Source organism: Xenopus laevis, chromosome 7L (assembly GCF_017654675.1).
Source record: "Xenopus laevis strain J_2021 chromosome 7L, Xenopus_laevis_v10.1, whole genome shotgun sequence".
Classification (NCBI taxonomy): Eukaryota; Metazoa; Chordata; class Amphibia; order Anura; family Pipidae; genus Xenopus; species Xenopus laevis.
The window spans coordinates 24,609,801-24,753,979 of NC_054383.1; the positions used below are offsets into that span (position 1 = coordinate 24,609,801).

The 144,179-nt window shown below is 39.6% G+C and overlaps 3 protein-coding genes, 1 long non-coding RNA gene and 1 pseudogene across 8 annotated transcripts; 2 read left to right on the top strand and 3 right to left on the bottom strand.

Annotated features, from left to right (window-relative positions):
* Positions 1 to 267: 267 nt before the first annotated feature.
* LOC121395347 lies at positions 268 to 22,588 on the bottom strand (annotated as a pseudogene).
* On the top strand, positions 20,760 to 59,961 carry LOC121395350. The gene is made up of 4 exons (XR_005962416.1): positions 20,760 to 21,245; positions 33,760 to 33,812; positions 35,089 to 35,153; positions 59,732 to 59,961. It is a non-coding gene; the product is annotated as an uncharacterized LOC121395350 (long non-coding RNA).
* Positions 27,140 to 35,253, bottom strand: LOC108705622. Its single transcript, XM_041568690.1, has 10 exons — positions 34,828 to 35,253; positions 34,612 to 34,683; positions 34,422 to 34,487; positions 34,209 to 34,280; positions 33,715 to 33,786; positions 33,074 to 33,124; positions 29,701 to 32,372; positions 29,300 to 29,356; positions 28,709 to 28,756; positions 27,140 to 28,427 (listed from the first exon to the last, which is right to left on the bottom strand). The coding sequence occupies exons 1-7, from the start codon at positions 34,892 to 34,894 to the stop codon at positions 32,158 to 32,160; spliced, it is 615 nt and encodes a 204-aa protein (XP_041424624.1). The 5' UTR covers positions 34,895 to 35,253; the 3' UTR covers positions 27,140 to 28,427; positions 28,709 to 28,756; positions 29,300 to 29,356; positions 29,701 to 32,157.
* sfxn2.L (sideroflexin 2 L homeolog) lies at positions 51,878 to 71,017 on the bottom strand. Of its 5 annotated transcripts, XM_041568685.1 has the most exons (14): positions 70,870 to 71,003; positions 66,107 to 66,245; positions 65,803 to 65,956; positions 65,242 to 65,420; positions 63,848 to 64,018; positions 62,144 to 62,242; positions 60,699 to 60,774; positions 59,716 to 59,801; positions 56,946 to 57,006; positions 55,244 to 55,310; positions 54,121 to 54,170; positions 53,798 to 53,847; positions 52,956 to 53,003; positions 52,041 to 52,318 (listed from the first exon to the last, which is right to left on the bottom strand). In XM_041568685.1, exons 4-14 carry the CDS (start codon positions 65,400 to 65,402, stop codon positions 52,219 to 52,221), a joined length of 969 nt encoding a protein of 322 aa, XP_041424619.1. In that variant the 5' UTR covers positions 65,403 to 65,420; positions 65,803 to 65,956; positions 66,107 to 66,245; positions 70,870 to 71,003; the 3' UTR covers positions 52,041 to 52,218. The 5 variants fall into 5 exon arrangements, with proteins under 5 accessions (XP_041424621.1, XP_041424622.1, XP_041424623.1 ...); XM_041568687.1 differs by lacking the exon at positions 65,803 to 65,956 and having other exon boundaries at positions 51,878 to 52,318; XM_041568688.1 differs by lacking the exons at positions 54,121 to 54,170; positions 65,803 to 65,956 and having other exon boundaries at positions 52,039 to 52,318; positions 70,870 to 71,005.
* A 38-nt stretch (positions 71,018 to 71,055) lies between these two features.
* On the top strand, positions 71,056 to 104,092 carry arl3.L (ADP ribosylation factor like GTPase 3 L homeolog). The gene is made up of 7 exons (XM_018241677.2): positions 71,056 to 71,194; positions 76,827 to 76,970; positions 80,799 to 80,915; positions 82,202 to 82,252; positions 82,455 to 82,640; positions 99,491 to 99,582; positions 102,428 to 104,092. The coding sequence occupies exons 1-6, from the start codon at positions 71,192 to 71,194 to the stop codon at positions 99,536 to 99,538; spliced, it is 549 nt and encodes a 182-aa protein (XP_018097166.1). The 5' UTR covers positions 71,056 to 71,191; the 3' UTR covers positions 99,539 to 99,582; positions 102,428 to 104,092.
* Positions 104,093 to 144,179: the final 40,087 nt, after the last annotated feature.

Below are 144,179 nucleotides of genomic sequence, written 5' to 3' on the forward strand. Positions count from 1 at the left end.
ATGGAAAATTGGGCTTACCACTAATTTTTAAACCATTAGATGGGGGTGACCCACACCGAGTGTCCAACTACCTTACCTCTGGTACAGGTCTCTTATCCTAGCCTTTGGTGCTCTATATTAACCACCCTAGGATGAAGGGTACTTCATGTGCATGTACCTGCTAAAGCCTTGGAGGAGGAGGAGGTACTTAAAGGAGAAGTCAACCCCTTCGGCGCTAAAACCCTCCCCCCTTTACAATTCATCCTTGAAAAATCTGAGACACAAGTATATTTTTGAACATTTAATCTTTCAAAAGTTTCCAGGAAGTGATATCCATGGGAGGTACCACTGATATAAAGCTCAAAGCTGGATGGATGGTGTCCCGTAGAGGTATTTTTAAGATTTACTGACACATTACTGCCCCTTTATGCATTAACACATGATGTAAGATATGACATTCAGTAACAATCCCCAGGTCTCCCTCCCCTCATTCTCATGGTCTCAGTTTCTCATACAGCAAGCAGGGCCATTTCTCGACCGTTTGGATCCGTACCATTTCCTATGACTTTTTTGGCCCATTTGTGGAGACGACTATACAATGGGAAGCCCTTGTTCTCCTGATAAAGGTACACTCCAGTGATCTCCTGACACTCAGGGCTTGTCTGGGCCTCGTCCACTGGGTACTGGCTGACTACTTCCTTTTCATCTTTGTCCAAAGCCACAAAACCAAAAAACTGTTTAACATTATTGGCAGCAAGGACTTTCGCATGGACCTCAGCAGTACGATTGAACAGATCTTTTTCAGCATAACGGTAGTGTTTCCAATAAGCCTCTTGATGGTAGCTTAAAGGGGAACAGCAATGATGCAAGCAATTGAGCAGAAAGGCAATTACAGCAATCAGTATCCAACCAAGGAACTAAAATGGAAAGAAAAGAGGTGAAGTTTAAGTTCAAACACAAAAACACGTATCATCACAACGTAGAGTATTGGTGCTCATTTTTGTTACTGCATAAATGTCTGTTCTACATGGAAAAGAGATCCCATACCCGTGTATATTTTAGAAGCATGTTTGCATTGTAAAATTATCATTAATTGCATTATAATTTGTTGGTAAAACCACTTATACATGGATTACTTTTTCATACTTGACAAAGGGGGTTACCCCGAAACGCTGCATTGCACTCCGCTTCAATAAATAATTGAAATTTTCACGCAGACCTGAGTGCCGTGAGGTTTTTCTACACTATTGCATTGGGAGGTTGCCGAGCCTCCACCCACATGCACCAGGCATATCTATATCCATTGGAAAGGAGGGTGTGCGAATCCACACTACACTGTTTGGACTTACTTTTTTATGGGGCCAATTAATTAAGCCACGACTTTTTCAGGTCAGGCTTTTTGAAGCCTGCAGGGAAAAAAAGCTCAAAAAAGCAAGAATTGTGACAATTCTGAATCCAAAAATACTCCAGCTAAAACCTGTCGAAATCATGTAAAAGCCAATGGTAGATGTCTCTTTTACAACTGGAAGATCTTTCTTTGATATGTGGTTTTAAAGCTTTTCGGGTATTTTTGGCACAGGCTTTTCTGCAACAATACGAAAAAGTCAGTTTTTGCGACTTTTCTGCGACTTTTCCTGTTCATGCTTTTTAAGATTGGGTTTTTTAATAAATGTCATGACATTCATGGTTTTAGAGAAAGTGAGTTTAGTCGTGGTTTCAAAAACCTCAAAAACCACTAAAATTCTACCTTTAATAAATAGGCCTCCAAGTATATGGCTGCTGGCCCAACAAGCTGGAAGTCTACTGGCAGGGAGATTTGGCTGTCCCCCTCCTACTCTGCTTCTGGCAGGGACCTTAGGATATTCCCACCCCTCATTTGAAACACAGACAGGGACCAGAGAACATCTATAGGGAGCTCTAATAAAGGGGCTAAGATAATATTAATTTTTAGCACCATGTAAAAGCAACGCCATATAATACTCATAATTGCCTACAAAATTACGTTTTTTTAATTTATCCTAAATGTCTGCTTTAAGTGAGAGAGGATAACCATAAACACAGCAATATTAAAGCTTGTACTGTAATGTTGATTAAATACATTTATTTATAAGTGAGAATAACTTCAGAGTTTGCACCTGGGCACCCTGTTCCAACAGAATTCGATTTATCACCAAATAATGAACATAATTTTGCTTTGTGCAGTGAACACTTTCTCACGCATGAAGAGACTAAAGGATTTAAATATACAGAGTCGCTTGCAGTTTACAATCTGGTGTTAACTACAAAGGGTGTGGGTGTTTTTATATTCAACCCGAGTTTTGGTGCAAAAGACCTTGAAACACAGCGGGGCATATTTAGCAAAGGTGTTACCACAATTTGCCATTAGGGAATACTCAACTCTGACCTCTATCCACTTGTATAGATTTTAGGACCATATTAATACAAAAAAATTTTGCCATATTTTCACCCTTTGATAAATATTCCCCTAAATATCATATATTAGTTTTATGTCAAAGAAGGGAAAATGGGCAACTTTGTTTTGGAATGAGAAGTTACAGGTTTAATGAAGTTGGGAGAAATCAACAAAATGTACAGTTTTACTACAAGTACTAGTAGTTCAAAAAACAAAACCATATACAGGTATGGGATCCGTTATCTGGAAGCCTGTCATCGAGAAAGCTCTGAATTACAGGAAGGTTATCTCCCATAGACTCCATTTTATCCAAATAATTCAAAAATGTTTTTCCTTTTTCTCTGTAATAATAAAACAGTTCCTTATACTTGATCCCAAATGAGATATAAGGAATTCTTATTGTTAGTAAAACCAGCCTATTAGATTTATTTAACACTTAAATGATTTTCTAGTAAACTTAAGGTATGAAGATCCAAATTATGGAAAGATCCAGTATCGGGAAAACCCCAGGTCCCGAGCATTCTGGATAACAGGTAAGGTTGCCACCTTTTTTCCGGGTGGAATCCGGCCCGGATTTCTTAATTTGGAAAACCGGCAGACAGTTTTAACCCGGGCAGCCCTTCAAAAAACCCGGGCTGTCTGAGTCAAAACCGGGCAGGTGGCAACCCAGATTACAGGTCCCATGCCTGTATCCCTACAGTCACTTGACAGGTCTGTATAAATGAAGGAAAGCAAACTGTGTGCTCCTTCTTGGTATCTTACTACCGTAGTCAACAGACACTATTTCAAACTTGCCCCCCAGCGAGCTTACATCTCCAGTGCTTAGAACTGTGTAGGGGCTAGACTGGCTCCTGTAGATTGGGGAGTCGAGATCTGTTACTATAAAAGAGCCACATTTCTGACCCCACTCAGAACTGCCATCAGAAATTGCAGGACCCCATACGACAAAATTTCCTGGGCCCCCTGGGCTGCACCCACCGCAAGCCCCACCTACAGGTCCGCCCCCCCACCACACAGTAAAAAAACAAAAAAAATATTGGTGGCTAGGGTTCCCACATGTTAATAAAAAATAAAAAGATATTGGTGGCTGGGCCCCCCCCAAAAAAAAACATTTGTGGCCAGGGCCCCCCCATTAAAAAATAGTGGTGGCTAGGACCCCACATTAGAAAAAAAAAATGGTGGCCAGCCCCCCCTCCACATTATGAGAAAATTGTTGGCCAGGGCCCCTTAAACGTCCATGCCATTCCAAAGTCAGCAGCTCTTAGAAAGATGGGGGGCCCGGCTAATCAAGTAAGTGGTGTGGCCGGGCCCCCTTACCCTCGGGCCCCCTACAACTCTCCCCCCCTGTCCCCCCCTGATGGCTGCCCTGACCCCACTAGTTCATCATAGGCAAGACCTGGGCCCAAAATAACATTAACTATTAGGGTCAGGCCACACTGGGCGTTTTGGAAAGATTTGGTCGCCTGGCGACTAATAACCTCATTTTCACTTCGGCGACTTCGGAAAACGAATCGCGGCATGTGATTAGCACCGGCGTTTTTTCATTTTAGCCGGCGCAGAGTCAGGGAAGGCGTTTGGGGAGATTGGTCGCCGCAAAGACGAGGCGATTAGTCGCAAGGCGACCAATAGGGATGTCGCGGACTGTTCGCCCGCGAACTAATTCGCGCGAACATCGGCCGTTCGCGTCCGCCGAATGTTCGCGAACGTCGCGCGACGTTCGCCAATTTGGGTTCGCCTTAGCTGGCGCTTATTTTTGCCATCTCACCCCAGACCAGCAGATACATGGCAGCCAATCAGGAAGCTCTCACTCCTGGACCACCCCCACACCCCCTGGACCACTCCCCTTCCATATATAAACTGAAGCCCTGCAGCGTTTTTTCATTCTGCCTGTGTGTGCTTGGAAGAGCTAGTGTAGGGAGAGAGCTGTTTAGTGATTTGAGGGACAGTTGATAGTAACTTTGCTGGCTAGTAATCTACTTGATACTGCTCTGTATTGTAGGGACAGAACTCTGCAGGGATTTGAGGGACAGTGAGTTTAGGTTAGTTAGCTTTGCTGACTAGTAATCTACCTTCTACTGCAGTGCTCTGTGTGTAGCTGCTGTGGGCACTGCTTCTGATCTCATCTGCTGACTGCTGTAATAACCCAATAGTCCTTGTAAGGACTGCTTTTATTTTCTTTTTTGTTTTTTTACTTTGCTACTATAAGAGCCCAGTGCTATTAGTCTAGCTGTGTTGGGGAGTGGGACTGGTGTGCTGCTCCTCCTAGTAGTTCACCACTACCAGCACCAACCAGAGTCAAAATTGTTACAAAGTATCTTATTTGCACCTGTTAGCTGTTCTGAGCTCTCTGCCAAAAGCCAATTAAGTTAAAAACTGTTTTTTTTCTGGCTGTTCAGTGCAGAGAAAAGAGGGACTTTCCAGTACAAAAGAGGGACAGGGGGTTGAGTGGTCAAAAGAGGGACAGTTGGGAGGTATGCAAGTGCCACCTAGCTGTGTGAGCTTTTTCACATTCTGTCTAAATAACAATAATAATTCCGTGTCCGTAAACATCACCTGAGTGATGTTTTTACAGCAGCAATAATATATTCCGTATCCACTACTGTATACGTTGCCCTTGCAGGCATTGTTTGCCCAGTCTTTAACCAAGTGCCACCTAGCTGTGTGAGCTTTTTCACATTCCGTGTCCAGAAACATCACCTGAGTGACGTAGTGTGATTTCTGCCCTTTACAGCACAAAACGCAGTGCTGTGTCAACAATGAATTTTTCAGATACATTTTTGCCCTTGATCCCCCTCTGGCATGCCACTGTCCAGGTCGTTGCACCCTTTAAACAACTTTAAAATCATTTTTCTGGCCAGAAATGTCTTTTCTAGCTTTTAAAATTCGCCTTCCCATTGAAGTCTATGGGGTTCGCGACGTTCGCGAACCGTTCGCATTTTTGGACGCAAGTTCGCGAATATGTTTGCGAACATTTTTTCCGCCGTTCGCTACATCCCTAGCGACCAAATCTCCCCAAAACGCCCAGTGTGGCCTGACCCTAATAGTTAATGTTAATTTGGGCCCAGGTCTTGCCTATGATGAACTAGTGGGGTCAGAACTGTGGCTCTTTTATTGTAAAAGATCTCGACTGCCCAATCTTATGTTGCCTCTATAGATAAGGTTATAAAGCACAGTTAGTAGCAATAAGGCACTTTGTGGGCTTAGAAACACTTATTGAGATGCCCGGTCATGTTCACTGGAAGGAAAGAAGAACAAGGCTGAGTAATCATAAGGACTCATATACTAATGGTGGGGCAGGGGGAACCGTGAAAAAAAAAAGGAGCAAACCAGCATGAATTTTGCACTTTACAACCTGCCTCATTATCAGCACGTGTGTGCTTCCCCCATGAATACATTGCTGCACCACTGTATTCACGAGGGGCTAGTGGAAGAATGTAGATGTCCCCTACCCCATCCCCTAAAGTTAAAAAAACCCTAACCCCCCACCCTACACAGGCCCCCCCCAGCCTAAGTGTTAACCCGGGCAAATGCCCCTAACGTTTTACTTACCCCTCGGTGCAGATTCAGGCATCGGAGTTCACGTGCGCCATCTTCTTCTCTTTGGAATGAGACAGGCATGTCGGCGCATGCGCAGTTGAAGCAATTTTGTCTCCTGACAACTGCGCATGCACTGAAACTCCGAAAATTGCAGAAGCGCCGGTCTGCACCAATCTGCACCGAGGGGTAAGTAAAACGTTAGGGGCATTTGCCCAGAGTAACACTGGGGAGAGGAGGGAGGGGGTCTATGTAGGGTAGGGGTTTTTAACTTTAGGGTTGAATTCTCCTTTAAGGGTAGGACTACACGGGCTTTTCCGGTTGTGATCCGACATGCTGCACAAAAATGCAGGCGTTAAGTCGGATGCAACGGAAGTAAGGTAAGATATACAAATGCCGGAGGTGCAGCAGCTTTGATCCGACGTGACTGCAGATGCTACGTGCTGTGTCTGCATCTGACAGTTGTGTTGCGTCCGATCAATGCTGCGGCACCATCCGACATTTGTATATCTTACCTTACTTCCGTCGCTTCCGACTTGACGCCTGCGTTTTTGTGCAGCGCGTTGGATCGCACAGAAAACGCCAGCGTAGTCCTACCCTAAGATGTGCAATTGTGGGTGCAGGGTGCAATGAAACCCTGAGCTAATAGCCTGCCTTGCACCCTTGAACTGGATTGTTAACCCCACATCTCTCTGGAGCCCTGTAACCCAAACCAGCCAGTATGATATTTGCTTTTATTATTCGTTCTTAGTTTTCCATGTGGGAGAATAGGGACAAGCCCTTATGAATGACCTATTATTTTGCCTAATTACCAATTACCTTCCACAGTGGAACCAATGATTGATGTGCAAGATGTGCACTTTCCAGCCCACCTTCACCTAGCACCCCCTCAAGAAATAAACTATTTACAACCCTATAAAGGTTCTGCTCAAATTTTTTTTTATACACTAGTGTCCAGTTTTGTCGAAAAGCTTCAAAATGTGGAAATGTTACAATACAAAGGTTACATCTGTGTCTCAACTCCAGGCCTTGGTGGCTGCTCAAAGGTCACATTGCAGGGATTTTCCTTAACTCAAGCACAGGTCAGTTAATCAGCAGTGTCTGCTCACTATGACTGTATATAATATATATATATATACTTATATATAATGGTATGAGAATGGTATACAAAGTATCATTCCCAGCTGAATAACTAGTGAACTTAGTATCTTGCCTTGTTCCAATATGGCTCCTGGTTTTAGTTTTCATTTTTTATAGGCTTATCAATTATTTATCTTTCTGTTCAGCAGTTCCCTAGTTTGGAATTTCAGCAGCTATCTGGTTGCTAGGGTCTTGTTTACCTGGCAGTGGTTTGAGCAAGAGACTGGAATATGAATAGGAGAGGGTCTGAATATAGTGAATAAAGTACCCCCTCTTGTAAAATATAAGGATATTATAAGTTACCGAGGAGTTTCATGACCATATAAAAACACGAGGCCGAAGGCCGAGTGTTTTTATACAGGTCATGGAACTCAGAGGTAACTTCTAATATCCTCATATTTTGCAACTGGGGGTACTTTATTTATTATAATACACAAGTTTTAGGGGGTCATGTGACAGAAATGACATGAGAACTCACCGTTTATAACTGATGAAATCAGAACTCACCGTTTATAAGGATATAATTTACAAGATATTCATGGCTTTTGTGTATTATAGAAAGATAAGGAATAAAAATAAGAATAACAAAAACATTGTAAACTCACAGAGCAATAGTTTTTTTTTTGCTGATGGGGTCATTTGAAAGCTGGAAAGCTGTTGTAAAGGAAGACAAATAATTCATGAACTATTAAAAAAATTAAGACAAAGTTGCTAGAAATGGGGCATTCTATAACACACAGGTATGGGACCTGTTATCCATAATGCTCGGGACCTGAGGTTTTCTGGATAATGGATTGTTCCGTAATTTGGATCTTCATACCTTAATTCTACTAGAAAGCCATTTCAGGCGATTTAGGCGCGATCCAACGCGCAGCACAAAAACACAGACGTCAAGTGGGATGCGACGGAAATAAGGTAAGAGATGGAAAAGCGCGAGTCTGCATCCGACAGTCGCGTCTGCCAAACCCTGCGACACCATCTGACGTTACTGTTGCTTACCTTATTTCTGTTGCATCTGAACTGACGCCTGCGTTTTTGTGCAGCGCGTCTGATCGTGCCGAAATCGCCAGTGGAGTTCCTCCCTTAAACATTAAATAAACCCAATAGGCTGGTTTTGCTTCCAATAAGGATTAATTATATCTTAGTTGGGATCAAGTACAAGCTACTGTTTTTATTATTACAGAGAAAAAGAAAATCAGTTTTTAAAATTTGGATTATTCGGATAAAAAAGTCTTTGGGAGACGGCCTTTCCATAATTTGGAGCTTTCTGGATAATGGATCATTTACCTGTACTAAAATTTAACTTAAAGGTGAACCACCCCTTTAACCAGTGGCACCTCCATGGGCCCCCTGCCCCAGTTGCGACCCTCCCTCCTTTCACTTACTGATCGGGCTGGGGGAGGTCAGGTAACGCACAGATTCAGGCCGGGCCCACAGGGTTTTTTTCTAGTGTCCCACCGGCCCAGTCCAACCCTGGCCATCTCCCATAGACTCCATTATAATCAAATCATTTAATTTTCAAAATGTATTTTTTTCTGTAATAATAAAACAGTACCTTGTATTTAATCCCAGCTAATAATAATTAACCCTCATTAGAGACAAAACAATCCTATTGGGTTCATTAACTACTGAAATCATTCTTAAAGGGATACGGTCATGGGAAATTTTTATTAGTTAACAGTGCTGCTCCTGTAATCTGTTTCACAAAAGAGCAAACTGATTTTTTTATATTTAATTTTGAAATCTGACATGGGGCTAGACATATTGTCAGTTTCCCAGCTGCCCAAAGTCATGTGACTTGTGCTCTGATAAACTTCAGTCACTCTATACTGCTGTTCTGCAAGTTGGAGTGATATCACCCCCCCCTTCTCCCCCCCAGCAGCCCATCAGCAGAACAATTGGATGGTAACCAGATAGCAGCTCCCTAACACAAGATAACAGCTGTCTGGTAGATTTAAGAACAGCACTCAATTGTAAAATCCAGGTCCCACTGCAACACATTTAGTTACATTGAGTAGGAGAAACAATAGCCTACCAGAAAGCAATTCCATCCTAAAGTGAATCCCTTAAGGTATGGAGATCCAAATTATGGCAAGATCCCTTATCCGGAAAACCCCAAGTCCCGAATTCTTGATAACAGGTCCCATAACTGTATTTTCATTTTATACATGTATTGTATGTCGATTCATCCCCTTGGTATGTTTTGTGGAGCCTACACCATTTCCAGGCTTTCAAGGAAGGCATCTCCTCTTCGTTCCTCCCATAAATACAAATATCTCCAGACACCGGTTTCTTTTGGTTCTTTATACAAACGGTAAATATAAGCGTATACTTAATAGACGTAAATACAGATTTTCAGGGCACCAACAATGATGTTGTCCCCTATAGAATGCTGCCACCAGCTGCCATAGTATAGAAAATATGATCCATCAAAGAAGAAGTAAAGGTTAAAGGGGTGGTGCACCTTTAAGTTAACTTTCAGTATGTTATAGAATGGCCAATTCTAAGTAACTTTTCAATTGATTTTTTCTTTGCTATAGTTTATGAATTATTTGCTTTTTCTTCTGACTTGCAGCTTTCGCATGGGGGTCACTGACCCCATCTAAAAACAAATGCTCTGTAAGGCTACCAATGTATTGTTATAGTTACTTTTTATATTTTTCACTTTTCTATTCAGGCCTCTCTGCTTTTCATATTCCAGTCTCTTATTTAAATCAGTGCATGGTTGCTAGGATAATTTGGACTATATATAATATATATATTTATACGTTACATGTACTGTAAGAGTTGGTTATAGCAAATATGACCCAGGTTGACGGGTGCCCGCTCCCCCCCCCTCTGGTGCTCGAAGGTTGGCAGGTAGTGGGAAAATAAATAAATAAACAACAAAAGTGAAATGGGGAAAATAAACAAAATAATAGGAAAAGGGGAAGGCTAATTGGAATTATCTTTTACTTCCTCCATTTTGATTGTAATTTCTTTATGTTCTTACTCAATACGTTACCGTCTAGAAACAAAGAATGTTAGCATGACACCATTTTGTTATGTTTTTTTCTTTATTTAAAGTTTATTGAAATATGCAGCAATCTCACAAATAAGATACTTCCTTACTGTTTATATGCATTGCAACTTGTACAACTGAGATGCTAAATAAAAGAATTGTTAAAAAAAAAAAAAAAAATGAATTCACGGAAACCCCCTTCCCCCCCCACACGATTGCTGGGATCCACAAAAAAAGGGGGTTCATTCACATGCGGGTATCCCTATTAGCGTAATATGGTTTCCTTTAAAGGACAAGTAAACATTAAAAACAAGTGAATGTAAAATAGATGAGAGTGCTATGCTAAGCACTTTTGCAATGTACAGTCATTATTTATATGTTTTTAATTCCAAGATATTAAAGGATACATGTACTGTTAACATGAATGGATTTTTGTACAACTACTCCACTTGCTGGTCATTTTCCGAACATCTGACCTTGAAGTATTCAAGGAAGTTGAGAAAGAAAGAGGCTGCTCTGATGTTCTTTTGCTTAGGGAAGATTTGAGAAAGTTTTCTAATTTTTTTCCTAAGCAGAAGAACATCACCTCTTTATTTCTTCTGACAACTTCCTTCACTGCTTAGTGGTCAGACAGGTCAGAACATGACCAGCAGGTGGCAGAATTGTAACAAAATTCATTCATATTAAGAGTACATGTATTCTTTAATATCATGGAATTAAAAATATATAAATAATGAATGTACATCGCAAAAATGCTTAGAATAGCACCATCAATTTCACTTATTTTTAAAGGAGAAACAAACCCTTAATAAGGGTTTTAGCCTAGCTTCCCACCCGGGCAAACGCCCCATATGCTTTGCTTAGCCCTCCGTGCAGATTCTGTCCAGCGGAGTTCACGGGCGCCATCTTCAGCAATCTTCGGAATGAGACCGTCGGAGCGGCGCATGCACAGTTGGAGCAACTTTCTTTAATCGCGACAACTGCACATGCGCCGAAACTCACATTTGCCGTATCGCCGGTCTCATTCTGAAGATTACTGAAGCGGCTGAAGATGTCGCCCGTGAACTTTGTTGGACAGAATCTGCACTGAGGGGTTAAGTAAAGAGTTAGGGGCATTTGCCCGGGGGGCAGCTAGGCTGGGGGGGATGGGGGTCTATGCAGGGTAGGGTTTTTTTTAATTAAGGGTTTGTTTCTCCTTTAAGGTCTACTTATACTTTAAACTGTGGTTTATTTGGTGAATCCAGTGAGCACACTGTGGCAACCCACTTACTGCTGTCTCATTATAGGAATGTCGACATAATTGGCAGCCGCCACGGCAGCGAAGGGAACCCATCGTGCTATCAAGGGAATTCAGCAGACCATCAAAAGGACAGCGATACAGTATATGTTTGCCCATATTCAACTATTTGTAAAGTGCTTTCCTCATGATAAAAAGCCCTCCATTTAATTATTCCCCACACATGGCAACAATCTGCATCACTGAGTATAACCTTACTGGATAAGCTTTTACTTATTACTTGGCACATTCTATTAATGCCTTTAAAGGTGCGGGTCACCTTTATGTTAACTTTTAGTATGTTATAGAATAGCTAATTCTAACCAACTTTTCACTTGGCTTTCATTTTTTCATTTACATAGTTTTTTTTAATTATTTGCCTTCTGCCTTGTCTTTCCAGCTTCCAAATGAGAGTCACTGACCCCATCTAAAAAACAAATGCTCTGTAAGGCTACAAATTGTATTGTTATTCATCTTTGTATTCAGGCCTCTCCTATTTATATTCCAGTCTCTTATTCAAATCAGTGCATGGTAGCTAGTTCTAATTACCCTAGCAACCATGCACTGTTTTGAACAAAAGATTGATGAATTTGCAGACTGGAGAGGTGCCGAATAAAAAGCTACATAACTCATAAAAAATGAAAACCAATTGCAAACTCTCTCACAATATATTTCCCTTTAAGAGTACCTTGGATGACTTCTTGAAAAAGAAAGTAGGGGTATATATGTGCACTGGTGAATACATTGGTCAATATTTTCATACATTTCTTAAAAAAACAACCCAAAAGCTCAATTTTACATACCTTAGTGTACAAGTTTAGTCCTACAGCTGTAGCCAACGCTGTACTTGTGGCAGTCACGTAAGCCACGCCAATTTGACTACAGGGGAATAAGAGACATAGCTGTAAAGCACAATTCTAATCTAAAAATCCATTAGACATAATACAGATTCTATGCCTTTGGGTCGTTATACCTGCACGAGGTGCCACATGGGTGCCATACTGTACATTTTTATTTTACTATAGTGCTTAGACATCTAGATATTGGCAGTATGTAGTCAAAAAGAAAGTATTATGCCTTATAAAGGTTATACTGGGATTTTCTAATTGCTGAAGACACTGCAATATTCTGAGCATTTACCATTAGCCTGAAGGCCACACCTGTTTAGCCTGTATGTTCCATAGAACTACTATAAAAGCCAGGACCACCATCAGCTCCGTGACCTTCTGATGTGTAACTATTGTATGGGATCTGTTATCAAGAAATCCCTTATCCAGAAAAAAGGCTGTCTCCCATAGCCTTCATTATACACCTTGTACTTGATCCAAACTAAGATATAATTAATCCTTATTGGAGGCAAAACCCGCCTATTGGGTTTATTTTATTTCTAGTTGACTTATAATATGAAGATCCAAATTACGGAATGATCCATTATCTGGAAACCCCCAGGTACTGAGCAATCTGGATAACAGGTCCCATACCTGTATTACTCTCAGAATCATTGTGTTGCTTTGTTGTTTCTACGTACAGCAGTAACACTTACGTGAGAGTGATTGGAGACGCTGCGTTTCTGTTTGTATAGTTCACCAAAGCATTGAACGACTGGTTGACCCACTGCCAAAACACCACCGCCGGCACAGTTCTGACAAATGAAATCCAAAAAACAAAGTTATAATGGCAATAGACAAGCTAATTGAAAGCACAAGGTAGAAAGGTTCTACTAACTTTAAGTATTACACCTGAGCAGGGTGCAGATTAAATAGATGACTACATTAAATATGACATTGCTATTTCATGTGAAAACCATTTCCATTATTAGAAATGTATTTTGCCCTTATTAAAAGTATAGTCAACCCCATACCCTGCCCTTGTGCAAACAAAAGTATATGTGCGTTGTATAATATCACTATTACTTATGGATCTTTATTATAGGCAGGCTCACTGTAGTGCCAACAGCTAAAGGATAAACCAGACGGGCCACATTCTAGCATATCAAGAACCATACTAACCCAGATGTGATTTAAGCTTCCTACCCATTACTCATACCAGTCGGCTCCACGCTTCCTACCCATTCCATATTCCAGTCTAAGACAAACTTCCTACCCATTCCTCATTCCAGTCTAATCCAAGCTTCCTATCCATTCGTCATCTCAGTATAATCCAAGCTTCCTACCCATTCCATATTCCAGTCTAATCCAAGCTTCCTATCCATCCCTCATTCCAGTCTAATTCAAGCTTCCTACCCATTCCATATTCCAGTCTTATCCAAGCTTCCTACTCATCCCTCATACAAATCTAATCCAAGCTTCCTACCCATTCCTCATTGCAGTCTGCTCCAAGCTTCCTACCCATTCCTCTCCAACTGCAAGTGTTTTATGTGTTATTGTTTAGACATGGAGTAATTTAACTCTAAGCTAAAAACAGACTGTGCAATCAAACTGCAATCCACAATAATACTATTAAAATATAAATATATTAAATGATTTTAAGGTTCCATAAAATTATTTGTTTCAGCTACCTTATGGTATTGTGTGCACTATTTTTTTTAAATAAATATTTAGAAACCTCACTACTTCCTGCACTGAGTTAAATGTCAAAATATAACAAGACTGTTGCCTTTCTGGTAAATCAAGGCACGAGGTTACCAGGATGTTCACTTCTCAAGACAAACAAAACAATGATATTATTTCATTTCTTTTCAGGGTAATGTCACCTCCCAGTGAACGCAAGGAACACATCCCACTGCACAAATACCCATGTGTATCAGCTTTACACTTGAAAATTAGCCCACCCAGAGCAAGCAAGGAATTTAAGAGCTTATATTTACGTTTATTATGTTTACAGGCAGACACCACTGCACAACAAAAATACACAACCACCCCCATATGAACACAAGATGCCCAGAGGAACCAGGTGCAGGTCTGTATTATGGGCAGGTCTAGTTCAGCAACATGAAGCATGCCAACAACAGTCATCTCTGAATAGAATTAAAGCACTTAGGCCAGAGAGGTATAATTATGGTAAAAGAGTTTACTGAAAACAAATCACCTTGCTGTCACCCTTGGGTTATTCTCACTAGGGTGTAGCACCTGATTAATGGGGTTGTTCACCTTTAAATTAACTTTTAGTTTGAGAGCGACATTGTGAGACAATTTGCAATTGGTTTTCATTTTTTATTATTTATTGCTTTTTGAGTTATTTAGCATTTTACTCATCAGATCTCCAGTTTACAATTTCAGTAATCTGGTTACTAGGTTCTGATTTACCGTAGCAACCATGCATTGATTTGAATAACAGACTGGAATATGAATAGGAGAGGGTCTGAATAGAAAGATGAGTAATATAAAGTAGCAATAACAATACATTTGTAGCCTTACAGAGCATTTGATTTTAGATGGGGTCAGTAACCCCTATTTGAAAACTGTAAAGAGTCAGAAGAAAGGCAAATAGTTAAAAACTTGTAAAAAAAAGAAAAAAAGTGGCCAATGGAAAAATTGCTTAGATTTAACCATTCAATCACATACTAAAAGTAAACATAAAGGTGAACCACCCCTTTAACATGCTCATCTGTTTTCTACCAGTAGGTTAAAAGCAACCTGTAGCAAAAACATTGGGTGTCCTAATTTGTGGCCTGTACCTGTAGAACTGAAGCATGCACCCTGTAATGGCCATTCCGCCAGGGAATTGGAAAGACATTCTTCCAATCAGATTCATTTTGTCCCCGGTGTCCGGATGAAAAGCAGAATCATAAAGCTTCTTGGCATAATGCAGTTGTTCCTGGTGGCACAGAATCTGCTCTGAGAAAAAGAGATGTATAATTATCCCCAGCATACTACACACAGAGACTGCACCTAATTAGCACCTATGCTAAATTACAGGATGCTACGAAAAGCACAAGGTGGGTCATGCGGGGTCAGTATGTACTGCTCTTAATATGTTATTCAAATATAATTTGGACTTTTTAATTGATTATAAGTCAATGGACATATATCTTAGATAAATGGCTATTACATACAGAGACTGGATCACAAAGGGGGAAAAAAAGTGTAAATCACTGAGGGGGTAGGCAAATGTACGGCACCCCCCAGGGATTGTAATCACTTACCTGATTCCCCAGGCTGGTGCTCCTTTTAGCAGAAAACTACACCGGTCTTAAGGTGGCCATACATTATAAGATATTTCCCCAATATGCCCACCAAAGGCAGGGCGATATCAGACTAATACGACTGCTCGGCCTTAGGGCCAAATAATCAGATTACAATGAAGGGAATAGGTGCCGAGAGGACAAGGTCCGCATCAACTAGCCGTCTAAAGGACCTGAATCAGCAGCTTAAATCTGCCTGGTTACAGCCACCTTTTACAAGCACCACAATTACGGGGGTTGTCAAACATTTGTGCCCCCCATTGATTTACACTTTCTCCTTTAAAGGGGTTGTTTACCATCCATCACTTTTTTCAGTTCAGTTGGTTTCAGATAATTTCCAGAAATAAAGACTTTTTCCAATTACTTAATTTTCTATGTGTGACTGTCTTTCTAATATTGAAGTGTAAAGTTTCATTTTTCACCTTCCAAAGCAGCTATGGGGGGGGGTCGCCGACCCTGTAAACTGTTCTCAGTTGATACATTTTTTACCACTTACCTGCAGGAATCCACAAGCTGTTTTGCTCTATCCAATTCCTGTCCTGGGATCTGTAATGTTAAAGAAGTGCTTCAACCTCCCCACAAATGTACTTTGGTCCCATCGGGGAGCATCAATGTCGAATTTAGCGATCTCCATTGCCATAGTGGTCCTTTCCTTTACCTGAAATACAAACATTCTGCAATCTTATCCAATTCTAAAACAATATTAATGAAGTGTTTGTTTCCGGATGAAAAAGTAACTGTAGAAGAAGCAGACCCTGCTTAGTGTAGAGTCCTGCGCGGAACCAATTTCTAAGACCCGGACCCAACACCACAACCCAAACCCGGATATTTACCCACTTTGATCTACTACCCGACCCACAACTGCCTTATCCGGAACCCTCGACCACCATCAAACAGGAAGTGATGGTGCTGCAAACCGGAAGTGACGTCATCGAAAGTGGGCGGGACAGAAACAAGTTTTGTAAAACTTTCAAAGGAGTAAAATATAGACAATATTACATAAAATAATTAAGATAAGAAATTTAGATGAGACCTGCAACTCCGCAGACCCGCGGGTATCCCCGCACCTGAAAATCCTCCCCTCATACACAACACAGTGCATGCTCACAGGGAAAGTCACCAATGTGATAACATACTGTTCCCAAATGCCTAAACAATGATGAAAGAATTGAAAAGAATTGTGTAAAACTGGCAAAGGCACATTGATGACTGATTGTCTGCCAATGCTGTGAGCAGCTAAACACATTCACAATTAGTATTGCTGCCCACACACAGGCAAATTGGTGTGTATGGGGATGGATGACTGATTGGATTAGCCTGATTTGTGCCAAAACAGATCTGTGTGTATATGGCCAGCTTCAGATCAACATCCAATCACACACAACTGACCTAGCCAGGCTTCTGCCCATGTTGCAATAGATGACCTTCACCCAAAAATATGCGGAGGGGAGCTCTACCTGTTCCGATATGGGGCTTCCTACTGAATAACCATTGAATCCAAGGGGGAGCAATTCGCCTTATTCAGTACATTAATTAATGGTATTTGCAGACTCTGAGCCTCATTATCCAGCGCAGGATTCTCCATTATCAGGGCAGTTCCTTGGAAACAGCAGAATAAGGCATTGGGGCACAATATTCTATGACTAGATACTTATGAGCAAGCTCACGTCACAGGTCATTATAAGTGAAGAGCTGCAGTGCTATTATACAAAGGATTCTTTTTGTTCCAACTTGCAGACCCAGTAAACCACACAAAGACCAATGGTCTCTAAAACAATACACAGACACACGCAGATCCAAACATGCTGTCCTTGCACGATGACATGTAGATCTGAACACACATTCACTCTTAAACATATACAGACACCTGCAGGCCTCACCAGCTACGAGGAAGGAAAAAATATATTGGACTGAGAAAAAGGGGAACTAAAGGCTTTCAAATAATTTGTATTTTTTTCAGTACATCATTTTGATTAATTTTATTTAAAGCAGGCATGTCCAAAGTGCGGGCCGTTTTCAAATTTACACCGGCCCTCAGCCTCCGTCATGAAATTAATAATAATGAGGCCCCCCAGCACAGTGAGATCAGGAATCCCATAGCAGTAATATTAAGGCACATTAGTGAAATGATCTGCCACTTGTCTATACTGCTGCCTGTGTGCTGAAGGTGTTAGCAATAGACACGCACTGGCACGCGCTGTTTCCGCATACTTCTTTAGAGCTGAAGGTGTCAATAGACGTACTGACGTGCTTTTTTAAAAACGCCGCAAAAACGCCACGTCTGGCCTTGCCCTACAAATGCTAAAGAGATAAAGCATTATGAAAAATAAAATTTCTTAAAAAAGGAAAATAACCCTCAGGGCACAGATGCCAATCGCTGCACTTGTTTTGCCCTTCTTGAATAACAAGTTCACAAAGAGCCTATAGCTGATAGGCTGCTGCCGGCATTGGAAGTCGCCGATGATTGGTTATAAGTGCGTCAGAATCTGACAGCCATGTTGAGAGAGGCTGCTTGCTGCGTAAACTGTGACCTCTTTTCATAAACAAGTTGGGTTTCAACGGCGCAGGGTTGGTTTCTGATTACAATTCGCTTCTGACAGGGGACACCAAGTGAGACAAGGCCTTTGTATTATAAACATAACTTTCTGTTGTTCTTCTCCAGTCAAGGAGACAATGGACTGTAATAAAACAATGTCCCCAGTAGTATGAGGCCTTTGCACGAATACAGTTAGTGCGAGGGTTTCCATACCTCCCAACATTTGAGAATAAGAAAGAGGGAGAAAGATGGCTGCCGCGCATAGTGCGTCGAAATTTTCTTGACCACGCCCACCTGATGGCCACACCCCCTAAAGGCACGCCCATTTATAAAAACACCCCCCCATTTCTCTTAGTTGGCATAGCAGACAAAGTGTGCACTAGCATTTTTAAAGCAGACAAAGTGGCCCCATTATTTATGTGTGTGGCAGAAGCATTGCTGTCTCTCAACATTTAATGGCACATTGGTACATTGTGGTGCCAGCTCTTCATGATAGACACCCTCTACCCCCACCAATAACCCTGCTCAGTAAGTGCTCCCCTAATTACATTAAAAAATTATAATATAATTTTGAAAGGGAAAAAAAAAGTAAGAAAAAGGGGAAATTAATCAACAAACTTGTGTTGTCCTTTTTTCTTATTTTTTTTTACCTTTCAAAATTATATTAACTGATAATGCACACAAAAATCTAGCCCCCTGGTTTTGCACATGATGATAGTCTTCAATGACTCAATGAATTTTAATAGAGCTCTTACATGAATTTACCTATTTATAGAATCAATTCTTAATGAAATGCAATTAATAGGTTTGAATAATTTATTTATATGAATTTATATTGATTACATTATAGTTATGTGATATATACATGAAATCCAGACCCTAGTTTTGCTCAAAGTTTTGACTCATGCCAAGTTGATCTTCAAGTTCGTAGCCCCATGCAAAAAAAGTAGCCACACTGTCTTCTCAGTGCTGAGCTCAGCCTCAGCTCTTTCTTCCTAGTATTAAAAGCACTGCTCTGCAGCAGAACAGCTTCCTTCCCCTCTCTCTCTCCTACACCCCTCTGTGAGCCTGTGTGAGCGCAGAAGAAGGGAAGGTTTACCATGTGCTCGTGCTGCAGCAGGCAGTCTCTCCCTCTCTCAGAGTCTCCCCACACAAAGCAGGCACATAGTCGGAGTCCGACTCCAGCCAGCCAGGGTTGCCAGGTTTATATTTCAAAACCAGCCAAAGACTATAAAAAACTAGCCAAAAAGTAGCCCAATTCATACACTGCCAATTCCATTTCCCGTACCTTATACAGGTAATACATTCACAGAGACTGGCAGTTGAAACCACAGCAGGGCTTCTGGGAGGTAGTTGTGTTAGTGGGGTTTCTTAGTCAAGCAGATTTCTCCAGCAGCAATAATTAATCCAGCACTGAGAAATGGGAGCCGGCATCACTCGAACTGTGATTTCACCTTAATTTGCATTAAAAAATTGGCCGGTTTTAAAAGTCCAAACCCGCAGCAACTTCCAAAACTGCCCAAATCTGTACCTTGGCGGGTATGGACTTTTAAAACCTGCCAATTAGCTTTAAAAATAGCCCAATTCGGCTATGAACCCGCTAATCTGGCAACCCTGATGATGGCACAGAGCAGTCAATTTGATCTATTATAACAGAGGTGGAAAGTTTAAAGCATAACATACATTTAATATCTATCAGGGAAACAACAATGGATGAAGTCGGTCCTGAATTTGCTAGGAGGGGAGAGAGAAATGATAAAATGCATTTCAATGTCTGCCAGGAGTTACAGAGGTCCTTAAAGTTATACTTATTACGCCTAGTTATTCCACTTCATGAAAGCCAATACAAATGTGAACTTAACGGTTACATTTCACTGCGCTGGCTGGTAAGAATAATGTGACAGAATAAAGAGAAGGCTGCTATATTATCCCATTAACAGAATTTCTGTGCTTTTTTACTAATAGCACAACCTAAACCTTTCCAGCTGTGCCATGAAGAGCAGCCTAGCACAATGCAGAGAGCTGCTTCCCAAGCACGTACTAAAGAGACGTGAGGCAGTGCAACATAAGAGGCGGCAGGAGCAGTTAGTGTAGCCAGAGAAAGGTGCTAGTATTACTTACAGACTCCACTAGCCTACACTGAGCGGAATTTCAGGCATCTATGTCCTGCGACCTCCTGTTCTGTTCCACACAGTCCAGCCAGCGAAGCCTCGGGGAGGGGGCGTGCTGTAAGGCAGCAGAGCAGCAGTCTCTCTCATTTCTGTAGTCTAGTCTCTGCAAAATTGGGCAGGTTTTGAAAGTCCAAACCCGCAGCACCTATCAAAACCAGCCCAAAACTAGCCATTGGCGGGTTTGGACTTTTAAAACCAGCCACTACATTTTAAAAATAGCCCAATTTGGCGGTAAACCTGCCAACCTGGCAACCCTGCAGCACTAGAGACTTGCGTCCCGCCCCTTTTACTTTGCATCTCATTGGCCCGCATGTAAGAGGGTGTTCGAATGATGTATGTAAAATTGTATGTGAGTTATGTAAGTTGTATGAATGTGAAATGTTAAATGTGTATGTGATTTAATTGTGTTTGAAAATCTACATGTAATGTTTAAATGTGGCCACTAGATGGCAGTATTGTATTACAGTTGGAATGGTTCATGTGCTAAGGAGTGATAGGCACATGCACAAGAGTTGGGGAAACACATGTTAAGCTAGTGGGTAGTTAATGCTAGAGGGAAAAAGTATTTAAAGGGGAGACACACCCAGGGTGTTGTTGAGAGTTGGATGTCGTGAAGTCTAGAAGTAGACAGTGCTAAGGAAATACAAGTAAAAGTACTAGGTACTTAAGCTAGCTAGTGATAGCTAAGTGAGAATGGGTAGTTGTTACCCCAACAAGGAGCATTAGAGGCTTAGAAGCCGTGGTTCAGCCACAGTGAGGGACCAAGTGCTTAGGCAGGGTCTAGCGGACAACCCAAGAAGAAGGTCAAGGAAAAGTCCTACCCGGAAAGGTCAGTGAGGCATTGAAGCGGTGTCGGCCTGGCTGAAGGAGGGAGGTGGCACACAGTAAAAGTCCTGAGTCGGGGCGAGGTGGAGGGTCGCAGGTTGTGTGACGGACTGCCTGACCGACTAGGTGGTGCAAAAGACCTTGGTTGGGTTCGTGGATCCTGGCAAACTTGGAGGCTTCTTGAAAATCCTGAATGTGTCCCTGGTGATGTCCTGAAGTGCACTGTGTGAGTAAATTGTGGCCCATGTGAATAAAAGTTATTTTTCTTCAAAGTTGGAAAATTCGTGTACTTGCCCTTTAATTACACCGGAGGGCCCCCTACACGCAGCAGCCGGAGGAGGAGCTTGTCACTGGGCTGCATTAATAAGTAATAAAGAGATGACTGTCCGTACAGTGCAGGGGTGTCCAAACTTTTTGCAACGAGGGCCACATTTGGTGAGGTGAAAATGTGTGGGGGCCGACCATTCTAATTGTTCCATTATCTGGGGGCACAAAAGAATGGGAGGCCCCAAAATGGACAGGGCAACTGTAATGTACAATAGTTTCAGCTTATACTTGAGGGGATAAGAATTATTTAGCACACAAATCAGCCCTGACAAGCTTCCTGCATGTGCACCAGAACGAGAACATAACACTGTCCCTAACCATAATGCTCATATGCCAATGCCCCTAACGCAAAGCAGATGGTAGATGCTTTACCACTCCCAGCAGTGTGTGTGTATATGTATGTCCAGGCTACTTGCCTGGGACTGGCAACCTTCCCCCCTCCCCTCTGTAGCTCACTCTGACAGCCAGAGAGAGAAGACAGAACTTGCGGAGGAGTGTGCTGTGTGAGCGCAGAAGAAGTCTCCTGCACAGACTGACTCTCACTGACGTTTACCTCGTAGTCATGGCGGGGCAGCACACTGCAGCAGGCAGTCTCTCTCTCAGAGTCTCCTGAGACGTCCACACGCTGTCTCCGCAGCCCCAGTCTCCACAGAGGGCAGGCACAGAAAGGGGCGTGCTGGGCAGCACAGCTCTAGTGACGTCCACACTCTCACACACCCAGTCTCCACACAGGCCAGCCAATCGAAGCGGGGGGCGGGGCTCCTCTCCAGGGAGCTGCACTGCAATCAATTTTTAGGAATTTGATGCGGGCCAATTTAAAATGGCACCCCTGGTACAGTGAGTGTGTGAATGAGCTGCACTTAATAAGGGTTTGGGCACAGCCAGACTCGCATCTCCCTGGTAACCCCTCTCTGTCGGCACCGACATGGCCACCCCTCTCTCAGACTCCGAAGCAGATCAGAGTGAGGGGCATAGCCTACCTCACCTTAGTGATAGACCGGAACGTGTCCACCCCAAGGGACTATTATTTCGCCCTAGCGCACACGGTCTGTGATCACTACGAGAAGGACCCATAAATCAGGGGTCAGGCACCATTTAACTTACTCGCAGTATCCACAATACCTGCCCTCCATCCCTGGCATCTAAATTGTATATGTCGGAGGCGTGGCGCTTTGCGCGCCCTGCATGACGTGACGTCACGCCCTCCTCTCAAGTTCCAGCCCTCTGCTCTGAATCTGATTCCCAACCCAAGTCTCCTCCTCTCCACCCCTTTTAAGAACGTGAATGTGTATCCTATTCCTGCGGCTGCTGGCTGGCTGGCGGCGTCACGTGCAGCAGTGCGTGCTACTATTTGGGGCCGGGCATTGGGCGGTTTTTCCAAGTCCAAACCCGCGGCACCTATTAAAACTAGCCATTGGCGGGTTTGGACTTGGAAAAACCGGCACCACGCTTAAAAAAACGCCCAATTTGGCGGGAAACCCCGCAGGTTAAAGGGATACTGTCATCGGAAAACATGTTTTTTTCAAAACACATCAGTTAATAGTGCTACTCCAGCAGAATTCTGCACTGAAATCCGTTTCTCAAAAGAGCAAACAGATTTTTTTATATTCAATTTTGAAATCTGACATGGGGCTAGACATTTTGTCAATTTCCCAGCTGCCCCAGTCATGTGACTTGTGCCTGCACTTTAGGATGGAATTACTTTCTGGCAGGCAGTTATTTCTCCTACTTAATGTAACTGAATGTGTCTCAGTGGGACATGGGTTTTTACTATTGAGTGCTGTTCTTAGATCTACCAGGCAGCTGTTATCTTGTGTTAGGGAGCTGCTATCTGGTTACCTTCCCATTGTTCTTTTGTTTGGCTGCTGGGGGGAAAAAGGGAGGGGGGTGATATCACTCTAACTTGCAGTACAGCAGTAAAGAGTGATTGAAGTTTATCAGAGCACAAGTCACATGACTTGGGGCAGCTGGGAAATTTACAATATGTCTAGCCCCATGTCAGATTTCAAACTTGAATATAAAAAAATCTGTTTGCTCTTTTGAGAAATGGATTTCAGTGCAGAATTCTGCTGGAGCAGCACTATTAACTGATTCATTTTGAAAAAAATTTTTTTCCCATGACAGTATCCCTTTAAAGTTTCTGTCCTACAGCTGCAGCCAATGCAATGACTGACAGTCAGCGTGAGTGAGGCAAAAACAGCAGGTTAGGCTGCACCAGGTCCCTGGGCGTAGACGGCTTGTTTTCTTGTAGAAATCAGCTGACTTGGTTTAAAGGGACAGGATGTGGGAAGTCTTGTGCTCTCCGGAGTTTGTGTTGCTTTATGTAAGATTTCTTTTGATAAACTCTGTTGTCTCCACTTCCAGCTTTGGTTTCAAGACTTGGAGAATATAGGGAGAATATAAAGATTATAATAAAATATTGTATTAGATACTATCTTCATGCCATACATCATGGATGTTCAATCAGGTGCCCTCCAGCTCTTGTTTACCTGACACTCAAGGATCAAACATTCTGGGAGTTGAGGTTATTTAATGATCAGCAGGTTTCATGTTCAATATCCCTGAATTATTTAACCCCCCCCCCCCAACCCTTAGCTATGGCTCTCTCTCTGCTTTCTTCCGATTTTTTTCATCTGTCTCTCTCTCCCCCCCAATTTCTCCATCTGTGTCTCTCTCTGCTTGCTCTGATTATTCCATCTCTCTCTCTCCCTCCCCCAATTTTCCATCTGTGTCTCTCTCTGCTTTCTCCGATTTTTTTCATCTGTCTCTCCCTCCTCCGATTTTTCCATCTGTGTCTCTCTCTGCTTTCTCTGATTTTTCCATCTCCATCTTGATCTCTTTCTCCCTCCCCAATTTTTAAATCAGTCTCTCTGTCTCCCTCCCCCGATTTTTTCATCAGTGTCTCTCTCTGCTTTCTCCGATTTTTTTCATCTGTCTCTCCCTCCCCCAATTTTTCCATCTGTGTTTCTCTCTGCTTTCTCCAACTTTTTACATCTCCATCTGTCTCTGTCTCCCTTCCCCGATTTTTCCTATCTGATCCCTATTGTAAGCAGCAGTCCTGTCCTGCTTTATGGCAGCTGAGATTCTAGCTATCTGTATAACAGAACATTCTGTCCCAGTGGCTGCACAGATCCTATCTGATCCCCATTGTAAGCAGCAGTCCTGCCTGCTTTATGGCAGCTGAGATTCTAGCTATCTGTATAACAGAGCATTCTGTCCTAGTGGCTGCACAGACCCTATCTGATCCCTATTGTAAGCAGCAGTCCTGTCCTGCTTTATGGCAGCTGAGATTATGGCAGATGCTCACCTTGCCTCATGGCCATGGGCGTAACTACAGAGGAAGCAGACCCTGTGGCTGCAGGGGGGCCCAGAGGTATAGGGGGCCCCATGAGGTCCTCATTATTGAGCAATCTCAACATATACTGGTAAAACAGGGCAACCTTTGGATATGTTGGGGGCTCTAAAATTAATTTGCTGTGGGGCCCAGTGATAACTAGTTATGCCATTGCTCATGGCAGGAACGGCCCTGCCTTTATATAGAGTTGCCCTGTGGTTTTCCTCCTAAAGCTGCCACCCTAGACCCTCAATCCTGCCTTGTCACATAACATAAGACTATTGGAGAGATCCCCAGATGTAGAATTTGGTGTGTAGAATGCTTTGGCCTTGTATCTGGCAGGGTTTCTAAGTCATTGGGCATAAAGCAATGGCCTTACTTGCCTTCAGGCCTGGATTTGTTGTGCAGCCACAAAGACATGGGCCTACGGCAGCAAGATTTAAGGGGCAGCATGCAGCCCAGTTGGAATCTAAGAAGCACTAGGGATGCACAGGGTCAGACTGGGGGGCCCGGGGCCCACCGGGACTGCTGTCCAGGGGCCCCCCTCCGGCCCCCCTAGTGTGACGCACAGGCTCGCTCAAATCTAATTATATAGAGAGGGGTTCTGGCCCTGACGGGGGCCCATGAGGGTCAGGACCCCCCAGGTTCCGACACTGGGGATGCATATTCCTGTACACATAATCCCCAGTACTCCGGCGCATGTGCACAGTCACATGCAAATTATTGAAAAATATTTTGACATGCATCAATTTTGACGTGCAGATTTTTCACTGGCAAATTTTTGCCGCAGTTTCACAAATTAGTTTGCGGTTGGTGAAACTTGGAAATTTGCCTTGAATCCATGCCTGACATATTTATTCACCCATCACTAGTCAGCAGTAGTCAGTCTCCAAACAATCCTTCCTTCTTTTGGCCGTACCTTAATCACCTTAAATGTGTATTCCTGGGATGAGTTAATAGGGCAAAATAGTTGCACCACTGGCATGTAAACAACTAAGCAATGCTCATTGTTACTGCTTAAATATAAAATATACAGATATCCTAAACTCAAATCCCAGTAATGACTTCATTTTGCCCCAGTAATTCATCCCAGGAATAACACAACAGTTAATAGTGCTGCTCCAGCAGAATTCTGCACTGGAATCCCTTTTTCAAAAGAGCAAATGGATTTTTTTATATTTAATTTTGAAATCTCTCATAGGGCTAGACATGTCTCCCAGGTGTCCCCAGTCATGTGACTTGTGCTCTGATAAACTTCAGTCACTCTTTACTGCTGTACTGCAAGTTGGAGTGATATCCCCCCCCAGCAGCCAAACAACAGAACAATGGGAAGGTAACACTGGCAATTTACATAGCCGACGGGAAGGCAGGGAAAGCAGTTCGGGGAGATTAGTTGACCAATGAAGAGGAGATTTGACGCTGGGCGATTAATCTCCCCAAATCTGAGCGTGTGTCTCTGCCCTAATAATGTAAAAAGGTTCACACCTAGGACATTTGTTGTAGGAAAGGGTAGAGAATAGTAATGGGCGAATCTGTCTTGATTCGCTTTGCCGCAAAATTCACAAAACGGTGTAAAAAATGCAAAACAGTGAAAAATTCGCGAAAAGCATTTGATGTAAATGGGCGTCAAAATAATTTTGATGCAGAACAATTTTGACTCGAGCTACAATTTTTATACGCATGACTATTTTGTCCAAATGCATTAAAGGGGTTGTTCACCTTTGAGATAACTGTTAGTATGATGTAGAGAGCGATATTCTGAGACAATTTGCAATTGGTTTTCATTTTTTGTTATTTGCAGTTTTAGAGTTTTTTAGCTTTTTATTCAGAAGCTCTCCAGTTTGCAGTTTCACCAATCTGGTTGCTAGGGTCCTTATTCCCCTAGCAACCATGCACTGATTTGAATATGAGACTGTTGTATGAATAGGAGAGACCTGAATAGAAAGACGAGTAATAAAAAGTAGCAACAACAATACACTTGTAGCCTTACATAACATTTGTTTTTAAATGGAGTCAGTGATACCTATTTGAAAGCTGGAAAGAGTCAGACTAAGAAAGCAAATAATCAAAAAAATATAAACAAAATAATGAAGACCAATTGAAAAGTTGCTTAGCATTGGCCATTCTATAACATTCTTAAGGTTATATGGAGTGCTAATTCCTGCATTTTTTACCATTGGGCTCTGTAGCCTAATGGGTTAGGTATTGGTTTTTGAAACAGAGGGTCATGACTTCAGACCTATAGCTAACTTTATGCAAAATTATTTACATTCCCTAAAATTTCAAATTCAATATTATATGTCATTAAACATAAATATTAAACACTAAAGACTGTTTTATAGCATATAATATTGAATTTGAAATTTTAGGGAATGTAAATAATTTTGCATAAAGTCAGCTAAAGGTCTTGAACTCATGACCCTCTGTTTCAAAAACCAATATCTAAACCATTAGGCTACAGAGCCCAATGTTAAATGGAGCAGGAATTAGCACTCCATAACCATGTCAGAGTTGAACACAACCTAAGTGACAAAACGATTTTGCAAATCATCCAGACTGTGGCACACAATAGTAACAGAAGTTGGAGGAATGTTTTGCCAAGTTTCCCAGACCGAAATCAATACATTTATGTGATTTACTTTTCTGCATACGAAGCAGTTTGCCGTTGTCAAGTTCTTCCTATTAAGGGCTAAGTGTACCATGCGCCACCTGGTGTTCATTTTCAATAATGCAGTTGAATGAAATTTTTTTTGTTCGTCAAGGCAACGTGAGGAACTGCATATAGCGCACATAGCGCGTGTTTCCCATTTAGTTACAGCGCGCCAGACACACAAACCAGGCTGGCTCTATCTGTATAGTACAGCTTCTTCTCTATGGTCAGTGAGCCCTAATGAACATTGTCTGTCACTTCAAACCTATTGTCCTTCATGACCTGTCTCATATTTTAGGAATTTTCTTCCCGACCCTAAGATGTTTATATCTCCTATATCAATGAAATAACGATCTACTGACATTCACACTAAAGTTCCCACTACCTCTGCAGTCACACTCCCGTCTCTTACACCTACAGCCACTACTCAACTAAAAAGAACAGTTTCAATAAACTGAAAAACATTTTATTAATGTGTTCTTAAAATGGACAAAATCGTCTTCTGCTCTTAGGCCGGCTCCAATTTTGATGATAAGATTTTTCAGGCCCTGCAACATTTTATTAATGCGTTTTTAAGTGGATGAAATCGTCTTCTGCTCTTGGGCCGGCAACATTTTTGCTGTTAAGATCTTTCAGGCCCTGCAACATTTTAATGCGTTCTTAATATGGACGAAATCGTCTTTTGTCCTTAGGCCGGCTCCATTTTTGCTGTTAAGATCTTTCAGGCCCTGCAACGTTTTATTAATGTTTTCTTAATATGGATGAAAACGTCTTCTGCTCTTATGCCGGCTCCAGTTTTTTCTGGTAACATCCTTCAGGCCCTGTAACATTTTATCAATGCGTTCTTAATATGGACGAAAACTTCTTCTACTCTTATGCCGGCTCCATTTTTGCTGGTAAGATCTTTTAGGCCCTGCAACATTTTATCAATGCGTTCTTAATATGGATGAAATCGTCTTCTGCTCTTATGCCGGCTCCATTTTTGCAGGTAAGATCTTTTAGGCCCTGAAACTTTTTATGAATGAGTTCTTAATATGGACGAAATCGTGTTCTGCCCTTAGGCTGGCTCCATTTTCGCTGGTAACATCTTTCAGGCCCTGCAACATAAAGTACATTGCTTATAGTAAATACAGACAACTTCAGGCATAATATTTATTTACTACATGGTTGCTTCACATCTCCCCATACTTCTTGTCTTCTTTTCACCCTCCCTTTATACCTGCACATAACAGATCACAAACCCATATGTATTATAAGGAATAATGTTCCTCTTCTCCAAAAATATGATATAATATGGTAATATGATATATTGACATAAATATACTATATATTATTACAGAACCCTTTGGTGCCTTTGAATATCATAGAGGACACTTACTCATTTCTATTCTGACTTGAATAGTTGGCTTGTTCCAAGTAAAGAATCCTAAAATGAAAAATAAAAGTTAGGGCATAATACACATTCTAATAACTAGTCTGTTTTATTTTCATATAATTTAGAATAGCATGAATATGTTGTTAATGATATCCTCATAAATGGTGCTGAGTTATATCATCAGCAGAATGCTTGGGACCCAGGGTGTTCCAGATAATGGATCTTTCTATAATTTAGACCTTCATACCTTAAGTCTACTAGAAAATCATGTATTGATATTGATATTGATTTTAAATATTGATTTTAATTAACATTAATTAAACCCAATAGGCTGGGTTTGCCTCCAATAAGTATTAATTATATCTTAGTTTTGATCAAGCACAAGTTACTGTTTTATTAGTACAGAGAAAATGGAAATCATTTTAAAAAAATTGTGTAAAATGGAGTCTATGGGAGATGGATTTCCTGTCATTTGGAGCTTTCTAGGTAACAGGTTTTCAGATAACGGATCTGTATTATAAAAAATAATGAGGATATTAATTGTTATTTTGGGGTTCTATTCCTTTAAAATAGATATAGACAAAAACATTGTACCATTGTTTACGCATGCTTGCTTGTCTTTCTTCCATCTGCCAGTGTGATTTCGAGGGGCTGAGAAAGAAAGAAATGATAGTTTCAGTAAAAATCCCAAAATAATGATAAAATGGGAATAAAGTTTATAACCATTCCATTGATCTAAACAAGGGTGTTGCCGTACTGTGTTAGATATAATCTGGTATTGTGTAAAGTAGATGCAATCATTAACATGGGGCTACATTTTTTTGCCCTCTAGATTGCCCTAAATATCTGCTATCCACATATAAAATTCAAGATATCAGGGCTTCCTAATATCATACTAATTTAAGTTTCACAGACCAACATACAGAACATTCATGGTAACTACTTCCTCTGCTTCACATTAACCCTTAAAACACAAAAAACGTAAAATATCTCACCATGGTTCCAAGAATGTTGCCTCTCTCTCTTCCACTTTGGGGGGAAATCTTCAAAGGCTAAAAATCACAAGATAGTAATGTATTGTGAATAAATGTTATTTCTGCATATAGCTTGATTTATGCACGTTGTGTCCAAGAACATTATAGTATCAACTGGTACAGGCATGGGAATTCTTGGGACCTGGGGTTTTGTGGATATATTATTATATAGCATGTTTTTCCATTCACCCTGCAGAGCTTACATTCCCATTTATCAATTAATAGTATATGCTCTCTAGGGCTTTATCAAGTTTATCTACCCCTGTATTATTGGCTTGAACACAGGGACAACATACAATCCCTGTACAGAGAGTAGTAGTCAGTAGTTACATAGTCAGAGTCAAACCAAGGATTACAGCGCTGCAAGTCAACAATTCCAATCCCAAGTTCCAACAGTTATGTGTATAGGACGGGGTCATAGAGCATTAACGTCCATAATATTGAAACGTCAAGCTTTCAAATGTTTTTAGATTCTTGAAAGAAAGTGAACTGTGAATTATTAACAGCCAACAACTTACTTATTTTTCTCCTTTTAGCCATCTCGCCTCTTTCATTCATATTTTTAGGCATTTTGCCTCTTTCGTCCTTTGTTTTAGGCATGCCGCCTCTTTCTTCTATATTGATGTTGTCTAGAAGACAAAGAAGATAAATATATATATATGTATATTTAGAGAAATACAATGACCTATCTAAGCTGAGCAATAGAGTAAAGCTTGAACTGCCACACACTCTAGGGTCACTATTATAAAAAGCTAATTAACATGAGTGTAATCATGCTTGGGAGCAAAACCCCAAAAAACAAATGATAACATACAGACTACCTGCAGAAGATTTTAGGGATCAAACCCAGAACCCTCAAATTTAGTAATAGCAATCAATGTGGTGCTATGTAGTAGTCAGTGTCATTGTTAACAGAATATCTTCTATAATATGATGTATTTTACAACTATGGGGTCATTTACTATGCAGAATGCAGTGTGCAAACAAAAATGCCACAATCTGCCACTTTTTACGCTTTGCACACTGTGTTCTGCCTTAACGGAATGGCCACAGGCCTCAACACTCTGGTAAATATGTGGAGGGCACTTCTTTGCAGGACTGGATATACTTGTAACTAAAGAATGATACTTGTATAAATCTATTAATCCCTAATTTTGTTACGTGGCAAGAGAAGGCCCTGACCTTAAAGTCAAGCTTAAAACATAGTAAAAAATGTAAAGACTAACGAAAAGCTTACCCATTTTTCTTTTTCTGTTGACAAGCCCATAGTCTGCTTTGGTGGTATCTAGTAGGAAAATATAGATATAATTAATTTAAAGAGCTCAGTACACTTGGCATACAATATAAATATCAATATGTACATGGAAGGGTATAATAATGGTATAACTTACTAGCAGTTGGGCGACGTGACTCATCTTTTTTCCACCTTGGGGTGACATTGACAGCCCCATTGTCTGCTTTGGTGGTATCTAGTAGGAAAATATAGATATAATTAATTTAAAGAGCTCAGTACACTTGGCATACAATATAAATATCATTATGTACATGGCAGGGTATAATAGTGGTATAACTTACCAGCAGTTGGGCGATGTAACTGATCTTTTTTCCACCTTGGCGACACATTGACAGGCCCAGCGTCTGCTTTGGTGGTATCTAGTAGGAAAATATAGATATAATTAATTTTATGAGCTCAATGTACTTGGCATATAATATAAATATCATTATGTACATGGAAGGGTATAATAATGGTATAACTTACCAGCAGTTGGGGGCTCTAACTCTCCTTCTTTCAAACTTGGCATGACATTTTGTTTGACTGGATAAAAAGAAATATTTTTCATAAAAATCATAGGATAATGATAAAATTGGAATTATAGTTGTAAAGCTAAGCATCTAACAGGGTATAATGACAATGGTATAGGCACATGGGCAGTGAATTTGAATGCAATTCCCATTACAGCTCACTGGGGTACCACAAGCCTACACTGACATTGTCCCTATAGACAGATCAATGAAATTCCACTTACCAAAAACAAAAGTTGGGCGCCGCAACTTGGGCTTCCACAGTCGAGTGGTGTTCTGCAAAACTGGGGAAACATATTTATTATAAAGACCATATTATAATGACGAGAGAAATATTATTTTATATAAACACAACGTAATTTGTATTTCTTTCACCCTCATTCAGATTATCTGGCCAGGATCCCAGGACAACCAATCAGATCACTAGCAGCCAGTTGAAAAAGGATTGGTTGCTATGGGTTAATGCCAGGGTGCAAATTTGCCCAATATTAATTAATGACAAACATAGGGCCAAAAGCACTTGATTGAAGGGCAGACTGGTGGCACTTCATAGGGATGGGCGAATTTGACCCGTTGACTTTAAGGTGATATTTAGGGTGTCTATCTGCTGTTTTTTTAATTGGTAAAAGTGCAGCTTATGGGATAATTAGGACTAATTGGACACTTCTGGATATTCTTGATATTCTTGTTATGGGTGAAAGGGGATGTGAAACTAAAAAGTTCAAAACCCACTTTCTCAAACAATAAACACATTTTTACATTTGAAAAAAAAAAAATCTTACTGATGGTTTTCTTTTCAACAGCCCCTTTGTCTTCTGATTTAGTGGGATCTAGAATGGAGAAATGTACAGAGATACTTTAACCTTTATAAGCTCAGCACATAAAATACAAAGAGGGTTATGAGATATTAGAAGCAAATATTACTCTAGTTCTTATCAGCTATAGCAACCAATAAACAGGTTGAATTTACTTGTCAAACGTTTACCAGAAAACATCTCCTTGGATGCTGTTGTTTACTGCACTTGTGCAAGCTTTGTGCCTTTTATTACATATGGGGGGGGGGGGGAATATAGACACATTTATATGAATATAAGGCCAATGATTTGAGAGGAAACTTCTTCCTGACCTTTCTCCACCTAATGTCCCAGACCCACTAGAGTCAGTTTAATTGTTGGCTTGAAGGGATGATTTTAAGGGACAAAGTTGAAAACAAGGAACAGGTTATATGAAAATGATGAGATAATGATCAAAAGGGAATAAATGTTATTTATGTATTCAAATTCACTAAGCACTGTAATCTCATTCCATTCGAGTTTTTCAGTGTCCCACATTGGCTGGGGCAAGCGCATAAGCAGTACAGAACTCTTCATGGGAAGAAGAAGAAGATGGTGGCCTAGCACTTAGTGAACATTAACTAAAGCTGATGTGCCAGCCAGGGGTAATAGGTAGGTGACTAAATTCACAGAAATATTTAACAACTTGGCACCTTCCAGTAATAGTAATTATGAAAGTATTAATAGCCAAAGCTTACCAGTGTTGCCTTTTGTTGGAAGGACATCTGCTTTCTCCATATCGATGTTATCTAGAAGGTAGAAATGTATAAAAAGTCAATGCTGTTTAGAAGCTGAACACACATGACAAAAACTACCATCATACAATAAATACATACAGCATCAAGGGTATATATAGAGAACCATGGGCAAGTGGGAAAAATATAAACCCTATACTACAGACAAGGAGGTGCAAAACTTAGGGGTATATTTATCAAAGAGTGAAGTTAATAGTGAAGTTCCGCCGTAGAGTGAAATTCCGCCACTTCCCATTCATTTCTATGGGGTTTTTAAAGGCGTATTTATCAAAGGGTAAAATTTTATTTTCACCCATTGATAAATACGCCTTTCAAAATCAAAAATGAATGGAGAGTTGCAGAATTTCTCTCTAGTGGCAGAACTTCACTCTTTGATAAATTTACCCCTTTGACACAACCCCATATGCATAGGCCCCAATACATGTAACTATTTCAATAAATGGCATTTGAATAGTCCAAAAGTACAAATGAACCCACAGAACTCTTTCCTCATCAACTGGATCGTATGCTAAAGGATTAGACGAGCAAAGCACAATACATTAAATTATGTTTGGCTTTTTCTTATTTTTAATAAAGATTCATACCTGTCTCAACTTCCTGCTCTTTTTCTAAAATCATATCTTTAACAGATCCCGAGCTCCTAACTGAGGCTGGGTCTAAAAAAGAAAAAGTGAAAGAAGGGGTAAGTTCTCCTTATGTCTAACTATACCCTTGTATAAAACATTTATATATACTTGTACAGGTATGGGCCTTATCCAGAACGCTCAGGACCTGGAGTGTTCCAGATAATGGATCTTTTTGTAATTTGGAACTTCATACATAAAGTCTACTAGAAAATCATGTGAACATTACATAAACCCAATAGGCTGGTTTTTCTTCCAATAAGGATTAATTATATCTTGGTTTGTATTAAGTGCAAGCTACAGATTTATTGTTACAGAGTAAAATGAAATCATTGTTAAAAATATGGATTATTTGGAAAAAATGGAGTCTGTGGGAGATGGACTTTCAATAATTTGTATCTTTCTGGATAACGGATCCTATACCTGTATATGTATAAATGTAGATATAATTATACCTGTTTTATTATCATTCTCCTCCTCTTTCACTTTTGAAACTAGATGATCAATTTCTGGTCTCTTGTCCTTTGCTGATAAAAAAAAAGAGAAGGAAGGGTTAGTTTTCCTTTGATCAGACACCATATCAGCCACAGAGCCAATCATAGTATTGAAACTGAAGCCATACAAATCTATACAAAGCTCTTTTCAGCAAATAATATTATGATTTCTACCTAATGATTCTCTTTCTGCCTTCTCTCCACCCCGAGACCTCCAAGACTTTATCACTGGGGCTTGATCTGTCAAGGAAAAGTTGAATAAAAGATTTTTAGTTGAATGAAAGTATGTTTATCTAAATTATGGGGGAACAACTCCGGATAAGAGATCCCATAATTGTATATATAAATATAGATATAATTATACCCGATTTTATATAATTCGCCTCTTCTTCCACCTTCGAATTTGGGAGATCCAGTTTTGGTCTCCAGTCCTTTGCTGATAAAAAAAGGAGAAACAAGTGTTAGCTCTCATTAGGTCTAACAGCATATCAGCCACAAAAGAAAAAGGAAAAAATCTTGAATATGAAGCCATGCAAATCTATACAAAGCACTTTTCAACAAATAATATTATGATTTCTACCTGATGGTTCTATTCCTTTTGCCTCCTCTCCATTCTGAAGGTCCATCAGAGACCCCCAAGACCTCATCACTGGGGCTTGATCTGTCAAGGAAAAGTTGAATAAAAGATTTTTAGTTGAATGAAAGTATGTTTATCTAAATTATGGGGCATAAGAGATCCCATACTTGTATATATAAATATAGATATAGTTATACCTAATGTGTCATTGTCCTTCTCTTCCACCTCTGATGGTTCTTCTTCCACCTCCTCTACGTCCCTAAGGTCCATCAGAGACCCCCAAGATCTCATCACTGGGGCCTGGTCTGTCAAGGAGAAGTAGAGATACGGTTAGTCTTATCTGCCTTATAGTTAAAAAGAAGAGTCCTCAAACTGCACTTAAAGATACTTCTCTGTATAAAGAGCATACTAATACACAGGTTAGCCAAATGTTGTAAACTAGGGGTGAACCCTAAACTGGATGCTGGGTTTGGTGCATCCCTACTTCAAGAAACCAATTTTTCTAAGACATTTTAAAATTATGTCATTGTATTATTCCAAAAATACCTTAAGTAAATTATAAAGTCCATTACCTAAATCTTTAAAATCAACAGTCTCCTCTTCAAGATGATACTCCATTCTCTTTCTAACATAGAAAAATAAAAGAAAGAATTTTTATTTGACAGTTATTAAATTCATACTTGTACTACACCATTATCTTATTTATGTACAGGTATGGCACCTGTTATCCAGAATGCACAGGACCTTCCCCATAAGGGTAAACATTAAATAAACCCAGTAGGTTTGTTTTGCCTCCAATAAAGATTAATTATATGTTCGTTAGGATTAAGTACAAGGCACGGTTTTATTATTAAAGGTATGAGACCTGTTATCTAGAATGCTTGGGACCTGAGGTTTTTGGATAACAGATCTTTCTGTAATTTGGATCTTCACACCTTGGGGTATATTTATCAAAGAGTGAAGTTAATAGTGAAGTTCCGCCACTAGAGTGAAATTCCGCCACTTCCCATTCATTTCTATGGGGTTTTTAAAGGTGTATTTATCAAAGGGTGAAATTTCACTTTCACCCATTGATAAATACGCCTTTCAAAATCCCATAGAAATGAATGGAGAGCTGCGGAATTTCACTCCAGTGGCGGAATTTCACTCTTTGATAAATTTACTCTCTTAAGTCTATTAGAAAATCATGCAAACATTAAGGGGCAGATGTATTAAGGGTCGAATATCGAGGGTTAATTAACCCTCGATATTCGACTAGGAACTAAAATCCTTCGACTTCGAATATCGGATTAATTATATCTCAGTTTGGATCAAGTACAAGCTACATTTTTATTATTACAGAGAAAAAGGAAATCATTTTTAAATATTTCGATTAGTTGATTCTAATGGAGTCTATGGGAAATAGCCTTTCTGTAATTTGGAACTTTCTGGATAATGAGTTTCTGGATACCGTACTGAGAAAAAGGAAATCATTTTTTAAAATGGGAATTATTTGATTAAAATGTAGTCTATGGAAAGTGGGCTTCCTATAATTCGAATATTTTGGATAACAGGTTTCAGGATAATGGATCCTATACCTGTACAATAAATAGGTTTATATATTGAACATACATTGAATTACATACATAGCAACCAATAACCGATACAAGAGGTGGGGGCCCTGTCCAAAAGAGCTTACAATCTAGAAGGTGAAGGTTTTAAGACACAAAGTGTGGGAATGGGTAAGATCAAAAGTAAGTGAGATGTACCATGGGGTATTGCATATTTTAGATGAATGCCCAGCCATGTCTTTGGGGCCCTTTTGTCTTCAGACCCCATGTCTTAGGCTTGCATGGCCTGTCGTGCATTGGGATTGGCTGTTCAGCACCTCCCAACTAAACAGGGGCGTAACTACAGAGGAAGCAGACTCCATGGCTGCAGGGAACCCAGGAGGTAAATGGTCCCATGAGTCCCTAATTCATATATAATTTCAATAAAAACTAGTAAAACAGGTCAACCTCTAGACAGTTTGGGGACCTGAAAAATAATTTATGTGGGGCCCAGTAATATCTAGTTTAACCTCTGCAACTAAAGATCTTTTACTAAACTCGATCTCAATGTGACACCGTTGTGCTCAGGCAGAAAATAGCTCAAATGCCTCATTCCCTGTCATTGCCTCCCCCAGAGTTTTATGGCAAACATTTTGCCTCAGGAAGCTCAGTTAGTGATGGTGAAAATCTTGAGCCATACCTTAAATGGGTTGTTCAGCTTTTAGTATGACGTAGAGCTTGCTATTCTGAGTTCATTTGTAATTGGTTTTAATTTTTTATTAGTTATTGGTGTTTGGGTTATTTTGCTTTTTATTCAGTAGCTCTCCTGTAATTTCAGCAATCTGGTTGCTAGGGTCCAAATTACCCTAGCAACTATGCATTGATTTGAATAAGAGACCGAAATTTGAATAGGAGATGCCCTAAATAGAAAGATGAGCAATAAAAAGGAGGAATAACAATACATTTGTAGCCTTACAGAGCATTTGTTTTAGATGAGGTCCATAACCCCAATTTGAGAGCTGGGAAGAGTTAGAAGAAGACGGCAAATAATGCAAAAAGTATAGGGAAAAAAATGAAGACCAGCTGAAAAGTTGGTTAGAATTAAAATTTCTAAGACATACTAAAGGTTATGGTAATGGTGAACGTCCCCTTTAAAAACATACTGGTATTTGCTACTTTAATGGGGCAGAAAAGCAATGATTACATACATTACTAATGTACAATAATTCTATAGGCTGAGCAGCCAAAATGAACATAATCATGGGTAGGAAGCTGGAGGTTAATTGTATGTTTTATGTTTGGTGCAGCTAAATACATGCCCACCCCTAAACCTCATTGGTTATGTTCCCACCCGGGTATAAATGTACATGTTTATTGACTTGTTTGTTTTGTGTTTGTGTGTGAGTGTCTATATCCATGCTGCTATCAACTGACACTCTCACTCAGGCCCATTGCTAAAGGCAGTTGGTTTAGCCGGTAACAACTGTAAGAAGGGCAGCACATCTCTATACAGACTGTAATCTAGGGATCTATTCTAATAAGAAGCACATCTATATTAAAGGTTTGTCTAGAACTCAGGCTGAATAACTCCCTTTCCCTCCAGTAAAGCCTGATGTCCTTATAAAAAGCCTGCTTGGCATACAGAGCAATAGGACAGGGCATTGCCTTTTTTCTTTCATAGTTCACAATTGTAACACATGAAAGTCCTTATTTCTCATGAAATCCACTGCTGAAGTGCAATAATAATGATATATCTAGCAGGGAGCACTAAGTGATAGTGATAGCGTGCCATGGCTACTTACAAATTGAAACAAAATTCTGATACTAATACTCAGACACTGAACCATGGAATAAGGGCTAAATATAGCGGTACCTTGTCATACTATAGGATATAATATTGTACATAAACTTACCTGAAATCTCTCCGAAAAACAAATATCTCTCTCTCTCTCCAAAAACAAATCTCTCTCCAAAAAAAAATATATCTCTTTCCAAAAAACAAATCTCTCTCTCTCTCCAAAAAACAAAAACAAATCTCTCTCTCTCCAAAAAACAAAAACAAATCTCTCTCTCTCTCCAAAAAACAAAAACAAATCTCTCTCTCTCCACACAACAAATCTCTCTCTCTCCACACAACAAATCTCTCTCTCTCCAAACAACAAATCTCTCTCTCTCTCCAAACAACAAATCTCTCTCTCTCCAAAATAGCTCTTAATGGAAATGAGCCTTACACAGCACAAGTTGTTATTCTTATTATGATGTCATCGGTCTTCAGCCAATAGCAACAGAGCAGATGACTCACAAAGGTGTTAATCCTTATTGTGATGTCATCTGTCTTCAGAGAATAGCAACGGAACATTTTTATTTAAAATTTTAAGAAATGGTGGAATCCTATACATAGGCCCACAGTGCTGTGTTATTGCAGGGGTTGTATTTTATATATACTTTTGGCTAAATAGGAGGTAAAGTAAATTTGGAATTTATATACAAGAATGGGACCAATAATCCAGAATACTCAGGACCTGAGGTTCTGGATAATAGATCTTTCCATAATTAGGATCTTAATACCTTGTCTACTAAAAAATAATTTACACATTAAATAAACCCAATGGGCTGGTTTTGCTTCCAATAAGGATTCATTTTCCAAATAATAGATCTCTCTGTATTTTGGATCTTCATACCTTAAGGGGCAGATTTATCAAAGGTCGAGGTGAATTTTCGAATGAAAAAAAATGTGAATTTCGAGCTATTTTTTGTGTACTTCGACTAGCGAATAGACCAAATTCGATTCAAATTTGAAAAAAATTAAAAAATCCGAATATCGAAATTTATCATGTACTGTCATGTACTGTTTTTTTAAAGATTCTACGTCGACCATTCGCCATCTAAAATGTTATTATGCCAGGTTCATCCTCATTAAAGAGGTGGTTCACCTTTGAGTTACCTTTTAGTATTCTCTAGAATATGTAAATCTAAGTAACTTTTCAATTGGCCTTGATTTTTTCTTTTTTATAGCTTTTAAATTATTTGCCTTCTTCTTCAGATTCTTTCCAGCTTTCAACGGGGGTCACTGACCCCATCTAAAAACAAATGCTCTGTAAGGCTACACATTTAGGGGCAGATTCATTAAGGGTCGAATTTCGAAGTTAAAAATACTTCGAAATTCGACCCTCGAATTGAAATCCTTCGACTTCGAATATCGAAGTCGAAGGATTTAGCGCTAATCCTGCGATCGATCGATCGAAGGATTTTTCGTTCGATCGATTTTAATCCAACGATCGAAGGAAAATCCTTCGATCAAAAAAAGGTTAGCAAACCTATGGGGACCTTCCCCATAGGCTAACATTGACTTCGGTAGGTTTTATCTGCCGAAGTAGGGGGTCGAAGTTTTTTTTAAAGGGAAAGTACTTCGACTATCGAATGGTCGAATAGTCGAACGATTTTTCGTTCGATTCGTTCGATTTCGTTCGAATTCGAACGAATTTAACCAATTCGATGGTCGAAGTACCCAAAAAATACTTCGAAATTCGAATTTTTTTCATTCGAATCCTTCACTCGAGCTTAGTGAATCGGCCCCTGATTGTTATTGCTACTTTTTGTTATTCGTAGTTTTATTCAGGCCCTCTCCTATACTGTACATATTCCAGTCTCTTATTCAAATCAATTCATCGTTGCTAGGGCAAACTAGGCCCTAGCAACCAGACTGCTGAAATTGCAAGTTAGAAAGCTGCTGAAGAAAAAGGTCTCAGAATATCACTCTCTACGTCATACTAAACATTAATTTAATGGTGAACAGAACAACCCCTTTCAAGTTATTTGGGGGAAGAGAGTAAATGATGCTGGTTGGCAGGCGAGGCCTCAGTGCTTATATATATATATATATATATATATATATATATATATATATATATATATATATATATATATATATATATATATATATATATATATATAGGTGAGGCCACTATGGATGTCAGGCAAGGTGAAATATACTTGCTAGGTTTGACATATTCAGTGTAAGAGACAAATGTCCATTACTGTCCAGAAAAAAGACAGAAAGGCAGTTTCAGACTAAAGCAGACGGGATGGATACATATTAACATATTCCTTCATGTAAATAAACTAGACACACCCAGCAGCTCAGATTTCTGGTAGAGCGTGAAGCCCACCCTAATATCTTGTGTACACCAAGGTAGGCCCTGATCTCCTCCCAAAATAATGAGCCAGATAGAGCTGCTAATAAACTAAACAGGAGAGATCAGGGAGTACATTTTTACTATAGGGATTTCACTTCACCAAGTCACTAAAATTGAATATACAGGTATGAAATCCATTCTCTGGAAACCCATTATCCAGAAAGCTCCAAATTACGAAAAGGCTCCCATAGACTCCATTTTATCCAAATAATCTACTTTTCCTTTTTCTCTGTAATAATAATAGTAACCTGGTGTATTCCGCAAAACAGATCTTTCCGTAATTTGGCTCTTCATACCTTAAGTCTACTAGAAAATCATGAAAACATTTAATAAACCCAATGGGCTGGTTTTGCTTCCAATAAGGATTAATTATATTTTAGTTTGGATCACGTACAAGGTACTGTTTTGTTATTACAGAGAAAGAGGAAATCATTTTAAAAAAATTGGATCAATTTGATAACATGGAGTCTATGTGGGACATTCACTAAGATGTGTAATTGCGCCAGCGTCCGCTTCGCCGCACTTCGTCAGGTGTATTTTCGCCAGCGCTACGCAAATTCACTAAAATCTGAAGTTGCGCTCAGGGGTAGCGTAAGGTTGCAAAGTTGCGCTAGCGTTCATTCACCAAGCAAAGCGAAGTTACGCTAGCGATGGTTAATTTGCATACGGCGCCAAATTCAAGTTACAATGGAGGTATATGTAGCATCACTACACAAGCCTGGGAAACCTTCAAAACAGCAAATAAAATGTTTATTTTGCCCTACACATGTGCCCACTGTATAGTTAAGTTGCCATGAGTTAGGAAATGTAGGGGGGAAGGAGGGTAGCCCCAAAAAAATCGATCTTTTTCAGCCTATCACCCATAAAAAATGATAAAACGCCAGCGTTTTTTGGGACTTAGAAAAATTTTTTACTTTTTTTGAAGCAATCCCTATCTACTCTATTGCACTTCGCCTGGTCTGAGGTGGCGAAGGAAGTCTGGCGTAAAAGGTAGCGTTCAGAACAATGCGTGCGTTAGTGAATTTGCATAGTTACGTCCGTTGCACAAATTCACCAGGCGTAAGGGTGTGAAGTAACACTAGCGAATTTACGCCAGTGTCCGTTAGTGAATTGGCGAATTAACGAAAATGCCCAACGCTGGCGAATTCACGCTAGCGTTAAGCGCTTTGGCGTTTAGTGAATTTGCCCTTATGGGAGACAGCCTTTCCGTATTTTAAAGCTTTCTGGATAACTGGTTTCCGGAAAATGGATCGCATAACTGTATGGCTGATTGAAACTTTTCAATTGGTCTTCATTATTTATTTTAATTATTTACCTTCATCTTCTGATTCTTTCCAGCTTTCAAATAGGGGGGGGGTCACTGACCCCATCTAAAAACAAATGCTCTGTAAGGCTACAAATGTATTGTTATTGCTACTTTTTATTACTCATCTTTCTATTCAGACCCTCTCCTATTCATATTCCAATCTCTCACCGGATCCTGCATGGAAGACCGTCTCCTCCGGTTCCAGCTCTGCCTCCTGGACAATTTGCAGTTGCCCCCCCAGTTTAGTGCCACCCCCACACACTTATTATACTAATTTACACTTACATTCACACTTACACACAGACAATTTTGGGGGATCACGGGGGTCACATACATTTACAGCACTCACGCCTGCAAACGCACACAACAGGCAATTTGGCTATTGTACACACATACTATTGTGTCTCTTTTTTATAGTTTTATTGCCATTGCGAATAGCGTGTTCACTAATTGCACCGTACAATACCTTTTGTATGTTATTTCGGTGATTATATTACAATTTCGGTGATTTCGGTGCATTTTTAGCCATTTTAATTGCATTTTCAGCTTGCGCAGGTGTTGCTCACTTATTTCTGTCCGTAAAACCTATTTGGCCATGCTAAAATATTCAAACTGTGATTCTGACTGCTGATTACACTAGGGGGCAGATTTACTAAGGGTCGAATTTCGAGGTTAAAAAAACCTCGAAATTCGACCCACAAATTGAAATCCCTCGACTTCGAATATTGAAGTAGAGGGATATTTACCGTATTCAGTCGATTGAATAGAAATGAATAAACCGTTCGAATCGAACGATTCGAACGATTTTAGCGATCGATCTAAGGATTTTTATTAGATCAAAAAAAACGTAGAAAAGTGCTCTGGAAGGTCCCCATAGACTAACATTGCACTTCAGTAGCTTTAATTTGGTGAATTATGAAGTCGAAGTTTTTTTTAAAGAGACAGTACTTTGATTATAGAATGGTCGAATAATAAAACTATTTTTACTTCAAATCATTCGAATCAAAGTCGAATGGTCGAATATAGCCTATTCGATGGTCGAAGTACCCAAAAATGTACTTTGAAATTCGAACTTTTTGAAATTCGAACCATCACTCGAGTTTAGTAAATCTGCCCCTAGGTGTGAAAAAAAGCATTGTTTTTTGTAGTTTTGTTGGATTTCGCTCTGTTCTTTGTTACTTCATTTAGCCAATGGAATTTTGTCTGCTATATATCCATTTGGGGGTTTCTGTGTGCGACATAGTTTGGTTTATCTGTGCATATCAGGCATCAAGTTGCTCAGTAGACCCCTGGCGTTAATATTTAGGATTTCTTTTGCTTGCATGGTACGAAATGTGGGGTATATAATTGGCTATAATTTGAGGAAAGTCTTGCGACTCAGTAGTTTGGAGCAGAAAGGCATGGGTACCCATTTTAGATTCAGTAGAATGGGGGGGGTAAACATATATTTCTGTGTTTTTACCCCACAATAAATGCAATCAATGTGTTGGGAGGTGTGGGGTGCAGGAGGTCTCAACACAGAGGAGTTTACAGCTGGGGGCCCAGGTGATGTTGTTGGGAGCCCCTGAGGCTGCAGGCCCGGAGCCCCCTGTCCAACTCTGGTGCCCAACCTTTACTAAGGAATAAAAATGAGTGTATGGATTGTGTCACATGGAAAATTGGGCTTACCACTAATTTTTAAACCATTAGATGGGGGTGACCCACACCAAGTGTCCAACTACCTTACCTCTGGTACAGGTCTCTTATCCTAGCCTTTGGTGCTCTATATTAACCACCCTAGGATGAAGGGTACTTCATGTGCATGTACCTGCTAAAGCCTTGGAGGAGGAGGAGGTACTTAAAGGAGAAGTCAACCCCTTCGGTGCTAAAACCCTCCCCCCTCCCCTGTGTTGTCCCCCCTCCCTCCTCCCCCCCTGGCCTACCTCCCCCCCGGGCAAATGCCCCTAAGTTGCTACTTACAAAGACTCGAAAGGCAGACGGCACTTCTGAAGATGGGGTTTATTGGAGCTTATTGACTAACCTATGACTAAGGGATAACTCCCGAAACGCGTTAGGTTTTTTTCCAGCAGGAACTCCAATAAACCCCATCTTCAGAAGTGCCGTCTGCCTTTCGAGTCTTTGTTGTATCTACAGTGGGGACACTGTTTTGACTGTGCACCTGAATTGAGGGGAGAGCGGTGAGCTAGTGCGGTCCTTATTTGCTTTTATATCTAAGTTGCTACTTACCCCTCGGTGCAGGTCCTGTCCATGGAGTTCAGAGGCGCCATCTTCTCCCGTGCGTTCTTCTTTCTGGATTGCCCAGCGTTTGGCAGCGCATGTGCAGTAGGAGTATTCAGCTCTACTGCGCATGTGCTGAAAGTCACAAAGGTTTCCGATTTCTTTTTTCGGAAACTTTGTGACTTTCGGCACATGCGCAGTAGAGCTGAACCGGCAAATGCTCCTTCTGCTCATGCGCCGCCAAACGCTGGGCAATCCAGAAAGAAGACGCACGGGAGAAGATGGCGCCTGTGAACTCCATGGACAGGATTTGTGCCGAGGGGTTTAGTTCAAAGACCTTGAAACACAGCGGGGCAGATTTAGCAAAGGTGTTACCACAATTTGCCATTAGGGAATACTCAACTCTGATCTCTATCCACTTGTATAGATTTTAGGACCATATTAATACAAAAAAATGTTGCCATATTTTCACCCTTTGATAAATATTCTCATAAATATCATATATTAGTTTTATGTCAAAGAAGGGAAAATGGGCAACTTTGTTTTGGAATGAGACATTTGCATTTCTGCTGAAGTTACAGGTTTAATGAAGTTGGGAGAAATCAACAAAATGTACAGTTTTACTACAAGTACTAGTAGTTCAGAAAACTAAACTATGTACAGGTATGGGATCCGTTATCTGGAAGCCTGTCATCGAGAAAGCTCTGAATTACAGGAAGGTTGTCTCCCATAGACTTCATTTTATCCAAATAATTCAAAAATATTTTCCCTTTTTCTCTGTAATAATAAAACAGTACCTTATACTTGATCCCAAATGAGATATAAGGAATTCTTATTGTGAGTAAAAGCAGCCTATTAGCTTTATTTAACACTTAAATGATTTTCTAGTAGACTTAAGGTATGAAGATCCAAATTATGGAAAGATCCAATATTGGGAAACCCCAGCGCCGATCCGCGCCTTTATGCCGCCTGAGGCGGCCTTCCGTTGCCGCCCCGACCCCTCCTCACGGCGCTCACATTTTCTGCGCAGGAGGGGGTCGGGGCGCTGCACGACGCTAGTGCAGAGAGCGCAATTGCGCTCTCTGCACTAGAAGAGCCGAATTTCCGGGTTGAAAACCGGAAATTCGGCTCTTAGTTACCAGGAGCGGCATTTTTGCCGCCCCTGGTAACCAGGGGGGCGCTGCCGCCTGAGGCGAGTGTCTCAACTCGCCTCATTGGTGGAGCGCCCCTGGGAAACCCCCAGGTCCCGAGCATTCTGGATAACAGGTAAGGTTGCCACCTTTTTTCTGGGTGGAATCCGGCCCGGATTTCCTAATTTGGAAAACCGGGCAGACAGTTTTAACCCGGGCAACCCTTCAAAAAACCCGGGCTGTCTGAGTCAAAACCGGGCAGGTGGCAACCCAGATTACAGGTCTGTTGAATGCAGACGCTGCACCTGCATCCGACCCTCGTGTCGCGTCAACAATGCGACACGATCCGACACTGCTATTACTTACCTTGTTTCCGTCGCATCCGACGTGACGCCTGCGATTTTGCGCAGCGCATTGTGGCGGAATCGGTCATGTAGTCCTGCACTTCCTGCGACGGAAATAAGGTAAGAGATGGAAAAGCGCGAGTCTGCATCTGACAGTAGCGTCTGGCGAACGCTGCGACACCATCTGACGTTCCTGTTGCTTACCTTATTTCCATTGCATCCGACTTGACGCCTGCGTTTTTGTGCAGCGCGTCTGATCGTGCCGAAATCGCCCGTGGAGTTCCTCCCTTAAACATTAAATAAACCCAATAGGCTGGTTTTGCTTCCAATAAGGATTAATTATATCTTAGTTTGGATCAAGTACAAGGTACTGTTTTATCATTACAGAGAAAAAGAAAATCAGTTTTTAAAATTTGGATTATTCGGATAAAAAAAATCAGGCTGGGGGAGGTCAGGTAGCGCACAGATTCAGGCCGGGCCCACAGGGTTTTTTTCTAGTGTCCCACCGGCCCAGTCCGACCATGGCCATCTCCCATAGACTCCATTATAATCAAATCATTTAATTTTCAAAATGTATTTTTTTCTGTAATAATAAAACAGTACCTTGTATTTAATCCCAGCTAATAATAATAATGAACCCTCATTAGAGACAAAACAATCCCATTGGGTTCATTAACTACGGAAATCATTCTTAAAGGGATACCGTCATGGGAAAATTTTAATAGTTAATAGTGCTGCTCCTGTAATCCGTTTCACAAAAGAGCAAACTGATTTTTTTATATTTAATTTTGAAATCTGACATGGGGCTAGACATATCGTCAGTTTCTCAGCTGCCCCCAGTCATGTGACTTGTGCTCTGATAAACTTAAGTCACTCTTTACTTCTATACTGCTATACCCCCAGCAGCCCATCAGCAGAACAATTGGACGATAACTAGATAGCAGCTCCCTAACACAAGATAACAGCTGTCTGGTAGATTTAAGAACAGCACTCAATAGTAAAATCCAGGTCCCACTGCAACACATTCAGTTACATCGAGTAGGAAAACAATAGCCTACCACAAAGCAGTTCCATCCTAAAGTGAATCCCTTAAGGTATGGAGATACAAATTATGGCAAGATCCCTTATCCGGAAAACCCCAGGTCCCAAACATTCTGGACAACAGGTCCCATAACTGTATTTTCATTTTATACGTGTATTGTATGTCGATTCATCCCCTTGGTATGTTTTGTGGAGCCTACACCATTTCCAGGCTTTCAAGGAAGGCATCTCCTCTTCGTTCCTCCCATAAATACAAATATCTCCAGACACCGGTTTCTTTTGGTTCTTTATACAAACGGTAAATATAAGCGTATGCTGAATAGACAGAAATACAGATTTTCAGGGCACCAACAATGATGTTGTCCCCTATAGAATGCGGCCACCAGCTATAGAAAATATTATACATAAAAGAAGAAGTAAAGGTTAAAGGGGTGGTTCACCTTTAAGTTAACTTTCAGTATGTTATAGAATGGCCAATTCTAAGTAACTTTTCAATTGATTTTTTTTTTGCTATAGTTTATGAATTATTTGCTTTTTCTTCTGACTTCCAGCTTTCACATTGGGGTCACTGACCCCATCTAAAAGCAAATGCTCTGTAAGGCTACAAATGTATTGTTATAGTTACTTTTTATTAGGGATGCAACAAATCCAGGCTTCGGTTCGGGATTCGGCCTTTTTCAGCAGGATTCGGCCGAATCCTTCTGCCAGGCCGAACCGAAGCTGAACTCTAATTTGCATATGCAAATTAGGGACGGGGAAGAAAATCACGTGACTTTGTCAGAAAACAAGGAAGTAAAACATTTTTCCCCTTCCCACCCCTAATTTGCATATGCAAATTAGGGTTCGGATTCGGTTTGGTATTCGGCCGAATCTTTCACGAAGGATTCGGGGGTTCGGCTGAATCCAAAATAGTGGATTCGGTGCATCCCTACTTTTTATATTTTTCACTTTTCTATTCAGGCCTCTCTGCTTTTCATATTCCAGTCTCTTATTTAAATCAGTGCACGGTTGCTAGGATAATTTGGACTATATATAGTGAATAAAGTACCCCCTCTTGTAAAATATAAGGATATTATAAGTTACCCAGGAGTTTCATGACCATATAAAAACACGAGGCCGAAGGTCGAATGTTTTTATACAGGTCATGGAACTCCGAGGTAACTTCTAATATCCTCATATTTTGCAACTGGGGGTACTTTATTTATTATAATACACAAATTTCAGTGAGTCATGTGACAGAAATGACATCAGAACTCACCGTTTATAACTGATGACATCACCCTTTGATAAATATTCTCATAAATATCATATATTAGTTTTATGTCAAAGAAGGGAAAATGGGCAACTTTGTTTTGGAATGAGACATTTGCATTTCTGCTGAAGTTACAGGTTTAATGAAGTTGGGAGAAATCAACAAAATGTACAGTTTTACTACAAGTACTAGTAGTTCAGAAAACTAAACTATGTACAGGTATGGGATCCGTTATCTGGAAGCCTGTCATCGAGAAAGCTCTGAATTACAGGAAGGTTGTCTCCCATAGACTTCATTTTATCCAAATAATTCAAAAATATTTTCCCTTTTTCTCTGTAATAATAAAACAGTACCTTATACTTGATCCCAAATGAGATATAAGGAATTCTTATTGTGAGTAAATTTGGACTATATATAGTGAATAAAGTACCCCCTCTTGTAAAATATAAGGATATTATAAGTTACCCAGGAGTTTCATGACCATATAAAAACACGAGGCCGAAGGTCGAATGTTTTTATACAGGTCATGGAACTCCGAGGTAACTTCTAATATCCTCATATTTTGCAACTGGGGGTACTTTATTTATTATAATACACAAATTTCAGTGAGTCATGTGACAGAAATGACATCAGAACTCACCGTTTATAACTGATGACATCAGAACTCACCGTTTATAAGGATATAATTTACAGGATATTCATGGCCTTTGTGTATTATATAATATATATGTATTTATACGTTACATGTATGTGTATACAGAGAAAAATATCAATCAGACATTGTTGCTCAAGAAACAGCCAAAAAATGGAATAATGATGTACAAGCATGTGATATGTTTTAATCATTTTTGTAAACATCGATAAATAGATCTTAGATTTTCCCAATAAAATTTGTAATTTATCTATTTCTAATCTTCCATTTACTGTCTTCAGTAGATAGCAGACCGTTTATTATGGATTGCAGCAGAATCTACAGCTGAAGATAAGATTACAAGATATTTATAATTTAGGAGATTTTGGATTTGAAAACTAAAAGGGAAGTGCCATCTAGTGGTCAAATAGAATTTCCGCTGCTCTGTCATTATCAATGCAAGACATGTGACTTCTACTCATATGTGGGCACATTTGTTGAAAAAAAATAAACGTTTTCTTAACAACATTTTATTCTTTAGTAAAGGATAAATAATTGGAAGGAAGCAAGTATATTGTCCCTTTGAAATAACTAAGTAGGAACTATACAGGGCACTTCAACTAGTAGTAGTGATGTGCGGGCCGGCCCAATACCCGCGGGTTTACCGCCAGGTGCATTCCTAAAAAGCTTCCACTTATTTATCTGAATGGCATAAATTCTTTTATTATAGTCTGCTCCTAAAACATGTGGTACAGCCTGCTGCATAGTAACTATTGGACAGCACTGCCCCGTATGGCTTATCTGCACAGTCTGGGTCTGTATAAAGGTATAAAGGTTCAATGGCAGATTTAGGATCACAAAAATGCAAACAAGACTGAGCCATTTAGAAAAGTGCCTGCTCCTGTCTATCCCTGTGCCAATATGCTGATTTGTTCCTGTTTAACAATATGATGCAGGGTGCAGTGTAAGGGAGCCCTGTGTCTGTAGCTGCTCCAACATAATCCAGTTTTACTGGTCACAAATGGTGTTTTTGACCTCACTTGCTAATGCCCATATCAGTGCCACGACAACTTGCATATAACATACTGCACATATTTTGAACCTGTATTGCTAAAAGTAAACTGCTTTGCAGGGTTATTACACTGGAATGCTGGGAAAGAACTACACCTAGATTTTGCACTTGCAGAGCCAGATTAACAAATGAACCCATTTGTGCTTAGCTTTAGCTCATTGAAATCCATTGAATGTCGGATACATAGTGAATAAAGTACCCCCTCTTGTAAAATATAAGGATATTATAAGTTACCGAGGAGTTTCATGACCACACATACCGTATGTTTTTATACTGGTCATGGAACTCTGAAGTGACTTCTAATATCCTCATATTTTGCAACAGTGTGTACTTTATTTATTACAGGTATGGGTTATCCGGATGACGGAAATGCTGTCTCCCATAGACTCCATTTTATCCACATAATCTAAATTTTAAAATATGATTTCCTTTTTCTCTGTAATAATAAAACAGTACCTCGTACTTGATTTCAACTAAGATATAATTAATCCTTATTGGAAGCAAAACCAGCCTATTGGGTTTATTTAATGTTTAAATAATTTTCTAGTAGACTTTAGATATGAAGATCCAAACTATGGAAAGATTTGTTATCTGGAAAGCCCAAGGTCCCAAGCATTCTGGATAACAGGTCCCATACCTGTATAATACATAAGTTTCAGTGAGTCGTGTGACAGAAATGACATCACTAAGCTCTGATTATAACCGATGACATCACTAAGCACCATTTATAAGGATATAATGTACAGGATATTCATGGCTCTTGTGTATTATAAGGATATAATGTACAGGATATTCATGGCTCTTGTGTATTAGGATAATGAACCCCATTCTGTAATTTATAAAGATATTATAAGTCACGACGAGTTATGTGACCATATAAAAACACGAGGCTGCAGCCGAGTACTTTTATACAGGTCACATATAATGTAACACCGAGGTGACATCTGATATCTTTATAAATTTAAGTAGGGGGTACATTATGCATTATAATCTACAGTTTGTGTGCAATGTCTCCCTTCCTGACTTTCCTGTATGTTGTACAAAATGCTACACTTTGTTTTGCGTTTACTTTTGTGTCTGCTAAACTTGTGTTTGTTCCTCCTGTGTGTTCTACGTTGTTGGCCATCTTAAATATATTGCAATATATGGACAGGCAATCCCTGTTTTGTTTCAAGGGTAAGGCGTTTTATAGTAGCTCAGGCTAATGGTGGGTTGAGTGCAGAGGACTCTTGTATTTGTCAGTATGTATTTGTGGTCACACCCTCATTGCACCTCCGCCTAATGGTTTTAATAATTAGTGGTGAGCACAACTTTCCCTTGAGATATATATATATATATATATATATATATACACACACACACACACACACACAAACACACATTATATATGGTAGTTGCTGTTTACTCAGCTAGCATTGCAGTTTCGGATTTCTATAACAGATGACCATGGAACTGAGAAGTCACAGAGGAATTGGATTGCAGATTCAGTGCTGTGTGTACCCTTAGTAGTATTAATTAATATTCATACGTTCAGCTTAAAATATAAGCGTAAATGTAACAAAAGGCACAGCAAACATTTCCTTGCAATAAAAATGTATTTGTAATGGTTTCAGTTCATTTGCAGAAAGGTAACAGGGCTGTGTGGGGTTCCTACCCCAAGAAAATACTGTTCCTGAGAGCACTGTTTAAAAGGCATTTATCTATTCGCAGGTTAAAATATACCACTTTCCCATACAGACAATGGGGCAAATCCACTAAAGGGCGAATTTTCGCAAGCGAAGGCTCCTCCACACTTCGCCAGGTGCAAATTCGTTACCACTACACAAATTCACTAAAATGCGAAGTTGCGTCTCTGTATCCGAATGCTGGCGAAGTTTCACTAGCGTAAATTCATCAGCGTGAGCATTTCATAGCTATCTTTCGCTAGCGTTCATTTTTGCCTAGAGAAACTTCGTTAGTATTCTTACACTTGGGCCAATTAAATTATGGTGGGTACATATCTGTCATATATATATTATTTATTAGAGATGTTGGTGCAAATGCTTGAAGTGGCCACTTATTATTACAAATGTCCAAGGAAGCAAAATAAAGACATAAAAGATCCTCTAATGCCCTAGACATGAGCCCACCCTATAACAAATGTGCCATGCCCCTCAAATGGTTGGAAAAAAGAAAATGTTAACACAAAAATTTTTAATAGCTAGGACTTTTGAAGGCAATTCCGCTTTAAAATGTGAAAAAGAACGCCAGGTTTTTTTTTTATTTTTTAGAACTTTTATGGCTTTTTGGCATACAGGATATGATGTCACTGACATAAGATTGAGGAGGATGTCGCTTCATTTTATCAGTTCGCCAGGTCTAAACTGGCAAAGGAAACTCTGGTGAGAGGGGTAATGTTCTGTAAAATTCGCAATTAGTGAATTTGCGGAGTAATGATCGCTCACCTGAGCAAAAACTTGCCTGGCGATAGGGTGCGAAACTGTGATAGCGACGGTCTCTTTCGCTAGTGAATTGTCCTCTACTCCTGTTAGTAAATTGGCAATGTCCCTGGGGATTGGATTTCTGGCGAATATTCACAAGCATAGACCACTTTGCCTTTTAGTAAATCTGCCCCAATTTCACTTTATCAAACAAAGGGCCACATTTTTGGTTTTGCCTGTCCTGTTTATAGGATGGTTACAATCCCTTGTTAAAGTAAACAAAGCGGATTTTGTCTCCATATTGGCTCACTATAGAGTCTCGAAGTTCTGGTTCAAGGCTGCTTACAGACATGGAGCTGAAAGGAAACAGAGAGGTGCATGTTACATGAAATTATTGGCTACCAGGGAAATAATCTAAATTATACAATATTCATTAGAATGACAGATATATGCTGCTTCATATTTCGGTTCACAAGGACATAGCTTCTAATGAATAGAGAATGTGCCATATTGTTTCTTTGGCTCTGGAATTCTTGAGGCGCTGGCACAGGACGGTGTCATCTATTGATGAAACGGGGGTTTGCTTTATTAAACATTCAACATTTTCAGCAGTTTTAAAAGTTATTTGTAAATGTATTTGCTACTGAAAGCAGTATCTGTCTGGCAGTTTATGTTTTCGCCTTGATAATTATGACTCCTAAAACAATGTAGTGGAATAACTAGGCCTAGAGAAGAACCAACACCTGTAACATTGTTTCAAGAATCAGACGCAGAGCAGAAAGGCATTGACAAACACTGCTCCCCGCATTTCACCTTTAGGTTAATTTTAGGTTTACATACTTTTCTAGTAGACTTAAGGTATGAAGTTCCAAATGACAGAAAGATCTGTTATTCGGAGACCCCCAGGTCCAAGCATTCTGGATAACAGATCTTATACGTGTATAGGTAAAATTCAGGGTAGTTTAGCAGTGTATAGAAAGAGAAAGTCCGTACCATCTCTGTGGAAACAACGAGCAGGCAACAGGAACCATAAAGAGCAAGCTGCAAGAGAAAGAGAAGAGATCAGCCATTGCATGTGATGCACGACAAATAAAATAAATAGAAGGAGAGACTAGTCACCCTATGTCATGGTAGAGTTCAGAATGGAGTAGGGATGCACCAAATCCAGGATTTCCAAAACGTCGATTTATTGTTAAAAATCAGTTACTTTTATTAATCCACATTAAAACAGCACGCAGATTGTGTCCCCTAATCAGAAACGCCTGAAACGCGTCAGGTGACACACTCTGCGCGCTGTTTTAATGTGGATCAATAAAAGTAATTGTTTTGAAACAATAAATAGATGTTGCTGGAACTCCATTCTGAACTCTTCTATTTGATGTGGCATGAGACCCCAAGGGATTCCAGCACTCGATATCTGTGACCACGGACCGTGCCATTGGAACTCCACAACTGAGCGGTGATTATTTATGTTTACCCTATGACATGGTACTACTTTCCTATCATTTCACAACCAACAGTGAGCAACTGTGTCAGGGTCCCCAAAATCTCATCAACAGCAATTGGAAGTGATAGGGGATATTTCAGGCATTTTACTATGGGTGGGTGAAACACCCAAAACATCTGTGTATGCGCCATAGGCCTTCAAACCCCTGAAACACTTTCCTTGCTTTCCCCTTTGAATTAGTCTATCCCAATGGTAACCCCATCCTGCACCCTAAATGAACAGTCACTTTTATATCCACCACTGTTGTTTAATGCACAGTCTTCAAGGCTTTAACGCAGACTTTAGACCCCCAACAACCAAAAGGTGGCAACTAATAAATAATACTTACAAACCACCGGCCAGCATGACTTGCAGAGGAGCATGAAGAAACCGTATTTTCTGTGAGAACACAAGTAATAATGTGAAATACAACTAAATCCAAATAATTGCATTTGTAGTTCACCTTTAACTTGTACTGGGTTTACTAGAGGATTCCCTATAGTAAATACACACACAGAAAAAAGTGCTCCCTGTATCAGACAGAAACATTGAGTATTCTGCATGTATTTTATGTTTAAATAAATCTTTTTGCAATTTTTCAAATCCTGAAAGTGCAGCAGCTTTGTTCATTTTTATGTTATTGTGTGTGGATGTGTGTGTTGCTTCACTTACTTTCATAAAGGGAAAAGACTCCAGCCTTTCCATCAAGATCGGTAAGAGAACTAGACAGAAAGGAACCACAGTTAAGGCAATGTTCAAGGATAATTAATACGTGTAAGCATGAAAATACCCGTTTTTTTTATAATATTTAGCATTCCTAAAATCTATATTTGAATAGTAAAATAGCCAGTTAAAGACAAAGAGGAAACAAAAGAAAGGAACAGTGGAGTGAATAAACTGGAAAATAGAAAGGAAAAACAAAGACAATAACATCTAACAAACATGCCTGATTGGTCTAAAAAGGCATTCTCTGTTACTAGGGATGCACCAAATCCTGGATTCGGTTTGGGATTCGCCCAAATCCAAGGAATTTTTTATCAGTATTCAACCAAGAGCCTAGGCGAACCAAATCTTAACCCTATAGAACTGAAAGTATCCATTATTTGGTTGGGGATTTGGCCTTTTTCAGCAGGATTCGGATTAGGCTGAATACTTGAACCCGGTCGAACCTAATTCTAATTTGCATATGTAAATTAGGGGTTGGAAGGGAAATCACGTGACTTTTTGTAACAAAATAAGGAAGTAAAAAAGAATGTTTTCCACTTTTTCCTTTCCTGCACTAATTTTGCAAATTAGGATTCGGTTCGTTATTTGGCTGAATCTCCAAATCCTTTGTGAAAGATTCAACCTAATACCAAATAGTGAAATTGTTGCATCCCAAGTATCAGGTACTTCCACCTAAGTGCTGGCTATTCAGACACAGAAGGCGGCTTCTGTATTTTTCAGTACCACAGGATTTGGCACCGAACCATAAAAAGCACCCCTATCTGTAACCACACTATTACACCCATATACTGTTTCATCATCCCCAAACCCCCCATATACAGTATCTCTACCCTTAGGTCTTTATCTTAACACGATCCTAACCCACCTCACTACCATCCTTCATCTCACCTCACAGTTGGGTTCACATAAGGCCCATGATAATTAACATTAAGCATTTAAAAAGTTCCATCTTTAATAAGCAAAGCAGCCAGCCTGGAACTATGTGATGGATATGTGAGAAAAAGAATTGAGAAAGGGGAGTGTGACAAAGAGGTGCCAGGTGGAAACAGACCCATGTACAGATACTTACTCATCCCAGGGGCGGCCATGGCTATTCTGGAAATTACAACTTGGCTGATTCCCTTGATAGCAGCTTTCTAGGTTTACAATGCAAAAGTAGATATTGTATTAATGAACAATGGATAGAGGAAAGGGGAAGAATGATTTACGGTTCATAATGAGAGCTATTTATCGGCAGAAAAGTACAAAATATTTTGACTGTGAAATATGAAAAAAGCAAGGCTGATCCTATGCATTGTGAAAATTACAAATTGTGCTCTCAATTCATAGGGGCAAATTTACTAACCTCCGAAAATTCGCCAGCGACGGCTTCGCTCACAGCGCAACACTTCGGCAGGCGTAGATTTGCCAGGACAACGCTAATTCACTAAAATCTGAAGTTGTGTCCAGGGCGCCGAAAGCTGCCGAAGTTGCGCTAGCGTTAATTTGGCAAGCAGAGCGAAGTTGCACTAGCGTTGGCTAATTTGCATCTACTCTATTGCACTTCACCTGGTCTGAGGCAGCGAAGGCAAGTCTAGCGTAGAGGTAACGTTCAGTAAAATGTGCATCTTAGTGAATTTGCAAAGTAACGCTCTAAAATTCGCCTGGTGTTTGAGTGCGAAGTACTGCTAGAGTCCATCTCCTTCGCTAGCGAAGTTAAACCTGCGCCCGTTAGTAAATCGGCGAATACCGAAATGACGTCACGCTGGCGAATTTTTGCCAGCATTAGTCACTTCGCCCTTTAGTAAACTTGCCCCATAGAGAGGCTGCCCTGGCATGTGTCTGGAACACTGTACATGCTCAGTATAAGCTGCTGTTGGGAAGCTTCGGGGTTATCAGAATTCATCCAAACATCAGCAGAAACTGAGGATACATTTGACACAGAAGCCGACAGAGTTGATTATTAAAGGGGTGGTTCTACAGCAAATTGTCATATACAGGTATGGGATCTCTAACTTGGTAACCGGATATGCAAAAAGCTCAGAATTCTGGGAAGGCCATATCCCATAGGGTCCAGGCTAAGCAAATCATTTTAAAAAGTATTTGATATTTTCTCTGTAACAGTAAAACAGAACCTTGTACAGGTTTGGCATCCCAAGAATGCTTAGGACCTGGGGTTTCTGGATTACAGATCTTTCCATAATTTGGATTTGGATACCTTAAGGGTACCAGAAAATTATTTTAACATTAAATAAACCCAATAGGCAGGTTTTGCTTCCAATAGGATTAATTATAATTTGGTTCAAGTACAAGAATGTATTAGGACAGAGAAAAGGAAATCTTGTTTAAAAATGTGGATTTTTTGGATAAAATGGAGTCTATGGGATATGGCCTTTCTGTAATTCAGAGATTTCCCATACCTGTACTTGATGGTAATCAAGCTGACTGAATCCATATTGGTGGCAAAACAATTCTATTGGGTTTATTTAGTTTAAATGCTTTTTTTGTAGACTTGAGTTAAGGTGGCCATACACAGGGAGATGCAGCCGCGATTTAATGGGATATTTAACCCTGCCCGACTTTCCGACAGATATCGATTGGGGACGCCCGTGGGATGGTCCCACACACGGGCCAATAAGATGCTGACTCGGTCTGTCAGCAGCTTTTATCGGCCCGTGTATGTGGGCCTTTATAGTGAACCAAAATAATAGATCTCCTAACTGTAATTAACTAGTCATTTATACTTATAGAAAGTTCTTTTAGTTGTACAATTAAACATTTTTCAGCCTTACCCTTGAGTGTCCCAATGTATTATCGTTTTCGTCAGTAACTGCAATGCTGTTAAGAATCTCCCTAATCAAAGCATAAAAAGAACCTGCATAAACCTCAACATTTTCATGGGCAAGAAACGATTCCAAAGAGATAAATAAGAATGTATGGGTTTTGTTACAATTATAACAATGTATGTAATGTTGGCTAGAATTTGCACTTTAAAGGAGAAGGAAAGGTTAAAACTAAGTAAGCCTTATCAGAAAGGTCCACCTAAATATACCAGTAAACCCTCAAAGTAATGCTGCTCTGAGTCCCCTGTTAAAAGAAACACTGCATTTCTTTCCTTCTATTGTGCACACATGGGCTTCTGTACCAGACTTCCTGCCTTCAGCTTAAACCTCATTGCCGTGGGCGTGAGCATGCTCAGTTTGCTCCTCTCCCCCCCCCATTCTCTACTGTAATCTGAGCCCAGAGCAGGGAGAGACTCAGGCAGGAAGTGATGTCACACCACATTAATACTGCAGCTCCTATCCTAAACAAACAGAGTTTCTAGAGCTTTTTACTCAGGTATGGTAAAACATTCTACAGAATAAATATAGCATTCTAGCTTGCACTATTGCAGCTCATCTTTTGGCAAAAAAAATGCCTCTGTAGCGTTCCTTCTCCTTTAACTGCAGTATAATCTTTCAACTCAGTTCTTTTAACAAACATCCCTCTCGTTGTTGTTGGCTGTGTGCAGAAATGTACTGAATTATGTGCAGGAAACAACATTTTCTGTGCAAAATGGAAGAGCAGTGGCTTTGTTGCAAGAACTTTTACAGTGGAAATGCACATTAGTGTTATCTTTGGGGGGCAAAGTGTCCAACTATATCCCCCCTTCTTCTCAGTTCAGCTGCCATATGTGTGCATGGTACACCCCCTTGTTCAACAGGAGTGCAATGAACAGGGCTTGTGCTCAACATACTTTTTGCCTATTGTTTTGATTAAAGGGGTGGTTCAACTTAAAGTTAACGTTGACTGTGATGTAGAGAGTGTTATTCTAAGACCATATGCAATTGGTTTTAATTTTTATTATTTGTGGTTTTTGAGTTATTTAACTTTTTATTCAGCAGCTCTTCAGTTTGCAGTTTCTGCAATGTAATTTCTAGGGTCCAAATTACCCTAGCAACCATGCACTGATTTGAATGAGAGACTGGAATATGAATAGGAGAGGCCCTGAATAGAAAAATGAGTAATAAAAAGTAGTAATAACAATAAATGTGTAGCCTTACAGAAAATGTGAAAGCTGGAAAGAGTCAGAAGAAGAAGGAAAATAATTGGAAAGCTATAAGAAATAAATAATGAAGACCAGTTGAACATTTTCTTAGAATTGGTTATTCTAGAACAAACTATACGTTAACTTAAAAGTGAACCACCCCTTTAAGAAAATATCTATTTTTTCAGGGTTTTTTTTCCCCATTTCTTGAGCTAAACAAAGCAAATAGGGAAACCAAAGCTACTCCATGTTTGGTCCATGTAAGATAGATAATTAAATTACCAGTATACAACTCCTTCGATTTCTGCTGCAACTGTTTTGGCAGGAGTCCATTATTCAGGGGGATTATCTGTGCACTGGGAATCTAAACATGGAGTAGTTTTAGTTTCCCTGTTTAGCTAGAGAAATAACAAAAAACCATAGATTTTCATTACCAGCCATATTCATTGCATTAGTGTTGAACAAGGGAGTATACTGCCCCTTTAACACACCCAGACATGCTCCTGCCCCCAACAGGGTTGGACTGGGCCAATGGGCTAATGCTTTACTTACCCCTCCGTGCAGATTCTGTCCAGCGGAGTTCACGGGCGCCATCTTCAGCAGTCTTCGGAATGAGACTGTCGAAGCGGCGCATGCACAGTTGGAGCAACTTTCTTTATTCGCGACAACTGCGCATGCGCCGAAACTCACAACATTTGCCGTAGCGCCGGTCTCATTCTGAAGATTACCGAAGCGGCTGAAGATCTCGCCCATGAACTTTGCTGGACAGAATCTGCACGGAGGGGTTAAGTAAAGAGTTAGGGGCATTTTCCCGGGGGGCAGCTAGGCTTGGGGAAGATGGGGGTCTATGCAGGGTAGGGTTTTTGTTTCTCCTTTAACATAGTTACATAGTTAAATTGGGTTGAAAAAAGACAAAGTCCATCAAGTTCAACCCCTCCAAATGAAAACCCAGCATCCATACACACACCCCTCCCTACTTTCACAAAAATTCTATATACCCATACCTATACTAACTATAGAGCTTAGTATCACAATAGCCTTTGATACTATGTCTGTCCAAAAAATCATCCAAGCCATTCTTAAAGGCATTAACTGAATCAGCATCACAACATCACCCGGCAGTGCATTCCACAACCTCACTGTCCTGACTGTGAAGAACCCCCTACGTTGCTTCAAATGAAAGTTCTTTTCTTCTAGTCTAAAGGGGTGGCCTCTGGTACGGTGATCCACTTTATGGGTAAAAAGGTCCCCTGCTATTTGTCTATAATGTCCTCTAATGTACTTGTAAAGTGTAATCATGTCCCCTCGCAAGTGCCTTTTTTCCCAGAGAAAACAACCCCAACCTTGACAGTCTACCCTCATAATTTAAGTCTTCCATCCCTCTAACCAATTTAGTTGCACTTAGTCTCTGCACTCTCTCCAGCTCATTTATATCCCTCTTAAGGACTGGAGTCCAAAACTTTTAAGGTTTACTTATACTTTAAACTGTGGTTTATTTGGTGAATCCAGTGAGCACACTGTGGCAACCCACTTACTGCTGTCTCATCATAGGAATGTTGACACAATTGGCAGCCGCCACGGCAGCGAAGGGAACCCATCGTGCAATCAAAGGAGGAGCTTTCTAAAGGGAAACAATGGAAAAAATATGAGAAATGGAGAAAATCCAAGGGACGCAGAAACACTTGAACTTACAGACACGATGATCTGTTGATGTGATTTGAAGCAACAAGGGAATTCAAAAGGACAGCGATACAGTATATGTTTGCCCATATTCAACTATTTGTAAAGTGCTTTCCTCATGATAAAAAGCAAAATATGTTGGTTTAAAATCAAACCCTCCATTTAATTATTCCCCACACACGGCAACAATCTGTACTCACTCAGTTAATGCATCACTGAGTATAACCTTACTGGATAAGCTTTTACTTATTACTTGGCACATTCTATTAATGCCTTTAAAGGTGTGGGTCACCTTTATGTTAACTTTTAGTATGTTATAGAATGGCTAATTCTAACCAACTTTTCACTTGGCTTTCATTTTTTTAATTTACATAGTTTTTTTTTTTAAATTATTTGCCTTCTGCCTTGTCTTTCCAGCTTTCAAATGAGAGTCACTGACCCCATCTAAAAAACAAATGCTCTGTAAGGCTACAAATTGTATTGTTATTGCTACTTTGTATTACTCATCTTTGTATTCAGGCCTCTCCTATTCATATTCCAGTCTCTTATTCAAATGAGTGCATGGTTGCTAGAGTTGGTAGGTTGCTCGTTCTAATTACCCTAGCAACCTGCACTGTTTTGAACAAAAGATTGCTGAAATTGCAAACTGGAGAGGTGAATAAAAAGCTACATAACTCAAAAAAACACCAATAAAAAAACCAATTGCAAACTGTCTCACAATATATTTCCCTGGATGACTTCTTGAAAAAGAAAGTAGGGGTATATATGTGCACTGGTGAATACATTGGTCAATATTTCCATACATTTCTAAAAAAAACAAAAGCTCAATTTTACATACCTTAGTGTACAAGTTTAGTCCTACAGCTGTAGCCAACGCTGTACTTGTGGCAGTCACGTAAGCCACGCCAATCTGACTACATGGGAATAAGAGACATAGTTGTAAAGCACAATTCTAATCTAAAAATCCATTAGACATAATACAGATTCTATGCCTTTGGGTTGTTATACCTGCACGAGGTGCCACATGGGTGCCATACTGTACATTTTTATTTTACTATAGTGCTTAGACATCTAGATATTGGCAGTATGTAGTCAAAAAGAAAGTATTATGCATTATAAAGGTTATACTGGGATTTTCTAATTGCTGAAGACACTGCAATATTCTGAGTATTTACCATTAGCCTGAAGGCCACACCTGTTTAGCCTGTATGTTCCATAGAACTACTATAAAAGCCTGGAGGACCGTCAGCTCTGTGACCTTCTGATGTGTATCTATTGGTATGGGATCTGTTATCAAGAAATCCCTTATCCAGAAAACTCCAAAATTACGGAAAAGGCTGTCTCCCATAGCCTTCGTTATACAGTGAATAAATTACCCCCTACATATAAGGATATTATAAGTCACTGTATAATATATATATATATATATATATATATATATATATATATATATATATATATATATATATATATATATATATATATATAAAATTATTCCTGGAAGCATGAGTGCACACGTCTTGATAATGGTCCTAGAGGTGGACCGAAACGTTGACCAGTTTTAATGTAATTTAATAAATTTTTAATTAAAATCCCAGTGTGCACTCATGCTTCCAGGAATAATGTTTTTTGATATATGAGTGGCACCTGGGTGCCTTGCTGATTCCAGTGGAGTGCGGACTACCAAGGATCTTTTATTTATATATATCTATATATATATATATCTATATATATCTATATATATCTATATCTATATCTATATCTATATCTATATCTATATCTATATCTATATCTATATCTATATATATATATATATATATATATATATATATATATTAGTCACTATAAAAGCACAAGGTCGAAACCTTTTATACAGGTTATGAAACTCCCAAGTTACTTCTAATATCCTCATATTTTCCAACAAGTGGTACTTTATTTATTATAATACATAAGTGTTAGTGAGTCATGTTGTGACAAAAATGACAAATATGTGTATTATATCAAAATAATCCAAATATTTAAAGATGATTTCCTTTTAGTCTGTAACAATAAAAAAAGAGTACCTTGTACTTGATCCAAACTAAGATATAATTAATCCTTATTGGAGGCAAAAACAGCCTATTGGGTTTATTTTATTTATAATATGAAGATCCAAATTACGGAATGATCCATTATCTGGAAACCCCCAGGTACTGAGCAATCTGGATAACAGGTCCCATACCTGTATTACTCTCAGAATCATTGTGTTGCTTTGTTGTTTCTACGCACAGCAGTAACACTTACGTGAGAGTGATTGGAGACGCTGCGTTTCTGTTTGTATAGTTCACCAAAGCATTGAACGACTGGTTGACCCACTGCCAAAACACCACCGCCGGCACAGTTCTGACAAATGAAATCCAAAAAACAAAGTTATAATGGCAATAGACAAGCTAATTGAAAGCACAAGGTAGAAAGGTTCTACTAACTTTAAGTATTACACTTGAGCAGGGTGCAGATTAAAAAGATGACTGCATTAAATATGACATTGCTATTTCATGGAAAAAACATTTCCATTACTAGAAATGTATTTTGCCCTTATTAAAAGTATAGTCAACCCCATACCCTGCCCTTGTGCAAACAAAAGTATATGTGCGTTGTATAATATCACTATTACTTATGGATCTTTATTATAGGCAGGATCACTGTAGTGCCAACAGCTAAAGGATAAACCAGACGGGCCACATTCTAGCATATCAAGAACCATGCTAACCCAGATGTGATTTAAGCTTCCTACCCATTCCTCATACCAGTCGGCTCCACGCTTCCTACCCATTCCATATTCCATTCTAAGACAAGCTTCCTACCCATTCCTCATTCCAGCCTAATCCAAGATTCCTATCCATTCCTCATTCCAGTCTAATCCAAGCTTCCTATCCATTCGTCATTCCAGTCTAATCCAAGCTTCCTATCCATTCCTCATCTCAGTATAATCCAAGCTTCATACCCATTCCTCATTCCAGTCTAATCCAAGCTTCCTACCCATTCCTCATACAAATCTAATCCAAGCTTCATACCCATTCCTCATTCCAGTCTGCTCCAAGCTTCCTACCCATTCCCCTCCAACTGCAAGTGTTTTATGTGTAAACTGCAATCCACAATAATACTACAAAAATATAAATGATTTTTAGGTTCCAAAAATTATATATTTCAGCTACCTTATGGTATTGTGTGCACTATTTTTTTAAAATAAATATTTAGAAACCTCACTACTTCCTGCACTAAGTTAAATGTCAAAATATAACAAGACTGTTGTCTTTCTGGTAAATCAAGCCACGAGGTTACCAGGATGTTCACTTCTCAAGACAAACAAAACAATGATATTGTTTCATTTCTTTTTAGGGTAATGTCACCTCCCAGTGAACGCAAGGAACACATCCCACTGCACAAATACCCATGTGTATCAGCTCTACACTTGAAAATTAGCCCACCCAGAGCAAGCAAGGAATTTAAGAGCTTATATTGCACTGTTTACAGGCAGACACCACTGCACAACAAAAAATAGCCCTACACAACCACCCCCATATGAACACAAGATGCCCAGAGGAACCAGGTGCAAGTCTGTATTATGGGCAGGTCTAGTTCAGCAACATGAAGCATGCCAACAACAGTCATCTCTGAATAGAATTAAAGCATTTAGGCCAGAGAGGTATAATTATGGTAAAAGAGTTTACTGAAAACAAATTACCTTGCTGTCACCCTTGGGTTATTCTCACTAGGGTGTAGCACCTGATTAATGGGGTTGTTCACCTTTAAATTAACTTTTAGCTTGAGAGCAACATTTTGAGACAATTTGCAATTGCTTTTTGAGTTATTTAGCTTTTTACTCATCAGATCTCCAGTTTGCAATTTCAGTAATCTGGTTACTAGGTTCCGAATTACCTTAGCAACCATGCATTGATTTGACTAACAGACTGGAATATGAATAGGAGAGTACTTTGTGGCCTGTACCTGTAGAACTGAAGCATGCACCCTGTAATGGCCATTCCGCCAGGGACTTGGAAAGACATTCTTCCAATCAAATTCATTTTGTCCCCGGTGTCCGGATGAAAAGCAGAATCATAAAGCTTCTTGGCATAATGCAGTTGTTCTACACTTGTTCCTGGTGGCACAGAACCTGCTCTGAGAAAAAAAGATGTATAATTATCCCCATCATACTACACAAAGAGACTGCATCTAATTAGCACCTATGATAAATTACAGGATGCTACGAAAAGTGTAAGGTGGGTCATACGGGGTCAGTATGTACTACACTTAATATCTTATTCAAATATAACTTGGACTTTTTAATTGATTATGAGTCAATGGACATATATGTTAGATAAATGGCTATTACATACAGAGACTGGATCTCAAAGGAGAAAAAAAGTGTAAATCACTGAGGGGGGGGGGGCTAGGCAAATGTACGGCACCCCCCAGGTGATTGTAATCACTTACCCGATTCCCCAGGCTGGTGCTCCTTTTAGCAGAAAACTACACCGGTCTTAAGGTGGCCATACATTATAAGATATTTCCCCAATATGCCCACCAAAGGCAGGGCGATATCAGGCTAATACGACTGCTCGGCCTTAGGGCCAAACAATCAGATTACAATGAAGAGAATAGGTGTCGAGAGGACAAGGTCCGCATCAACTAGCCGTCTAAAGGACCTGAATCGGCATCTAAAATCTGCCTGGGTACAGCCACCTTTTACAAGCACCACAATTACTGGGGGATGCCAAACATTTGTGCCCCCATTGATTTAGACTTTCTCCTTTAAAGGGGTTGTTTACCATCCATCACTTTTTTCAGTTCAGTTGTAATCACTTACCCGATTCCCCAGGCTGGTGCTCCTTTTAGCAGAAAACTACACCGGTCTTAAGGTGGCCATACATTATAAGATATTTCCCCAATATGCCCACCAAAGGCAGGGCGATATCAGGCTAATACGACTGCTCGGCCTTAGGGCCAAACAATCAGATTGCAATGAAGAGAATAGGTGTCGAGAGGACAAGGTCCGCATCAACTAGCCGTCTAAAGGACCTGAATCGGCATCTAAAATCTGCCTGGGTACAGCCACCTTTTACAAGCACCACAATTACTGGGGGATGCCAAACATTTGTGCCCCCATTGATTTAGACTTTCTCCTTTAAAGGGGTTGTTTACCATCCATCACTTTTTTCAGTTCAGTTGGTTTCAGATAATTTCCAGAAATAAAGACTTTTTCCAATTACTTAATTTTCTATGTGTGACTGTCTTTCTAATATTGAAGTGTAAAGTTAAAATTTTCACCTTCCAATGCAGCTATGGGGGGGGGTCGCCGACCCTGTAAACTGTTCTCAGCTGATACATTTTTTACCACTTACCTACAGGAATCCACAAGCTGTTTTGCTCTATCCAATTCCTGTTCTGGCACAAGAGCTGTCCTGGGATCTGTAATATTAAAGAAGTGCTTCAACCTCCCCACAAATGTACTTTGGTCCCATCGGGGAGAATCAATGTCGAATTTAGCGATCTCCATTGCCATAGTGGTCCTTTTCTTTACCTGAAATACAAACATTCTGCAATCTTATCCAATTCTAAAGCAATATTAATGAAGTGTTTTTTTCCGGCTGAAAAAGGAACTGTAGAAGAAGCAGACCCTGCGTCCCAGAGTCCTGCGTGGAAACAATTTCTTAAACCCGGACCCAACCCCACAACCCGAACCTGCATATTAACCCACTTTGATCAGCTACCCGACCCGGACACGCAACTGCTTTATCCGCAACCCGACCTGCAACCCTCGGCCACCATCAAACAGGAAGTGATGGTGCTGCAAACCGAAAGGGACATCATCAAAAGTGGGCGGGACAGAAACAAGTTTTGTAAAACTTTAAAAGGAGTAAAATATAGACAATATTACATAAGATAAGAAATTTAGATGAGACCTGCAACTCCGCAGACCCGCGGGTATCCCTGCACTTGAAAATCCTCCCCTCATTCCATAGGGTGCCTGCTTTTTTTGCGGTTAACCCGTGGGTACCTGATTCACTGCAGGACTCTAGCTTAGTGTGCTATAGACCATACTCAGCAGGCAAAGTTCTAATAGGAGGAAGCATTGGAGAGGTGATTCAGAACATAACAGTTATGATCTTTCATTTAAGGATTGGTCACAGGAAAGATTGTTTGTATTCAATACAGACATTTAGAGCCAAATCGTCAGATATACAGGTAGAAAAAATAGAATTCTACCTGTATTCAACTTGGTCGATCGACAAGTCGACCTTTATCCGAGTCTTTTGCTGATATTGGTCAGCTTGTCTTCTGCCATACATGCACCGAATACAGTATGAAACTACGGTCACCTTAACTTTAGACAGACACCGGGACCCTGGTTCAAGAAAAAAAGTAACATATGCACCAGCATCATTACTACAGAGGAAACATTGGAGCAGAGCTCCTACCTTAAAGGAACAGTATAGTGTACAAATAAAAACTGGTTAAGAAGTTTGTATTTGCAAAATATTTTTTTTTTCTAATATAGTTAGTTAGGCAAAAATGTTATGTATAAAGGCTGGAGGGACTGGATGTCTAACATAACAGCCAGAACACTACTTCAGCTATCTAACTCTGAGTTAGTCAGCGACTTGAAGGGAGGCCACATGGGACAGTTAAGCAACAGTTATGACCCATGTGCCCCCCCCTCAAGTCACTGATTGGTTACTGCCTGGTAACCAATCAGTGGAAAGCAAGAGAGCTGTAAAGCAGGAAGTAGTGTTCTGGCTATTATGTTATATACATTAGATCATCAATTTGCCCAGTTTTTACTTATTGTATATTCTGTGTATGTAATTTATGTGATTTTTTTGTATAAACACATAAATTTTACAGCACTGCGCAATATGTTGGAGCTCTAAAAATACATGTTAATAATAATAATAGGCACCAGTACCCAGGTCCATATGCACCACCAACATGTTTATATATTCTGGAGTCACACAAAACCAGACAAGCAACACACAGATATAAATCACTCAGCCTATTTGTATTTTAATATATGTAACTGTATATTTCACTCTCAAATAACACAGCATACACTTCACCACAATGGATCACAGGACGATACAGTTGTAATGAATTTACACAGCTAAGAACTTGCATAAAACTAAATAGGGTAGAAAAGGAAAGACTCTCCATCTGCTGATCAACACAATGGTTATTAATAAGGAAAAAAAAGAATTCCAGTGAAATCATGCTGGGTTGTTTAATTACACAAGGCTTGCTCTTAATGAGTAAAATGAATAACAGCTAACACATATGACATAATTAATGGCCGTAATTATTCCAAATTCACTGTACAAAGGGAATGACTTTCTGTCATGAGAATACTTGTTCCTATGTACAACGGATTGGTTTTATCACAATGGAACCATACCAGCAACAATAAAACTCTGCAGGAAACCTTTAACAATGTTATGTTCTTTGGAAATTAGGAAAAGTTGGCTGCTAATCATAATTTCCCTCAATCGATATCCACTCAGCAAGTGTTCTTTACCTCTGGGTCAACACCTGGGCTAAACTTGCTGTTTAGGTTTGGTTCCCATGATTTCCTTACAGGTACAGGTATAGGACCTGTTATGCAGAATGCTCGAGACCTGGGTTTTTCCTGATAAAACGTCCTTCTGTAATTTGGGTATCCATACCGTAGCTCTACTAAAAAATCATGTAAACATTAAATGAACCCAATAGGATTGTTTTGCCTCCAGTAAGGATTAATTATATCTTAGTTTGGATCAAGTACAAGGTACTGTTTTATTATTACAGAGAATAAGGAAATAGTTTTTAAAAATTAAGATTATTTGGATAAAATGAAGTCTATGGGAGATGGCCTTTCCGTAATTCAGAGCTTCCTGGATAACGGGTTTTCAGATAATGGATCCCATACCTGTAGTCTGTAATTACCATAGATACAGCATCTCGAACCATATGTTATGTTATAGAGTTGACTCCCAGAATATGGATCAGTCTCAGGTTAAAAACACCTGATCTAGAAGCTAATCTACTTCTCCAACAGGGGCCGCAGGTTCCCTGCCTAAAAAAAAAAAAACCCAGACAATTTTTGAATGTGTAATCAATTTCAAAGGCACACATCTCTGTGCAAGAACAGGGTCAGACCGAAAGGTTAGTTAGAAATAGAAAACATATGTTGAGTGTGTCCTCTCTCAAAGTTATACATTAAAGAGTGTATAAACAGTTCAGGACATGTTCTCAGATAAGATCAAGTCCAAAAGTAATCATGAAGGTTAAAGAAGCCAAATCATTTAGGAGTATACTGCTGCTGCACTGCAGGATTTCCCAAGGAAAATGTATGACTCAAACTAGTCACAAAAAGGTCGATTTTTTGGACTATCCTATTTAACCTTGTCTTTCTGGGGAATTACAAGGCAGCGCACTGAGATCTTTCAAAACTTTTCACTCTTAATATCTCAACCATCTCCTGTCCTAATCTGCCAACCTGTCTACTATATCACACTCTCACCACTGCCCTTAATGAGATTGCACCTGCCAAGACAAAAGGCATTAAACCCAAACAGTTTAATAATAGTAAGGGCACACCTGGCGATTCAGGGAGAGTTAGTCGCCTGACGACTACTCGCCTCTTCTTTGGGGCGACTAATCTCCCCGCACGGCTTCCCCCTGTCTTCCACCGGCTATAATAAAAAATCGCCTGCAGCATAGCACACGCGACACTTCGTTTTCCAAAGTTGCCTCACGAGGAAACTTCGGGCGACTTCGGAATACGAACCGCCGCGTGTGCCATTGTAGCCAGCGGAAGACAGGGGGAAGGAGTTCGGGGAGATTAGTCGCCCCCAAAGAAGAGCCGATTAGTCGCCAGGCAACTAAATCTCCCCGAATCACCAGGTGTGCCCTTACCCTAAACCTGGGCATACTGCTCATACAGAAGCTCTCCAAAGACACTCACACGCTGGAGCAATCAGAATTGGACTTCCACTACAAATCTCCTACAAAACCAGCCTCTGTCTAACTAAACAAAAACTTACTGCATTCATTAACTCCCTTTCTAAAAATCCCGCACAACTTTTCTCTGCCTTTAAGGGCAGAGACACACGCTTAGATTGGGGGAGATTAGTTGCCAGGCGACAAATCTCCTCTTCTTCGGGGAGATTAGTCGCCAGGCGACCAATCTCCCCGAATCTGACCATGTGTCTCTGCCCTAACAGTCTTCTATCTCTTTCCCCACCCCTCAGTGTGCATCGTCATTGCTCAAGATATTGCTGAGCACTTCAAAAGCAAAATCATCCACCAGAATTTACATTACACTACTAGCCCCCATTCCCCCTCCCTATACACTCCCCAGTCTCTTCTGTGCTCCTTCTCCCCTGTGACTGATGAGGAAGTCTCAATACGTTTGGCTTCTTCCCACCTTACTACCTGCCCACGTTATCCCATTCCTTCCAAGCTTTTTGCAATTCCCTAACTCATCTATTTAATCTCTCCCTGTCAACTGGAATCTTTCCTTCCCGACTAATATGCTCTCGTCACCCCCATTTTGAAAAAATCCTCTCTTGGTGCCTCTTATCTTGGTAACGCCTGACCTATCCTACCGCAACCTTTCATTAGCTCCTAGTTTTAAACTAACACTATTCCTCTCTAATAACCTGCTGAACCCCCAACAACCTGCTTTTAGGTTTCAACACTCCACTGAAACTGACCTAACGTGGCACTAAAAATACATGATAATAATATAGTGAATAAAGTACCCCCTCTTGTAAAATATAAGGATATTATTAGTTACCGAGGAGTTTCATGACCATATAAAAACACGAGGCCGAAGGCCGAGTGTTTTTATACAGGTCATGGAACTCCGAGGTAACTTCTAATATCCTCATATTTTACAACTGGGGGTACTTTATTTATTATAATACACAAATTTTAGTGAGTCATGTGACAGAAATTACATCACTACTCACCGTTTATAACTGATGACATCACTACTCACCGTTTATAAGGATATAATTTACAGGATATTCATGGCTTTTGTGTATTATAAACTCTTACAAGGGCAGGAGGCGGGTGCATGTTTTTCTTGCAGAGTTTTTCTTGACCCGCACATCACTAAAGGGTAGGGTTTCCACCTTTAATGGAAAAAAATACCGGCCTTCCTATATATTTTTTTTTTTTCCCAATTAACAACATTGGGATCTGCCATCATTTTTACCGGCCCGGTGGCAACCCTACTAGAGGGGTTGTGAGAAACTGCGGGGCAGATTCACTAAACGGCGAAGTGGTCGCCAGAAATCTCATTCGCAGGGACATCGCCAATTCACTAACAGGCGTAGACCGTCACTAACGTTCATTCGCACCCTTTTCGCTGGGCGACTTTTCGTTCTGGCGAACAGTCATTACTCTGCAAATTCACTAAGATGCGACTTTTACAGAACGCTACCCCTTTCGCCAGTTTTCACTCCATATACATGATTAGAGCGCTGTTTATAATACACTATTTAAAAGCTATAACTTTTATACATGCTTTATTGATGCCTATTCCACTCTTTACAGCAGTTACAGTCCTCCTCATACATGAGTGTTGCTTATAAGAGAACTCTCCATATGATTAGAGTGTTGCTTGTTATAAGAGAACTCCCCATATGATTAGTGTTACTTGTTATAAGAGAACTCTCCATGTGATTAGAAGTGTTGCTTGTTATAAGAGAACTCTCCATGTGATTAGAAGTGTTGCTTGTTATAAGAGAACTCTCCATATGATTAGAGTGTTGCTTATAATAGAACTCTCCGTGTGATTAGAGTGTTGCTTATAAGAGACAGACCTGTAGATAGATAGATTAGATAGATAGATAGATAGATATAGTACTCCATATATACACTCACGGAGAAATAAAAACGGTACCACAAAACAAAAGTGATTTTCTCTATAAACAGACGATTTTATATAAATCGAGCAAGTTGTTCAAGCAGACAAAAGCAGCACATACCGTAGCTGAAGCACAACACCAACTCTACAATCCAGCTACTGCCATTCAACTCAGTCTTTCCGTCCACGCTAGCTACTTGCATCGTTGTAGCCAATCGGGACGCACTATTTTATTTCGCCCACCAATTGGTTTGCACATTTGCGACCCTCCCCTATCTTAGTGCTGTCCCAGCACCGGTGAGTTTTCCGCATGCGCATACTGCAGCCAGGTTGCGGATCAGGGCGTCTTGTCTCGACGTCGAGGTGCGTGGCAAACAGCCGAGCGTACGCCGTCTCGTTAGGTGACGTAGTTGCCCCTGGTAACCAGAAGAGTCGCTGCGAGGATGGTGAGTGGTGCTTTGAGGGGAGCTCGTATTTGCTGGTTTTGAATGTTAAAATCCGTCAGGACTCAGGGAAGACAGAATGGAAGCCTATAGTGAGAAATAGCTCATTTACTTGTGTATGGAACGGAAGAAATAGCAGCATTCTTGTATTGGTGAAGAGGCTATGGTTGCCGGGACGCCATGATTCTAAAGAGGAGAAAAGGGAGGGGGAGGGAGGACTGTCACCATTCTCCTTCTCATCCACTGCTGCTAATGATATGTACACAATTACTTTTGGTCTGTGTCTCCCAGCTTCACTGGAACTACAACTCCCAGCATCCTCCGATATACAAACAATGTCTCTCGAGGAGAGTTGTAGCAAGAGGAGAGCTGTAGCAAGAGGAGAGCTGTAGCAAGAGGAGAGCTGTAGCAAGAGGAGAGCTGTAGCAAGAGGAGAGCTGTAGCAAGAGGAGAGCTGTAGCAAGAGGAGAGTTGTAGCTAGAGAAGCTGAAGACACATATCACTGTTTCAGTTCCCTAGACATCCCCTCCTTTCCATTAGAGCCTAATTGTGCCTGCGTAATCATTTATAGTTGTCTTGTTTACAGACATGTTCTAAACCCCTTCCCATTTGCTTGGATCTCCTTATTTGATTGCATCTTGTGAGGTCCATAGATCAGCAGAGAGACCCAAGCAGCAATGGTGTTTTAATTTATATAAGCTTTAAAGGAGAACTAAAGCTTAACCAAAGAAGTAGGATAGAACTGTTGTTTATTATGTGTTGGGCTTCTGTACCAGCCCAAGGCAACCACAGTCCTTTAGCAGTGAAGATCCGCACCTCTAAAGATGACCCAGTAGCTCCCCATCTTCTTTTCTGCTGATTTACTGCACATGCTCTGTGCTGCTGTCACTTACTGAGCTTAGGGACCCACTCACAATATACAGTACACATAGAATAGAAATGTCACTATATAAGGCTGATTAGTAATTATGATTAAACAGAGAAGAGGTTTTTTTTGGAGTGGAGGATTTACCACATTTAGGAAGTGGCTCAGGTGCACCGCCCTGAGCCCTCAGCATGGGGAGTGGACAACTGTGAATAAATCTGTAGCAGGCACTCAAATAAAGGCAATCTTCCATCAAGTTGTAGAAGTCAAGTAGAAATGATTTATTGTGCCCTCTGCCTTACGCGTTTCGTGTTACAAACACTTAATCATAGGCTATAATTAAGTGTTTCATAATTATTTTTAGAGTTTCGTTCTCCTTTAATAATTGTAGAGGAAGAACAGACCTGCAGCTTCTGGGGGGGGGGGTGAGCCCTTGAGCAAACTGGAAGACATGATATTCCACATGGGGAGTCAGGTACAGTCAGAAAAAGGAAATAGTGGTCCATGTTAAGCATTTTAAAAATGATTTCCTTTTTCTCTGTAACAGTAACACAGAACCGTGTGCAGGTATGGCATCCCAAGAATGCTCAGGACCTAGGGTTTCTGGATTACAGATCTTTCCGTAATTTGGATCTTAATCTTTTCTACCAGAAAATTATTTTAACATTAAATAAACCCAATAGGCTGGTTTTGCTTCTAATAAGGGTTAATTATATCTTAATTTGGATCAAGTACAATATATTATTTTATAATTATAACTACAGAGAAAAAGGAAATCATGTTTAAAAATGTGGATTATTTGGATAAAATGGAGTCTATGGGAGATGGCCTTTCTGTAACTCAGATCTTTCTGGATAACGGGTTTCCAGATAATGGATCCCATACGTGTATATCCCACATGATGCTACAAGTATTACAACTTGCTTTTGTATTGTGGCCAGAGTGCAACACACACTACTTACTCCCATGCAAGTGTTGCCAAACCTGAGGAATTCATTGACCAAATTACAAAGTTAATGCAGCAACAAAAGCCACATAATTGTCACGGTACAGTTGAGGATAATGTGAATATTAACATTGATTCCTAGGCATTTTGGAAATGGTTATAATTGTGTAAAAGAGCAGTATACATCCCCATTAAATACAAGTGCATTTAATAAGAATTGTGTTGAACACACTACTGGCTATAGTATTAATTAAGAAAAACCTTTTGGCTGTTTTCTTTGTTTTGTTATTTCTTGAACAGAAAAACTGAAGCAACGTAATGTTTCTGGCCTTCTGTGTATTTGTAAGCCAAAAAATGTAGAAGGGAAGGATTACTTTATACAGAGCTCATTATCTGTAGTTAAATGCATTCAGCTAATTAAAGAAGAGTGTTCAACAAATGCTATGCCTTGTTACTACTTTATAATAAAAATGTCCATGAACATATGTATTCTTTTATATTAACAGAGTAGGCAGAATGTATTTGTAAGATAAGTTCTATTTATTTTGCTCAAGGTGTAGACAGTGTCTATCAATTTTTGGTTGCAGTTCTCCAGTGTGAAATTTAGATTGCTATGTAGTTTCTGGGGTGAGTAACCTTAGCAATGGGACCCTTTGTTTCAATGACAGGATGCAATACGAGTGTTGCTTACTTTGTACTTACAAATGTTTCTTTAATAACATGAAAATTATTATTATACATTTTTTATAAAGTACTGACCTTACACAATACTTGACAGTGATTGTTTATCTTTCACATTAGTCCCTGCCCCAGAGGTGCTTACAGTGTATGTTTGTTGCAATTTAACGCACATACATTGCTTTTTAATCTTCTAGCATGGCTTTATTTTCTGGACTGGTAAATTGAATTTGTTAATCATACATTTTCCCCACACATACATCGATTAGTAATTAGAGCCATCTCTTGCGATGATTAAAGTAAGCATTATTTTACAACAGTGGGAAACCTGCTCCTAAGGTGGCCATAGACGCACCGATAATATCATACAGAACACATTTTCGTATGATATTCGGTGTGTGTGTGTGTTGGGAGACGAGCCAACCGATATTGGCAGAAGACTTGGATATCAGTTGGCTCGTCGATCTGACGGACGGAAAATTTTGATTGGGTGCCTTTGAAGGCTCCCGAACATCGACCATTGAATCAGATACAGACATAATTCTATTATTTCTACCTGTATATCTGACGATTCCGCTCAACACGTGTATGTTGAAATAAACAATCATTACTGGAAATATATTTTCCAGGAAAGATTGTAATTGTAAAATCTGTGGCCACCTTGAACTGAAGCTTTGCAGGAGGTTTATAATAGAAAATAATACAATTTAATCTTTGGCCATCTTGCTTTTATTCATTACTGAACAGGCTCGCTTGTGTAGCTCAGTGAATGCTTTGCACACCATATGGCTGTGGAGCAGAGCAAGGAAATACCTGATCTATCTACTAAACCATCTCAAGTCCTTAATACCTTTTCTGGTCACGTGAACAGGATTTCAGGACCAGACAGAAAAAATACTGTTGCTCCAGGCCTGTGTTTTATTTTACACTCTTGGAAAATCTTTAAAGGTTTCATTTTTGTTTTTTTTATTTTTACATGCTGCATATCACAAGTATGAGAAAAATATATATTTTTTATACAGTGATTTGCTTTTTACTTTGATTAATTTGAATATTATCTGTTATTTATACAGCACCAGCATATTCTGAAGTGCTTTACCAAGATTATCATTTACACCAGTCCCTACACCAGTGGAATTTACAAATTTAGGTTCCTATCCCATTGTTGCATGTCATGGACTCTTTAATCAGGAGCAAATTGTAGGGAAAAGTAACGTACCTAGAGTAAACCCACACAAACACAGAGAGCACATACAAATTCATTGCAGATGTTTACCAAGCCGTAATTGAACTCAGAACCCCAGGAATATAATATAATTTAACATTGTACAGGAAAGGGATCCGTTATGCAGAAACATGTTATCCAGAAAGCTCCGAATTACCGAAAGGACATCGCCCATAGATTTAATTTTTTCCAAATAATCCAATTTTTAAACAACTATTTTCTTTTTCTCTTTAATAATAAAACAGTACCTTGTAATTGATCCAAACTAATATATAATAAATCCTTATTGGAAGCAAAACCAGCCTATTGGGTTTATTTAATGTTTACATGCTTTTCTAGTAGACTTATGGTATGAAGATTCAAATTATGGAAAAATCCATTATCCGGATAACCCCAGGTCCCGAGCATTCTGGATAACGAGTCCCATACATGTGTGAATGCAATAAGAATCTTAAAGTGTAATCCCTACTAGAACAGTAAATGATGTCTAATCTCAGTAAAGGGATGCTGAATATATCGGTGCTATAAAATATAGGTTAATAGTACTAACAAATCCTACACTATAATAGTACCGCAGATTGGGTAGAACACTGTATAGGTTTTTTTTTAAGAAATCTGTGTTTATCATAAATTTACTGGTGGTATCCAGACCCAAGTTGGAGAGGTATGTTGCACATGTTAAGTATATAAAATATACCTGTATATAAAAAGAAGCACATCTACTACAGGTCTAACCATGTAAAAGAATGCTGCAAATCTGAAGTGTAAGAAGAATATGTAGAATATATAATTGTAGGCACCTTGTCAGTGTGGGATGATCCATGTCATTAAATATGACAGCTGAATTGTTAAGATGAAAGGGGGAGAGTCATTTCAGAACATTTCATATTCGTATATCATCTGAATCTTTCATCCTTGTAAAACATGGCTATAAATGACACAAACCATCTTACTGGAAAGTGTCACTTGGGGGGAAAAAAGCTGCTTGTGTCAGTAAAATTCCCCCTGAGACGCATGCTAGGTTCTCTTACATTCCAAATCCATCAATCTAAATCCATCCTATAAGTAGAATTCTGCTAAAAATAAAAATACCCTTATTTTAACATGGGCTTTAATTGAGCAGTAAAAGGCTAGGCTCCTCGCATACTATAGTCAGTACCTGGAATTCTGTTATCCACAAAGCTCCAAATTACAGAAAGGCCATCTCCCATAGACACCATTTTATCCAAATAATCCGGTTAGTGTGTAAGGCACTCTGAAAGAGAGCTGCTGAGTTGAAATGGGGGTCTGGAACTGCTAAAAATAGGCATTTTTGTGCATTGTGCTTAAAGGGGTTATTCAACTTTGAGTTAGTCTGAGACAATTTGCAATTGATTTTTATTTTTTAACATTTGTGCTTTTTTAGTTATTTAGCTTTTTATTCAGCAGCTCTCCAGTTTGCAATTTAAGCAATTTGGTTGCTCGGGTCCAAATTACACTAGCATTATGCATTCATTTGAATAATAGCCTGGAAATGAAAAGGAGTCTGAATAGAAATGTGAGTAATAAAAAGTAGCAATAGTAATAAATGTGTAGCCTTACAGAGCATTTGTTTTTTAGATGGGGTCAGTGGCCACCATTTGAAAGCTGGAAAGCTGATAAATAAAGTGGTAAAAGTAATAAAGTTGCTTAGAATTAGCCATTCTATAATATACTAAAAGTTAACTTAAAGATGGACCACCTCTTTAAAGGAACACTCAAAATAATTTGATATTTCTTTTTGGGTTTGCATCCCCTTTAAAACACAACCCAGTGAAAGAAACAACCACATCCTTACGTTCTAGCTCAAGGCTCGTTTAATATAATGCTCAATTTCTCTTTCCATTCTAATGCATTCATTTGCTAAATGTGCACTGATGTTCTTCCTCATTTGCCATTTCAGGGTTTGTTGTCTATTTTGCGTAAACTGAAAAGTGCCCCCGACCAGGAGGTAAGAATTCTGCTCCTGGGACTGGACAATGCCGGCAAAACCACACTGCTCAAACAGCTCGCATCCGAGGATATCAGCCACATCACACCTACACAGGTAAGCAATATCATGCTGTTCCACATAACAGCCCCTTTCTTATAGTCTCAAGCAAATAACAATGCACACACTTTGTGTGTATGTGTCCCTTTTTTTAACTAGAATAGTCTTTTTTTTCCCATCTCCCTATATTATCTCCTACCGTAGTCATTTATGATTATAGATACATGCATCAGAATAATTATGCATTCAGTTTCTGGGCTACAGATGAATAATATCACAAATAAAAATAGATTTAAAATTTACCATGACATAGATGCCATAACAGAACGGAGCTGAACCACTACTCTGTTTTCAGAAAAAGGTGATAAGGTTTTTACTCCCTTCTATAATATCTAGATTCTTGTTACCCAAGTGGAAAACTATACCCCCAAAATGAATACTTCAGCAACAGTTTATATCAAATCAAGTGGCATATTAAAAACTCTTATCAAACTGGTATAAATATTTTAGTCAATGTTGCCCTTTTACATCTCTTGCCTCATTTTGTGATGGTCTGTGTGCTGCCTCAGAGATCACCTGACCAGAAATACTACAACTCTAACTGTAACAGGAAGAAGTGTGGAAGCAAAAGACAGAACTCTGTATGTTAATTGGCTCATGTGACCTAACAAGTATAGTTTGTTTGGTATGTTTGTGTGCACTGTGAATCATACACCCTTATTTTTTAAAATGGCAGTTTTCTATTTCTGATTACCCAATGGCACATACTACTAAAAAAGTATATTATTATGAAAATGGTTTATTTACATAAAGCAGAGTTTTACATATGAGCTGTTTTATGCAATATCTTTTTTTTATAGAGAACTACATTGTGTGAGGGGTGTAGTTTCCCTTTAAGAAAATGTCAGTCTTGACAAAGCTCTGAGCATATGCTAAACTCTGTGGGTCATGTTTATTACTTACCAAATATTAGGCTTGGGATAATTGATGTCAAAGAACACTTGATTATTGGCATTGGTTTTGTTTTTTCCCCCTAATTCACAGTTATATATTTTTTTCAAAGATAAAAAGCTTGCCAGGATTTAGGTGGCAAGCTTTTAATTTTTAGAAAAAATCTGATCATGGGAAAAAAAGCAACCAATGCCAAAAAGTTTAAGCAAGATAAGAAACTAATTTATGTTTTCTGGCATCAATCATTCCAAATGTGGAGCTTAGTAAGTAAAAAAAATATACTCCAAATCATGCATCTTCTTTGCAGGAATTCACTGAATCCTGGATTTGGTTTGGGGTTCAAGTGTATCCAAGAGTTTTTCAGCAGGATTCAGCGAAATCCAAGCGCGTGGCCAAACTGAATCAGAGGTCAATAAAGTGTGATTTTTGTTCACACAATTAAGTTAATTGTAATATATTTTACCCCCTTTCCTAGGCGGAATCTCTATAAACAGTGGATTCTGTTTGGCATTCAGACACATCCTTTGTGAAAGATTCAGGTTTTAGGTTTTAATACCAAAATAGTAGATTTGTTGCATTTCTACTTCTTGGGCCACTGTGCAAACTTGTCAACATAAAGGCAACAGCATTCATTAAAATTTTAGTTTTATGCTGATATGTATGTATATGTTAAGTAAAAACATAGATAAAAAATGTAAAAATAAAAACGGTATCTTGTTGTGCAAGTATGGGATCCGTTATCTGGAAAATTCTGAATTACGGAAAGGCCGTCTATCCAAATAATCCAGATTTTTAAACATGATTTAATAAAACTGTACCTTGTTCTTGATCTAAACGGATATACAATTAATCCTTATTGCAAGCAAAACCAACCTAATGTTTACATGATTTTCTAATAGACTTAAGAAATGAAGATCCAAATTACGGAAAGATCCATTATCCGGAAAACCCCAGGTCCCGAGCATTCTGGGTAACAGGTCCCATACCTGTACTGTGATGTTGCACAAATTCTTTCTTGCTATTCGCATGAATTCTGCTACCTAGCAACCAAGAAAACCCCACAACAGCCTGAGGTTGCTTTCTCCAGGGATACCTGCATTGCAGTTATTGAGCAGTAATTGTGCTCCTTGTGCATGTATAAACTTTCCATTGCTCTGGAAAACCCTCTCCGGTCATTCGTGCATTATGTAAACATGTTTCTGTTCTATATTCTCTGTATCAGTTGTAGTACGCCTTTAGGGCAGAGACACAGGCTCAGATTCGGGGAGATTAGTTGCCCAGCGACAAATCTCCTCTTCTTTGGGGTGAATAATCTCCCCAAACTGCCTCCCACCGGCTACAATGTAAATTTACAGCGGGATGGCAAATGGTTCGCTTCATTTCCGAAGTCAGCCGAAGTTGCCTCACGAGTAAACTTTGGGCTACTTTGGAAAGGAAGCGCTCCGAGTGCCATCCCGCCGGCAATTTAGATTCTAGCTGGCAGTTCGGGGAGATTAGTCGCCCCAAAGAAGAGGAGATTTGTCGCGGGGCGACTAATCTCCCCGAATCTGAGCCGGTGTCTCTGCCCTTAGCTCTGTGCACTGAAGGCAGCTGAGATAACATTGCAGATTGCAGGTCACAGAAAACAAGGGTTACATAGTATTTGAAGAAAAATGGATAAGCTGAACAACTGCAACTTTTCCATACAACTCTACAAACTGACCAGGTAAAGGAAAGCAAATCCCATGCAGGTCAGTTACGCAAAGGGAAGCTGCTTCAGATAAGTCATATACTATAGATATTATTATAGGTATACTGTAAATGGGATTTGTTGCCATGTGTAACTTTATATATGCTGATCATAGCTCTAATTAGGCACCTTCGGTTTGCTGTGCTTTTCAAAAGCATCTGTTTCCTTAATGAGTTTTTTGTTCTTTGATGTCCTTTTTATAGAGGGATGAACAAAATTGCTCCTTTTACTAAAATGCAATATTGATTCATACTTTCGTACAAAGATTATTACTATGAGTTCCGTTTTCATACCTGCTTCAATGGGACCTATTATCCAGAATGCATGGGACCTGGGGTTTTCTGCATAAAGGATCTTTCTGTAATTTGGATCTTCATACCTTAAGTCTATTAGAAAACCATTTAAACATTAAATAATAGGCTGGTTTTGCTTCCATTAAGGATCAATTATATCTTCGTGTGGATCAAGTACAAGGTACTGTTTTATTACTACTGAGAAAAGGGAAATCATTTTTAAAAAATTGGATTATTTGGATAACATGGAGTCTATGGGATACAGCCTTTCCATTATTCTGAATTTTCTGGGTAATGGGTTTCCGGATAATCGATCCCATACCTGTAATACTGACATGTTCCATTATGGAATGTGTCTGTTTTGCTAATCAGGCAGCACTGTGATTTTCCTTCCTACCTATTGTGCCACCAACAGCCTATAATGACTGCCAACTTGTCTGCTGGTATCAGGAGAGGGAAAGTATGATGATTTCCACGCTATTTTAAAAAAAAAAATTTAATTAAATAGCCTTTAAAGGATAAGTAAACCTTAAAAATAAGTGAATATAAAATTGATGAGCATGCTATTCTAAGCACTTTTGCAATGTACATTCATTATTTATGGGTTTTTTTAATTCAAAGATATTAAAGGAGACATGTACTGTTAACATCAATTAATTTTGTTACAACAGCTCCACCTGCTGGTTGTTTTCTGACCAGTCTGACCACCAAGTAGTCAAGGAAGTTGTCACAAAATTAATTCATGTGAACAGTACATTTCCTTTAATATGTTGGAATTAAAAAAAAAAAAAAAAATGAATGGACATTGCAAAAGTGCTTAGAACTGCACTCTAATCATTTTTACCTTATCCCTAAAGTTAAAATGAATGCCTGCAAAGACTCTTGGGTAACTTTTTATTGTCTGTATTTTAGGGTTTTAACATCAAGAGTGTACAGTCCCAGGGTTTCAAGCTTAATGTATGGGATATTGGAGGACAGAGAAAAATCAGGCCGTACTGGAGGAACTATTTTGAAAATACTGATGTTCTTGTAAGTATATTTTATTTTTGGATGTGAGAGTATATAGCTACAGGGTTCCAGGGTTTTTACAAGCAACGCAATACATGTTAATGAAACATGCACAGCAAAGATAGCGTCTGCATAAATTAGGAGTCTCTTAAAACACTTATTTGCAAAAGTATAGCTTTTATAACCTTATTTTGTATATAACTAGTTTACTGCAAGCCTGCAAAATTTGCACTGCCATCCCCTCAACCTGTACTGCCCTTTTCCCCTTACTCTGGCGCATGTCTCTGCAGTATTGCTGTTGCACCAGTGACCTCTTAACGAGTGCATGTTGTGGGACGAGCCTGTTCGATTTCACTTTTTGTTCACCAATATTAAAGGAAAACCTTACCCCCAAAATGAATATTAACATGTTAAAGAATCTTACCAAACTGGTATATATATTTAAGTTACATCTCTTGCCTTGAGCCACCATTTTGTGATGGTCTGTGTGCTGCCCCAGAGATCACCTGACCAGAAATACTGCAACTCTTAACTGTAACGGGAAGAAGTGTGGGAGCAAAAAACAGAACTCTGTCTTTTAATTGGCTCATGTGACCTAACATGTTTGGTTTTTTGTTTGCACCGTAAATCCTACAATTTTCTATTTATGATTACCCAATGGCACATACTATTAGAAATGTATATTATTTTAAAAATGGTTTATTTACACGAAGCAGGGTTTTACACATGAGCTTTTTTATGCAATATATTTTTATAGAGACCTAAATTGTTAAGGGGGGGTATAGTTTTCCTTTAACGCCACTAGCAGCAGCTTCAGTTCCTACTTAGCATGTGCCCTTACTTAAAACTTCTCTAGTAATGAATGTGTCAAACTGTAAAAATGGCTTTCTGTAGCTGTAACAGGTTAAAATAAAACTCAAGAGAAATGTGAGCAACTCACCTTGTAACTGCACCTTGTAACTGTTTAAAGTGCAGAGTCTGTGACTAGGCTCACTGGCCTGCTCTTCGGAAATATTAGGGGGGGACAAAACAATTTTCTAAAATGTTTTTTTTAGAAATAAGTAAAAAATTAAAAATAGCACTTGACCCAGTATTTGTTGTGTACTATTTGAAAACAATAATTTTGTGAAGGTGAGCTACAGATTAAAAGAAAATACTGCTGGACAACCTCTAAAAATAAAGTGATCAAGCAATAATCTATTGAGGCTCCGGAACCAAAATGGCTCTGCCTTTCTCCTTGCACCTTTTGCATGCTTCATATTCTTATAGCATTTTAATCAGTATCCTTTTAATTATTTATTTTTTAGATCTATTTGATTGACAGTGCTGACAGAAAGCGATTTGAAGAAACTGGTCAGGTTAGTATAATTGTGTGCTAAAAGAAATAGAAGCAATGAAGTTGTGAGCTTCTGCAAGATATTCTGCTTTTGGCACTGCATTATTACATGGTGTCCCTCAGCTTTAGTTTCCATCACTTTATAACGGATCCCCGCTGATTAGTAGTAGCCTGATTTGAAAAAAGTACTTTTATCTATCTTCAGTTTCCTTTCTGCATTTCAGGAACTTGCAGAACTTCTGGATGAGGAGAAGTTAAGTGGGGTCCCAGTGCTGATCTTTGCTAATAAACAAGATTTATTGACGGCTGCACCAGCTTCTGAAATTGCTGAAGGCCTAAATCTACACACAATCCGGGACAGAGTTTGGCAAATTCAGTCATGTTCTGCCCTCACAGGAGAAGGGGTACAAGTAAGTTACCAAAGATTTAGACATATATTTTACAATTTGTAGAAACTGGTCAGGTTAGTAATTGTTTGCTAAAATAAATAGAAGCAGTGAACTAGTGAGCTTCTGTGAGATATTCTGGTGTTGGCACTGCATACATGGTGCATACACTGCATACATGGTGTCCCTCTACTTTAGTCCCCCACCCATTTAGAAATGTATCAAAGCAATCCGTACCTTTTCATGGTTTCCCTTTTATTTTTTGACTTTCTTATGCTCAATTACCTTCCCTTTTATAATTAGTTTTCATGTTGTTGCATGTTATATTTCAGGGTCATATATTTGCTTACAACGTATTATTTGTGTAAGCTTCATGTGTCATGATTCTAAAACATTTCATCCCACCAGTCATGGTATAGATCCTATGTTCTACTGGGGGATGGACTTGTGCAATTGAAATACAATATTTTAAGTATCTAGGCTGGGGGTCCCTAACTTTTTTTACCCATAAGCCACATTCAAAAGTTAGGTTTGGGGCAGATTCGGGGAGATTTAGTTGCCTGGCCACTCTTCTGCGGGGCAACAATCTCCCAGAACTGCCTTCCGTCTCACGAGGAAACTTCGGGCGACTTCGGAAATCGAAGCACCGCGAGTGCATTAGTGCAGGTGATTCTTCATTCAAGCAGGCTGAAGGCAGATGGATGCAGTTCGGGGAGATTGTCGCCACACAGAAGAGGCTGCCCTTCTGTCTGCCCTTCTGTCGCAACCCTTAAAAGAGTTGGGGAGCAACACAAGCATCCAAAACATTCCTGGGAGTACCAAATAAGTGCTGTGATGGGCTCTTTGGTAGTCCCTATGAGGACTGGCAGCCTCCAGGATACTCTGTTTGGCAGTACACCTGGTTTTTATGCAATCAAAACTTGCCTTCAAGCCTGGAATTCAAAAATAAGCACCGGCTTTAAGGCCACTGGGAGCAATATATAAGGGGTTGGTGAGTAACATGTTGCTCAAGAGCCACTGGTTGGGGATCACCGATCTAGGCCCTGGTTTTGGGGCAGATTGCCTTCTGAACAGTAAGCCACAATGAGAAGGTATTGTTCCATCTGGTTCTGTTCCTAGTGACCTATATTTGCTAGTAATTATTTCGGGAGTCTCCTGAATACAGTCTTGGGTAACAGACAGATGATTAATAGGAGCTTATGTTTGTAGTCTGAGCACAGCGGATCATTTTTAATGACAGTCATTGGTTTTAAACTTTTGACACAAAGACAGCTCTGTGTAAATTGCTATATAAAGATAGGAATTCTTTTTTTTTTTTTTATATATATATCATTTATATATAGTGATTTAAGGCTTCAGTGCTTTAACCTGTTTATCCATGGAATGGAGTCTCCCTCATAGCCTGAACATATGTGAAATAGAAACTTAAAAATTGCCTCCATTTAGGGGGTTGCCCAGCTGAGTTAGTCATGTACCTTAGGGAAATTTTGAATGCAGAAAATAACAGGCCTCTAACATTTGGGTCAAAACAGTGAGATCACGGCCTATTGAGCATGGTGGAAAAGATTGTAACAGTGGAAAGAATGGAGAAAGGTGTACGTCTGTATTATTTAAAACCTCTAGCACCACATCAGAGTCCGTATTCCTGAGCAGTTTAAACCAGACAACATTCTACAACAGCCCAATTTGTAGGGTATTGGTTGTGAAGATGTGTCTGTTTGGTTAATGTGGCACAAAGCACCCTAACTTAGTCAAAATTTGGTCAGACTCCATTTGCCCAATCAGCTGATGCTGATCAAGCTGTTTCCCCAATGACCACAAAATGATTTTGACTGCATTTATATTGTGTCAGTGATAGTTGCATATGACCATGAGGAGGGTGCATAAAACAGAATAAGTCACCCGACACCCAAATTACATCTCCACTGGGCTGTTGCTACCATGCACTGCTTTAAAGGGGTGGTTCACCTTTGAGTTAACGTTTAGTATGTTTACAATGGCCTGTTCTAAGCAGTTTTCAATTGGTCTTCATTATTTATTTTCTATTTCCAATCTAAAAGACAAATGCTGGGTAAGGCTATACATTTAGGGGCTGATTCACTAAGGGTTAAATATCGAGGGTTAATTAACCCTCGCTATACGACTGGGAATTGAAATCCTTCGACTTCGAATATCGAAGTCGAAGGATTTAGCGCAGATAGTATGATCGTACGATCGAAGGATTATTCCTTCGATCGAACGATAAAATCCTTCGAATCGAACGATTCGAAGGATTTAAATCCAACGATCGAAGGAATATCCTTCGATCAAAAAAAGTTAGCCAAGCCTATGGGGACCTTCCCCATAGGCTAACATTGATTTCGGTAGCTTTTAGATGGCAAACTAGGGGGTCGAAGTTTTTTTTAAAGAGACAGTACTTCGACTATCGAATGGTCGAATAGTCGAACGATTTTTACTTCGAATCCTTCGATTCGTAGTCGAAGGTCGAAGTAGCCCAAAAAAAACTTCAAAATTCAAAGTTTTTTAACTTCGAATCCTTCACTCGAAGTAAGTGAATCGGCCCCTTATTGTTATTGCTGCTTTTTGTTACACACCTTTCTATTCAGGCCTCTCCTCTTCATATACCAGCATTTTATTCAAATCAGTGCCCGGTTTCTAGGGTAACTTGGACCCAAGCAACCAGATTGAACCAGCTGAAATTGCAAACTGCAGGACTGCTGAATAAAAAGCTAAATAACTATAAGACCACAAAAAATAAAAAAAAAATTAAAACCAATTACAAATTGCCTTGGAATATCACTCTTTACATCATGCTAAAAGTTAATTTAAAGGTGAACAACCCCTTGAAACCACATTTCATGAATGTATTTGTACTTGCGGATTTTGTTGAACTGTATATTCCAGTCTCCCTTTTGCTATCTGAGGATGCTCGTGTTCAGAGCTAGAAGGCCACAGCTTTACCTTTCTTTCCCTACATCAACGATCCTTCGCCTATGCACTGTAAACCAACAACATTGAACGCTTCTGCGATTATGGAAGTTGTAATTCAGCAGCAACTGGAGGCCCTGCATTTTCTGTAGCTCTGAACTGGAAGAAGCCATCTTTGCAAAACATCATACATTTTGGGCTATTTTTTTTCATCTGCTAAATGTCAAGATGTTTCTGCTGGGGTTATCCGCTATTCTGGGCCAGTGAGCTGAAATTTAATCCCATTAGAAAAACAACAGCGGATTATATTAGGTTTAGGCTGTGTGATAGGTCTTATGTATTTTTATTCTTAAAGCAATTGATTAGCCTTGCTGCTTGTTCTGTCTGTGGCTGCCCTCCCCATGCTCACAGCTGCCTCCTTCATATGTTCTTGATGAATCCATCTTTCCTTTATTGCCGGTGGCACTGTCTCACCTTCCATTCTCTCCCTAACAGCTCAAATCTTCCTTTCAGGTTATCTGAGGGAAGCCTGTCACAGCCAGATCCCTTTTATCCATCCCTAGCTAAGAATAATCCTAATTGACAGGCAGAAAAGTAACTCTTTCACTTCCAGTATTTCTCCCCACTGTACCATCAATGACTGGTTGCTATGGGTTGTTTTTGTAGTTTAGTTGTCATGCACTGCAAGGGACACTAGGAGGAAGCAGAGAGGTCTTTTTGAAGAATAACTTCTTTTTTTGTAGCTTTCAGCATGCTGTGTGTCCTTTCATGTTCTCTGCTCCATGGACAATTAATGCTGCTGGTTTTATTGCAGGACCAGCAACTCTCCCATTGTATGACCACGACTGACGTAAAGTATAATGCGAGAGTACTATTTTGGGTACTGTACACTTGCAAAAAGCCGCCTTAGACTGTAAGAATAGTTCTGTGGCATGCTGTTAAAATGGTAAAAAAAAAAACAAAAAAAAATGAAAGAAAATGAAAATGATCACTAATCTACCCAATAGAGGATATATTTGTAACATACTGTAGAAGGATGCTGGGAATTCAACAGCATCTAGGAAAAGTGTGGTGGAGTTAGGTTTTAATTTCCCTTGACTAGTCTGTACTTTATATCTATCGCATTTACAATCTAACCACTTTAGCACTAGCTATCTATTATACAGCTATGGGACCTGTTATACAGAATGCTCAGGATCTGGGATTTTCCAGATAATGGATCTTTGCGTAATTTATACCTTAAAGGGGACCTATCACATTAGTTAAGCAAAATGAACTTTAATTACACTATAGAAATTATTTGAATCTTGTTTCCTTCAGTCTGGGAATTCATAATTATAACAAGCAGGCAGGAGCCTTTTTGTTTACACTGTTATTAAGACAAGCCTTGTATCATCTCAGAATCTTGTTTGTGCACCAGAATGGGGGACTTGATGTCCATCCCCATGCCCTGGCTGCACAATTAAACGGTGAAGAAAATGGGGGAATGTGGGGAGAGCAGTGACATCTAGTAAGTGATGAATGGAAAGTGAAAGTAATTGTCTGCCCCGCCAGACAATATTTGATTGACAGCTGATATTTTTAAACGAGTTTACAACAGCTATGGATGTTTTAATAAAAAATACAAATTGGGTTTCTTGTTTATTTTGAAAAGGGCTTTTATTATAAAAGAAAAAGGAAATAATTTGAATAATGTTTGATTATTTGCATATAATGGCATCTATAGGAGATGGCCTTCCTGTAATTCGGAGCTTTCTGGGTAACGGTATCCCATATAACGGATCCCATACTCGTAGTTTTTGCATCTGTACCTGGTAACTCTGTATTGGTGATGTCTCTCTTCTGGTGGATCTCACAGCATGGTACAGGCTCTTGGAGGCAGCAGGTTCAGGATTTATCTAATGAAGATATACAATCAATTATCTGGAATGCTTGGGACCAGGAAATGTGTATGTGTGTTTTGCAGATTAATGATCTTTCTGTAATTTGGATCACCGTGGCTTAAGTCTTCTTAAAATAATTGTTTTATTATGAAGGTGAAAAGGAAATCCTTTTTAAAAATGAGAACTACTTGCTAACAATGTACTCTCTGGGAGAGGTCCTTGTACTGGTTGAGTATTTTAGTTGTCTGAATAGCAGGTTTCCAGGTGAAGGATCCCATACTTGTACTGGCTGAGTATTTTAGTTGGCCTAGAAGTTCCCAGACTTTCAATGAGCCTACATTCGTGTAGGATCTACACTGCACAACACTGGAAGCTCATTCAATGGGAGAGATGCCATGAGCAATGTCACAGGCTGCCATGTGTACTTAGATGATATATCTTTGCAGTTCTCTAAGTAACAGATCTATGGATCATTTTGTTCAGCTTCGTGGACATTGCTAGATATCTCACAATGATCTCTCATCAAAATATTTGCCACTGGTCACATGTCTGTGTGGGATGCTAACAAAGCTGCTGGATTGTGTGCTGTGACACAGAACGACTGTTAATCATTAGACCAGGTTAGTGCAGCTAAGTGACAAAGCCATAGCGATCTCTAGCTTCATGATCATGGAATGCACAATGAATATCTTCCAGTGTGGCACACAAGGAAAAGTGTCACACACAAGCAAAACTGTATATTGTAAGTGAATATTGATCAGAATGGAACCTGCAATTTAGTAGTAGCACTTTCTTCCTTAGGTCAGAATGTCCATGTTTGTAGCTGCCAAGGTGCAGGCAGTTGAAGTTCAGTCATAGCTAGAGGGTTACAGCTTGGATTTCTCTGTCTAAAACATTTACTTGTATAGCAGTTAATGGCACTTTGCTTTCCCAGGGCAGTTATTGTATATTGAGATATTCATGTAGTCCCATCACATTATGTACAGTCATATGAGACAGTTTGGGAACCCCTTAATTATTTGGAGTTTTGTTTATCATTGTCTGAGCTTTCAAAGTAGCAACTTCCTTTTAATATATAACATGCCTTATGGCAGTGATCCCCAACCAGTAGCAACATGTTGCTCTCCAACCCCTTGGATGTTGCTCCCAGTGGCCTCAAAGCAGGTGCTTATTTTTGAATTCCAGGCTTGGAGGCAAGTTTTGGTTGTATAAAAACCAGGTGCACTGCCAAACAGAGCCTCAATGTAGGTTGACAATCCCCATAGGGGCTACCAAATGGCCAATCACTGCCCTTATTTGGCACCCCAAGAACATTTTTCATGCTTGTGTTGCTCCCCAACTCCTTTTACTTCTGAATGTTGCTTACGGGTGAAAAAGGTTGGGGATCCCTGCCTTATGGAAACAGTAGTATTTCAGCAGTGATATAAAGTTTATTGAATTAACAGAAATGATGCAATATGCATCATAACAAAATTAGATAGGTGCATAAATTTGGGCACCCCAACAGAGATTTACAAAAATACTTAGTTGAGCCTCGTTTTGCAAATGCAACAGCCTCTAGATGCCTCCTATAGCCTTTGATGAGTGTCTGGATTCTGGATGGCGGTATTTTTGATCATTCGTCCATACAAAATCTCTGCAGTTTAGTTAAATTTGATGACTGCCAAGCATGGACAATCTGCTTCAAATCATCCCATAGATTTTCTATGATATTCACGTCGGGGTCTGTGACGGCCATTCCAGAATATTGTACTTCTCCCTCTACATAAATGCCTTTGTAGATTTCTAAGTGTGTTTAGGGTCATTGTCTTGTTGGAATATCCAACCCCTGCTTAACTTTAACTTTGTGACTGATGCTTGAACATTATCCTGAAGAAGTTGTTGATATTGGGTTGAATTCATATGACCCTCAATTTTAACAAGGGCCCCGGTCCCTGAACTAGCCACACAGTCCCAGAGCATGACGGAACCTCCACCAAATTTGACAGTAGGTAGCAGGTGTTTTTCTTGGAACGCGGTGTTCTTCTTCCACCCTGCAAAGAGTTTTTTGTTATGACCAAATAACTACATTTTTGTCTCATCAGTCCAAAGCACTTTGTTCCAAAATGACTGTGGCTTGTCTAAATGAGCTTTTGCAAACAACAAGTGACTCTGTTTGTGGTGTGAGTGCAGTAAGGGCTTCTTTCTCATCACCCTGCCATACAGATGTTCTTTGTGCAAATTGCGCTGAATTGTAGAATGATATACAGTGACACCATCTGTAGCAAGATGTTCTTGCAGGTCTTTGGAGGTGATCTTTGGGTTGTTTGTAACCATTCTCACAATCCTCCGCATATACCGCTCCTGTATTTTTTTTGACCTGCCAGACCTGGGTTTTAGAGCAACTGTGCCTGTGAAAACGAAGGTTAGTGCTACTGCCACATAAAAATAAATAAATGTGGTACCACTTAATGAAAAAGTATTAAATCAAAAAATGCCAATTGAAGTAAAGAATGAAGGAGAAAACACTCACAGTTCACCTCAGTCCCAAGGTGCAAAGTCAAATTTACTGTGTCCAAACGGAATGTGAGGGTCTCCAAAAAATACGAAAACAAATGTAAAAAAGTCGAATGTATTAGGACATGATACCTAACGCGTTTCGTGCCTATTGGGGCACTTACTCATAGGATAAATGGCAACTGTGCCTGTGGCCTTCCATTTCCTGATTCCATTCCTTACAGTTGAAACTGAAAGTTTAAACCTCTGAAATATTTTTTTTTTTTTTTTTTGTAGCCTTCCCCTAAACCATGATACTGAACAATTTTTATTTTCAGATCTTTTAAGAGTTGCTTTGATCCCATGCTGTCACTCTTCAGAGGAGAGTTAAGCTCCCCATAGACGCAAAGATTTTTCTTGCCGAATGACCGATTTTAGCGAAGTCCGACCAATCCTTCGAAATTATCGTAAAGTTAGTGGGATTCGAACGATCTTGCGATTTTTCATCCGACATTTGTCAGAATATTGATCGCCCAGGTTAAAAAAATCTTTATCGGTCCCAGTGCAATCTATGTTTGCAGGGCCAAGCAGGCAGCTCCCCTTTGTTTTCCTGTCAAATGGTCTTTTTAGTTGATGGACAATTTGTACGATCGTATGATCGTTTTGAGATAATCGCGGTCTCACAATGACGATCGTATCTTTTAAAAATCTTTACATCTATGGCCAGCTTTAAACAGATGTGTATAAGAGCTTTAAACAGAGGCACAACTTGCAATTGGCCACCTTAAATACCTTTTCTCACAATTGGACACACTTGCCTATGAAGTTGAAGGCGTAACTAGCTAATACAACCAATTAGGTTTTGCCAGTAATCAGTATTGAGCAGTTACATGCATTAAAATTAGCAAAATTAAAAATGTATTTTTGCACAGCCAGTTTTTCACATTTGATTTAATTTCATACAATTGAATACTGCTTCACTAAAAATCTTTGTTCAGAAAACACCCCAGATGTTCCTGGGAAATAAAAGACATACCACTGTTATCTGTTTGGTTCAAAGTGAAGTAAATTATTATGCAGGATGAGAGGGGTTTCCAAACTTTTTCATATGTTTTTTCGTATTTACGTGTATTTAAAGGGGTCTTATGCTTATCAGCTTTGTAAGCAAAACATTTAATATAACCTCTAACGATAAAGCAAGGGTACCCCGTGTTTAATAGGGCGGTGTGTTCAAAAGTAAGTTAAGTGTTTAGTTACATAAATCCAAATTTTGAGTGCAGAGGAGATTTATGTTATTCTGATGAGGAACAGCATGGCAGCTTTTATTCAAAAGGATCCTAAGACAAAATAACTTATGCAGAAATGTATATCGGAATATTCTTGAAACATACAGTGGACACAAACCCTGGTAAGGGTTAGTTTACCTTTAAATTAACTGTTAGCATGATGTAGATATTCTGAGACCGTCTGCAGTTGGTCTTCACCTTTCATTTGTTTAGCAGTTTGTTCAGCAGTTCTCCAGTTTGGAATTTCAGAAGCTATCTGGTTGGTATGGTCCAAGTTACCCTAGCAACCAGGCAGTGTTTCGAATGAGACATTGGGAAAGTAAATGGAGAGGGCCTGAATAGAAAGGTAAGCAGGAAAAAGTAACAATAACCATAAAATTGTAGCCTCACAAAGCAATAATTTTTTGACTGCCAGGGATACCAACCTCCATTTGAAAGCAGGAAAGAAAGGCAAATAATTTAAAAAATTATTTTAAAAAATGAAGACCAAATGGGAAGTTGCAAAGTATAGGACATTTTATCACATAGTAAAAGTTAACAGTGAACTATGCCTTTAATAAAATATATTTTCCTTTGTCCATCATCAGCCATCTCCCCCTCACTGTACCACTGATATTAAGCAGCAGTGAGAGAGTAAGAGGATTGGATTAAAATAGCTGACACCATCCTTTTGCTGCAGGAACTGGGATATTACATTATAAGCCGAGTTTTTCAGCATCCAAAATGTGCTGAAAAAGTCTACCTCGGCTTATACTCGGGTCAGCGGTACCCGACCTGAGTAGCTGAGATTGCAGTCACTTTTAATCATTCCTATACCAACAGTACACTTGGAGAGAGACTGCAATATCCCACAATGCCCTCTGTTGGTTATATGAAAGAATAACAGTGCGCCCTCTGTTGGTTATATGAAAGAATAACAGTGACTGCAATATCACACAGCGCCATCTGTTGGTTATATGAAAGAATAACAGTGACTGCAATATCACACAGCGCCATCTGTTGGTTGTATGAAAGAATAACAGTGCGCCCTCTGTTGGTTATATGAAAGAATAACAGTGACTGCAATATCACACAGCACCCTCTGTTGGTTATATGAAAGAATAACAGTGACTGCAATATCACACAGCGCCCTCTGTTGGTTATATGGAAGAATAACAGTGACTGCAATATCACACAGCGCCCTCTGTTGGTTATATGAAAGAATAACAGTGACTGCAATATCACACAGCGCCCTCTGTTGGTTATATGGAAGAATAACAGTGACTGCAATATCACACAGCGCCATCTGTTGGTTATACGAAAGATTAACAGTGTCTGCAATATCACACAGCGCCCTCTGTTGGTTATATGAAAGAATAACAGTGACTGCAATATCACACAGCGCCCTCTGTTGGTTATACGAAAGATTAACAGTGATGGCAATATCAAACAGAACCCTCTGCACATGGTAGTGGGACAGTGGGACAATGCACACAGTAATCCATTTGGCAATTCTCTGTCACCATCAACTTTGCAAAGAAGTCCGGTTGATCACTGGGGGGGTCGCTTTGGCAGAATGTGCGCTGCTGGGAGACAGTTGTGTCTAGGCTTATACTAGAGTCAATAAGTTTTCCCAGTTTTCGTAGGTAAAATTAGGTACCTCAGCTTATACTCGGGTCGGCTTATACTCGAGTATATACGGTAATCCATTAACACCTACAGTAAAATAAAACGTGTATGGGTTCCCCAATTGCTGGTGGTCCTCTCTAGGGAACTAACAAAATTATGGGAACGGGTAAAGCAGCCTGGGTGAGATTTGGGGTAATATTTGCTGCTTACATTTTGTTTGTATTTGTTATAATCGTAGGCACAGAGGTATCATTGTGTGTTTGTTTGTAAAATACGCAAGTCTAGGGAACCTTAATAAATAAAATATATTTGTTATAATGCCCTACACATGAGCCCACTGTATAGTTTATGTTCCATATGTTAGAAAATGGAGGGGGAACCCGTTTACCCAAAAATAATTTTACGGACCTTTGCAGGCTATCACCCTGAAAAAAAGGAAAAGACGCCAGAGTTTTTTTGAGATTTTGCACTAAAAATTGAGGAAGTGCTATGCCTTCAATATGGATTTATTATATATGTTTCTGAAATAATCAAGTTTATCTTCACTATTCCTCTCTCAGCATCTGTTTCTCCTTATTCTGTCTTCATGCAGCAGTTGGGTGTCAGATGAATGATCCAATATATCTTATAGGGGGGGGGCTTCCTTTCCTAGCAGATGAGTTAGAACTCACATAACTGATTCCAATACAAACAAAAGCTAACAAAATAACTGTGTTTTTCACAAATTCTGCATGTAGAGAGACATTATGTCTAGTGATTTTAATAGAGTGAGCTCTAATACATCTTCTAGGCAAAAGGAGCCCCCCTATAAGATATATTGGATCATTCCTCTGACACCTAATTCCTGAATGAAGACAGAATGAGGAGAAGCAGATGCTGAGAGAGGGATAGTGAACATAAGCTTGATTATTTCAGAAACGATACAGAATTTTTAATCGATTGTAATTAGAAAGTTTCTTATTTCAGTATGCTGAAGCTTATATTACATTTTTATTTTTGCGATAGTTCTCCTTTAATTATTGCATCCCTTTAAAACTACAGACGTCTGGCACATCCTGGCTCCCTGCTACCTTTGGATGCCTAGTCTGGAACCTCTGACTCTCATGAGTACAAATATAATATTCCATGACCATGACCAACATCTGCTAGGAGACGTGACCTGCTGCCCCTCTATCCTTCTGCAAGTCCAGATCAAGTAACTTCACAACGCCCCTTGTATGGCTGCTGATCTGCTCTTTTATTGTTTTATAGCAGCTCTGCAGCCGTAACCAGAGATTCTCTTTCTCTGATGTGTGGCCGATAAAAGTCTACAGTTCTTTTATGTAGGATTCCATTATAAACAGGGACTGACACACTGTTTTATCCTCATAAATATAAGAATATAAGGCCCTTTGCTAAGTATTATTGGTGTGGCCACTTCCAGTGTAATGTCAAACAAGAAGAAAAATAAAGGTTTAAAAGACAAGGAAAGTCTAAAATAGAATAAGGCTAGAAATGCTGTATTTTGTATACTAAACATAAGCATGAACTTACTGCACCACAAGCCTAATCAAACAAATGATTTATGCTTTCAAAGTTGGCCACAGGGGGCTGTCATCTTGTAACTTTGTTAAACATCTTTGCCTGACCCTGACCCTGACCCTGCACATGCTCAGTGTGGTCTGGGCTGCTTAGGGATCGTCATAAACAAAGCTGCTTGAATTCTGCATGGCTGATAAGTAAGGCGGGGGCTCCCCCTGCTGTTCATAAGTATGATTGTTTCCCTGCTCAGCAGTTAGGGACCGTCTGACAATTCCTATCCACAGCAGTAAATGAAGGGAGAATTTCACTGCATACAGTCAGGTTTCTTATAAAAATGGTGCACATTTTTTAATTAATGTATATTGGAGATAGGTTTCTTTATCATTAAAGAAAGTAAAAATGGGATTTTATTGTTTTGCCTTTCCTTGTCCTTTAAAGAACAGATTTGCAATGTGTATATTGTATCCTTTAAAATGGTCCTTATAATTTGCTTTTGCACTTGTTTAGCCACATCCTAAACCTGTAAGACAGCCAGTAGGTAGCATAAAGACGGTAATATAATAAAGAGTCTTAAAATATCCCACATCTAGTAACTAGTGATGGGCGAATTTACTCACCAGGCATGGATTTGCGTTGAATTTCCATATTTTCGGCACCCTCTAATAACTCTAATAAACTATTTTGACGCCCTTTCACTTGAACTTCGCAAATTTTTTCGCAAATATTTCGGCAAAGCAAAACGGGACATATTGGCTAATCACTGCTAGTAACCCATAGTAACCAATCAGGTTTTTGTTTTCAAGTGGCTGACCAGTAAATGCTACCTGCTGGTTAGTTGCTATAAAGTATTTATTACATTACCCCCTAAGACTTTTTCTGTGCTCTCAGACTTAAAGGAACAGTAACACTAAAATGTAAGTTGTTTTAACGTGATGTAAAAGAAATGTACTGTTGCCCTGCACAAGTAAAACTTGTTTGTTTGCTTCAGAAAGCCTACTCTAGTTTATATAAACTAGGGATGCAACGAATCCACTATTTTGGATTTGGGCAAACCCCCGAATATTTTGCAAAAGATTCAACTGAATACCAAAGCAAATCCGAAACCTAATTTGCATATGCAAATTAGGGGTGAGAAGGGGAAAACATTTGTTACTTCCTTGTTTTGTGACAAAAAGTCACGCGATTTTCCTCCCTCTAATTTGCATGTGCAAATTAGGATTTGGATCCGGTTCGGCCAGGTAGAAGGATTCGATCGAATCCTACTGAAAAAGGCCAAATCCCTAACTGAATCCCGAACCGAATCCTGGATTCGGTGCATCCCTAGAAACAAACTGCTGTGTGGCCATGGGGGCAGCCATTCATAGCTGAAAAAAGGAGAAAAGGCACAGGATACACAGCAGAAAACAGTAGAAGTAGTATGGGATTGTATCCTGTGCCTGATTGGCTGCCCTCCATGGCTACAAAGCAGCTTGTTTATATAAACTGTAGTAGAGTTTTAAAAGCAAACATGCCAGTTTTATTTCTGCAGGCCAACAGTACATTGTATTGTCATTCCTTTAAACATTTTAATTTTTAGATGTTACTATTCCTTTAAAGGGGAAATCTCTGTTTTTCCTCTTCTCCTTCATTGTAAATGTATTCTGTATCTGCTGTATAGTTGGTATAGGGCTTGGCTTATTGGGTGGGCAAGGTTTCCTTTTCTATTTATAATTGTAAATGAACAGCAGCTAACTTACTGTTAAAGGGGTGGTTCATCTTTACGTTAGCTTTTAGTATATTATAAAATGGCTCATTCTATGCAACATTTCAATTGGTATTCATTGTTTATGTTTTTATGATTTTTTAATTATTTGCCTTCTTCTTCTGACTCTTTTCAGCTTACAAATAGGGGTCACTGACCTCGACAGCCGAAAAACAATTGCTCTGAGGCTACAATTATATTGTTACTGCTACTTTTTATTACTCTTCTTTCAATTCAGGCCTCTCCTATTTATATTCCAGTCTCTTATTCAAATCAATGATGGTTGCTAGGGTAAATAGGACCCTAGCAACCAGATAGCTGAAATTGCAAAATGGAGAGCTGCTGAATAAAAAGCTAAGTAACTCGAAAACCACAAATTATTAAAAATGAAAACCAATTGCAAATGGTCTCAGAAAATTACTCTCTACATCATCCTAAAAGTGAACTCAAGGGTGAACAACCCCTTTAAGGCACGCTGCTTTTTGCAAAGTAAATGACCCCTAAATGCAATCATTGCAGCCCAGCAATTTGCATTGTTTAGAAGTGCCCTTCATTTTTCAAATGATAGGGTAACATTAATAATGACAGCCCCTCCCACGCACATATACTGTACAGGTATGTCGCCTGTTATCCAGGATGCTCGGGACCTGGGTTTTCCGAATAAAGGATCTTTCCAAAATTTGGATCTTCATACCTTAAGTCTATTAGAATATCATGTAAACATTAAATAAACCCAATAGACTGGTTTTGCTTCCAATAAGGATTAATTATATCTTAGTTGGGATCAAGTACAAGTTACTGTTTTATTATTACAGAGAATAAAGAAAATAATTTTTTAAAATTGGTATTGTTTGGATAAAATGGAGTCTATGGGAGACGGCCTTTCCGTAATTCTGAGCTTTCTGGATAACAGGTCTCCGTATAACCAATCCCATACCTGTATAATATTTAGAGGAGGGACGTTTTATACTACTATAAATGCTTCACCCACCCACGTTACTGTCTATGGTTATTCAGTTAAATGTAGAGTGACAATTTCTATCCTGTCATTTTTCCCAATAGTCACAATTTGCTCCAAGGGGTTCTTACTTTCTCTACGCTCTATTATACTTTCAGCAGGGCTGCCTAGGAGGAGAGGCTGTTCTCTAAGTCTCAAACTAAGTAGCACATCTCCTTCCCACATCTCAGCAGCCTCTATTGCTTAATAGCTGCAGGTGTATGTGATGGATGGATAAACAAGGGGATGGTTGCATGTTTATTGTTTTGCAGACAAATCTCTCATAGAGTAAGTGTATTTAATAGAACTGGGTGTCAGCAGATCTTTAGCGCTGTATGCTGCTTCAGCATTTCTGCTTCAGCCAAGGAACCCACATTCAAAATTCATGAAGGCCCGTGTCTCATGTTTGGCACGATGGCTGGTGATACGCTCAGGAAGATATTAAGCTACAGAGAGTGGGATGACTTCATTGCAGGACGGCATTTGATACCGATTCCAGATTTCCTCCAGGTTACTCATTTCACCATAATGCAGTGTTAAAGAGGGAAACGTGCATGTAATTGATAATGAATTGATTGTAGTTGCGGCTGTTGTGCATATGGGTATCATGATGTACAAGAGATGAGCGTTCTGTTAGATGTAATCATTTCCCAGTAATGACATTAGCCAGTCATACAGCAGTCACACCCGTAGTCATAATTACAGAAATGTATAGTAATACAAATAAGGGATCAATAATCCAGAGACCTGGAGTTTTATGCATAAGGGATCTCTTTTTGATAAGGTACACTAAAGGGCAGATTTATCAATGGTTGAATTGAAAATTTGAAGTAGAATTTTCGAGTTTTTTAATGGCCAAAACTGTCAAATTCGACTAGGGAGTTATTCAGATTTGATTCGAGTTTTTAAAAAAATTTCAATTAGATTTTCATACACTGGTCGTTTAAGAAATCAAATTTGACTCTTCGCCACCTAAATCCTGCCAAATTGCTGTTTAAGTCAATGGAAGATGTCCAGGGATCAATTTGGAGTTGTTTGCCGGCTTCCTGACAATCACATTTTTTTTTCGGAGAAAGAAAACTGGAATCGAGTTTTAAAATTTGAATTTGGGTCGATCCTATTCATCCGATTTTAACAAACTAGATTTTTATAATGAATTTTGAGTTCATGGGAGTTTTAAAAAAACATGAATTTCGAAATTCGACCCTTGATAAATGTGCCTTCAGTAGCGTTAAAAAAATATACACATTAAAAAAACTATTTAGTTTAGTCATAAACATAGATTTATGCAGCTTAGTTACCATCATGTTCAAGCTACTGTCTGGTTACAGAGTGAAATTTAGTCTGTGTAGTTGTCCAGCCATTTGAGGAGCCAGGAGAAACCTGAAAAATTATATATGAAAGGAAACTGATCAGCAAGGGGAAAGTTGATTAGCTCCCATTAGCCTTATTATACACCAATCCCCATTTTCAATGAGATATATATATATATATATATCTCATTGAAAATGGGGATTGGTGTATAATAAGGCTAATGGGAGCTAATCAACTATACAGTATATATATATATATATATATATATATATATATATATATATATATATATATATATCTATATATATATATCTATATATATATACACACACACACACCCCTGTGGGAAATGTTGCTTTTTGGATAATAGATCCCATATTTGAACAGGCTGACCAGTTGGCCAAATCAGTGTTTCACAGTGTGAGCAAGCGACCCTACAGGTGGGTTTGTTTTGTGAATCAGTATCACAGGGTACGGTTATGTCTCCATGGGGAATATGGATTGTTGGTGCAGGTGGAAATGGGAAGGGACTCTGCTCTATCTCCATGTCCTTCGAGAAATAATGAGCTCTTCTTCCCTTCCCATTTGTGCTGCCTGTGCACGTAGCCATAACAAATAAGGATGTGGTTTTTTTTATAGAAAAGGACATAAACTGCTAAGCAGGATCAGACTAAAGCATCCTAAATTCCAAAAAGGTGCAGTTAAAACAAAGCCACTTTATGCTCCCAGGGGCCAGTTCTGTGAAAATAGAATAAATAAGGAGGTATAAGGTATAAGGAGGTTTAACAAGTTAAACTGGAGGGACCAGAAAAGTTGCCAGCCATTCTTTCTGCTTATTGGTCAAAACTGTAAAATTTACCGAGATATAACAAATGAGCCCCTACATTGGCAACATTATTTCATATCTTAAATTTTATCTGTGTTGTAATATACTAAGGAAAGCACCATCTCTAGATATCATGTATGAATAATAATGCCATCTATATGGTTCATAGTATGTTTGCCATACGTCATGGATCTGTCATATATATTATGGCTGTTAATGCCTAAGCCTATTGATGTAACTCTATGGTAGGTGTGTGTGTGAGTGTATTAATAACTATTTCCTTGTTTTTCTTTAGGATGGAATGAATTGGGTCTGCAAAAATGTAAACGCAAAGAAGAAATAAAACCAGATCAATAAATAAATCCACTGGACAGAAAAAAGTTCATTGTAAGAGACATATTTCAGTTCATGCTATAGCACAGGGCTAATCATGTGCAGACCTCATTCTTTATTACAACAGGCCGTGTGAAGGAGGGAAGCCCTAATGTCTTCCCATGTAGAGAGATTTTAAAGGGACAGTTCAGGGTAAAATTACATCAGGTAGAAGCAAAGACTGTGCAGAATAAAGACTTTTTTCAATATAGTTAGTAAGGGAAATATGAATAATAGAAAAGCTAAAATGAATGGTGTTTGGCTATATGAAGAAAACCGCAGCTTCCTGCTTTGAACAGCTCTAACCCTCATCGAAGTTGGGGACTTGAAAGGAGTCTACGTGGGACACAAAGCATCAGTGTCGGTTTACCTTATAGCCTGCTGTGCGTGCTCCCAAGAACAAGCTTCCAGCCTTTTTTCTCCATTGCTGTGTTTGCTATGTGCGCAGAGAGCAGCTCTCTGAGGAGAGGAGTTTGCTTAGTACACAGCTCTATGAGATTGAAGCTGAAGGAAAGAGTTTGAAGGAGTGTCTTTAGAGAACTTTCCTAGCTATCTGAGCATTTGTAAAAGTTCAGCTACTTGTGTTGAGTTAGGTAGTAAGGTGTATATAGATTATAGCTATTTAATCTGGACAAATACTGTTTTTTTAAAAGTAAAAATTTGTGTAGCATGCATTGGCTCTATAGTGGGTTGTAATAAGGAAAAACATATACAGGCATGGGACCTGTTATCCAGAATTCTTGGGACCTGGGGTTTTCCGGATAATGGATCTTTCCATAATTTGGGTCTTCATGCCTTAAATCAACTAGAAAATCATGTAAACATTAAATAAACCCAATAGGCTGGTTTTGCTTCCAATAAGGATTAATTATATCTTAGTTGGGATCAAATGCAAGCTACTGTTTTATTATTACAGAGAAAAAGGAAATCATTTTAAAAAATGTGGATAAAATGGAGTCTATGGGAGACATATATATATATATATATATATATATATATATATATATATATATATATATATATATATATACACAGTACTTAATGTATTATATGATGAGTCAATAAATTAATCTTAATGAAAGAAAGTTTTTCTGTCAAACTCAATATTTTTGAAAGTGAAAGTACTTTTTTTTGTTGCCTAATGTAAGATATATGAAAATAAGATTTATGTTTTTTAAGATCTAGTCACAAGTTCTCTCATAGCCTAATGCAGTGCTGTCCAACGTCGGTGATACCAAGGGCCGGAGTTTTTCTGGCCTACATGGGGGAGGGCCGATAATGAAAGCCAGTGTTGACCACTCCTTGTTTTTAAACCACATCGACTTTAAATCGCACGCATGTTACCACAAGACCATGTCCACATTAATGGTGAAACACCAAAAATCCTTATGGTTGGTGCAGGGATATCGGTCAACATTGATATGTGAACAATTTAAGTTATATTAAAATATACTCTTAAATCCATATGTCTCCTCCTCCCCTGTGGATAACACAGCAACCCCCCCAGCACATGATTAAACACATTAGGGGCCCTAACAATAGATTTCAAATTCTAATCTTAAAGTGGCCATACACGGAGAGATTGCCAAACGAGCGGATCTCTCCCCGATATGTTGACCTTGAGGTGGGCAATATCGGGCTGATCCGATCGTGGGCCCTAGGGCCCAATGATCGGATCCTAACAAATTTTAACGGGCGGTCGGATCGCGGGACCGCATCAACGATGCAGCCGCGATCCGACAGGATTTTTAGTCCCATCCGATCGAGATCTGGCCGACTTTCAGCCAGATCTCGATCGGGGAAGCCCGTCAGGGGGCCCCATACAGGGGCCAATAAACTGCTGACTCGGTCTGTCTGCAGCTTTTATCGGCCCGTCTATGGCCACCTTTAGCTGGGAAGAGAAAACATCTAATCAATTTCAAGTGTTATATATCACAGGAAAACTGATCCTAAAATCCTTTGTAAATCAAGGGGAAAGTTGATTAGTTCCCTTATTATACACCAATCCCCATCTTCAATGTTTTATATATATATGCCCCTATGGGAAATGTTGCTTTTTGGATAATAGATCCCATACTTGGACAGGTTGACATAGGGGTCAGTTGGCCAAATCAGTGTTTCACAGTGTGAGCAAGTGACCCTGCAGGTGGGTTTGTTTTGTGAATCAGTATCACTTAATAACTCTATTTTCATTGCATTTAAAGTGTACAGTTATGTCTCCATGTGGAATATGGATTGTTGGTGGGGGGGGGGGAATGGGAAGGGACTCTGCTCTAACTCCATGTCCTTTGAGAAATAATGAGCTCTTCTTCCCTTCCCATTTGTGCTGCCTGTGCACGTAGCCATAACAAATAAGGATGTGTTTTTTTATAGAGAAGGACATAAACTGCTAAGTAGGATCAGACTAAAGCTCCCTAAAGTCCAAAAAGGTGCAGTTAATACAAAGCCACTTCATGCTCCCTGGGGCCAGTTCTCTGAAAATAGATTAAATAAGGAGGTATTTTTGCTCCTATACTCTGGGGTTAGTTTAACAAGTTAAACTGGAGGGATCAAAAAAGTTGGCAGCCTTTCTTTCTGCTTATTTATGAAAACTGTAAAATTTACAAAGATTTAACAATTCAGCCCCAACATTGGCAGCAGTATTTCATATCTTGAATTTTATCTATGCTGTAATATACTAAGGAAAGTGCCTTTTCTAGATATCATGTATGAATAATAATGCCATTTATATGGTTCATAATATGTTTGCCATACGTCATGGACCTGTCATATTATGGCTGTTAATGCCTAAGCCTAGTGTCGTAACTCTATGGTAGGTGTGTGTGAGTGTATTAATAACTATTTCCTTGTTTTTCTTTAGGATGGAATGAATTGGATGGAATGAATTGGGTCTGCAAAAATGAAAACGCAAAGAAGAAATAAAACCAGATCTATAAATCCACTGGATGGAAAAAAAACAAACAAATGTTTCCACCTACCTTTTTAAAAAGAACTAAGAGGTCATGCCATTTTTTTCCTTCTATATACAATTCATTTCTATGCTGCCCTTCAGTAGGTCATTTACAGTATTGCATGTCCACATTGTTTTTGTTTCCTTTTGTCCGCCAGGCATTTTTGTAATCTATTTTTTGTAATTATATATAGATATATATATATATCTCTTTTAAACATTAGCTAATAGATATAAGACACCAGACTCCATGTCTTCTTTCAACCTGACAGGTATCATTCCATTGTTGTAACCAAAATTGTGCTGTTTGCTGCATTCCAGAATATGAAACCTAAATAGACAAAGTCACTCATTGTAGTTCACAATGTTGTGAAAGGAATTAAAAGAGACTGTAAAAATATAAAAGTATTTTTATATTAGACGTTGGGTGTATTGGTGAACACGACTGAGAGGGAAAATAAGGAGGCAGCATGTGGGGCCAGTTGGAAACTCTGATATGAAGGTAACTTTATGGAAGATCTTATTTAATGACTATTTAGACATGTCTCATAACTAGTAAAATGCCATCTATGTATAATAGACATTCTACATTGTTGGCATTTAATGGTTTATTAGCAAGCTGTTAGACCCATCTCTCATCTCTAAAGAATGGAAGAATACAGGGACACTTCACTGCCTGGTGTTGAATTTGGGAAAATATTACAGACAATTGGCTTTTTGCCCTTTGATAAATGTGCCCCTATAAGGTGATGAAAATATTTTCTACTGGAAAAGCATAAACCTTCTGTTTTGTACCATTGTATACTGTTTATCATCAGCCCGACATGCATTTGCATTGTCTCAAAACCAAGGTCTCTGTTATGTTAAAGGGGAGCTATCGCGAAAATAAAAATTTAATATAAGCTTCATCATATAAATCAGAAACTTTGTAAATACGATCAATTAAATATTCTGCATTGTTTCTGAAATAATCAAGTTTATGTTCACTATTCCTCTCTCAGCATCTGTTTCTCATCATTCTGTCTTCATGCAGCAGTTGAGTGTCAGATGAATGATCCAATATATCTTATGGGGGGGCTTCCTTTCTTGGCAGATGAATTAGAGCTCACTCAAATAACTGATTCCAGTACAAACAAAATAACGCAGTTTGCACAAATCCTGCATGTAGAGAGAGCAGGATTTCTGGTGATTTTAATAGAGTGAGCTCTAATACATCTTCTAGGCAAAAGGAGCCCCCCTATAAGATATATTGGATCTAACTGTTTACCTTTATTATTCCTACTTGACTTCAGATACCATTGCTTCCAGGCTTTTCTAGGACCAAGTGACTGCAGTTTCCCTTGTAAGTTTATTCTTTGTTTCTAAAGAACTAAGTTAGGAGATCAGGCCCTGGCCTTATAATGCAGGGCTGTGGGTAATAACTCCTATCCACTGTAGCGCCCAAGTCTGAATTGCATCTTCTGTTGGTAATGAGTGAATTTCTCAAACACGTTGATCCAGAAGGCAATAACACTACTAAATCTGTTGGTTTTATACCTACACCTTCAATAAAGTCTACTTTATCTTCCACACAAACACTGCCTCTCCTTCCTTTTATATATCCTTCCTTTATATATATATATATATATATATATATATATATATACGGTATAGAGAGAGAGAGAGAAAGAGAGAGAGAGAGAGTGAGTTGTGTGTGTGTATATATACACACAAATATGTGTGTGATAGTCGCTATTAGAATGCATTAGTGTGGGCTTCTTGTATATATTTCCCAAGCTTCTTGACTGAATTGAACAGACACAAATGGGTATTTAATTAATGGACTGATTTGAATACTGAGCACTTATTGGTTGGTTTAGAGTAGACGAACACTTGTATTTAAAGTTTGTTGAGATTACATCATATTATCCTTGAAAAAGGTCCTAATGAGGACTATAATTTGTATATGTTTTAAAAATAAAAAAAAATACTTTTTTGATGTTTTAAAAATAAATGTGTGAAGATTTTTATGGGTGTGCCGGTTTTCAATCTTTTGGATGTATATAGAATATAACCGTGCACTGCGACTATATGTTAATCTAGCATCAGAGTGCGGATACTCATTGGACTAGTGTGTGTGTGTGTGTGTATATATATATATATATATATATATATATATATATATATATATATATATATATTATATTAGTCCCAATTTCATCCAGCACACCTTCAACGTTAGCTGACCCAGGTGCTATCCACAAATGCCGTAAATAGGAAAATCCAAAAAATATAGATGCACACTGGGTACATTTTAGAGATAAAAAATCCAAAATGTTATTAATTTACATATTAAAAATTAGGTCGACGTTTCCATCTGTTTCTAAGACCTTTCTCAAGACCATAAAACATTTGTAAAATCATAATCCACTTAAATAATTAAAACCAAAAACACTCACCCAACAGCGTGTCTCCCCACACCCATGTGACAGGAAACACAACCCTGTATCAGAGGAACATGGATAGTTAATTCAAAGTTAGTTACTAAGGCACTTTCACCGTTAGCAACAAAATATTGGCACAATCTAGAGATATTTATTTAAACAATATTTAAATAAGTTAAAGAAAGAACATCAAATTATCTTAAAGAATTTCATCTATCACTGATCCAAAAAGCATAAAAAGAGCAATATTCATTTAACCCTGCTGGTACCAGTGTGTTTAATGTTTTCATTCAAAAAACTTCTTTTTATAGTAACAACTTAGATCTATCTCCCCCTCTTCTTAATGGTGGAACATGATCGATTACAATATAGCGAAAAGTGGGTAGCCTATGTCCAAATTCCAAAAAATGTTTGGCCACCGGTTTATTGGTATAACCATCTCTAAATGCCATGCTTATTGCGTAGTCGCAAGGTCTGGTCAGTCTTGCCTATATAGGCTAAACCACAGGGACAGGTTATTAAATAAATTACGTGAGTGGTCATACATGTAATGTGTTGTCTAATTAAAAATCTCTTGCCAGTCTGTGGATGAAGGAAGCTGTCACCTGGGCTCATGTGTCTACATGATAAGCAATTGGGACAGCGGAAACAACCAGGCTTATCCACTTGTAGCCAAGTACCCCGAGGTTTTTGGTAACATTTAACAATGTCACTTTTTACAGGTAAAAGTTTTTTGGATGAAAACATTAAACACACTGGTACCAGCAGGGTTAAATGAATATTGCTCTTTTTTATTCTTTTTGGATCAGCGATAGATGAAATGCTTTAAGATAATTTGATGTTCTTTCTTTACCTTTTTTAAATATTGTTTAAATAAATATCTCTAGATTGTGCCAATATTTTGTTGCTAACGGTGAAAGTGCCTTAGTAACTAACTTTAGATTAGCTATCCATGTTCCTCTGATACAGGGTTGTGTTTCCTGTCACATGGGTGTGGGGAGACACGCTGTTGGGTGAGTGTTTTTGGTTTTAATTTCTCAAGTGGATTGTGATTTTACAAATGTTTTATGGTCTTGAGAAAGGTCTTAGAAACAGACCGAAACGTCGGACCTAATTTTAAATATGTAAATTAATAACATTTTGGATTTTTTATCTCTGAAATGTACCCAGTGTGGCATCTATATTTTTTGGATTTATATATATATATATATATATATATATATATATATATATATATATATATATATATATATATATATATATATATATATATATATATATATGTGTGTGTATGTGTAGATATATATATATATATATGTGTAGATATATATATATATATGTGTAGATATAGATAGATATATATATATATATGTGTAGATATATATATATATATGTGTAGATATATATATATATATATATGTGTAGATATATATATGTGTAGATATAGATATATATATATATATATATATATATGTGTAGATATATATATATATATGTGTAGATATAGATATAGACGCGTTTCGTATCAAAAGATACGTAATCATAGGCACACCTGTGCCTATGATTACTTATCTTTTGATACGAAACGCGTTAGGACGCTGCTTTTAACATGAAGAAATAAAGCTACACTTTTTACCTAAATTGTCACGGCTGCAGGAGTGCGTGCATATTCATTTCTGACTCTGATTGACGTCACGGACGCCGACGCAACGTCGCCGACGCAACGTCGCCGACGCAACGTGACGTCGCCGACGCAACGCGACGTCACGTCGCCACTTGCCAGGGTGCTTTGGGAGGACGAGTGCGCGCAAGCTGAGGCTGCTGAGCTGACTGAGCGCTGAAAAAGAAATAGGTGAGGACCTGCCCTTTTCTCTCCAGCCCACTGTGCCCAGGAGTTTCTCTCCAGCTCTGCTGCTCTGCCTTCACTGACAGATATTCAGATTTTCAAGCTGATGTATTATAGATGAAAAGGGAAAGCCAATCCTTGTCTAAATACACTTGAGCTTCGTTGTTATTGGAGGGAGTCACAGAAAGTACTTTTAGGCATCTAGAGATGATCCTAGGGTGTTTTGTTGTGTCAGACTGTATTTCTAGCATTGGCAGTGGCATAACATGAATGGGCTCAGGCCCCCGCAATGGTACCCTCAGGCAGTCCTTCCTCAACCACCCGCTTGACCGCCCTACACTTTGCTTGTTGGAGGTGAGCAACAAAGTTAAATCTGCAGAAAGGGTTGGGGAGGGGGACTATCATACCCACAGTCCATGCCAGTCTGTCCCTAGGGTTGCTGTCTTTTCTAGAAAATATTACTGTATATGTTGTTTGTCTTCCCTATTACTAACATTGGCATCAAATATAATTTTTACTGGTACTACACCACTGCCCGTTGGTGCCTTGATAACTATAGAGGAAGCACATATCCTCCTGCAACAGCTTACTCAGCTCTATTTTTACAGCAGCACGGATAGCTAAAGGGGGCCTGCACAGTGGGGCAGAATCACTAAAGGGTGAAGTGGTTGTGGCTAGCGACAATTCGCCAGAAATCTCATCCACAGGGACATTGCCAATTCACTAACAGTCGTAGAGGACAAAACGGTAGCAAACAAGACTAGTGGTCATTCCATATATATATATATATATATATATATATATATATATATATATATATATATATATATATATATATATATATATATATATTTGTCTGTTGGGGGATGCTACCCTAAACTAAATTACTTGCCCCCCCCCTGGAAAATTTTCTGCGGACGCCCATGGCGCCTCCAGCTTTGTAAGTATTTGCGGTGCGTTTACAATACCTGAGGAGAGTTTGGTCCCGCTGACATATGTGTGGCATTGATGGTTGGCCCGCTGCCTGCAGTATGGGCGAAATCGATATGATCTCTCTGTGGAATGGATCCCTCTCGTCTGGCTAATGCTGGAGCCTTGCTGGTAAGTGCGGGTCCAATTGACTGGCTGTGCGCACATTCACGTAATGACACATATAGTTTTGACAGGCGCTAACACAGATACTCACGTGGAATATGCACAGGGTCTTGGGCCCTCCACACGGGGATGTCTTACTGACATAGTATCACTTGGAATATGGCTAATGCACTAATGCTTTTTATGCTGTTACCTATGATGTCACTTCCTGATTTTTGGCGCCATTTCAGGGTTCAAAAGGGGCGGTTGTGTTTGGGGTTTCACTTCCTGATGACGGCTCGAGTTTAGGAGCCGAAACGTCGCAATAAAGCAAACTATTTTCTTCACTACAAAGACCTGTGTGTGCGGTTCTTTTGTGCACTATATATATATATATATATATATATATATATATATATATATATATATATATACACATGTGTGTGATAGTTGATATTAGAATGCAGCAGTACGGGCTTTTTGTATATATTTCCCAAGCTTCTTGACTGCGTTGATTGCTTAGTAATGGTACCTAGCAACCAGGCTGCTGATGCCCCTTACTATGGCACCATGTAACTAATACAGATTAATTGCGTTAGAGCTCAGCTAAATTGTGTGCATCGTTTTGAAAAGCAAAAAAAAATGACTGGAAGTGGGTCTGTTATTGGTGGTTTTTATATTTTGTATTTTCAGCCTGTCAAATCTCCCTAAAACTTGACAGGTGAAAGTGCCGCTAGATTGGAATTCATCCGTGTCAGGTTCCTTCATGCTAAAATGAGTTATGTAATATCCATAGGAACATATGGAATGAGGCTGAAAAGAGATTCATCCTTATTTAGCATGGAGTTGGCAGTAACAGCCAGTAGGTGCATCTTGTGTTCAGCGAGCTTTCTAAATGCTAACGTGACTAACTAATGGTCACTGGACATCCCCCTTAAACTGAGACTGACGCTAAAAAACTACTTTTTAAAATTTGAATGTACATTAAAGGTTACCTATAGGTCATGTTGATCGTTTTTTCCTGAGAGGTTTGTTTTTGTAAGTAACTTTTAGTTGATGTTCCTAAACCTGACAGTTTTTGCAACCTGACTGTCCCATCTTTAACCTGTCAGTTAAAGTTTCTAATGCTAACGGACTCCTGCTGCACAAATATGGCAGCCCCCTCATAGACGTGCACGGGGAGTCAGATGGGTAATGTAAAAGCTTCGAGCAAATACTTTATGGCAAAATTATAAGTAGCAGACAAAGCCAATACTATGATAGATGTAAAAATTGTTTCATTTCTGGTGTCAGTATCTCTTTAATTTGCCAGGAACTAAACATCTCTTGTTGTCTCGCAGAGACTCAGCAAAACTCTTATTTACCCATTATCAAAGGGATTCTGTCATGATTTTTATGATGTCGTTTTGATTTCTAAATTACACTGTTTACACTGCTAATAATTCACTCTATATCTATCTATTCACTCTTATACCCACGTGTGTTTGGTGCTGCAGCTGCTGTACAGTTCATTCCAGCATACGCCACCATTTGTTGGGGGGGAGGATTGGGGCAGATTGCATATGGCTCCTGTGCCCTAACAAACCAACCCCAGCTCTGAGCTTAGGCTACAGGGGTTGAACTACCATTGAGACAGCTCCAGACAAATCAGGGCCCAGCTTGGTTGTAAATATCCCAGGGTGTGATTTTCCCTAAAGGTTTCTATAGAACAGGACCCAAAGAAAGTTCATAAACCGGGGCTCTACTTTCCTTTGCTGTGTCACCATTTTCTATGCTGGCTCCTCTTTCTATAAAGGTCCTCTCTTAATCACATTTCAGTTTCTTATTCAGATGAATGCATGGTTGCTAGGGTCATTTGGTCCAAAGCAACCAGATGGCTACAATTGCAAACTGGAGAGCTGCTGAATAAAAATAACTCAAAAGCACAAATAATAAAACAAATGTAAACCAATTGTCTCACAATAGCACTCTCTACTCTACATCATACTAAAAGTTAATTTAAAGGTCTACAACCCATTTAATGAATCTGATGTATAATCAAAATAATACTGCTTCCTCTTTTTAAAGGGTGTCGAGACCCCAGAAACTGATTTCAAATCTTTTTAGAGAACTCTTTCCATTTACATAGATTTTTATTTAATCTTGTTCATTTTCATCATCTTTACGGCATTACACTGCTTTTATCATGATTTTCAACAGCAGCTCTGTCATTGCTTCCCACCCATTTGCCCAAGAATGTCTGATGCAGGAGAGGGTTCATCTGGATCCCATCCTCTGCCCACAACACTAACAAACACACACAACCCTGTATTCATTGGGCACGCACTGAAAATAGAGTGCAGAGACAGACAGAAAAGTGCAGGCTGGGTATAAGTGTGCAAAAAACACTCTGAGCTGCACCTTTTTTACACTTACACTATGCCCCACGTTATTTAAAGATCTTTCTGAAGTTCTGTGAACTGTATTAATGCATGAAACGCCAAAGGGACTTCTGATGTGCTTACATTTTTAGGAGCCACATAATTGCCTGTTTCCTATGTGTTTGTACTAAGAGAAGTTACCTACAGATGTTCCTTACTAGTAGTAAAATGGGTTGTCTATAGTCCAGGTTCTGCTTAGAAGAACTAGGAAATGTGAGACACAAGGTGCTGCCTATACAATAGAGTAAAGGTTAAAATACCTTTCATGCATATCAAAGTTGTATAAACTGTACATTATAATGACATAACAATACATTCAGGTATGGGATCTGTTATCCAGAATGCTTGGAAGCAGGGGTTTTCCGGATAACAGATCTTTCTGTAATTTGGATCTTCATACCTTAAAGTGGACCTGTCACCTACACATAAAAAGCTGCATAATGAAAGTCCTTTGCAAATTAAATATGGAACACAAATATTTTTTTTCATTAAAACATCCATACCTGTTATAAAGGTGTTTAAATATCTGAACTGTCAAACAAATATTACCTGCCCTGCCTCTATCCTGGAGGCATAGAGGAGGGGCCGTCAATTACTTTCACTTTCCATTCTGCACTTTCTAGATGTCACTCCTCACATTCCTCCTTCCCTCCCAGGCTCTATAATTGTGTAGGGCACTGCACATGGACATTAGGCCCCCCATTCTGGTGCATACACAAGATTTTGGGGTGATACACAATTTCCCTTAATAACCATGTCCACAAAATGGCAGCTGCCTGTGTGCTGTGATTGTATCATTCCAAGACAGAAGGAAACTAAATTTAAATAATAAATGCAGTGTAAGTAAAGTTTATTTTGCTTAACTAACATGATAGAAAATAATTTGTAATTATTTCTTAGGGTGACAGATCCCCTTTAAGTCTACTAGAAAATCATTTAAATATTAAATAAACCCAATAGGCTGGTTTTGCTTCCAATAAGGATTAATTATATCTTAGTTGGGATCAAGTACAAGGTACTGTTTTATTATTACAGAGAAAAAGGAAATGTTTTTTTTTAAGTTGGATTATTAGGATAAAATGCAGTCTATGGGAGACGGCTTTTCCGTAATTAAGTGCTTTCTGGATAACGGGTTTCCGGATAATGGATCCCAAACCTGTTTAATAATAAATCTACATTTTACTGACCCATCTTTGCAATAGCAATAAGCTGCACTCACAACAACCGAAACTGTAGCGCAGCCTTGAGCAGTCAGCTACGTCTCACTCATAGGGACAATAAGGAAAAAGAGAGGCTGAGGGACAGAATATTGTAAATACACAGTAGGATATTTTAGGATGAGAACTGCAGAACCCATAGTCTCAACAGTTTGGAGTAATTGCAGGCTTGTTATGCACAACTAACTGTAGACACAACACCCAGCGGTCAATAAAGAATCCAGCTTGGTGCGTCCTAAACATCAGCTGATCAGAGCTGCTTGGAATAGGATATAAACATTCAGTGCTCCTCTTCCGGGAAACAACAGCTGAGCCCAAATCCAGGGCTTGTTATGCTTCCCAATAAGCAATGATACAGATAAGCAGCTTCCCAGAGGAGTCACTACATTGATGTGTTAAAGGGAACACTGCACATACAGTCTCTCTGGCCACTAGCTGGGGAAGGGCACAGTCATTAAAGGTCATCAATCTCCCATTTTTGTTATAACTGGTCGTGTGTACTGTGTTATTTTCTGCTATATTAGAACTTCAGAGTAAAGGGGATTTAAACTCTGTTGCTCAACCATACTTTACTCAAATGTTGCTGGACCACATATTCCAGCATACTTCAATATATTATCATGGGGTAAATCATGCAGGCAGCTGTAGTCCAGAAACGTAAGGGTTGTATGTAGTGATGTGCGGGCTGGCCCAATACCCGCGGGTTTTCCTCACACCCCCCTTTCCGGGTCGCGGGCGGCTGCGGGTTGAGCTCTTCTGACTGCTCTCTCCGCCCCAACTTCAGGGTTGAACTTTTATAGATGCGCACCTGCTCGCCCCACCACATTTATGACATCATCGGTGGGTCGGGGCAGCGGGGGTCTATAAAAGGAACCCGGAAATCGGGCTCGGATGGGTGCGGGTCAGGAAAAACCCGATCTGCATATCACTAGTAGTATGTTTAAAGCAATATTACACAATAAATCTTTCCCTGCCTCTCCAGAGTAATCAGCTGCATTAAAATGCAAGAGAATCATTTGTTAGTGTATATGATCCAGAAAAATAAAAGAGAATCCTCCAATGATAATCCCAGCTGATCTGTCTAATTTTACCTCTTGCATTTGGCATTGGAAGCAATAAGTAGCTTTCATAGCACTGAACAATTCTGTCCTTCCTCCCTATGTTTGATCACAGTGTAATATGATAAATACAATGACACATCTCCGTATGTAAGACAACAGCAAGTTGCCTGGCACAGATCTTTATTGCTAAAGGGCTGAGGTTGCTTTGGGCTGGTACAGAAGCACAAAATATAATGTACAGCATTTTTAGCCTATTTGTTTGGTTAAGCTTTAGTTCTCCTTTAAGGTTAATGCACCAAAGTCAGATAAAATTCCCAGGAACTATAGGGGGCTGATAACTACAATATATAATTACCAAAAATGTTTTGTTCTCAAAGCTTAGGGGCCCAATGATCTTGCTGTACGGCCCAATAACTAGTCAGTAGAGGAATGGAGTTTCAAACCCTACTCACCTACTTACTATTAGATTCTTTCCAAGTTAACATAGGTTTTTTTTAGGCAAGTCACTGACGTTTTTGCTACATTTACATACAGTAAATTGCATAAGTTTTAAAATAAGTCTATACATAAATGGCTGAAGTCATGACTTCTGATTATTCCATCAAATACATTTCTTTTTAGGAAAAGGTGCGCACAATATTCTCTAAAATCAAATACATAATAACAAGTACCCTTTGAAGCAATATATTAACTGGCTAAAGTAATAAAAGGCACAGTTTGCCTGGGTCTAATCACCCATAGCAACCAATCAGATGTTTGTTTTTATACCCATTTCTGGTTGCTATGGGTGATTAGACCAGTAGCAAACTGTGCACTTTTTATTTCATCTTCTGTCTATTGCTTCATGAAAGTATTAGATGTGAGAACTATATATTATTTTGTGCCCTGCCCTTTGCAATCAGATGGTACTTCTAGTGCATTTCAATGAGACTGTTAGTGGTGAAATGTCTGCCAGCTACTTTATGGGCTGTATAACAGAGGAGCTTAATGTTCTGATTTACAGGGCTCTATAAGGGAGCTTTCCTACGGGGCCGCTATTAGGTGTAAATACTTCTCCCAATAAAGTTGTTATTTCAAATTAAATGAGCCACGGGGCAAAATTATACCAAATTAAGCCGTCGAAAGTGTTAAACGGATTTCAATTGAGAGAGGGAAATCAAGGTCTCCATCCCGGATTTCACTTTTCGATAATTGCTGACCTGCGGTTTTACTAGCGTACATGTATTTGACGAGGGGATGAATGCCAAGATTCGTCAGCCACCATATAGATATATATATATACTGTAACCGCCATGCACACAACTAAAGGCCCTGTGTTTCAGCAGCAGCCCATAAAAGACAGACGTTATTAAATAATATCCAAATTATAATTTTACATAATAATGGGGTGCCTCTGGACTATGTATAGTAACCTGGGATACTAGTGCCTCAGTTTGGAAAATATAATATTTCTTTGTAGCGCACGGTTGGTCAGGATCTTCTGGTTCCTGTGAATGGCGACTTTCAAACTGACAAATGGCTGAGAATCATAGGCCCAATGAGATAGCTGCCCGTGGAACAGCATGCTTGTTTGTCTCTTTATTCTATCATGCCGTGCACAGGAGAATACTGCAGTTCAGCTTGGAGACTGACTTGTTGTAGCTTGTAGTTCACAACACGCTCTCTTTTTATACATTAGGGGTAGTTCACCTTTACATAAGCATTCAGTTGGTCTTTACTATTGTTATTATTTTGGAATTATTAGGCTTCCTATTTTTACTATTCGCAGCTTGTAGATACTGTAGGGACACACTGCCTGAGACCTGGGGTGCATGATAAAGATCATGGAAATGTTATTTACATTTTTTTTAAAAAAGCATTGGGGGCAGGGCCTATAGATTATTAAAATAATACATTGGTGGGCAGGGGATTAAAAAAATAAAAAAACACAGATTGGTGTTGAGTAGTATTGAACTTGAGGCTTTAGGACTTCAACTCCGCCTTCTGTTATGACTTTGGATCTTTTCGCCGCTTCAGGACTTCAGCTGTTCGGCCCTTCCGCACTTCGGCTGTTTGGGACTTCGGAAGTGCGGTGCGGCTTCGGCGCTATCAAGGGGGCCCCTTCAGGTCTGGGCCCAGGACACTTGTACCCCCTAATGGCGGCCCTGGTGGTGGCAGCAGAGGGGCCAAGATCACCCTAAGTAAAACCAAAGGACAGTACCTTTCCCAGAAATCATACTCCACGTAGGGTTTTAGTAGTTAACTAAATAAACTAATAAAAAGCAAACCAATTCTGGGATTCCAAATAGACCCTGGCATTGCAAGTACAACGAGGCCCTAACAGCCCCTCCCCAGGTCCAATAAATAGGGACTGTATATGGTGTCTTACAGCAGCCCCAGAATCTACAGGCCAGTCCAGACCTGAGCAGAACCCACAATTGCACCCCCTTAGCAGCACTCTCCTCCTGCCTGCACCCAGTGTCAGACTGAGGGGTCAGGCCCCATCACACCCCCCTGGGCCCTGGCCCAGCCATGAGGTCCACCCGGCACCACAACCCCCCCCTCTCGCAACCCCTTCCCCCTGTGGGTACCTAGTCTTGCTCTTTTTGAGGCCAGGGGGAAATTGGGGACAGCACCCAAGATTTTAGTGGGAACAGGTCTGGGTCAGTGGGGCCCATGGGAGCCAAGACCAACTGTTTTTTTCCAGTGTCCCACAGGCCCAGTGTGACTCTGGCTGAAATCCATAAAGCCCCAAATTACAGGTTCTTCCCATTTTAGGCAAAGAATTATTACATTTTTTTCTCTGTAACAATTAAAGGAATCCTGTCATGGATCAGTTAATAGTGCTGCTCCAGCAGAATTCTGCACTGAAATCCATTTCTCAAAAGAGCAAACAGATTTTTTTATATTCAATTTTGAAATCTGACATGGGGCTAGACATTTTGTCAATTTCCCAGTCATGTGACTTGTGCTCTGATAAACTTCAATCACTCTTTACTGCTGTACTGCAAGTTGGAGTGATATCACCCCCTCCCTTTTCCCCCCAGCAGCCAAGCAAAAGATCAATGGGAAGGTAACCAGATAGCAGCTCCCTAACACAAGATAACAGCTGCCTGGTAGATCTAAGAACAACACTCAATAGTAAAAACCCATGTCCCACTGAGACTCCTTCAGTTACATTGAGAAGGAAAAACAGCAGCCTGCCAGAAAGCATTTCTCTCCTAAAGTGCAGGCACAAGTCACATGACCAGGGGCAGCTGGGAAATTGACAAAATGTCTAGCCCCATGTCAGATTTCAAAATTGAATATAAAAAAATCTGTTTGCTCTTTGTGAGAAATGGATTTCAGTGCAGAATTCTGCTGGAGTCGCACTATTAACTGATTCATTTTGAAAAAAACATGTTTTCCGATGACAGGATCCCTTTAAAGAAAACCTTGAACTTGATGGTAATTAAGATGTGTTAATCCATATTGGTGGCAAAACAATCCTGTTGGATTTATATCATGTTTAAATCTGTTTCCTGAACTGTTTACTGATCTGCATTATGAAATAAAACTGTATCCAGAAAACTGTAGGTGCCCATGTTGTTTCTGGTTATTGGCGATGTTACCCCAACAGTTGCTTTAAATCATCCCAATAGTGTGTAACATCTGGCCAGGAAAATAATCAGGGATTCAGCCCCTTAGATGTGGGACCGCAGCTATTTCCATTCTTTCTTGTGGTTTAATATTCGCTACTGATTTGTAAATGAGTTATATGTTCGCAGCCGTCAACTTCAGAATCTTTTATTAATGGTTGTTAAAGTCAGTTATTGTCCTGAATGTGACCTCATAGTCCCAAATGTATATAGGTTTTCACATGCCAGTTGGGCTTGATTCCAAAGACCCAGTGTTTCCCAGTGTTGCTATTCATAGAGACTATTTCATGAGTCTGGTTTTGGTACGTTTTATAGAGATGCCTTGCAGTTTTAAGAAAAATTAGAACTTGCTATCAGAATGATGAAAACTATCACCCACCAATACAAACATTAGGGCCTCTTGGGGCCCTCGATACCTCTTGGATGCAGCTGCAGGGTCTGCTTTCTCTTTTCTTAGACCCCTGTTTTGAGTCGAGATGCTGCTTTTCCCTTAGTGAAGGTCCTATGTAGTCCTTGGCTTTTCTCATAGAATTCTCACTTCAGCTTCAGTAGTAGATAAGATGGATTCAGCACAGACGGATCTAGGACCAGGGTGTTGTGGATAAGGGATATTTCTGTAATTTGGATCTCCATACTTTGTCTACTAAAAATAATTTAAGCATGAAATAAACCCAATAGGCTGGTTTTGCTTCCAATAAGGATTAATTATATCTTAGTTTGGAACAAGTACAAGGTACTATTTTATTATTACAAGTGTGGGACTTGAATCAGGGTCAGACTAGCCTGGCAGGACACCGGGAAAAAACCCAGTGGGCCCAGGCCCTGATGGGCCCCTGCCGAACCAGACCCCACTCTCAGATCTCCTAGACCTATAAAAAAAAAAAATTACGGTGATGTGTGGCTCTGTACACGCATGCGCCCTGTGCACCTCCTATGTGCGCCGTGCAGCTCATGCAAGCGCGCTGTGCGATTCCTATGCGGGACTCCTATGCATGATGTGCGGCTCCTGTGCACACATGCGCATCGTCACTGATGGGGGTCAGGGGGTCCGGAGGGGGCCCCTGGACAGCAGTCCCGGTGGGCCCCGGACCCCCCAGTCCGACCCTGTCCAGAATGCTCAGGATGTGGAGTTTTCCAGATAACAAATCTTATTTAAATACCTTAAAGTCTACTAGAAAATAATTTAAACATTAAATAAACCCAATAGACTGGTTTTGCTTCCAATAAGGATTCATTATATCTTAGTTTGGATCAAGTACAAGCTACTGTTTTATTATTACAGAGAGAGAAAAAGGAATATTAATGCAAAATATTTCATCAGAGGCGGGCCAGGCAAGCCGGATGCCCAAGGCAGCCCAGCTGCCAGCTCGCCCCCTCCCTTCCCCCGTTACACGCGCATGCGCGGTAACGACGCTGGTGCACATGCACAGTAATGACGCACGCAGTATCGTTTGGGGGCGTATAGCGTACGCTAAATTCCAGGTGAGTCCGGTCTAGGGGTAGGCAGAAGAGGTAGCTGCCCAGCACCCCCTAATCGTTGCGCCCTAGGCAGCTGCCTCGTCTGCCTACCCCTAGTTCCAGCCCTGTATTTCATTACAATGGAGTGTATAGGAAATAGCCTTTCCGTAATTCCTAGCTTCCTGGATAACGGGTTTCTGAATAACGGATCCTATACACCTGTACTACTGATTCTGCTATATAATGGGGATACACTATATAATCTGCATTTCCTCTTCTAACTTAACTGAGCCCCACAATTCAGACAGATCTGGTAATTTGCTAGTTCAGCCAGACCTTGCTGCTGAGTCTAACAGACTCTCCCTACCACATAAAAGTCAGACGCTGCTCCAGAATTTTTTAAGAGACATTTTTGTGGGAGGATTAAGATTTAAGAAGTAGTTAAACAAGCGGAATATTTACATTCGCCAAGGCCCTGCTGTATACAGTTTTCTGATGTAATAATAAGGTTCCTCACAAGTTGGATTTGGGTATATGAGGAGCTCAGCTATTTTGTTTTAGCTCTTTAGGAGCTGACATTTCCAAATTAGGTCACAATAACACCAAATCTCTGATATAACGGTGTAAGGGGTTTATAGATGATATTTCAGCAAGAAAGGAATTCGGATTAGATTTAGCAGCTCCAATAACTGAAGGCATGATCTGCTGCTGGGGAGGGACATGTTGTACAAATAGTGCTCTTATTGCACAGTGCTGAAAAGGTCTCTATAAATGTGTAATGAGGCTCTGAGGTGTGTGCAATACACAAGAGACTGCGTATAAAGACCAGAGAAAAATCCGATAAGGATAAGAAGAGTGAAATGTTTGGAGTCACTGCCTTGAAATTCTTTGGAAACATTATTCATAGTTTGAAGGGATTAAAGAGGTTTTTCACCTTTAAATTAACTGTTAGTATGATGTAGAGAGAGATATTCTGAGACAATTTGCAGTTGGGCTGCATTTTTTATTATTTGTGATTTTTGAGTTATTTAGCTTTTTATTTAGCAGCTCTCCAGTTTGCAATTTCAGCAATCTAGTAGCTAAGGTTCAAATTCCCCTAGCAACCATGTACTGATTTGAATAAGAGACAGGAATATGAATAGGAGAGGCCTGAATAGAAAGATGAGTAATAAAACGTAGCAATAACAATACATTTGTAGCCTTACAGAGCTTTTGTTTTTTATATGGGGTCAGTGACCCCCATTTGAAAGCTGGAAATAGTCATAAATAGAAGGCAAATAATGCAAAAAATAGAAAAAATTAGCCAATCTATAACATATTAAAGTTAGAGCTAGGGCAGAGACAGATGAAAAGATTCGGGGAGGTTAAGTCGCCCAACGACAAATCGCCTCTTCCTCGGGCGACTAATCTCCCCGAACTGCCTTCCTGCTGCCTAAATCAGCAACGGGATGGCACTCGGAGCACTTTGTTTACCGAAGTCACCCGAAGTTGCCTCACGAGGAAACTTTGGGCGACTTCAGAAAAATAAGCGTTCTGAGGCTCCGGCTGGCGATTTCGATTCTAGCAGGCGGGAGGCAGTTCGGGATATTAGATGTCCCGAAGAAGAGGAGATTTGTCGCTGGGCGACTAATTTCCTCGATTAGTCAGTGAACCCAATTTGAAAGCAGTAAAGTGTCAGAAGAAGATGGCAAATAATTGAAAAAGTATATAAAAAAAAAAATAATGACGACCAATTGAAAAGTTGCTTAAAATTGGCCATACTATAACATAGTAAATCATAGTAAGTTAGGTTGAAAAAAAGACAAACGTGACACGTCCATCAAGTACAACCTTTCAAGTCTATATATAATCTGCCTACCTGCTAGTTGATCCAGAGGAAGGCAAAAAACTTCACATTGAAGTCTCTCTAATTTGCCTCAGAGGGGGGAAAATTCATTTTTAACCCCAAGATGTCAATCAGACCTGTCCTTGGATCAAAAAGACTTTTTAAGTTAACTTAAAGGTGAACCACCCCTTTAAGTAACTACTGACTCGCCCTCCATGACAAGGATTTCTTTTCTCTTTTTTTGCCTTTTTGTTCTTTCATTTTGGTTCAATTTCCAAACGTCCCCTTTCTGTCTCATTCTTACCACTTCTCTTCTGTTCTCTGCCCATTTCCCTTCTGCTTTGCCTTTCCCTGTCCACTTCCCTTAAAGTCATTTGGTCTCTTCTTCTTCCATTCTGATCTACCCACTATCTATCATTCCCCAATGCAATTGTATTCCTCCATTATCTCATTTCTCCTTCCTTTTTTCCTAACTTCTTTTTCTCTCCAAAGTTTCCAATACCTCTCCAAATGTATTCTCTCTTTTTGCTTCTTTCCTCCTTTCTACTCATCTGGTGACTTCTTCTCTGACCTCTTCTTTTATCTGCCATTTACCCTCTGCTCAACCCTTCCCTTCTGATCCCCCTTAACCTGGTAAGTACTGTAGCAGGGCTCCTTTACTTAAAGGAACAGTAACACCAAAAAGTGAGTTTTAAAGTAATGAAAATATCATTTACTGTTGCCCCACACTGGGAAAACTGATGTGTTTGCTTCAGAAACACAACTATAGTTCATATAAACAAGCTGCTGTGTAGCAATGATTGAATTTGAAAAAAGGCTAAATGGCTCAGGTTAAATAGTGGATAACAGATAACACCATGATGTTCTACAGAGCTTATCTGCTATGTAACCTGAGCCTCTTTTCCTTTAAATCGCTGCCCCCATTGCTGCACAACAGCTTATTCATATAAATAATAGTAATGTTTCTAAAGCAAACAGTAGTTTTACCAGTGCAGGGCAACACTGCCTTATATTTTTATTACTTTAAAACACTTTCATTTTTGTTGGTGTTAATGTTCCTTTAAACGTATAGTGCAGGAAGTTGTTAGGCATAGACTTACGGTTCTGTACAGGGTATGAGTGAAGCAAGAAACATGCATGAAGAGTGTCCTTGATCTATTTGACTGGCCAAAGTGGTCTGGTGGCAATCCCAGGTGACATGGAATAGCGGGCTGCAGTTTGCTTCTTAACTGATGGCTAGTCATGGGCTGCGGAAGACTGAGGCAAAATGGCAATATCTTAGAATTTTTCATGCACTCACATTTTGCTCACCAACCCCTTGGATGTTGCACCCAGTGACCCTAAATAGGTGCTTATTTTTTAATTCCAGGCTTGGAGATAAGTTTTGGTTGTATAAACACCAGATGTAGCCACCTGTAGGCTGCAAGCCCACATAGGGGCTACCAAATAGCCAATCACAGGCCTAAGTTGGCATTCCCTGGAACTATTTTCATTCTTGTATTGCTCCCCAACTCTCTTTACATTTTGTGGCTTAAGGGGAACAAAGGTTGAGGACCCCAGATCTTATGTCTAACGTTGAGCAATAACTCTTGGGTAGAACATTCCACCAAGTAAGTATCTCAAGCAGGCTCAATGAAGAAAAAGTGGACACGGGTTCCTTAAAAGGAAACTGCAGGGATTTGTTCAGCAGTATGCCTGAGCAGCAGTGTTTAGATTCCCTTTAGGGAATATGTAAATCGAAATGTGGTTTCTTCAATATAAGAGCAAAGTGCAGCTTGGCGTGGGCAGTGTATGTTTCACTAATTTCCTCCCAAGCATCTCTCATAAGTGAGAAGCCACCAGAAGTGCCTAAGGTCACACGGGCTGCTCTGTCAGCAGCAGGGACATAATTCACAGGTCACAGGAAATTAAAAAGTTATTTTTAGTCTGTACTTTTTTTTTTTTTTTTGCCCAAAGCAATTAAATATAGTTGATGGATGAAATTCTGTTTTTTTTTTTCTTTTTAAGTATCATGCATTTGGAGGGAGTCCAGGCTGTGAGCTAAACTCGACTCAATTGCAGCAACTGGAGACGCGCCGGCAGTTTAAAATTTTTCTCTACTAAGTGAGTGTTAGTAAATTGTAACTCTATATAAGAGATGCACAGCATAGTCTATACAGTGACTGTGGATAATATTACAGGGCAAGAGAGACTCAAATAAACCTGTTTGTAGCACAGAGAAATATATAAGCTTGGTTCTGGACTCAAAATGCTTTGAGGGCATCCAACTGGGACAGTGTTTAATTCATGTTAAAGAACACTGTAACAGCAACATCTGGCTATCTGTAGGATTAAGGGTACGTTATGTATCTATGGATGTACCACTGCATAAGTGTTAATTTATTTCATTTTGCCATATTGGTCTACAAGGGGACTGGACACTGATGCTCAATGTGGTATAATTTGGTCTATGGTGTCTTTTCCCACGGGTACAGGAATCAATAGGACAAAAATCCAGAGTCAGACTGGGGCCTACCAGGTTGCTGTGTCAGGGCCCCCTCCCAAGTATAACCCCTCGCCCCAGACACAATCCCCCTTCAAAGGCCTCCTGCTCTGCACGTACCTTTTTTTTCACGTGGTGACGTCGATGGGGGAGGTCAGAGAGCAGCGCGGGGAGTTGGTTTGGGCTGGCGGTGCCCACCGGGATTTTTCCCAGTGTCCTGCTGGCCCAGTCCAACCCTATGTTAAGAAGTCACAACACAGCTAGATATCAACCAGACAGGACCTACCAAGGGCTCCAAACACGGACGTCTGGCAGGCTGGCAATCCTACTAACTTTGGAATTGCTTAAGAGAATTTTTTTTCCTCAAAACGCATCAGTTAATAGTGCTGCTCCAGCAGAATTCTGTTACTGAAATCCGTTTTTCAAAAGAGCAAGCAGATGTTTGCTTATATTCAATTTTGAAATCTGACATGGGGCTAGACATTGTCAGTTTCCCAGGTGCCCTCAGTCATGTGACTTTGTCTCTGATAAACTTCAGTCATTCTTTACTGCTGCACTGCAAGTTGGGGTGATATTACCCCCCCCCCCCTCCCCCAGTCCATCAGCAGAACAATGAGAAGGTAACCAAATAGCTCCCTGGTTGATATAAAAATAGCACTCGACAGTACAAATCCCACTGCGACTTCTTCAGTTAAGGACCCCATAAGCTGTCGACAGATAAATGTATCGCCCAGTGTATGGGGCCCTCTGACAGTCTTCCCAGATCAATATCTGGCCATTGTCTGGGCTAAAAAATTCTTCCCAAATGAGGACCACATTGGTTTGTTGATGAGGTCCTCGATCTGATAGCCAGTTTTCTCATAGTTATGATCAGGGTCAGACAGGGGGGCCAGGTGCCCACTGGGGCTTATGCCTCAGGGCCTTCTGTCCCAGCCGCACATGTGCGTTAGCACGCGCATCAGCGCACATTCTGCTTTTTGCCGTGACCAGGGAAGGAGGAAAACCTGGGTGCGGATTTGGGCCGGCGGGGCTCACTAGAGCCCGGGAGCCCACCCGTTTCTTTCCTGGTCCTACCCTGGTTATGATACAATCGTTGGGCCCTAGGGCCTACAATAATATCAGACCCATATAGCCCACCTCAAGGTTGGCATATCGGAGCGAGATCTGCTCATTTGGCAACCTCGCCAAATGAGCGGATCTCCATATATATGGCTAGCTTTACACTGAGCGGCAGTGCTTTACACTGAAAGCAGTTCTATCGTGCAGCACAGGATCAGGCAAAATTTCCTGAGATGGCTGTCTACGCACCAATATTACTACTAAAAAACATTGTTGGTTTAGGAACAAAATGTTATATGGCAGAGTGAATTATTTGCAGTGTAAACATTCATTTAGAAATAAAAACTACAACGTAAAAAGCATGACAGAAACCCTTTAGGTATCCCCCACTGTCATGATAAAACCATAATTATATACATAGTAAGTAAGGTTGAAAAAAGACACATGCCCATCGAGTTCAACCCTTTTTTTTTTTTTTAATTAACTACCTATCTGCCAGTTGATCCAGAGGAAGGCAAAAAAACCCATCTCAAGCCTCTCCAATTTGCCTTAGAGGGGAAAAAATTCCTTCCTGACTCCAAAATGGCAATCGGACTAGTCCCTGGATCAACTTGGACTATGAGCTATTTCCCATAACCCTGTATTCCCTCACTTGCTAAGAAGCCATCCGACCTCTTCTTAAAGCTATCTAATGTATCAGCCTGTACCACTGATTCAGGGAGAGAATTCCACATCTTCACAGCTCTCACTGTAAAAAAAACCCTTCCGAATATTTAGGCAGAACCTCTTTTCTTCTAATCGGAATGGGTGACCTTGTGTCAGCTGGAAAGACCTACTGGTAAATAAAGCATTAGAGAGATTATTATTTGATCCCCTTATATATTTATACATAGTCATCATATCACCCCTTAAGCGCCTCTTCTCCAGCATGAACATCTCCAATTTGGCCAGTCTTTCCTCATAGCTAAGATTTTCAATACCTTTTACCAGCTTAGTTGCCCTTCTCTGTACCCTCTCTAATACAATAATGTCCTGTTTGAGTGATGGAGACCAAAACTGTTCGGCATATTCTAGATGGGGCCTTACAAGTGCTCTATACAGTGGAAGAATGACCCCCTCCTCCCGTGACTCTATGCCCCTTTTAATACAGCTCAAGACCTTATTTGCCCTTGATGACTGGCATTGCTTGTTACAGCCAAGTTTATTGTCTACAAGGACTCCAAGGTCCTTTTCCATAATGGATTTGCCTAGTGCAGTCCCATTAAGGGTATAAGTGGATATTTTTACATCCCAGGTGCATGACTTTACATTTATCAACATTGAATCTCATTTGCCACTTAGCTGCCCAGATTGCCAGTTTGTCAAGGTCATGTTGCAAGGATGCCAATGCATATGTATGTGTATATATAATATTTATATGTGAATAAAAAAATATTTACTTAACAGGCTCATTTTAAATAGGGGCACAATTGGGAAGCTCATTTGTGTGCATTGACACCTCTGCAGCCCAAACTGATATATTCTTATTTATATTCCCCTTTCTGATACTTGGATGGGCACATTTTAGCCCAACTCAGCACAATGCAATTTTTATTAAAGGGATAAGAGAATGCTAATCTTAACCTTTGCTCCTCACAGTGATGAAGCGTGGCACAGGTTCAGGGCATCAGAAGGAGATTTCCAACTGTTTTTATTTCCATCCTAGTAAAGCTCAAGGGTGACCAGGGGATCCAGACAGAACTTGCCCTCTATTATTTTCTCAAGCCAAACGAGCAGCACATGCGGTGACTTTGCCTGCACTTTGCGTTTTCTTTTGTCATTAATTCCTATCTTACACTGCATAAAATATAACATTCACTGTGCTCTCACTTAGTCAGGAGGGAAAAAATAAAAATAAAGTTAATACAGATCTATAAAAATGTAGGCTCAGCTCCCCAGTGCCTCTTCTGCAGCCCTATTAAAAAGCAGATTATGCCATCCAATGGAAAATATGTTATCCCTATGTGACTTGTCTTTCAGTCTCTGCCAGTCATTATTTCACTACTTTTTGTTTTAATTTTTAATGACAAATGACAAAATGTCAGTGCAAAAGTTGATTAAAGCCACGGTGCCGTCTGTTGTTCCCTTAAAGCGTGGCTGTAATTTGTCATCAAGAACAAAAAAAACTTGAAGACTGTGTAGGAACGCTTCACATATTTTTCTGTTTTCATAAAAATTTTTATATTAGAGTACAATGCAAATTCTCTATTTAGCTGTTTTAAATAAATATTAAGGGGGAACTATCAGGAAAATGGAATATAAGCTTAGTCATACTGAAATAAGAAACGTTCCATATACAATCAATTAAATATTCGGCGTCGTTTCTGAAATAATCAAGTTTATCTTCACTATTCCTCTCTCAGCATCCGTTTCTCTTCATTCTGTCTTCATGCAGCAGTTGGGTGTCAGATATTCATTGACAGTTAGATCCAATATATCTTATAGGGAGGTTTCCTTTCCTAGCAGATGAATTAGAACTCACTCAAATAACTGATTCCAGTACAAACAAAATCTAACAAAATAACTGCCTTTTGCACAAATTCTGCATGTAGAGAGACGTGATGTCTGGTGATTTTAATAGAGTGAGCTCTAATACATCTTCTAGGCAAAAGGAACCCCCCTATAATATATATTGAATCTAACTTTCAATGATTATCTGACACCCAACTCCTGCATGAAGACAAAATGAAGAGAAACAGATGCTGAGAGTGGGATAGTGAAGATAAACTTGATTATTTCAGAAACAGTACAGAATTTTTAATTGATTACATTTAGAAAACTTCTTATTTCAGTATGATGAAGCTTATATTACATTTTCATTTTGTGATAGTTCCCCTTTAAAGAGAGAACAAAGCCTTACATTATGCTGAAGGAATAATGTTCTATACTTTGCTCCCATGGACTCAGGTTTAGTTGGAGAGTCTGTTTCATGAGCTAAGATTTGATAAGAATGAAGTTGGATGTAGATGATAAGGTCCAGTCAGTTGGCATCAGGTAAATCCTCAGCTCCACCTTCAAAAAGCTTTAATTTGCAGTGGAGCTGATCATACACCGAGGCCAAGGACTGTCAGGAGAAATAAATGTCATCTGGGTTGTTGTTCTCTAAGAGCAATTGTCAGCACCAGCAACTCAGGAATTGCTCTTCTCTGTTGTCACTGTCAAGATGTCTAGATGTGCATTATATTACTGTAGGTTGTAGAGGTGGTGGCACTAACATGTATGGTGGACAATATAGGGGCACAGTTTACAATTCGGAACAGAAGTCCTTGTTGGTGACAGTGTGCAGTTTTCTCCTACAATGGCTTAGCCTTATTGGGATAGATATGTAAGTCCTCTTCAGCTGATCAATACCAGCATTAGGAAATGGTTTATTCTTATGAGAAAGTTATTCTCACCACTAAGTGATTTCAGACCATTAGGCATAAGGCACACGAGAAGGTTTGTTGCCCGTGGTTAAATCTTCACTACCACAGATGATAAATCTCCCAAAAAAGTCGTTCCATAGAATAACATTGCGATCACAGCAAGTAGAACCTATTACTCATGCCAATCTGGCTTAACCGTGAGAAAATGTGATGGGGTATTTTCCCGCAGTTAAGACAGATGAGGTGATTTGTTGTTTGTAGTAGTGTAGATTTCACCATGGGCAACAAATCTCATTATTTGCCATCACCTTTAGGCTGGGGTGCAGTCAGGCCCATCTCACAATCACTCAATCTAGGGGCTGCATGTCACCCAGTAGCCACATCTCCACTGTTGACTGGGCAGGAGATATTGAAAGCCATTTTAAAGGGGTGGTTAAGTCAAAGGCACACAACCACTTTAATCTCCCACCCTCCTAGTCCCCAGTGGAGGCAATCCCATTAGAAAGTGTAGCCACAGCAGTGGGGGGAGAAGTGAGCAGGGGATGTCTGGGATGGGGAAGTAAGCAGGGGAAGTCTTGGAATGGGAAGTAAGAAGGGGAAGTCTGGGATGGGAAGTAAGCAGGGGAAGTCTGGGATGGGGACGTAAGCAGGGGATGTCTGGGAATGGGAATTAAACAGGGGATGTCTGGGATGGGGAAGTAAATAGGGGAATTCTGGAATGGGGAGTAAGCAGGGGATGTCTGGGATGGGGAAGTAAGCAGGGGATGTCTAGGATGGGCAAGTAAACATGGGAAGTTTGGAATGAGGAGTAAGTAGGGGAAGTCTGGGATGGAGAAGTAAGTAGGGGATGTCTGGGATGGAGAAGTAAGCAGGAGAAGTCTGGGATGGGGAAGTAAGCAGGGGATGTCTGGGATGGGGAAGTAAGCACGGGATGTCTGGGATGGGGAAGTAAACATGGGAAGTTTGGAATGAGGAGTAAGTAGGGGAAGTCTGGGATGGAGAAGTAGGCAGGGGATGTCTGGGATGGGCAAGTAAGTAGGGGATGTCTGGGATGGAGAAGTAAGCAGGAGAAGTCTGGGATGGGGAAGTAAGCAGGGGATGTCTGGGATGGGGAAGTAAACATGGGAAGTTTGGAATGAGGAGTAAGTAGGGGAAGTCTGGGATGGAGAAGTAGGCAGGGGATGTCTGGGATGGGGAAGTGAGCAGAGGAAGTCTGGGGCAGGGGGTGATTAGGCAATACAGCCTAAGGGCTCAAATCTTTAAATCTGGCCCTGGGTGCAATGAGGGTGTCATCACAAAATGCATACAGACAAACACAAGTAATGCTCTGCACTGGACATTTCGGCATTCTCCCCATATGCAATTAAAAGCACAAAGTTTTCCCAACTGCAATAACCCATAGCAACCAGTGACATGTTTGCGTTAATTGGTTGCTCCTAGTGGGAGCTCTTCTTAAGCGCCAAATTGCATAGGTGCAATTTACCACTTATATTTATAAATCAGATTTACATTAAAGGGGAACTCCACAAAAACATAACTCAAGCTTTTTGAAAAGTAAACATAATTTCAATTATGCAATTAAAAATATGCAGACTTTTCATGATTTTTAATGGTTTCTGACAGCTGCCTAAGCCTAGCCTCCTGCTGGTCTGTCTGACTACTTTGCGGAGCTGTCTGACTACTGTTACTTTGTATCAACAGCCATCTGTCCTCAGCCTGCATCCTCCAAACCCCACAATTCCCTGCACACGTGATTTCAATAAGGAATCACACTGCAATGCATTGTGGGTTATGTAGTTCCTGCATGCTGTCTGTAAGCTGTGGAGTTGTTACAATTTGTAATATCAGTGTTTAGTCCCTCCTTCCCTGCCAGGATTTCAAATGATGCAGAAAGAGAAGAACTGTTAAACAGCTGGATTTCAGCATAGAAAATGGCAAATATTAATACTTTTTGAAGAAACGGGTAACTGTGATGGGTATATTAGGGGTTTCTGTGCTATGTGGGTCTCTTTATCAAATTTTGGTTTGGAAGCCGGAGTTCCCCTCATTTCTTTGTCAACTGAAAGGACAGGCCACACACACACACACACACATATATATATATATAAATATATATGTATATATATATATTCATATATCAGGGTTTTTTTAGCCAAGTGCCAAACCCAGCACAAATGATAAGATGTTTGCATTATGCAAAAGTATGCAAATCACCCCATAAATCAGTCTGACAATGATTTATTGGAGGAGCAAAAAAAGTTGCTAGCAAATTCTATCATGTCTTCTGTAAAAGGAGATTGAATGGGAACTCAATGTGTTCATCATAAGGAGAGCCAGGGTTACAGACACAGCCGTATTTATTCTCAGCTTGCCCCCCTGTGTTTCCATTCCTGCACTTAGTGAAAGAGTAACAATAGGCAGCATTCACATCCCTCCACCATCATACCCTTCCCGGGGCTTTATTTCGCCATAGCTGCTGGTGCACAATATGTGAAGAAACAAAGACATTTTCGCAAAGGTCAAACTGGTGCTCACTGATAGGGGAAAGTGTTGGGAAATGCATTTGTGTGTTTTTCCCTTGACAACCACAAGCACAATGACAATGTGTCTATATTCCTTCTGTTCTGTTCGATAAGCAGAAGTTGGGGAGTTATACGTATCATCAGAATCACCGTCTCCTTCGCTGAACAATTGCTCTGCATTGTCTGGAACTTTTCTGAATTCCAAAATGCTCAGCTCTGCACCTCAGTTAGCAATTAGATAAATACTGTATTTCTTAATAATGTTATATACATACATATACATATAAATAGACTTTGGTTGCCATAGATGTTGTTCTCTGAGAAAAAAGGGCAAGTAAAACCCCCAGCCAACGTATCCTATTTCTATTACTTTGTATGGCATATTGCTGCTCAAATACCGCTGCTGTGTCCTGACCCATGGTCTCATAGGTTGTATCTACTCCAAGGCCTGTACTTCTTCTACGTCTGGCACTTAGCGGATGCTAAGTTTGCATTCCCTTGGTATATAGTAGGCACCAGTACCTTGCATGTCGTGAGTAGCCCACTGTACAGGTGCTAGTATACATTTAGAAATGGCACATTTGAGACATAGTAGAGATCATGTTTGGAAAATGTGCGATGGTTGTGATGTTGATGGGGTATTATTCATCATACATACAGGTATGGGAGCTGTTGTCCAGAGTGTTAAGGACCTGGTGTTTTCCAGGTTAATGGATCATTCTGTAATTCGGATCTTTATACCTTAAGTATACTAAAAAATCATTTAAACATTAAACATTATTATTAATTATATCTTAGTTTGGATCACATACAAGGTACTGTTTTATTATTACAGAGAAAAAGAAATTTGTATTATTTGGATAAAATGGAGTCTATGGGAGACGGCCTTTCCATAATAGGAGCTTTTAGGATAACGGGTTTCTGGATATCGGATCCCATGCTGCATTTCCTTTTCAGAGGCTCTGGTACTTGGGAGTATCGTCGGCCTTTGCCATCATATGCATATAAGGTGGGCATCCATACTACAATGGTATCCCTAGATATAAGGAGGAACCTACCTACAGAAAGGGTGTTTTCCAGAGGCAGAAGTAGTGGGAGTATGTAGGATAGTATCACCAGTCAGGTTTGTCCTGTCTAGGAATATCTAATGCAGGGATCCCCAATCTTTTAAACTGTGACCCCCATTCAGATGTAAAAAGAGTTGGGGAGCAACACAAACGTGAAGCCCCTATGTGGATTGACAGACTACAGGAGGTTCTGTTTGGCAGTACCTCTGGTTTTTATACAATTAAAACTTGCCTCCAAGCCTGGAATTCAAAAAATGAGGAAACTTTGGGTAACTTTGGAAAACAAATCACTCCAAGTGCCATCCTGCTGGCGATTTACATTTTCGCCCCGAAAAAGAGGAGATTTGTAGGCGGCCGACTAATCTCCCCGAATCTGCCTGTGTGCTCTGACTCTTAGAGCTAGCGCTAGCGGTGAAAACAGAATCAACATAACAAGACCTAAGGCAGCATATTTATTAACACTGGAGGCAAACATCACATCACATACCAACAAATCAGATCTTTGCTTTTGTTTTATAACTTGTAGGTGACTGTTCAAACCTAATTGCTGATTGGTTGCTATTGGCAACATCCCCAGGGCCGGATTTACATAGCGGGCACCCCTAGGCCCGCTAATGTTGGTCACCCTCGTCCCATCCCTTTTATTCACACAAATTTTCATAATTGGAACCGGAGCAATGGGGATTAGCGCACTGGAAATAAAAAACTATCGTATCTCCAGCGCATCCCCAGTATTTCAAAAGCAATGTGGGTGTGGTTGGGCAGCATGCCGCCCCCCTAAAATCCTGCCACCCTAGGCCCGGGCCTAGGTGGCCTTTCCACAAATCCAGGCCTGAACATCCCCAGTGATATTTATCTCCAATCTTAACAAATAGGCTCCTAAGTGTGTAGGATGAGGGGTTTGTAAGGGGCTGCCCCAGTCAGTAATGAACCTATTCTACCCATTGAGTACTCATATTACTATTCTGCACAGTTATGTATATTTTGTTTAAAAGATTACTAAGAACCACTGATGCCCAATGTACTTGTGTATTTCTACTTCCAGGTGCAAACCATAATTATACCTGTATGTTTTGTTCTGAATGCAAATATAATTAGTTAGGATAGCACTGTGCTATTCTGGGCCTTTCTAAATAAAATACAGCTTCTTCTAATATGCTCTGATTCCCATTATGCAGGGAACAGTATGGTGAATGACAGGTAAGTGATATCAAGTGTCATGCAATGATTATTTATAGGTTTTGGGAAAAAAAATATCACCATGGCAATGAAGTGAAATATTTATATTGACGTGAAGGCCTATAATCCTTCTGCAAAGCAGACGTGAATCTAATTCTATTAAATACTAAATGGCAGTTTGTAATCATATGTATAGAATGCCAGGTTTTAGCTTTAGTAATATATATGGCTGCACAATACACACTCTATGCTCTGGACATTCACAATAACCAGTGTGGGCTGAATAGAAAAGAAAACATTTGTTGGTTAAACAGTAATTATATATTCATGCAATTAGCACTACAATTTGAACTCATTGATTTTATAGCACCTTTGTGATTCCAACCCTTTTATATTTCCTGGGGTGGTTCACCTTTAGGGCAGATACACACACTCAGATTCGGGGAGAATAGTCGCCCAGCAACAAATCTCCTCTTCTTCGGGGTGTCTAATCTCCCCAAACTGCCTCCCGCAGGCAAGAATCGTTTGCCTAAGTTGCCCGAAGTTGCCTCGTGAGGCAACTTCGGGCGACTTCGGTAAACAAAGTGCTCTGATTGCCATCCCGCCGGCGATTTAGATTCTAGTTGGCGGGAGGCAGTTCGGGGAGATTAGACGCCCGAGGAAGAGGCGATTTGTCGCCAGGCGACTAAATCTCCCCGAATCTTCTCGTCTGTCTTTGCCCTAACTGTAACTTTTAGTATTTTATAGATTGGCTACTTCTAAGCAATGTTTCAATTGACGCTCATTTTTTCTTTTTATTATTTTTTATAGTTTTTGCATTATTTGGCTTCTATTTCTGACTCTTTCCAGCTTTCAAATGAGGGGGACTGACCCCAGCTAAAAAAACAAATGCTCTGTAAGGCTACACATCTATTGTTATTGCAACTTAATGTTACTCATCTTTCTATTCAGGCCTCTCCTATTCATATTCCAGTCTCTTATTCAAATCTGTGGCATGGTTGCTAGGGTAATTTGGACGCTAGCAACTAGATTGCTGAAATTGCAAACTGGAGAGCTGCTGAATAAAAAACAAAATAACTCAAAAACCACAAATAATAAAAAATGAAAACCAATTGCAAATTGTCTCAGAATATCACTCTTTACATCATACTAGAAGTTAATGAAAAGGTGAACAACAACGTATGTTGCTCACCTGTAATCTTCATAATCTCTCACCCTTTACTACCCAGATGGGTATGAGGTTAGGGAAGGGCTTACTTTAGTTGTAATGGGACCTGGTGGAAATACTTCAGGCACCCCTTGAAAGACTCTGTGGGCAGAATAAAGTTTCAATCATTTCAATTATTTATGTTTTTTCAGTAATTTATCTTTTTATTCTGTAGCTTTCCAATTTGCTAATTTAGCAATCTGGGTTTCTAGGGTCCAAATGACTATAGCAACCATGCATTGATTTGAAAAAGAGACTGGAATATGAATAGGAGAGGATCCCCAAATAGAAAGATGAATAATACGTCGAAATAAAAATGAATGTGTAGCATTACAGAGCATTTGTTTTTCAGATGGGGTCAGTGACCCCCATTTTAAAGCAGTAAAAAGTCACAAGAAGGCAAATAATTAAAAAGAACTAATAATAAAGAAGCCCAATTGAAAATTTACTTAGAATTGCAATTCTATAACATATTAAATGTACAACGCCACTGTGAGTACAATGTGCCAACATTTTTGTCGACATGCAGTTGTGGTGGGAAAAATAACACTAGTGAATTGACACCATAAAGCTTTTATGTTCATAATGAGATTCAAAAGTTGCTTCTCATTCTTTATAATGTTAATTTACCGGCCTGGTCCTGGTAAAATGATTCTTGATGAAAATATTCATTGGTGACTTTGTTAAATCGGTGAATTTTAGAAAATTTGCCCTGTTGAAAAGATGTGAATGATCACGGATGTCAAGTTAATTCAACAAAACTTGTATGGTTATCAAAGTAATTTTAACTTGGGTCCTTTAGTATACTGTATCTGTTCCTAGGTCTCTATCTTGCTATACTATGTGTGGTGCGCAGAGCAGTCAAGCATTTTTGCAGTTCCTCTAGCTTAGAGACAGGAAAGAGCTTTACTTTAGAACCATATAGAAGTGCAAGAGCACTAAGGCATCTACAACTTCATATCCATGCTGAGATCCACTGTCTGGTCCTACCTTGTTTATTATCTTAGGAGGTCCAATGTCCCCAGATGATGTTGGTAAGGTTGACCTTGCTGAAAGGTGGACTGATTCAATACCAGTGGCTGAACAATGTTCTTTGCCTTGCAGTGCTTAGCCTTGATGACAATGCACCTTCACCCCTTTAAAACCAGACAAAATCCACGTACTGAAAGGATGATTAACAATTCATTTAAATGCATTATGCGTGGCTGTGCAGAAACCACTCCGGTTGGGTGCATGCATCTAAATTAATTGCTTCTTAGCAATGCAGGGACTGGATAGTATAATTGCCAAGTGATGTAGGTGGCAACCTAGTCTTGATCCATCAGCATCAGAGTAATGAAGAAGAACACTATTTTGTTGACTGGACCTTAGAAAGAATGCTTAATGGATACATGGCACTTAATGAATGCGGGAACTATATAATAATGATTGGAATTCAGCAGAACCTTGCTCGAGGCAATGTTTACTTCCTTTTGTGGTTCTCAGGCCAGTCAGTCTCATTATGAATACATCACCCACCCATGCATGGAGACTCCGGTTTAGTTAACATATTAACCGTGGAGACATAGTGTATAGTATATGATTAAGCTCCATGGAGATGAGCTAGCTGCCACCCTTAACTTCTTACCTCTAGGGGCCACCACTTAGATGTTTGAGATCTTTAACCACATAGGGCACAACATGCAGAGATACCCTCCCTTACTTACTATATACTTAGTATAAAAAAACCCTTTACCGTAAACTGGAATTTATTTTAACTTTATGTTTTTTTCTATATAAGGTGTAGCTTCTCCTTTTAGATTGTAAACTGATTTGGACAGGGCCCTCTTGACCTCTGTATGTTTAATTTATGCACCCATATTTTGGAAAATGTTGGGGAATATGTTGGTGCTTTATAAATACATGTTATTAATAATAATAATAATAATAATATTGTACTATAAATCGCCTATGCTGGTGTTCAGTTCAGTTGGTGTTCAGGGACTCGGCTTAGGGGGACAAGTAGTAAAACTGGAAAAAGTAGGTGAGCAAACAGGACATCTCGGGGGTGAGACATTTGGAAAATGATTATTTTCTGCCTGCGATATGTTTCTGATACAGCAGCATTTCCCTATAACTGTAACCTTGTTAGGGGTGCTGATAAAATGCAATGCTAATCACTGTACCACTGTGCTAGCAGTAGTAACATAGTAAAGCTCCCCATAGACACGACGATTCTTTTTGCTGAACGACTGATTTTAGGGAAGTCCGACCAATCCTTCGAAATTAATGTGTGGTTAGTTGGATTCGAACGATCGTACATCTTACGATTTTTCGGCCAGGAAATTGATCGCCAGGTCAAAAAATCTTTGTCGGTCCCAGTGCAATCTATCTATGTTTGCAGGGCCAAGCAGGCAGCTCCCCTTTGTTTTCCTGGCAAGTTGGTCTTTTTAGTTGATGGTAAATTCATACAAGAAGATCGTTAAGGATCTGATCTTTTAAAAATCTCAACATCTATGGCCAGCTTAAGTTAGGTTGAAAAAAGACACACGTCCATTAAGTTCAACCTTTTAAGTCTATATGAATAATATAAGAAAAGGACACGCACTCCAGGAGCCAGTCATATGATCAAGTATTTTCAGATATGAAACGCGTTAGTACCGGTGTTTTAGCTTTTTTGGAATAAAGTTTCTTTTATCGGCACCGACTGGCTCCTGGAGTGCGTGGCCTTCTCTGCTATTTATCGATATTACTCCCCAAGCTACTGGTTCGTGGGGCGCTGCACCCGAGCTACCAGATGCCATCAGTGAGTGTGGTACATTTACTGCGATCATTTTTACTTCATTTTTCTGATGTGTTAAGGCTTCACCTATATGCGATAGACCTGGGGTTTATACACCCAGGTCCAACTTTGCGCTGGGTGAGCCGCATTTGAAAATTGAATTAACTAATCCTCCATTTGTGGGATTGAGCCGCAAAATTCCCTCCTTGTGTGCATTTTATAAATATAAGCTGCCTAACTGCCAGTTGCTCAAGAGGAAGGCAAACAACCAGGTCCGGACTGAGAATTAAAATAGGCCCTGGCATTTGAGGTACACAGAGGCCCAATCAGTCCACATAGAGGCCCAAACAGCCCCCACCAGCCCACAAAATAATGACTTTCTATGACCCTTATAGCAGCGCCTCTGGCATTTGCCAGAACCCACAGATTGCCAGTCCAGGCCTGCAAACAACCCCATTTGAAGCCTCTCCAATTTTCCTCAGAGGGGAAAAAAATCTTTCCTGACTCCAAGATGGCAATTGGACTAGTCCCTGGACCAACTTGTACTATGAGCTAACTTCCATAACCCTGTATTCCCTCACTTGCTTAAAAGCCATCCAAACCCCTTCTTAAAGCTATCTAATGTATCAGCCTGTACGACTGATTCAGGGAGAGAATTCCACATCTTCACATCTTCGAATATTTAGATCGACTAATTATATATTTATAAATATATCGTTTTAATATGCATTTTACAGAAATTCGGGGGGCCCACACAAAGCACTGGCCCTAACAGAATACATCACATCATAGATTATAACATGCATGCTTTTCTTCTTCAAATATATTATAGTTTGGTAAGGCAGACTGAATGAAGGAGCTCAAACAATTACTCATTCCATTTTGGATCTGCTCAGTTTACAGCTCCAGTCCCGCTGTCGGCCTGCCAGCATTCAGAGCAGCACATGCATAATGAAGGCTCAGGACCGTCTGTCAGGCTGCAATGCCAATAAAAACAAGAGGTGGTCACTGAACCCCCAACCTTGAAAGTAGAACAGAGCTTAATTTTCCTGCATCTCCAGATGTCTGCATCTCACTACAGATGTTCTTCATCAGTCCTTCCTGATCAGTGTCACCAGGTCCCAGAATCCACCCATAAGCTCCCGTGTCCTTCAGCAGACACCAATTTCCTTTTGCCAGCTCCTCATTTTTCTTTTCTTCTCTGACACCATTTCACCAAACTCCTAATATGTCTCCAAAAGCCACAGTTATAGATGCACTATTCCTTCTCACCCTCGGTAGCCCATCAATATCATAATTAGTTTAATATGTCACATTTCTCAAAGCATTCCGGGAAATCATTAGTAATCGCCGTAGCAAAAGAGACCTCCTTTGCAGCCAAGGCAGCATTTTTAAAATTAAAACAGCAATAAAAAAATCTGACTATTAATGCCTTTGGGATTAAAGAAACAAAATCATTCAGTGTCTATAACAAAAATGTAATTTGAGGGGGAGAAGATTAGACATGTTTTTGTGCTGAGTGATAATCCCCTGGAAAAGAAAGGCTCATGTATGGAATGAAAATGGATCCTCTGTAGCTTTAGAAAGTGCAAATAATCAATAACTTCCAGCTGTACAATAACCATGGCTATGGCTTTGTGCAAGAAGAAGCAGCAGTTATATCATTGTGTCTGCCGTTGAGTTCTCTAGGGTTATAGAGAGCAATAAAAAAAGAGGAAACGTGAAACATTATTGGAGGGGAGGTATATTATTCTTCACTGATGTTGGCAGCAAGTAGGGGCTAATTCATAATTCAGGTTGTGGGCAGGGCAGAAAGGAAAAGCCCCTTGATATAATTGTGTGCCCAGACAAGCTCTTTGAAATTCAAAGTAACAATTGTTATGTATTCACTATATGATTCGCAATAACAATACTGGGAAGCCATTGTTAACAGTTCCAAGCATTTTGATTCTGGGATGATTGGCGCATGTGGAAAACAGAACGTTCCCAAAGAGATGTGTACTGTGCATGTGCCAAGACTGCAGAGGCTTAGGGTATGTCTGGGAAATGGGGAAGATGATCTCAGAATATAACTCTACAAAATATTAAAAGTTAACACAAATGTGAACAATCCCTTTAAGTAGACAAACAACAGAGAATTATTTAGAATATAAGGACAATAGCATTCCTTTAAGCTGATGTTGACCACCACCACTGGTAAAATGCTGGATCAGAAAGTGAATAATTCTATACAGTGAGTGAGGAATTGTAGCTTCACAAACTGTGATTTCCCAAACAAATAATACAAGGTTAGTACAACTGCACATATAATGGGAATAGCTGCAGGAAGTTTAGCTCATGAACCCTAATTTATTTTGGCAGAGCTTTCTATGTGATGAGGTCTCAATAAAGAATACTGAAAGCTAAAACACATCTTCCTTTTGTTTGAACCTTAATGTAACCTTCATGATGTCAATCTATCAATACATTTGTCTATCTATCTATTATCTATCTATCTATCTATCTATCTATCTATCTATCTATCTATCATCTATCTAACATCTATCGATCTGTCTGTCTGTCTTTCTGTCTGTCTGTCTGTCTGTGTGTCTGTCTGTCTATCTATCTATCTATCTATCTATCTATCCATCCATCTATCCATCCATATATATCCATCTGTCTATCCATCTATCTGTCTATCCATTTGTCTATCTATCCATTTATCCTTCTATCTATCAGTCTATCTATCCGTCTATCCATCCGTGTAGCTATCCAACTATTCTTCTATCTATCTATCTATCTATCTATCTATCTATCTATCTATCTATCTATCTATCTATCTATCTATCTATCTATCTATCCATCCATCCATCTATCTATCTATCTATCTATCTATCTATCTATCTATCTATCTATCATCTATCTATCTATCTATCTATCGATCCATCTATCCATCCATATATATCCATCTGTCTATCCATCTATCTGTCTATCCATTTGTCTATCTATCCATTTTTCCTTCTATCTTTCAGTCTACCTATCCGTCTATCCATCCGTGTATCTATCCATCTATTCTTCTATCTATCTATCTATCTATCTATCTATCTATCTATCTTTTCAAGATATATGAAGTGGCCAGTGCTGGGAGCTTGGACACTAAGAAGCAAAAATAAAGTATAAAATATTTTTAGAGAGGTTTTGTGGCCATTTTCCCTAGAAAATATTTTTTTTTCCAAGTACAGCTAGTCAGACAGTTTTCTGAGGGTGAGTCATTATAAATGCTGATTATTTAATTTAGAATTACAATAAAATGAAAGCCAACAAAACATTTTTGTTGGTGAAATTGTGTTTGAGATGCTACAATTTCTCTCTCTGGAATTGAATTGTTGAAATGTGATTGGATAAAAGGGAGGGGACGGGGCAACGAACGACAGTGGGTCTAGGGGCGCCTGCTATGTAAATCCGGTCCTGTGTAACTGTGTACGAATGCCAGAAAACTGTTCCATATGCCAGTATAAGAAATGTAGCTGCTTTGTTTGGAGAATCTCAATGGCAATATTAAAGGGGTTGTTCACATTTAAAATAACTTTTAGTTTGATGTAGAGAGTGATATTCTGAGATAATTGGCAATTGATTTTCATGTTTTATTATTTGTGTTTTGTGTGTGTCAGCAGCTCTTCAGTTTGCAATTTTAGAAATCTAGTTGCTAGGATCCAAATTACCCTAACAACCCTGCACTGATCTGAATAAGAGACAGGAATATGAACAGAAGAGGGCTTGAATACAAAGATGAGTAATAAAAAAGTAGCCATAACAATAAATCTGTAGCCTTACATTTGTTCTTTAGATGGGGTCAGTGACTCCCATTTGAAAGCTGGAAAGAGTCAAAGAAGGAAGGCAAATAATTAAAAAACTAAATAAAAAGACAAATAATGAAGGCCAATTGAAAAGTTGCTTTGGATTGCCACTTTCATAGCATACTAAGTTTACTTAAAGGGTGTCAGGGAGCCGGGAGCTCCCTCCAGGGAGGTAGTCAGGATCGAGGAGGAAGCCCTCTTGAGGGAGCAAGGTCGCGGTGTCCAAAGGGTTAATCAAAGGAGTAGTCAGAATCCAGGCAAGAGTTCAAGGGCAGGCAGAATAATAAGCAAAGTCCAGGCAAGAGGTAAGGCAACAATCAGGAACAAAAAATAGCACACAGGAAACCCAGGAAACACAAAGTAATGATTCCTATACTTGGGCGCCATTCTGGCGTCTTGGTAGCGTTTTTATATTTGAATTTGGTGCCATAGTGATGTCATCGGCGTCCTTGCGCCGACGTCGACGCGCTGACGTCATTGCGCCAGTGCCGCTACCCACATGGTATCCCATAAACGTATCCCTTAAAGGAAAACAACCCCTTTAAACCGTCATCCCATTCATATGGTTTCCAATATATTACTTCAGGCAAGAATGCCTATGAAAATACCTATTTTATGGTACATATATTTCAGATCTCTTTGTACATTTCATTTTAATTGGTGGCCCTTATTATGGGTGGGTACTGTGTGTTGGCAACTCTATAGAGACCTTGTAGAAGACTTCTTATTCAGTAGAACATTGATCCCCAACCAGTGGCTCAGCTGCAACATGTTGCTCACCAATTCCTTGGACGTTGCTCCCAGTGGCCTCCAAGCAGGTGCTTATTTTTGAATTTCTGGCTTGAAGGCACGTTTTAGTTGCATGTACTGCCAAACAGAGCCTCCTATATGCTGCCAATCTACATAGAGGCTGCCAAATAGCCAATCACAACCCTTATTTGGCAACTCCAGGAACTTTTTCATGCTTGTGTTGCTCCACAACTCTTTTTACATTTGAGTGTGGCTCATGGGTAAAATAGGCTGGGCACCCCTGCAATAGAATATCAATCATAAGGTCCAGCACATCCATAAAAGTTAGCTTAACAGGTTGTACAATTCTCTGGAAGGTGCTGGATATGATATTGTATAAACCTAACTGTTACGGGAAGGGATGTTATCTGTGTTGTCCTGCCCAGGAGACATGTCATTCAGTTGGAGGATATACTGTATCTATTTGATTAGAGGAACAGTCCCAAACTGCTTAGATTAGGCCTTTCCTTTATGATCTAATTTTGGTGAGTTTCCTTCCTCCCCTATCAGTACTTTGATATCAACTTCCCCATCATCCCCCATACCAGATTTACAAAGGAAATCCTACAGAAAGCCTTTGCCTGTTTTTCTAGTGCCACAGTATATGGACTGCAAAGCACTGTTGTAAACAAAAGACTCCAGTTTTGGTCTTAAAACCATTCATATAAAGAATTTCTCTTTAACAAGTAAACATCACTTCATTACATCTTATTTCTACTGAAATAGAAAGCCTTCATAGAGATCTCAGGTATTACAAGCAATGACAAGAGCAAGAGTTTAATACTAGCCCCACACCCAAGGATTTTCTGATGTAATCAACCATAAAATAACATGACAAATAGCATCTATTAGAGGACAAATGTCATACCAGCCTTGACAGAGAGTGTTAATCATTCATTGGAAAGCAGCTGGGACAATCCCAGACGTTGAATGACAAAGCCCAGTTTAAAGAGGTGAGGGGGCTGGCAGACAATGGACAGCAGCAAGCAGGCCCGGACTGGCAATCTGTGGGTTCTGGCAAATGCCAGAGGGGCTGCTATAAGGTGCCATATAAAGTCAGTATTAAGTGGGCTGGTGGAGGCTGTTTGGGCCTCTATGTAGGCTGGTTGGGCCTCTGTGTAGCTGAAATGCCAGGGCCTATTTTAATTCTCAATCCAGACCTGGCAGCAAGGCCATCGGATGACATATGAGTAAAGCTGGCCATAGAAGCAGAGATCCCATCGTTTGAATCCTCGAACAATCGGACTTCCCTATCTCCCGACCCGCCACTAACCTTCAGTTTAAATAAAGTAGTAAAAGAACAGATCAGCCGATGTTGTGCCCCTGACAGCAATCGTACGAAAGTTTATGTCCAACAAAAGCTAGTGACAGTCTCCCACTGAAAATCATCAGATCGGCAATACATGCAGAATTATTATCAGCAGCCGACAGAAATCTTTTAACCTGTCCGATCATCCAAATGACCGATCTACATAGGACAAAAAATGTCGGGACTCTCCACACACGGTCCGAAAATTGTACGAATCCATCTTTGCGTCTATGGCCAACTTTGGGGAAAAATATATCCTCCCATCATTACTGTGCTCATTATTAGGGCACCATTTGCTGTATATTTATACAATATAAGGTTCTAACAGATAAGATAATTTCCTGGTGAGGGATAGAGGTCACCCACAAAGATAGCAAAAAAAAAAGTAATTTAGATAATCTTATCTCTCCCGTCTGCTCCATTAATTAAATGAGGTCCCCCCAGCAGTGTTTTCTTTGCTAACAGTTAAATATATCATTTCATTTTTTTTTGTCGGCCATTACTAAAAGAAAGTATTCCTTCACTAAATATATACTTATTCTGTTGGTTTTATTTTCATCTCATAGATATATATTTTACATTCTGAGAAAGAAATGTCAAATGACAATCCATTGTTCCTGGTGCCCTTTATAGTGTCAGAATAAAGATGAGATAAGCTGCTAATGGTGGGGATTTGTTAAAGAGCAGAAATACCTGCAGAACATAAATACGAGGCTGGTAGGGAATGAAGAAATCTTTAGCTGAAAGCTGCCTCCCGCGGAGATTTGGGAGCTTTTTTGTAATGAATGAATACAAAGAATGTAATTTTATCAGTAGTTTGAGTGACCAGATGGCTGGAAAAGATAAGGGTCAGGATTAATCAGCAGTTCCCATCCCTGTGTAGCTAGGCACTGCCAGGACATTCTTCTTGTGACAAAATGAATGGAGATGACATAATATTAAGGGGCATCGGAACAAGGACATTGAAGGAGAAAAGGGACGCACATCAAACCCTGCCTTGTTCCTAGTTACACACTGACTGAGCCTGAAAAACTCACATGATGGAACCTCATGGAACTGCTTGACCTGGAAGAAGGTAACATTTCTTAAATACGGTGCATACATTAAAAATCATTTGTAATTTAAAGGGTGTATTTCTTGTGTGTGTCGGGAGGACAGTAGCAAAGTGATATCTGGTGCTTTTGCAGCAATGCCATATTCTGAAGCATTCAACATGGAGATTTCTCTTTTGTGGGCTTTTCCCTGCAATCTCTACCTAGGATTAAACAACAAATATATATATATATATATATATATATATATATATATATATATATATAAATATATATATAGCAACCTAAGGGCCTGTTTTTTAGGGGCGGCAGCTTTAAAGGGTCGGCCTGTGGGTGCCTATATAACATTTTTTTTAAAGAAAAAATAAACTGTCCCCTCAACCACTGCCATACTTGACTGTTGAATGATGTCACACACACAAGTGGTGTCACATGTCACAGATGTCAAAGTTACAGGGGCTGGGATGGCATCCCTATTCACCAAACCAAAATATAGCCCTGAATCTATCCCTGATAGACCTTAAAGGGGAAGGAAAGGTTAAAACTAAGTAAGCCTTATCAGCCCACCTAAATACACCAGTAAACCCTCAAAGTAATGCTGCTCTGAGTCCTCTGTCAAAAGAAACACAGCATTTCTTTCATCCTATTGTGTACACATGGGCTTCTGTATCAGACTTCCTGTTTTCAGCTTTAACCTCCTTGCCCTGGGCGTGAGCATGCTCAGTTTGCTCCTCTTCCCCCCCCTCCCTTTTCTGCTGTAATCTGAGCCCAGAGCTATAAGTGACCAGGGAGAAACTCAGGCAGGAAGTGATGTCACACCAAGATAATACTACATCACAAATTCGAATAAGAGTTCTCCAAACTCAAATGTTAAAGATTTATAAGAACAAAAAATCTATATAAAAAAACCTCTAATATAAAAAAAATCAGCATCTGAAAGCTGCCGAGTTACTGTTAGAAGTCAGTGGGGGTTGTCCTAGGCAATATTTAATGTGGCAATTAACACCTAAAAATACATTTTCTAAAAATGAAGACAATAAATAGGACTTGTGTTGATATTACATTCTGTTTATTGACTATGAAGATTTTCATTCATCCAGGTCATGGTATATCTAATATAAGTGATTACTCAGCAAGTTGTTTTAGAATTACTTATATTAGATATTATATTGGTTTACATTTTTTTTAAAAAAAAATCCATATTTTCCTTTATTTTTGCCATTCAAAAGCACGAATTTGAAAGTTGGAATTTGATGAACTCATAATTGGGGCTTCTCAGTGGACTGGTAATTTTATCCTCTCCTCTGATGTTCTTCGGGATCAGGGAGTGACAGGACAGGACAGGACATACTGAAGTGAAACTGACTTCATATTAATGTTTAATTCCAGAAACTACAGAAACCATAGATTTTTTAGGAAGAATATTCTTCAGAAAAGAACATAATAAGATTTTTCTGTATTTATATCCTAAAGTAATTACATGTGTGTATGTAAGGGTGCACGTGTGAACAAATCAGAGCATTTTAGTCCATGATATGGACACTGGTATTATTTGACACCTTTTGACAATATGATTTTGCTGGGCATATGGAGCAATATCATGGCAGATTGCAGAAAAGGGATGTGGAAACTTCACCAATGCAGAGGTCTCGACTGGTAAAAGGCAAATAGGTCTGGGTTTTCTTTTGTTTTAATAGTCTATCTGCAATCAGATGCTCATATTTCTGGATTTCTTTACATGGAGACAATAAGGACTATCAGCAATTCCAAAATAGTTGCAGAGGCAGAACTATTCCCACTACATTTAAGAAGCTTATTGAGTAGTGGTGATATGTAAGATTATTTCTGGCCACAAAGAGCAGAGGAGAGGATGGAACAAATGCTCAGGCTCAATGGCAAGAAATTCGTTCAAATAAAACTTCAGAGACCAACTTTCCAGACAGTACTATTGGCCTGGAGGCTGGGCAGAAATAGAAGAATGTGGTTATTGCTAACATTAAACCCAGGCTGGTCCCAACTTATACAGGCAGTAGAAATTACACAGTATTATTTGT

Bases quoted from the DNA above. Each gene is read 5' to 3' on its own strand.
- LOC108705622 (XM_041568690.1), bottom strand. From the start codon at position 34,894: ATGAGGTCTTGGGGGTCTCTGATGGACCTTCAGAATGGAGAGGAGGCA. The intron at 34,281-34,421 runs GTAGAAATCATA...TTTTTTTATCAG, and splicing joins GGCAGAAAGAGAATCATTAG to CAAAGGACAAGAGACCAGAA. The intron at 32,373-33,073 runs GTAAGCTTTGGC...TCTCCATTCTAG, and splicing joins TCCAACAAAAGGCAACACTG to ATCCCACTAAATCAGAAGAC.
- arl3.L (XM_018241677.2), top strand. The intron at 76,971-80,798 runs GTAAGCAATATC...TCTGTATTTTAG, and splicing joins GCCACATCACACCTACACAG to GGTTTTAACATCAAGAGTGT. The intron at 82,641-99,490 runs GTAAGTTACCAA...GTTTTTCTTTAG, and splicing joins TCACAGGAGAAGGGGTACAA to GATGGAATGAATTGGGTCTG.
- sfxn2.L (XM_041568687.1), bottom strand. From the start codon at position 65,402: ATGGCAATGGAGATCGCTAAATTCGACATTGATTCTCCCCGATGGGAC. The intron at 59,802-60,698 runs GTATGTAAAATT...GTTTCCCTTTAG, and splicing joins GACTAAACTTGTACACTAAG to AAAGCTCCTCCTTTGATTGC. The intron at 52,319-52,955 runs GTACGGACTTTC...GTTTCCTTTCAG, and splicing joins TCGTTGTTTCCACAGAGATG to CTCCATGTCTGTAAGCAGCC.